Source organism: Patiria miniata, unplaced genomic scaffold, assembly GCF_015706575.1.
Source record: "Patiria miniata isolate m_02_andy unplaced genomic scaffold, ASM1570657v1 HiC_scaffold_17, whole genome shotgun sequence".
In the NCBI taxonomy this organism is placed as follows: domain Eukaryota; kingdom Metazoa; phylum Echinodermata; class Asteroidea; order Valvatida; family Asterinidae; genus Patiria; species Patiria miniata.
Window position 1 is genome coordinate 13,107,099 of NW_024037055.1, and position 115,708 is coordinate 13,222,806.

At 40.1% G+C, this 115,708-nt stretch overlaps 5 protein-coding genes across 11 annotated transcripts; 4 read left to right on the forward strand and 1 right to left on the reverse strand.

Moving 5' to 3' along the window:
* Positions 1 to 3,640: 3,640 nt before the first annotated feature.
* Positions 3,641 to 18,373, forward strand: LOC119723889. The gene is made up of 4 exons (XM_038194785.1): positions 3,641 to 3,717; positions 16,521 to 16,665; positions 17,218 to 17,337; positions 18,201 to 18,373. The coding sequence occupies exons 2-4, from the start codon at positions 16,533 to 16,535 to the stop codon at positions 18,323 to 18,325; spliced, it is 378 nt and encodes a 125-aa protein (XP_038050713.1). The 5' UTR covers positions 3,641 to 3,717; positions 16,521 to 16,532; the 3' UTR covers positions 18,326 to 18,373.
* Positions 18,374 to 24,663: 6,290 nt separating this feature from the next.
* LOC119723890 (NLR family CARD domain-containing protein 4-like) lies at positions 24,664 to 29,802 on the forward strand. 2 transcript variants are annotated; one of them, XM_038194786.1, is made up of 4 exons: positions 24,665 to 24,824; positions 25,377 to 25,496; positions 26,360 to 26,470; positions 27,369 to 29,802. In XM_038194786.1, exons 1-4 carry the CDS (start codon positions 24,692 to 24,694, stop codon positions 29,423 to 29,425), a joined length of 2,421 nt encoding a protein of 806 aa, XP_038050714.1. In that variant the 5' UTR covers positions 24,665 to 24,691; the 3' UTR covers positions 29,426 to 29,802. The 2 variants fall into 2 exon arrangements, with proteins under 2 accessions (XP_038050715.1, XP_038050714.1); XM_038194787.1 differs by lacking the exon at positions 25,377 to 25,496 and having other exon boundaries at positions 24,664 to 24,824.
* A 6,497-nt stretch (positions 29,803 to 36,299) lies between these two features.
* Positions 36,300 to 71,839, forward strand: LOC119723891 (NLR family CARD domain-containing protein 4-like). Of its 6 annotated transcripts, XM_038194791.1 has the most exons (6): positions 36,300 to 36,392; positions 46,656 to 46,731; positions 55,433 to 55,947; positions 59,365 to 59,373; positions 62,739 to 62,840; positions 63,757 to 71,839. In XM_038194791.1, the coding sequence occupies exons 3-6, from the start codon at positions 55,467 to 55,469 to the stop codon at positions 66,669 to 66,671; spliced, it is 3,507 nt and encodes a 1,168-aa protein (XP_038050719.1). In that variant the 5' UTR covers positions 36,300 to 36,392; positions 46,656 to 46,731; positions 55,433 to 55,466; the 3' UTR covers positions 66,672 to 71,839. The 6 variants fall into 6 exon arrangements, with proteins under 6 accessions (XP_038050719.1, XP_038050716.1, XP_038050717.1 ...); XM_038194788.1 differs by lacking the exons at positions 59,365 to 59,373; positions 62,739 to 62,840 and adding an exon at positions 60,486 to 60,605; XM_038194789.1 differs by lacking the exons at positions 36,300 to 36,392; positions 59,365 to 59,373; positions 62,739 to 62,840 and adding exons at positions 45,418 to 45,464; positions 60,486 to 60,605.
* A 1,690-nt stretch (positions 71,840 to 73,529) lies between these two features.
* On the forward strand, positions 73,530 to 81,969 carry LOC119723893 (uncharacterized protein YwbO-like). Its single transcript, XM_038194796.1, has 5 exons — positions 73,530 to 73,749; positions 78,411 to 78,507; positions 79,461 to 79,623; positions 80,735 to 80,897; positions 81,671 to 81,969. The coding sequence occupies exons 1-5, from the start codon at positions 73,644 to 73,646 to the stop codon at positions 81,802 to 81,804; spliced, it is 663 nt and encodes a 220-aa protein (XP_038050724.1). The 5' UTR covers positions 73,530 to 73,643; the 3' UTR covers positions 81,805 to 81,969.
* Positions 81,970 to 85,899: 3,930 nt separating this feature from the next.
* LOC119723892 (organic cation transporter protein-like) lies at positions 85,900 to 107,161 on the reverse strand. The gene is made up of 10 exons (XM_038194795.1): positions 106,793 to 107,161; positions 102,004 to 102,408; positions 97,671 to 97,901; positions 95,441 to 95,640; positions 94,414 to 94,764; positions 93,820 to 93,954; positions 87,899 to 87,984; positions 87,518 to 87,638; positions 86,941 to 87,013; positions 85,900 to 86,267 (listed from the first exon to the last, which is right to left on the reverse strand). Exons 2-10 carry the CDS (start codon positions 102,364 to 102,366, stop codon positions 86,037 to 86,039), a joined length of 1,791 nt encoding a protein of 596 aa, XP_038050723.1. The 5' UTR covers positions 102,367 to 102,408; positions 106,793 to 107,161; the 3' UTR covers positions 85,900 to 86,036.
* Positions 107,162 to 115,708: the final 8,547 nt, after the last annotated feature.

A 115,708-nucleotide genomic window follows, 5' to 3' on the forward strand; every position in this document is an offset into this window, starting at 1 on the left:
TTGAGTTAAGAGCTTGGTGAAATCCTGGTACCAAAAACGAATAATATACTTGGGTATTTTCTTAAAAGAAGGTTTCACAACATGGGGAAGATGTCAGTTTGTGAAGGGATGTTTCCTTTTACATGTCTCTGAGTGTTTCCTATACTTTCTGTTTCCCTGAGGGACGGGCGGGACCGGAGTTCCAACCGTCTACCGCCCTCTAACTTAACATGTTGTGTTATAAAATCACCAGCTGTGATGAGGGAATCTTTCATTGAAGTTATCATTTGAGTGTTTCTTACACTTTGTGTTTCACATGGGAAAGTGAGTTCCAGTCATCTACCACCCATTGACTGACACACACTTCCTATCAGCTTTGAGGGATTATTTCTGTGAACATGCATTGGCGTGTTTATGATGATTTGTGTTTCCCCTGGGGGAGTGAGTCCCAGTCATCTACCGCCCTGTGACTGAACACATTCTGCCTATCAGCTGTGAGGGGATCTTTCCTTGAACATGCCTCTGTCTATCTCTGCTGGTTTGTGTTTCTCCTAAGGGAGTGAGTTCACCCTCTGACAACACATAGTGCCTATCAGCTCTCGCTGTTTCTTCTGCTGTGTTTCTTTCCTGTACTACCTCTCATACATTTGAAGATCTTGCACTGACTCCAAGCCAATTCAATCACCCTTATCAACTGAAAGTCAACATTCCTTTGTCCCCTTAATGTCTCCCCGCCCCATACAGAAAGTCCCTTGGCCTTGTCAGCTTTGAACCCTTAGCTGCATCAACTGACTTGAACTGTCTGCTCAGATTAATCATTACAGTCAAATTTGGACCTTCCCACATTGATGGGGAAATATCCAGCACAAAGTGCTGGTTAGTGGTGACATTTTTTGAGTCTCATTGTCAAATTCTGTAAAAACAAGTAAAGATCTGCCCAAGAAAATGATTTCTGTATTGGTTAGTTTAACTGCACTTTGCACATTGTACCAAGGGGCTTACGAACAATGTTGAAATTTGTTCAAATGCTAGTTACCCAGGATATTTTTCAGAGAGGGAGATATTTGCAAGAACTGTCTGTAGTCTGTGAATAATGAGGATCCTTATCTCTGTATTCCAGTAACTTGACTGTGACAGATGTAACAGTTGTAATTACATGTAGTGTGGTCATTACTCTATGGTATGATGATTGGGAATAACATGTACATGTAGAAATACAACCAGCCATTCTCATTAACTGTAATAATTGTACATTACATGATAAATTGTTTGTAAATATGCAGAGGTAATTTATATTTTTATATTTTTGTTATTTTTGTATCACTTGTTAAATGAATATTGTTGCAAATTGCCTACTGACCTGATTGACCTGCAATGTACAATCATTTCTGTAAACATTTCTGAAATACCTGTGTTTGTAAGTATTAATATTCGTTGTCTGTTTCGCCAGTGCACTTTTCTTATGAGTTTTACTGTGCTGAACATTATTTAATAATTTGTAATGTATGCAGGGCCCCATGGAAGTTTTTTTACAACTGTTCCAGGCACACCCTGGGTATAAAGAAAAGGAATAAATAAATAAAAGAAATCAAGTGAGATGGCTTGACTTTTCAATCCTAGTAGGGTCTGTCTCAGATGCAAACAAAACTATTATTTGATATTGCTCATCTGAAGATTGGGCAAAGTGAGCCAGATTGTTCTATTTTTATAACTTCTATTTTGTATTAATATATAGTCTGATGTACTTTTTTATAACAGCCAACTTGCCTTGCTTTTGTACCAAGTCATAAGAATCATGCAACTTGCCATCATTGGATCCAGTACAACTCAGATTTGTTATCTTTTTAATATCAGGAATCACATATTGCATGATGTACATTGTATAGTGTTTACAATGGGTCAGATGTTTGTTATATCCAGATGAATGTTGCCTTTATTATGCACTGAATGCCCGCATCATTAGCGTAATGCTGACATAGCAGGCTGACATAGTCTAGTGTGGGTTTTTCTCTTTGTCTTGTGTCACTAACAATTGAGCAAAGGGTTTGAGTTAATGATACACAAGGTTTTCAAGCAAATCAATAGAATTCTTTTCCCAGCCATTTTTGGCTGTCAATGTAAATCTCTGACTTTAGAAAAGGCTACACCAAGTAAGGACACAACATACATGTACATGTATGTGAAATTGTCTCATGTATTATTGTAAATTTTCTGTCATTGCGCATGAGACAGCCATCACGGATTTGATCCAATCTTTCAAAATGAGGATTGCATTGCTGCTTTGTTTTAGTTGTCACACTTTGAATATTCATAAAGGTTTGGAAATGATAACTCAAAGGATCCTGATGTTTGGCAGTATTGTTTTATTTCTAAAGGTTGTTTGTTACTTCCTTGCTGCAATACTCCAGAAAGATTTTTAGTGGTAATTTTCCTTCATCTCAAAAGACAGTACTGAAACCTCCTCCTTAACTTACTTTGTATTTATAGATAAGTTTCCAGTGAAAGTAAAGCTTCATGATTATTCCTGGTATGAAGTTATAAAAAAATTAAAATACATTTTTGTTCTTGCATCATGTATTTTGGTTTTTGAACTAAGCTTACATCTTTTAAGTTGCATCTAAAATTGATGGGATTGTTGTTGTATGCCGATGTAGTTAAATAAAGACGCCTTTGTAACTGATTGCTTGTTTGTTAACAGCTGTGTGGGTTTTTTGGGGTTTTTTGTGTCAAGTTCTAAACAGCGCTGGGTGAAACTGTGGGAGAGACAAGTTAAAAGGGGAATTATTTGGTTGAAGAAAAAGATACATTAAAAGTTGCTTGTTGCTGCATATTGCTCAATGTACAGTTTTACTTAATGACCCTCCCCCCCCCCTCTTTATTCAATGAGAATTGGGAGGTATAAACATCATTAATATGAACCCATATTCCTTTCATTTTGCAGGCAAAAAGTTGTAAAGTGATGTTAAGTGGATTTTTTTACGCTTGGTTTGATCAGTTAATATAATGTGAGGGAGACAAATCACATAACACCACAATACAGAGGACCCCAAAGCCCAACCTCGTCCCCAGTGCTTGCTTTATTTCCAACCGCGTTTCCAATAGTAAACCCTGGATAGGAAACTTTCTTTCTGTATCCTGATTGGATACCTCAATTGGCTAGTAATGGATTTTTATCGTGTACTTGGTGCTATTATTCACAACGTGCAGTACGTGTTTTCGTGATCATTCGTCCACGCCTTCTCGAAAATACTAAATTCCTTTCCAATTTGCTCATATTAATATGAAATATGATACTGCATGTTGTCTCGATAAGATCGTAACAGTTTGATTTCAAAAATCGTGTTTTCATAACTCATGCCGTGCTCGCGCTGCTACGAATTGACTCTGTTTTTACCCCAGACACCGCATACAAAAACAAACGCTAACGTGTAACGCATATCCAGGCACCAGAATGTTCCTTATTTGCATACGTGTGCACAAATCTTGCACATGTAAATGATCCAATACCAGGGAGAGAGAGCAGGTAGTGGTGGGCGCGTACTGCTCGACACCCTGGGGACGAGGTTGCCCAAAGCCCTCCTGTTTTGACCCCGCCCAGTCCGAAAGTCCGAAACCAACTTTTTTGAATACCGCCCTCTATTGCACCGAGGTCAATGACCAACACCAGGAAATAAATCTGACGGCTCATCATCAAGCGATCGACAAGATTGGGTCAAGATTCTGAGCTCGCTAAAGAAGGTTGGTAAATTTGTTCTTTTACCACATTTTACTATATTAGTTATATATTTAAAGTGGTAATTATGGTTGGGTATCGCATCGTGACAATTTTGATTCTTTTTAAAGATACAATCATTGATTTTTTAGAGGTTTTTCTTGCCAAAAAAAAGGGACCAACTTCCCAACCTTCAACTTCCCAAGACTAGCCCCATAAATGTGGCCAATTTACTGGACTACCTCCGTAAATAAAGGCCACACCTCCACCATGGGTAAAATTTCCGTACTGGATCACTAGCTTGAGTAACTCTAGCCCCATAAATGTGGCCTATTTACTGGACTGCCTCCGTAAACCATGGAGGAAGGAATTAATTCCTTCCTCCATCATGTCCATGCGTAAACATAGGCCACACATCCACATGTACAAAAATCGTGTCGACTTTGCCAAATTTTGATTTTCACATTTAGGCTTAGTTTGTAGGATTGTTTTGCTTTAGAAGCATACTCACCCTCTTTATAGGCTAGTCAGAAAGTGCTGCCGTTTTCAGATGTCTAATTTTTGTGAAATTTCATGTTGAAATTTTGATACGCAAACGTGTAAAAATGAATCTGGAAATTTCACGAAAAATATACATCTGAAAAAGGCAGCACTTTCTGATTAGCCTATAAAGAGGGTGAGTATGCTTCTAAAGCAAAAAAACCCTACAAACTAAGCCTAAATGTGAAAATCAAAATTTGGCAAAGTCAACACGATTTTTGTACATGTATGTGGATGTGTGGCCTATGTTTAAGGAGGCAGTCCAGTAAATTATAGGCCACATTTATGGGGCTTACGGAGGCAGTCCAGTAAATAGGCCACATTTATGGGGCTAGAGTAACTCCAACTGACATGCTCCATATTCAATGAAAATGGAGCATGTCAGCTGGCGTTACTCAAGCTACTGGATCACCACTTTTTTTCAATTAATTTTCAAGCGCCAAAAGTTGCATCCTTTATGGTTATTCCCTCTACTTTCCCTCCTCCACTCTCACCCTCTCCTTTCCTTTATTTCTATTTATTGTTTTGTGCAACTATAACTTAGTATAACGCGTAAGCTGTAACGTATTATTGTTTCGACTTTTGAACCCACCCCGGCACTAGCCAAATGCTAGTCGAAACAGCGGCGGACTAGTCAAACTAGCCTGATTGGCGAGTCAAAAATGACGGGCTACGGCAAAGATGAAAAGACAGGAAGAAATACATCATCAGTTACATTAAGAAAGCAAATCTGTGTATTTGAGTGGTCGGGCACAACCCGACCACTCTTTGGATCTGTTACAACTGACATGTACAATTAATCTTCTTTCTTTCTTTCTTTCTTTCTTTTTTTCCGGACAATACGTTTCCGGGGGTTTTCTCCTAAACGGTATATGGTATGAACTTTCAATATATATCGACCCTCATCTGACGTGGTGCATATTACTCTGACGTCATGATTACGTCATCAGGTGTCAAATTACAAGTGATTTTATCTAAAAAAGTGACCAATTACTTTCACTTATAACTCTTGAACTAAACATTCAATGATGTTTGTATTCTGTAATCAGATAGACCATTAATCGCTAAACATTTTTTGTTGTGTACGTAAACTCGCTTGACCTTTACTTCCGGGTCTACCGGAAGGTCAAAGTTAGGTGAATTCAAAATGAAGACGTGTACCATATGAAGACGTGTACCATATTACGAAGATGTTGCAAATTTTGTTACGTCATCACGACGTCATCAGGTATCAAATTACAAGCGATTTAAGGGCAAATTTTGACAAAATAGTTTGCGTTGTATCTTTTGAACTAAATAGAGTATCATGTTCATTTTTCCGAGAGGTTGTAGACTATGCCGTGAAAAACATTTCGTGTTCCCGGACGCAAAACTTTGACCTTTACTTCCGGTGTTAAAAATTATCCTCTCCGAACTCTATCAGTATTCACTAACCGTTTTTGACTGATGACGTCATCAAACAAGAAATAACTTTTTGGTGCACATAGATTGTTTACTGAAATTTATCACACCGTTAAAGATATCTTTTTGAAATATTGATTGTACTTGAAGGGATTTAATTTTGTGATCCTTTTTTGTATATTCCTAACTTAACTGGGCAGTGTATAATGAAAAGGCTCTCCGCCCGACCACTCTGCGTTTGTAACTAAACAAACGCGAAACTCTAGTTAGGTGTTCGGCTTTAGCCCAAAACCTATTGTTTTTGCTAGGGTTTTTAGGTTTTTTTTTCTTCTATACACATTCCTTCTCCAGAACTGTGTGTCAAAATGAAAACATATATGAACTTCAATTGTCAATACATGAATGCACAACCTATACTGCAGATGTGCTTTTTTGCAAATTTTTTTACGTAATCATGACGTCATCACGGGTCACGTGACGTCACTTCAAAGTTTAATAAATTTAATCTTTCCATATAAAATCAACCGTGAGAGACCGGAGCCTGAATTTTGCGGGAATCGACGTGGTAATACATGATCTTCATTTTATCTTGTGCGCATAAAATCATGTGACCCTTCCTTCCGGTCGAAACCGGAAGTGCCTAATAATTTTAAAGTGGAAAGAGATATGAACTTGCTTTTAACGATTAAAGTGTCTGCCTGGATTGACCTTTCAAAAAAAATAATAGGTGACGCCATGAAGTGTTGGAGCGCCCTCTAGCGGCAGGTTAAAAAAACATTAGAAACGCATTTTCACTTGATGTCTGTGGCGAAGTTTGCGGTAATCGCTTCAAAATTAATTTACATGATGACCATAATGCAGACAACACCTGTGCGCGAAAAAAAATTGATTACGTCATCAGACCGGAAGTTACAATAAAAAGACCTTTAAACCTTAAAAATTGCTAGAAAATATACCGTGATAGATATAATCAAGATTTGGCTGTATATAGCACAGTTAAAATAGCTCTTGAACTTTCTGGTAATGATGTCATAATGACGTCATCAAGTATCGTATTACAAGCAATCAAAGATTTCTAGATTTAATCGTTGAAAATCAATATAAAATCAACTACTACAGATTTGAGTTTGTTTGTTATGGCAATCGATACAATATTGCAGGGACTTCATTTTTGGTATTAAGTGCAAAATCACGTGACCCTTCCTTCCGGTCGAAACCGGAAGTGTCTTATTATTTGAAATTGGCAGAAGATGCGAACTTGCTTTCAACGATGTGAGTGGCTGCCTAGGCAGTACTGTACAAAAATTGTACAGGTGACATCATAAAATGTTAGAGCGCCCTCTGGCGGCATGTTGAAAAAGTCAAACATGGATTTAAACATGCATATTTTGAGTTGATGTGTGTGGCAAAGCTTTCGGTAATCCATGGCCCAACACCGTGTGGTTGTTCCTACAACCTCTAGTGTATTTTTGTGTTTGTTGACTATTTTCCTATGCAAAAATTTGCAAATCCTTCTCCGGAACAGTTTGTCAAAATGAAAACATATATGAACTTTAATTGTCAATACATGAATGCACAACCCACTGAAGATGTGCTTTTTTGCAATTATGTCATTATGACGTCAGAACGGGTCACGTGACGTCACTTCAAAAAATAATCAATTTAATCGTTGAAATTCAATATAAAATCAACCGTCAGACCGCAACTTGAATTTTGCGGGAATCCACATGATTAGACATGACTTTCAATTTATCTTGTGCGTGCAAAATCACCTGACCCCTCCTTCCGGTCCAAACCGGAAGTGCCTAATAATTTTAAAAGGGAAAAAGATATGAACTTGCTTTTAACGATGTTAGTGTGTGGATGGTTGACATTTAAAAAAACGTGATCGGTGATGCCATGAACAGTTCGAGCGCCCTCTAGCGGCAGGTTAAAAAAATGTCCAAAACGAATTTTTAAGTGGATGTCTATGGCGAAATTTGTGGTAATCGCCCTAAAATGAATATACATGATGACCTTAATGCAGACAAGACCTGTATGCGCAAAACAAATTGACTACGTCATCAGACCGGAATTTAAAGGAAAAATACCTTTTTTCCTTTGAACCTTCCTGGAAAATCAACCCTGAGGAATTTAATCTCTTTTTGTTGGTTAAATGGCAGATTAGAAATAGGTCTAAAACTTCCTCATGTTTCGTGCCAATAAGTGACAATTTAGATGTCATGCAGCCCCCTTGAAATGTGAAGTTGACCACACCTACGTCTTGAAACGTTTGTTCCGGACAGAAAAATTTATGAATGAACGTTTGTTTACATTCATTGCAAGTGCCGATGGAGGGCGCTCTTTCAGTAACCAAGTAACGAACACGTAAGTGAAAAGCGACATGACGCGTGACGGCTGTTATTGATCGGAATCACTTCATTTTGGGAGAACTGTAGTAGTTTGAGGCCACAAACTGAACTGATAATTGACTCTACTATCAGCTGAGTAAGATCACTTTGATTGGTTGTGTTTGGAAAAATGGAAACATATAAGAACTTCATTTGTCAATACATGAATGCACAACCCACTGAAGATGTTCTTTTTTGCAATAACGTCAACATGACGTCATCATGGGTCACATGACGTCACTTCAAAAAATAATAAATTTAATCTTTGAAATTCAATATAAAATCAACCCTGAGAGACCGGAACTTGAATTTTGCGGGAATCGACATGAATCTTGTGCGCGTAAAATCGCGTGACCCTTCGGTCGAAACCGGAAGTGCCTAATAATTTGAAAGTGGAAAAAGATATGAACTTGCTTTCAACAATATTGGGGTCTGACTGGATTGACCTTTCCAAAAAAGTAATGGGTGACGCCATGAAGAGTTGGAACGCCCTCTAGCGGCAGGTTAAAAAACATCAAAAACGCATTTTCACTTGATGTCTGTGGCGAAGTTTGCGGTATTCACTTCAAAATTAATGTTCATGATGACTTTAATGCAGACAACACCTGTACGCGAAAAAAAAGATTAGGCCATCAGACTGGAAGTTACAATAAAAAGACCTTTAAACCTATTTGCTAGTTTCACACACCATTTTGGACCTCTGTTGGTAGCCCCTGGGGAGCCCTTATGTAAACCAAACTCCACTCCCTGCTCCACAGTCCCAGCGAGATAATGACTTGTGGTTAAATGAACTACCACCTGTTAGCCACACTGCTTTCTGGAACTATACTTTCTGCTGAATTGCGGTTTTATGCTAGCATAACAGTAACAGATCATTCTCAGCCATTTATTCATGGATTTTCACATTTCAACATATAAACCAAGTAAACATTTCAGGTACGTCATTAATATAATACTTTTGTTGGCCGACAGATTAAATTTAGCAACCAAATATTATGCTTGAAATCTCTTAGGCAGAGTGACCTTCGCTCCTTTTAGGAACCAATTATAGGATAAGTGCTTAAAAATATATTAATCCCTTAGGGCAGGCTCTCCAAAATGGTGTGTTCCAACCCGAATTGCCTATATGGTTGGTCGGGTTGGTCTTAGGACGAGTGTTCTTGTCATGCCGGCCACACACATCAACTCAAAATATACTTCCGATCTGATGACGTAATCAATTTTTTTTCGCGCATATTTCTTGTCTGCTTTAAGGTCATCATGTACATTATTTTTGAAGCGAATACCGCAAACTTTGCCACAGATATCAAGTGAAAATGCGTTTTTGACGGTTTTTTTTAACCTGCCGCTAGAGGGCGCTCTGACATTTGATGACGTCACCTGTAATATATTTCTGAAGTACAGCCTAGGCAGACACTCACATCTTTGAAAGCAAGTTCGCATTTTCTGCCAATTTTAAAAACTAAGGTACTTCCGGTTTTAACCGGAAGGAAGGGTCACATGATAGAAACTGATGGTGGTCAAAAGGTGAAAAGTAAAAGTTAAACAGAAGGACAATATTAATCTTAGGGTTTAACACTTTTGGAATAAATTTAGAATTATGAGCTTTTAAGAAAAAAAATTGAAGTGATAGCTGATAAGGACTGCATTAAAGCAAGCCCGACTAAATCTAGAATCCATCAGCCGTAGGTAGATACATCTTCGCGTTGTACTGAATAAGGATAAGATTTGTTGGGTGTATAGCCAGTATGAATTAACATGCAATACTGGCCTGAGTTTGACAGGCTAGGAAAGCAACATGTGATGGTGTGCCAACGTGTGTTCACGGTGGCCATTAAGTTAGCGCGCATGCACATGGAAGGTAAACCTAGTTACACATAGCAAAAAAAGTGATCTAAGGTTTCGCACCCTAATTTATGTAAATCTTTTTCTGCTGGATAAGTTACATTAAAAGTGAGGAAAGTATCGTTGAGTGTTCAGAGCACATTTAATGAGCACATTCAGGCTAAATTATTGCTTATTGTTTAATTTCTAAGCGATTCGGCTTAAAAATGTTGTATAATAATCTTACAACACTCTTATTTCGATGAATTGTTCGAGTTTCGTGAAACAAAAGTCGGTGTATATTTACTCAATTTTCTGAGTGAGAATCTGTTTTTGTTTTCAAATTATGGTTCCTTGATTTATTACAAGCATACAAAATTAAGCAAAATTAAGAGTGAACCATATACAGTGATCTCAGGTTACAAATAGCAAGTCCTATGAACCATTGGAAAAGCTAGTAGTTTGGTAACCTGTTGAACTTTCAGCTAGTGAACTTTCTTGTATCGATGGTACCACATGGTACCGAGACTGAAACGCGGATGTGCGTGCAATAAAATGTTGAGCAAAAACAAATCAACATTCCACGGATGTCACAAAGGCAAAGCGAACTGACCCCGGATGAAGAGTGAAGTATAATACAGTGATCTCAGGTTACAAATAGCAAGTCCCTTGAACCATTGGAAAAGCTAGTAGTTTGGTAACCTGTTGAACTTTCAGCTATGTCACTTTCTTGTATCGGTGGTACCACATGGTACCGAAACTGAAACACGGATGTGTGTGCAATAAATCATGTTGAACAAAAAACAAATCAACATGCCATGGATGTCACAGAGGCAAAGTGAACAGATCCCTGATCCAGGAACGTTTACTTTCACTCTCGACCCAGTGCTATATAATTTATTTAGATTTCCCATATTAAACTATTCAGTTCTAAACTGGGGTAGTTCCTCAGTAAATGTTGACAAAATTTTGTTGCTACAAAAGAGAGTATACGTTCGCATCATTTCTAATGCTGGCCACCGTGTGCATACTGCCAACATATTTGCAAATCTAAAACTGTTAAAAATTAAAGCATATATTAAGTACATGAATCATGCATTACTGGTTTAGCTCATGCTTTACGTTGTCATCAAACGTACATTCACACAATACTCAAAGTGCTTCCAGAAAAAAATATCCATGTTTGTTACAGTCGAACGTCATTGTTCAAAACAGTCTTATTAAAGGTAGAGTCCATCATTTGCAGCCATCCGAAAAGTAACTGGCGTAATTATTGTTGAAAAACTAACTTGGTTGAAAGATAGTAAGGAGACTAAACTCCCTGTGAAATTATTCTTTCTGGGAAGCTGTCATTTTGAAGTAATCAACGAAAGAAGGCATTTCCAACGGTGATTCTTAAGAAGCACCGTAGGAAAATTTAAATTAGTAGTTCGTTTTGTTATTCAGCGCAGCGCGCCCAAGTATTCGAACGACGCACACGCGCGCGCAGTTGTTATAATTCATCGGATCAGTGCGCGACGTCGCGTATAGTTGCAATTCAAAACAATTCAAAAACATGATTCAGCAACTTTTGATTTGAAATTGAGATCTTAGAATGCTGTTTTTCTCAGAATGTACAACTGAAGCTTAGCTGAAACTTCATCAGGTTAGTTGCTCAGTATCCTTCTTTAGATTTTGAACTCTTTTGTTGCTTCAAACGAACAAAATGCACAAATTACAAATGATGGACTCTACCTTTAAACGTGGTGTAAATTTCTGGAACAATCTGTGTGAATCTATAAAAAAAAAATCACCATCACAGGCTATATTTTGTCAAAAAAACCTACAAAAATAAAAATAAAACAAAATTAATCCTGATGCATATTAATATTAACTGTAATGTTTAATTTATTTCGTATTTATTACATTTCTTTTCCCAGGGTATTACTGGGTATAGAAAGTAACGTTATGTCTTAGTACCTGCATTCACACTCATATGCTGGTGTAGTCCTTTGTCCTGTCTGTCCCATTGTCTGTCCCTAGGTTAGGGTACAAAAGCCTTTTTGCTTCACCAAACCTAAATGTTGTCCTTTGTGTAATATTTTGATATTAAATGTGTACTATTTGATATTAAACATAACCTGTAATATTGTATTTCAACTTATTGTAAATCTTTGAAAATCAATATAAAATTGCTACAGATTTGATTTTGTTTTTATGGCAATGGATACAATATTGCAGGGTCTTCATTTTTGGTATTAAGTGCAAAATCATGTGACCTTTCCTTCCGGTCGAAACCGGAAGTGTGAGTGTTTGCCTAGGCAGAACTGTACAAAAATGTTACAGGTGACGTCATCAAATGTTAGAGGGCCCTCTGGCGGCATGATGAATAAGTCAAACATGGATTTAAACATGCATTGATGTGTGTGGCAAAGTTATCCATGGCCCAACACCGTGTGGTTGTTCCTACAACCTCTAGTTGTGACTGATTTTATTAACTGTTTAGCGTTAAAATAGCCGCAACTAGAACTGTTTTCGTCCAAGTGTCTTTCCTTTAAGAAATTAAGCTTAAGACCTTATAAGCCCACTTGTTTGTCATGTTGATTATGAAATTGAATTATTTTTAATCCACAGACAATGATTTTGTACTACTTGGTACTTGTACTTGGTACTTGGTTGGTTTCCTCCTGAAACATCCTCTAGGGATCTTGACTAGGAGGTCACGGGGAGGTGTCAGCACCTAGGTCGCGGTCATGATGTGGTTGTAGTAGTTGTCCCTAAAGGTCTTGTGCTTCAAAGAGTCGGTGATGTGTTGGGGCAGGTCATTCCATAATTTAATTGTCCTTGGAAAAAATGAGTTCTTGAATACAGTTGAGGATGTTTGCACTATGTTAAATTGGTTTTTGTTCCCCCTCCTGGATCTCTGTGTTTTTGGTTGATAGTCTGAAGCATCAATGTCAATGGTGTGAGTGATGATCTTGTAGAGTTGAGTCATCTGGTGGGTTTCCCTTCTATCAGTTAACTTCTCCCATCCAAGAGACGATAACATGTGGGAGACACTGCTCTGTCTGGTGTAATCTCCATGAACGAAGCGTGCAGCTCTACGCTGAATTTTCTCAATCGCAGACTGATGACTGATTTTATAAGGGTTCCATGCTGCTACACCATATTCTAAGAGTGGCCGGACGAGTGTGAAATATAACCTTTCCTTAACGCTTTTAGAGCTCATGTAGAAATTTCGTTTGATGAAGTTGAGGACTCTCGTTGCCTTGGTAACAGCATGCTGTGTCTGATTTTCCCATCCCAAGTCGTGTTGGATTTTTATGCCTGGTACGTGGATTCCTTAGTTGCTTCAAGACCCACTCCATCTCATAGGCAGGTTCACCAGGGTTGCGTTTCCGAGAGACTCGCATCGATTTACATTTGCTCGCATTAAATCACATACCCCACATAGTAGCCCATCCAGTGAGGTAGTCTAGGTCAGCCTGCAACAATTTCTCATCTTCATTGGAGTTGATCTGATGATATATGAGGCAGTCTTCGGAAAATAGCCTGATAATGCCCCTCACAGTAGCCTTGACCAAGGCGTTGGGCTTATCGATTCGCCGATAAAAAAAAAATCGCCGATAAGAAAATCCCTAATCAACTTGGCAAGGCATAATTAAGTGCACATATCAATGCCCGTGCGCTGCTAGTGAGAAAGTAACTTGTACCATACAGCAAGGCTATGCTTGTACATGTACGTACGCACGTACACACACGTACTCGTACAACAGCCATGCACACACAGCACATGCATGAGCTAGTCTGCGTAACCCAGTGCCTTGATGGTTTTAAGTTGACCCAGCAAAACCTATTACGGTAATGAGGTACCACCCCCCGCGTATACTGAATTCTCATTGGTCAGCTAACAAACACGTCGCATCCGCGAAGAAACGCTGCAATGGCGGCCCGTTGCTGTGGGTGAAAGTCGTTCAGTCCCAGTCTGTCCGAAGCAGTACTGAAGGCTCAAACGAATTCTGCAGGTAATGCTGTCATTAGACGATCGTTGCCCACTCAAATGGATTCATTACACGAGCCGAAAAACTCGAATCAATGTCAAATTGTTGAAAAAATTGACGAACATTTCTGTCTCGCTAAAAAAGACGCCATGATGACTAATGCATTATGCATGCCGCGCGAAGTCACATGATTCTTGTGAAGCTTACGATTGGTCAGCTTCAAAATGAATTAATCATACTATTGGGAAGGTTGTTTCATGTGATTGGTCCAAGACGAATCTACATAATCATCACGGCATACCCGCATATCCTGAAGCCCGCCCATTTTCGTCCAAAACTGGATGAAAAAGTAAAGAAAGACATTAAACCCGGAAAGTTGCAGACCCAACAAGGCGGTCGTTCGACAGGCCACGCGGCGCGTATATCCCCCACACGTACGTACGTACACCCACACGCAGAACATAGTAGGCCTACATTTACTGCCTTATTACACCATGCGTACAGTCCGTACTCACGTGTGTGTGCATGCTGGTTGTGTTAGTACCGAACCGTTCGTACGGACAAGGGTCGGTGGTACACGCACGTAGCCGCGTTGATTGTGGGTGCAGGGCCCGATTATCTCCCTTCGACAAAAAGCCGAGAGACCGCATTGAACAAGGCTACCCTCACAGCTAATTGAATGTCGTTGATGAAAAGGAGGAACAAGTGTGGTCCCAACACAGTCCCCTGTGGCACACCGCTGAGAACTTTATGCCAGCTGGACAATTCACCGATGACAACAACCCTCTGTATCCGGTTGTTTAGGTATGCAGAGATCCAGTTTTTAATCTTTCCACTGATGCCATAATGATCAATCTTCTGAAGGAGTTTCTGGTGTGGTACTGTGTCGAACGCCTTTGAAAAGTCCAACACTGCTACATGTATATCAGTGGTGATACCATTGTTGTGATTACGGGCAAGGTCATTGAAAGTCAAGATGAGTTGACTCTCACATGAACGTCCTCTACGGAAGGCATGCTGATTTTCAGATAGAATTTGATGCTGGTCGAGGTGTTTCATCAATTGACTGTCAACAATATGCTCCAGAAATTTGCAACACACTGAAGTTAGGGATACTGGTCTATAATTAGCTGGATCAGATGTAGCGCCCTTCTTGAACAAAGGGGTTATGTTGGCCTTTTTCCAATCTGCCGGCAGCTCACCTGTGTCTAAAGATTGTTGGAAGATGTGCGCAAGGATGGGGGCGATTTCATCCGCAGCCAGTTTGAGGGCTCTATTTGATATTTGGTCTGGCCCAGCTGCCTTGGAAACGTCCATTGATTTAATCAGTTTCAGAACACCTCCCTCAGTCACTTTTATGTCAGGCATGTCAGGGTAACTACTGTCGGGCAAGCATGGTAACTGCAAGGCTTCCTCTCTAGTAAAGATGCTACTGAATTGATTAGCTAGAGCCTCGGCTTTCTCCTTGTCACCAGTTATGTCAACGTCATTAACCTTGAGGACCTGAACACCAGAATTATTTCTACGTTGTGATTTGATATATTGCCAAAATTTCTTGGGGTCATCAGTAGACGTCATAGCTTCCACATGTGCACAATGAGCTTTACGGAGTGAGGGAATTTATGGAGACGTTTTGTTTTGTTTTTTCAAAATAATTTATCCCTGGATTCCATTTCAATCAGACTCGGTGATCAAATTTAATTTAAATTTAAAAAAAGCAGCTGCAATAATTCAACTCTGTCGTGAAGTAAAAAAGAAGAACACAAAACAAGACACAAGGCAGACACAAAACAAGGCCATGCATCCCGACCGATCCCATACGTACATTTACGTGCCTGCTGGTGCACATGTATGTATTGCATAATTCATGTTTTCCAGTGATGCGCCATGACCTCTGTGGCAAAATGGTGATAAGTGTACCTTCCTCACAGTATGGTACTGACGCTACCCACATACATTTTGAATGTGGTGCTGCAAGCCATTGTCCATTGTTTTTACAAGTCAGCTCCCTGTTTATTTCAAGGTCTTCAAACTAAGTCAGTTATCGTACAGCCAATCGTGCTCTGCCATACTCAACAAAAAGAAAGAGAATGTCCAACACCACTTTTACAGTATTCCTCTCGATTAATTTTTTTTCTCGATGTCTGTTATGAAACACCGTAGTGGCAAATCTTGTTATGAATCTGGTGTTGAATGAGGGGCTCACTTGATAATGGAATGCTGTGCCCAATGTGGTGATAGCTTGATGCTGGTCTCTATCTAGACCCGTGAACGAGGCGTCAATAACAACGCTACGTTTATGAGTCTAGGCTCTTGCTTTATTGATATATGAGAGTCCAAAATTTTCGGTCTAGCAGTTCTACCTATTTTGTATTCACGTTTATAACAGTACTGCTCCAACAACATGAACTCAGAAACCAGCTCTCCCCTTATACTAGTTGTCAAGATTTTCAACAAAATTATGACAAAAACAATGACATCAGTATCCATTTTTTTCCAAGTTGATGCCGTGAGAATCAATGCAGTTTTAATGTACAATGGTTGAATTTGACATCGTAAAAATGTCAAACAAACATTGAAGTATTTAACCGTTGACTTTCAATAATTTACACCATAAAACCGGAATACTCTTAACAGCTTAAAGCTTTAGTACCTTCCTAATGATTTCTCATGGTTCAATAATTTTCCCATCAGATTTCATCCAAAATGGCTGAACAAGAACAGTTGATGCCAACACAAGATGCTGAGAGACAGGGGCAGGTTGCTGATGGAGACTGTGCAGAGACTCAGGAGCAAGCACTGGCCTTGAGGAGACCAGACAACCAGGACCAGACAACAGGTGAGCAATAAACCCTGGCTGTAAGCAAACCGTATGCACGTTGATTCCTGGAGACATTTCACTGTTGACTTGTTCACGCTTTACAGTTTGTACGGAATTAAAATGCAAAGGAATTGTTTAAGTTAAGAAATGTGTATTGAAGTGCAAGGGGCTATTCACTTTCTTTACTTCTTGACTTCATTGAATTTTTTTTTGCAGGAATTTATTGTAATTGTTTTTTTTAAATGGTTATGATGAGTGCAGTGGTAAGAATAATTCCATCTGTCACCTCATGAAACTATTCTTTATGTTGCACAAATGTGAAACATTCATTATTTGTTTATACAACGCCTGAATAAATCCTTGTCATCTGATTTGTTAGAGCCATCAGAGCCATGTTACAGTGCCACCAATAGTGTGACCATGGAATGGAACTTCTATTTTTGCAGTGTAGCCAGGCCGTGGGTTGGGGTGAATAATCCAATAAGTCATGTGATCAGTGGCCCACCAATCAGATGAGGGGGATTTCTTCAGGCATTGTGTAATGAGAGACATTTTATTCCCGTTTTCCAGACATGATCCCAGTTGCAGCAGTCAATCAATTGCAACAGTCAGTGCAGCAGATATCTGGCTCTGGACACGTACCCATCTTCAACCCAAAAGATTGCACCATCAATATCTACCAATCAAAAGGTAGAAAACAAATAATTAATGATACACAATCTCTTTGTTTGCATCCACTCCTATTTGCTTATTTCTATTTAATACATGATTCAAATAGGTTTCTGATGAAATAGTAAACATTGTTGATATTGTTGATGAGCATAATAAAGCAGGACAAATGTCAAGGTCACTGTTTGTCTGTATACAATGATGTAGTTGCTCCCTCCAAGTATTGTAAACTTAATGCAATTTTGTACAGTTTCATCAAAGCAGAGACCTTTTGCTGCTTTACCAACCACTGGCCTCAACTAGAGATGCGTTACTGTAAACTTGTGTAGTAAACTTGCAATTAAGCATTAAACCTCCTAGTGTTCTTCACTTTGGCCAATGGAGTTAGCACCCCCAATTCAAATTCATTCTGTAATCTTCTGTGTGTTTGGATAACACTTCAAATTACAGAGCGGAACCCCCCCCCCCCCCCACACACACACACACATATTAAAGCGGGGAAATTGTTTGCCCCCCCCCCCACCCGCTTTTTCTTCCCCAAATAAAAATTGTAGCCTACTATAATGATTCTATTGCTCAGAATACATGTAGCTGATTCAAATACTCCAAGCTCAAAAATGATGTTTAAAAGATGATCTTTTTCTCAAATTGGTTTCAGTGGTCAGAAATTGCCTCAGATCACACCATAGAAATTGCTCTTCTATAACTGCATGTCTTCTCAACTGAATCCCCCATTTACATTTAACTCCCCACATTTTCAACCCCAACACTACGCCCTACCCGATCTATGATCGGGTAAATCAGCTTGTTCCCTAATAATGTGCTTGTCTCCTTTTGAGTTCGACAATAAACAATTGCCCTTCTCATTTTCGAATTGATTGAAGATGATGCACATGCATCACACCACTCTGGTCATCCATCAGTTGACATATCAGAGAATCCACCAAGTACATCACAGCAACCGACAACATCACATGTGGCCTCAGGTGCACAAGGTAATTATCAATGAATGTACCAACTCCAAACCAGATGTCAATGTATTCATTCTTTACAGACTAGACTCACACTTGTAATGTGTACGATAGGAATACAATGAATGCTTTGTTTTTTGTTAATGTACAGAATTATTAAAAGCACATCGTCTTTTTGCCTCCAAAGAGTTTGAGAAAGTAAGACTTTTTTCGTGAAAATAAAGTATCATCTGACATTAATAGACCAATCCATTAAGTCCCGTCCCATTGTGTTCTGACCAATCACAGCTGCGACTTACATCTGACATGTGCGCACAAAAGTCTGACATGTGTGCACGCGCGTATGATGCGCACGGCTGTAACATGCAGTGTGGCATTGGAGAGGAGGTCATGTTAATTGCCTACGTGCACAGTGGGCGGGGCTTACTGGATCCAACATGTGTGCAGACGCGTATGACGTGCACAGCTGTAACATGCAGTGTGGCATTGGAGAGGAGCACATGTTAATTGCCTACGTGCACAGTAGGCGGGGCTTACTGGATCCAACATGCGTGCAGACGCGTATGACGCTCACAGCTGTACTAGGCAGTGTGGCATTGGAGAGGAGCACATGTTAATTGCCTACGTGCACAGTGGGTGGGGCTTACTGGATCGGTCTATTGCAGAGCTTTTGTAACACTTGTTGTCTGAGTGATTAAGATTCATGCATCATTGGGCAGGAGGTTATTTTAATCCTGTCACGTTTTTTCCTCCCACACTCACAAAGCAACAAGCTTTTAGTGCTTTAATTTTTGCATACAATGAACCAATATTTCAGCTCAAAATGGTACTTTTTACAGACAAGGAGCTAATTTATTGCTTGGATGCCACAATGCATTGTGGCAGAAAAAAATATCCATGTTTGTTACAGTTGAACGTCATTGTTCAAAACAGTCTTATTAAAGGTAGAGTCCATCATTTGCAGCCATCCGAAAAGTAACTGGCGTAATTATTGTTGAAAAACTAACTTGGTTGAAAGATAGTAAGGAGACTAAACTCCCTGTGAAATTATTCTTGCTGGGAAGCTGTCATTTTGAAGTAATCAACGAAAGAAGGCATTTCCAACGGTGATTCTTAAGAAGCACCGTAGGAAAATTTAAATTAGTAGTTCGTTTTGTTATTCAGCGCAGCGCGCCCAAGTATTCGAACGACGCACACGCGCGCGCAGTTGTTATAATTCATCGGATCAGTGCGCGACGTCGCGTATAGTTGCAATTCAAAACAATTCAAAAACATGATTCAGCAACTTTTGATTTGAAATTGAGATCTTAGAATGCTGTTTTTCTCAGAATGTACAACTGAAGCTTAGCTGAAACTTCATCAGGTTAGTTGCTCAGTATCCTTCTTTAGATTTTGAACTCTTTTGTTGCTTCAAACGAACAAAATGCACAAATTACAAATGATGGACTCTACCTTTAAACGTGGTGTAAATTTCTGGAACAATCTGTGTGAATCTATAAAAAAAAAATCACCATCACAGGCTATATTTTGTCAAAAAAACCTACAAAAATAAAAATAAAACAAAATTAATCCTGATGCATATTAATATTAACTGTAATGTTTAATTTATTTCGTATTTATTACATTTCTTTTCCCAGGGTATTACTGGGTATAGAAAGTAACGTTATGTCTTAGTACCTGCATTCACACTCATATGCTGGTGTAGTCCTTTGTCCTGTCTGTCCCATTGTCTGTCCCTAGGTTAGGGTACAAAAGCCTTTTTGCTTCACCAAACCTAAATGTTGTCCTTTGTGTAATATTTTGATATTAAATGTGTACTATTTGATATTAAACATAACCTGTAATATTGTATTTCAACTTATTGTAAATCTTTGAAAATCAATATAAAATTGCTACAGATTTGATTTTGTTTTTATGGCAATGGATACAATATTGCAGGGTCTTCATTTTTGGTATTAAGTGCAAAATCATGTGACCTTTCCTTCCGGTCGAAACCGGAAGTGTGAGTGTTTGCCTAGGCAGAACTGTACAAAAATGTTACAGGTGACGTCATCAAATGTTAGAGGGCCCTCTGGCGGCATGATGAATAAGTCAAACATGGATTTAAACATGCATTGATGTGTGTGGCAAAGTTATCCATGGCCCAACACCGTGTGGTTGTTCCTACAACCTCTAGTTGTGACTGATTTTATTAACTGTTTAGCGTTAAAATAGCCGCAACTAGAACTGTTTTCGTCCAAGTGTCTTTCCTTTAAGAAATTAAGCTTAAGACCTTATAAGCCCACTTGTTTGTCATGTTGATTATGAAATTGAATTATTTTTAATCCACAGACAATGATTTTGTACTACTTGGTACTTGTACTTGGTACTTGGTTGGTTTCCTCCTGAAACATCCTCTAGGGATCTTGACTAGGAGGTCACGGGGAGGTGTCAGCACCTAGGTCGCGGTCATGATGTGGTTGTAGTAGTTGTCCCTAAAGGTCTTGTGCTTCAAAGAGTCGGTGATGTGTTGGGGCAGGTCATTCCATAATTTAATTGTCCTTGGAAAAAATGAGTTCTTGAATACAGTTGAGGATGTTTGCACTATGTTAAATTGGTTTTTGTTCCCCCTCCTGGATCTCTGTGTTTTTGGTTGATAGTCTGAAGCATCAATGTCAATGGTGTGAGTGATGATCTTGTAGAGTTGAGTCATCTGGTGGGTTTCCCTTCTATCAGTTAACTTCTCCCATCCAAGAGACGATAACATGTGGGAGACACTGCTCTGTCTGGTGTAATCTCCATGAACGAAGCGTGCAGCTCTACGCTGAATTTTCTCAATCGCAGACTGATGACTGATTTTATAAGGGTTCCATGCTGCTACACCATATTCTAAGAGTGGCCGGACGAGTGTGAAATATAACCTTTCCTTAACGCTTTTAGAGCTCATGTAGAAATTTCGTTTGATGAAGTTGAGGACTCTCGTTGCCTTGGTAACAGCATGCTGTGTCTGATTTTCCCATCCCAAGTCGTGTTGGATTTTTATGCCTGGTACGTGGATTCCTTAGTTGCTTCAAGACCCACTCCATCTCATAGGCAGGTTCACCAGGGTTGCGTTTCCGAGAGACTCGCATCGATTTACATTTGCTCGCATTAAATCACATACCCCACATAGTAGCCCATCCAGTGAGGTAGTCTAGGTCAGCCTGCAACAATTTCTCATCTTCATTGGAGTTGATCTGATGATATATGAGGCAGTCTTCGGAAAATAGCCTGATAATGCCCCTCACAGTAGCCTTGACCAAGGCGTTGGGCTTATCGATTCGCCGATAAAAAAAAAATCGCCGATAAGAAAATCCCTAATCAACTTGGCAAGGCATAATTAAGTGCACATATCAATGCCCGTGCGCTGCTAGTGAGAAAGTAACTTGTACCATACAGCAAGGCTATGCTTGTACATGTACGTACGCACGTACACACACGTACTCGTACAACAGCCATGCACACACAGCACATGCATGAGCTAGTCTGCGTAACCCAGTGCCTTGATGGTTTTAAGTTGACCCAGCAAAACCTATTACGGTAATGAGGTACCACCCCCCGCGTATACTGAATTCTCATTGGTCAGCTAACAAACACGTCGCATCCGCGAAGAAACGCTGCAATGGCGGCCCGTTGCTGTGGGTGAAAGTCGTTCAGTCCCAGTCTGTCCGAAGCAGTACTGAAGGCTCAAACGAATTCTGCAGGTAATGCTGTCATTAGACGATCGTTGCCCACTCAAATGGATTCATTACACGAGCCGAAAAACTCGAATCAATGTCAAATTGTTGAAAAAATTGACGAACATTTCTGTCTCGCTAAAAAAGACGCCATGATGACTAATGCATTATGCATGCCGCGCGAAGTCACATGATTCTTGTGAAGCTTACGATTGGTCAGCTTCAAAATGAATTAATCATACTATTGGGAAGGTTGTTTCATGTGATTGGTCCAAGACGAATCTACATAATCATCACGGCATACCCGCATATCCTGAAGCCCGCCCATTTTCGTCCAAAACTGGATGAAAAAGTAAAGAAAGACATTAAACCCGGAAAGTTGCAGACCCAACAAGGCGGTCGTTCGACAGGCCACGCGGCGCGTATATCCCCCACACGTACGTACGTACACCCACACGCAGAACATAGTAGGCCTACATTTACTGCCTTATTACACCATGCGTACAGTCCGTACTCACGTGTGTGTGCATGCTGGTTGTGTTAGTACCGAACCGTTCGTACGGACAAGGGTCGGTGGTACACGCACGTAGCCGCGTTGATTGTGGGTGCAGGGCCCGATTATCTCCCTTCGACAAAAAGCCGAGAGACCGCATTGAACAAGGCTACCCTCACAGCTAATTGAATGTCGTTGATGAAAAGGAGGAACAAGTGTGGTCCCAACACAGTCCCCTGTGGCACACCGCTGAGAACTTTATGCCAGCTGGACAATTCACCGATGACAACAACCCTCTGTATCCGGTTGTTTAGGTATGCAGAGATCCAGTTTTTAATCTTTCCACTGATGCCATAATGATCAATCTTCTGAAGGAGTTTCTGGTGTGGTACTGTGTCGAACGCCTTTGAAAAGTCCAACACTGCTACATGTATATCAGTGGTGATACCATTGTTGTGATTACGGGCAAGGTCATTGAAAGTCAAGATGAGTTGACTCTCACATGAACGTCCTCTACGGAAGGCATGCTGATTTTCAGATAGAATTTGATGCTGGTCGAGGTGTTTCATCAATTGACTGTCAACAATATGCTCCAGAAATTTGCAACACACTGAAGTTAGGGATACTGGTCTATAATTAGCTGGATCAGATGTAGCGCCCTTCTTGAACAAAGGGGTTATGTTGGCCTTTTTCCAATCTGCCGGCAGCTCACCTGTGTCTAAAGATTGTTGGAAGATGTGCGCAAGGATGGGGGCGATTTCATCCGCAGCCAGTTTGAGGGCTCTATTTGATATTTGGTCTGGCCCAGCTGCCTTGGAAACGTCCATTGATTTAATCAGTTTCAGAACACCTCCCTCAGTCACTTTTATGTCAGGCATGTCAGGGTAACTACTGTCGGGCAAGCATGGTAACTGCAAGGCTTCCTCTCTAGTAAAGATGCTACTGAATTGATTAGCTAGAGCCTCGGCTTTCTCCTTGTCACCAGTTATGTCAACGTCATTAACCTTGAGGACCTGAACACCAGAATTATTTCTACGTTGTGATTTGATATATTGCCAAAATTTCTTGGGGTCATCAGTAGACGTCATAGCTTCCACATGTGCACAATGAGCTTTACGGAGTGAGGGAATTTATGGAGACGTTTTGTTTTGTTTTTTCAAAATAATTTATCCCTGGATTCCATTTCAATCAGACTCGGTGATCAAATTTAATTTAAATTTAAAAAAAGCAGCTGCAATAATTCAACTCTGTCGTGAAGTAAAAAAGAAGAACACAAAACAAGACACAAGGCAGACACAAAACAAGGCCATGCATCCCGACCGATCCCATACGTACATTTACGTGCCTGCTGGTGCACATGTATGTATTGCATAATTCATGTTTTCCAGTGATGCGCCATGACCTCTGTGGCAAAATGGTGATAAGTGTACCTTCCTCACAGTATGGTACTGACGCTACCCACATACATTTTGAATGTGGTGCTGCAAGCCATTGTCCATTGTTTTTACAAGTCAGCTCCCTGTTTATTTCAAGGTCTTCAAACTAAGTCAGTTATCGTACAGCCAATCGTGCTCTGCCATACTCAACAAAAAGAAAGAGAATGTCCAACACCACTTTTACAGTATTCCTCTCGATTAATTTTTTTTCTCGATGTCTGTTATGAAACACCGTAGTGGCAAATCTTGTTATGAATCTGGTGTTGAATGAGGGGCTCACTTGATAATGGAATGCTGTGCCCAATGTGGTGATAGCTTGATGCTGGTCTCTATCTAGACCCGTGAACGAGGCGTCAATAACAACGCTACGTTTATGAGTCTAGGCTCTTGCTTTATTGATATATGAGAGTCCAAAATTTTCGGTCTAGCAGTTCTACCTATTTTGTATTCACGTTTATAACAGTACTGCTCCAACAACATGAACTCAGAAACCAGCTCTCCCCTTATACTAGTTGTCAAGATTTTCAACAAAATTATGACAAAAACAATGACATCAGTATCCATTTTTTTCCAAGTTGATGCCGTGAGAATCAATGCAGTTTTAATGTACAATGGTTGAATTTGACATCGTAAAAATGTCAAACAAACATTGAAGTATTTAACCGTTGACTTTCAATAATTTACACCATAAAACCGGAATACTCTTAACAGCTTAAAGCTTTAGTACCTTCCTAATGATTTCTCATGGTTCAATAATTTTCCCATCAGATTTCATCCAAAATGGCTGAACAAGAACAGTTGATGCCAACACAAGATGCTGAGAGACAGGGGCAGGTTGCTGATGGAGACTGTGCAGAGACTCAGGAGCAAGCACTGGCCTTGAGGAGACCAGACAACCAGGACCAGACAACAGGTGAGCAATAAACCCTGGCTGTAAGCAAACCGTATGCACGTTGATTCCTGGAGACATTTCACTGTTGACTTGTTCACGCTTTACAGTTTGTACGGAATTAAAATGCAAAGGAATTGTTTAAGTTAAGAAATGTGTATTGAAGTGCAAGGGGCTATTCACTTTCTTTACTTCTTGACTTCATTGAATTTTTTTTTGCAGGAATTTATTGTAATTGTTTTTTTTAAATGGTTATGATGAGTGCAGTGGTAAGAATAATTCCATCTGTCACCTCATGAAACTATTCTTTATGTTGCACGAATGTGAAACATTCATTATTTGTTTATACAACGCCTGAATAAATCCTTGTCATCTGATTTGTTAGAGCCATCAGAGCCATGTTACAGTGCCACCAATAGTGTGACCATGGAATGGAACTTCTATTTTTGCAGTGTAGCCAGGCCGTGGGTTGGGGTGAATAATCCAATAAGTCATGTGATCAGTGGCCCACCAATCAGATGAGGGGGATTTCTTCAGGCATTGTGTAATGAGAGACATTTTATTCCCGTTTTCCAGACATGATCCCAGTTGCAGCAGTCAATCAATTGCAACAGTCAGTGCAGCAGATATCTGGCTCTGGACACGTACCCATCTTCAACCCAAAAGATTGCACCATCAATATCTACCAATCAAAAGGTAGAAAACAAATAATTAATGATACACAATCTCTTTGTTTGCATCCACTCCTATTTGCTTATTTCTATTTAATACATGATTCAAATAGGTTTCTGATGAAATAGTAAACATTGTTGGTATTGTTGATGAGCATAATAAAGCAGGACAAATGTCAAGGTCACTGTTTGTCTGTATACAATGATGTAGTTGCTCCCTCCAAGTATTGTAAACTTAATGCAATTTTGTACAGTTTCATCAAAGCAGAGACCTTTTGCTGCTTTACCAACCACTGGCCTCAACTAGAGATGCGTTACTGTAAACTTGTGTAGTAAACTTGCAATTAAGCATTAAACCTCCTAGTGTTCTTCACTTTGGCCAATGGAGTTAGCACCCCCAATTCAAATTCATTCTGTAATCTTCTGTGTGTTTGGATAACACTTCAAATTACAGAGCGGAACCCCCCCCCCCCCACACACACACACATATTAAAGCGGGGAAATTGTTTGCCCCCCCCCCCCCCCACCCGCTTTTTCTTCCCCAAATAAAAATTGTAGCCTACTATAATGATTCTATTGCTCAGAATACATGTAGCTGATTCAAATACTCCAAGCTCAAAAATGATGTTTAAAAGATGATCTTTTTCTCAAATTGGTTTCAGTGGTCAGAAATTGCCTCAGATCACACCATAGAAATTGCTCTTCTATAACTGCATGTCTTCTCAACTGAATCCCCCATTTACATTTAACTCCCCACATTTTCAACCCCAACACTACGCCCTACCCGATCTATGATCGGGTAAATCAGCTTGTTCCCTAATAATGTGCTTGTCTCCTTTTGAGTTCGACAATAAACAATTGCCCTTCTCATTTTCGAATTGATTGAAGATGATGCACATGCATCACACCACTCTGGTCATCCATCAGTTGACATATCAGAGAATCCACCAAGTACATCACAGCAACCGACAACATCACATGTGGCCTCAGGTGCACAAGGTAATTATCAATGAATGTACCAACTCCAAACCAGATGTCAATGTATTCATTCTTTACAGACTAGACTCACACTTGTAATGTGTACGATAGGAATACAATGAATGCTTTGTTTTTTGTTAATGTACAGAATTATTAAAAGCACATCGTCTTTTTGCCTCCAAAGAGTTTGAGAAAGTAAGACTTTTTTCGTGAAAATAAAGTATCATCTGACATTAATAGACCAATCCATTAAGTCCCGTCCCATTGTGTTCTGACCAATCACAGCTGCGACTTACATCTGACATGTGCGCACAAAAGTCTGACATGTGTGCACGCGCGTATGATGCGCACGGCTGTAACATGCAGTGTGGCATTGGAGAGGAGGTCATGTTAATTGCCTACGTGCACAGTGGGCGGGGCTTACTGGATCCAACATGTGTGCAGACGCGTATGACGTGCACAGCTGTAACATGCAGTGTGGCATTGGAGAGGAGCACATGTTAATTGCCTACATGCACAGTAGGCGGGGCTTACTGGATCCAACATGCGTGCAGACGCGTATGACGCTCACAGCTGTACTAGGCAGTGTGGCATTGGAGAGGAGCACATGTTAATTGCCTACGTGCACAGTGGGTGGGGCTTACTGGATCGGTCTATTGCAGAGCTTTTGTAACACTTGTTGTCTGAGTGATTAAGATTCATGCATCATTGGGCAGGAGGTTATTTCAATCCTGTCACGTTTTTTCCTCCCACACTCACAAAGCAACAAGCTTTTAGTGCTTTAATTTTTGCATACAATGAACCAATATTTCAGCTCAAAATGGTACTTTTTACAGACAAGGAGCTAATTTATTGCTTGGATGCCACAATGCATTGTATGATTAAGTCATTCAACTCTATGGTCATTTCAATATTGTAGGACGCAGCACACCCAAAAAGATGAAGCTTGACAGTCCAGCCCAAGATGCTGCTGATTGCTGTGAAGATGCCCTGAAGTCACACTACAGGGGGAAAGGTAGCTTTGTTAAAGTGCTTCCATGGGTGGGTGATGACAGGAAACACATTACAGAAATCTACACAAAGTTACAGTTAATACTTGGTAAGTACAAAGTCATGCTTACATCATATGACGATATATTACAACGTAAGACAAAGGAGGGAGACCTGATCCTAATAGCTGTTTTAACTGGGTTGGCTGTTAGAGGAAAGACCACACTGTTTGACAAAATTGCATATGATTGGGCAGTTGGTTCTAGTCAGGTACTACGGAAGTATAAACTTGTCTTCCTGTTGAAAATGCACGCACTGGAGCAGAGTTCAGATCTTGTTGATGCAGTTTTTGACCAACTCTTGGCTAAAGATGTATGTATTGAAAGAGGTGCCCTGGACATGTTTATCAAGAACAGTCCTGGAAAAGTCCTTGTTTTACTAGATGGCTTTGATGAGCTCATGACTACCTCCTTGTGTGAATCCTCATTTGGTTCCATCCTGGAGATCCTTAGTGGAAAGATGTTGAGGGGTTGTACTGTACTTGTAAGCACCCGCCCCTCACACTTACACAGACTTGTATCAGAGGAACTGGTTCAGGAACCATTCACACATGTCGAGGTAATGGGTTTCAGTAGGAAAGATGTCATCGAGTATGTTAATAAATTTCATATTGGTGAACCTGACAAGGCCAAGGGGCTTCTTAACAAGATTAAATCGTCAGGCCTTTTGTCTGACCTAGCTGCAAGTCCAATGCTTCTTCTTTTGATGTGTGTACTATGGCAAGAAGAGTGTACACTCCCAGAAACAATGTCACGTCTGTATCATGATGGATTTTCATATATCTTTAAAAGAAAAGGATTGGACTCACAAGGTAAAGTAGCAAAAGTTGTGATTGAAATTGGCAAGGTTGCGTTGCATGGTCTTCTTTCTCCAGATCAGTCACTCTCTTTCAAAGAAAGTGACTTTGAGCCGAGTGTGCTTGAGCTGGCTCTGAAGGCAGGTATTCTGACCAGACAGAGAGTCCGCAAGAGACTGCAGAGTCACAACAGTGTTCAGTTTTTTCACAAGACATTTCAGGAGTTCTCTGCTGCTGCTTATTTGCAAAACTTGTTAGAAGCAGACCCAGAGGAATTTCACAAGATTTTGAATGAAATCATGTCAAAGGGTGCAAGGAGGTTTGAGTATCTTCTGCGCTTTTGTTGTGGTGACAATGAGGCATGTACATATGAGATTATGAAGGTATTTCAGGTGAGGTATCAGGAGGACTTGTCATTCGAATCAGAGATGGGTCTGTTGGCACTTCATTGTTTCTTTGAAGGTCAATCCAAACGTTTGCCTCCAGAGGAATTCATACATTCATTCATAACAGATGAAATTCACATTCGTGGGCTTAACAGGGATTGTCTGAACTCGGTCATATACTTCGTAAAATGTGTTGCTGAACAGACAAAAGACAGTGGAAATGCTTACCTTTCGAAGGTTCATAAATTGCATGTACACTATTGTACATGGACATGGTTTATTGAGGAGTTAGCTGTTACCATGTGTGCAATGACAAATCTTCATCTTGTAGATTTCAATAGCAATGCAGATATTTCTGCAGATAAGTTGCTCAGGCATCTACCAAACTTAATACATAAATTATATCTTGCTGGTAATAACCTGGGTGGTACAGCAGCATTATGGTGCATGCATTTGAAACAGTTGAAGTCCCTCACAAAGCTGGACTTGAGTTACTGCTCATTGAATGGACAGGACATGAAACATGTTGCTGAGTCACTCAGGGATCTACCCAGCTTGGGTGAATTGCGTCTTAATGGTAATGACCTGGGTGGTACAGCAGCATTGTGGTGCATGGAGGTAAAGCAGCTGCAGCACCTTCAGACGCTGTACCTCATGGGCTGTCACCTGACAGAGGAAGACAAAAACCATATTGATGAGTCACTGAGTAACCTGAAGAAGAATGGATTAAGCATTTGGACATAAATTTCACCAATAAAAATCGTGATTTAAATCGCGATTTAAATCATACAATTTTGTTTAAAAACATCACTGATTTAAATCAAATGATTTGTTTTTTAATTCACTGATTTAAATCATTTTGTAACAATCTTATTTTTTGCAAAGTAAATGACTGAGGGTCATTTTAATCATTTAAATCAACTGATTCCACTTACATGTAATTACAAAGAGTAAGATATTGTTATCACATTCAAACACCCCTACTTCATCAGCATCGAATCAACTTACATATTGGTTTTGCATAATACCCAAAATCATTGGTTTTGATTAAAGTCAAGATCTGAGTTTAAAAGTTTTTAAAAGTTTTTCTTCAAAGTTTGAATTTTAAAGGGAAGATACAACATTTGCAAACATCAAAAAATGAAATGATCAAATTATCACGAAATATCTTACTGGATTGTGAGGGAATGACAGTCTAAAGTATCCTGTAAAATCGTTTCTCCTGGTGTGCTGACATTTTCAAGAAAATTTGTATTTTTCCAACGCTGGTCTGCCGAGCAGTGTTGTAGAAAAGTGGCTTTTTTAAAACTCCGCTAACAGTTGTTCTGCATTTTTTTTTACAATGGATTACACACCTGTGAAGGGGTACAAGCCTGCCAGACTGATTCGCTGACCTTACAATTCCCCAAAGTCTATACATTGCTACGTTTCATCTTAAAGTAAGGTCAGGGAACCAGACTACAAGAACATGATTTGTTTGCTTGGTTTTTCCAGCATCTACAAGCCCAAAACGTGAACAAAATCAGATTAACAATATTTACTATAACATACTAATCCTCCAAATCCATTTATTTCTGAAAATTGTAGCAAAAGCAAATGTTATACATTGCCTTGAAAGACAGCACAGTCACTTTTGCTTTTAATCATTCCTAATTGATCTGTTTACAGTAATATTGTGAATCAACTGTGCGGGTGTACATGTAGGCTTACCTGAACCATCTAAAGGTGTATTAAAGTCACAATTGATAGCATTTATTCCTAACATTTCTCCATAAAACTTTTAGATTAAGTTTTAGCCTGGGGGTTTGGTCAGTATCAAATGAGTGGAATAATGCTCATTGTGATTTTTGGTAAGGTATGCACCCCCGTAGTTGGAAAATATGTGAAAGCATTGCAGCGGTATGTGGCAGCTTTTTGGGTGCTATCACTTTAAAAAAAATTGCGACCAATACATGCTTGTTACCACGTATAATTAGTCCAGTAACAAGCATATTGGCGGCAATTTTGAAAAAAAAAATTATTGGTGATAACACCAAAAAAAACTGCCACCGTTCACACTGCAAAGCTATCACACATTTTCCAACTCTAGATTTGCATACCTTGCCAAAGATCGCTATGAACACTGCTCCTTTTGATCATTTGATACCGGTGGCCCAATTTTTGGACCGAAGCTGATAGCCTATTACATGTATATAATACCTTTTAAAGGTGCAAGGCCTGATTTCTGTTCTCCACCTTGTATAAAGGACCTTCGATCAAACACTATATTAGTTACACAACGATCAGTGCTGCCAGTTTTGAATAATAAAAAAACCTTTTTATGAAATAAACATGCCAATGAAGAACTGTTCTCACCCAGTGTGAGTAAAAAAAATCGGAACCCAAAACCTCAAAAATATATTTCATATTCAAAAACATATGTAGCACCAACAATAAGGATGACAGGAAAGCCAATTTCATAAGCTACTTTTAGAAAAAATTCTGAAATTGCACAATCCGTTCAAAGAATATCACCATTTAAACACAATGACTCTAAAACCTCTTTCTTTTCTGATTTAAAGAATCGTCGTCACAATGGCCTTCAAATATCACCAGTGATTAAAAACTTCAGTTGAAAAGTTAAAAATATTCTTTTTATTGGATTTTGTAAATCATTTGCCTAACCAGGGTTCTTAATGAAGATATTGTGTATTACAGTTGTTGACAGTTGTTGAAACAAGTATTGCGAGTCATTTTCTTTGTTGTTCCAAGCAGTAAGAATACACGAATTGCTTTTGTTTTTGCCGAAACAGGTTTGACGGTCATTGCGTTAAAATAGTGACATTCTTTGAAAGGATTGAGCAATTTCATTATTTTTTCATCTAAAAGTAGCTTATGAAATTGGCTTTCCATTCATTATCATTTTTGGTGCTTCATATTTTTTTAAATATGAAATATAATTTTAAGAGTTTGGGTTCCACTTTTTTTGACTCACCCTGTATATTTTTTTGTATATCTTGTACAATACCATGAATCATGTTTTTCATATATATCCACAAACAACATATCTCAGCTGTATCAATCAAGCCATGCACCTTTAACGTGTCTTCAGTATTAATGTACCATTGACCAAGTGAGGTAGACTACATGTAGATGAAATCAAGTGATTTTTTTTAAACCACTGATTCAACAGAATTGTTTCAAAAGCATTTATCAATTGATTGAGTTTTGTGGATGATGGGTATTATAGGAACCTGTAAACTCCTTAGTTATGGGTGTAAGGGTGCATGGGAAGATTTAGTCACATTTTTAGAGAAATCAATATTTTGAAAGTTAAACAAATACAAAAAATCTGGTTCAAATAAAATAAAATTGTCGTAATTTTTTTTTTTAATAAAAAATATCGCACACCCTGCGTTGGATTAGTCACAATGAAACAATGGAAATGTTAACGTATGAATAATAACTTTTGCCAGATTGAATGAATCTGTCATCAAAAAGTAAGACTTTTTTGTCTAAAGAAAGAGTCTACTCAAAAATAATTCATTGGTAAAATTTTTTTCTTCTTTCGGCAGGATGGAGGGTATAGACCTGAACAAATCTTGAAGCAAAGTTGTAACGGGAGTGATTTGAGTTAACAGAGAGATTTCCTCAGTGACATATTGTGGCTCCTTCATTATAGAACCATTTAGAAATTCTCAAAGATCTTCCTATTAAAGCTGCACATTGACAGTTAAAGACGTGAAGCATAGACACTGTAGGCGTGCCACTGATGGGTATGTAGGACTTCTGCCTAAATTGGTCAGATTGCTGAATCCTTTCTTCATTATACACAAGACATGGTGACTCAGCAACATCATGCAAGTCCAGTACACTTCTATCAGTCAACTGTGTTATCTGTGTTGTCACCCATTACAAAGCTGGAATGGTTAATATCTGGTTGTAAGATTCTGTTAAGCAATCTGCGATTGTTGTCTTGTGAAGCTGTCTGGATTATTTGCGAAGGCTTGTTTTCTTTCACGTCTGAGTGGTTCCTACACTTTCTGTTTCTCTTCTTGGGGGGAGGGGGACTGGAGTTCCAACCATCTACCACCCTCTGACTTAACACATTTTGTTGTAAAGTCACCAGCTGTGAGGGGATCTTTCATTGACATTTTCATTTGAGTTTTATACTTTGTGTTTTCCTTGGGAAAGTGAGTCCCATTTGGCATGTTTATGATGGTTTGTGTTTCCCTGGGGGAGTGAGTCCCAGTCATTTACCACCCTCTGACTGACCACATTCTGCCTATCAGCTGTGAGGGGATCTTTCCTTGAACATGCCTCTGTCTATCTCTGCTGGTTTGTGTTTCTCCTAAGGGAGTGAGTCCCAGTCATCTACCACCCTCTGTCTGAACACATTCTGCCTATCAGCTCCACATGTGTCTCTCTGTTTCTGCTTCTATGTTTCTTTCCTGTGCTACCTCTTATACATTTGAAGATCTTGTACTTACTCCAAGCCAATTCAATCACCCTTATCAACTGAAAGTCAACATTCCTTTGTCCCCTTAATGTCTCCCTGGTCCATACAGTAAGTCCCCCCCCCCCCCCGGCCCATACAGAAAGTCCCTTGGCCTTGTGTTTTCCTTGCGAAAGCGAGTCCCGTTGTCATGTTTATGATGATTTGTGTTTCCCAGGAGGAGTGAGTTCCAGTCATCTACCACCCTCTGTCTGAACACATTCTGCCTATCAGCTCCTCATGTGTCTCTCTGTTTCTGCTGCTGTGTTTCTTTCCTTTACTACCTCTCATACATTTGAAGATCTTGTACTGACTCCAAGCCAATTCAATCACCCTTATCAACTGGAAGTCAACATTCCTTTGTCCCCTTAATGTCTCCACGGCCCATACAGAAAGTCCCTTGGCCTTGTCAGATTTGAACCCTTGGCTGCATCAACTGACTTGAACTGTCTGCTCAGATTAATCATTAACAGTCAAATTTGGACCTTCCCACATTGATGGGGAAATATCCAGCACAAAGTGCTGGTTAGCGGTGACATTTTGTGAGTCTCATTTTCAAATTCTGCGAAAACACTTAAGATCTGCTCAAGCAAATGATTTCTGAATTGGATAGTTTAACTGCACCTTGCACAGTGTACCAAGGGGCACTACTGACAATGTTGAAATTTGTTCAAATGCTAGTTACCCAGGATATTTTTCAGAGAGGGAGATATTTGCAAAAACTATCTGTAGTCTGTGAATAATAGGATCCTTATCTCTGTATTCCAGTAACTTGACTGTGACAGATGTAACAGTTGTAATTACATGTAGTGTGGTCATTACTCTACGGTATGATGATTGGGGATAACATGTACATGTAGAAATACAACCAGCCATTCTCATTAACTATAATAATTGTACATTACATGATACATTGTTTGTAAATATGTAGCTGCAATTGCCATTTTTTAAACATTTTGTATCAGTTATTAAATGAACATATGATTGCTGCAAATTGCTTACTGACTGGATTGATATACAACTCACTAAATTTCTGTAATACTTGAATAATTGTATTCGTAAGTATTAATGTTCGCCGTCTGTTTCTCCAAATGCACTTTTCCTTATGAGTTTGACTTTCCTTAACATTATTTAATAATTTGAAATGTATGCAGGGCCCCAATGAAAACTAGTTTTTAACTGTTTGGGCATATATAATACCCTGGGTAAAGAAATTATGCAATGCATAAATAAAAGAAATAAAGTTAGATGGCCTGACTTTTCAATCCTAGCAGGGTCTTTCTCAAATGCAAACAAAAATTATGTGCATCCCCTTGTCCCATCCCCTAGCCCCTTTGATCTTCACCTACGGTAGTCTGCACACTCATTTAGTCCTTCCATCACAGCCCCCTACCCCATCATCCTTGTGTTCTCCCATCCTTGCATGCTTGTGCCTCCCCTACTTGTTTGTTTCTGAACCGCGCTCATTTTTGGCTGTTTGAAAGATCCTGCCAGAATCTGAAATGTTGGGCTTTTATTATTGTTTTCAAACAAAACAAAGTTACAACTGTAGTGGTTATAGCTTGATTACACGTTTGAAATTGCTTTGGTTTTGTAAATCAAATCACAAACATTATCACAAACAATTGTTATAATTGTAAATACTGCAAATATTTATTTTGTTTGTCTGAAGACTGGGCAAAGTGAGCCAGATATTTCTTTTTTCATAACTTCTATTTTTATAACTTCTATTTTGTATCAATGATTTTGTACATTTTATAGCAGCCAGCTTGCCTTGCTTTTGTACCAAGTCATAAGAATCATGCAACTTGCCATCATTGGATCCAGTACAACTCAGATTTGTTATCTTTTTAATATCCAGAATCACATATTGCATGATATACATTGTATAGTGTTTACTGCGGGTCAGATGTTTGTTATTGCCAGATGAATGTTGCCTTTATTATGCACTAAATGCCCGCATCATTAGCGTAATGCTGACATAGCAGGCTGACATAGTCTAGTGTGGTTTTTTTCCTCTGTCTTGTGTCACACACAATTATTAGCAACTGATTTGAGTTAATGATGCACAAGGTTTTTAAGCAAATCAATAGAATTCTTTTTTTCAGTCATTTGTTGCTGTCAATGTAAATCTCTGATTGAGAAAAGGCTACACCAAGTTAGGACACAACAATTATATGAAATTTGTCTCATGGGAGTTTTCTGTGATTGAAACAGCCAACATGGATTTGATCCAATCTTTCAAAATGAGGATTGCATTGCTGTTTTGTTTTAGTTGTCGCCTTTGAATATTCATAAAGGTTTGAAAATGATACCTCAAATGATTCTGATGTTTGACAGTATTAAAGTGTTTTTTTTTTTTTACTAAAGATTGTTTGTTACTTCCTTTCTACAATACTCAAGAAATATTTTCTGTGGTCATTTTGCCTCATCTCAAAAGACAGTACTGAAATTTGTTCCTTCACAATTACTTTGTATTTATAGATAAGTTTCGAGTGAAGGTCAAGTTTCATGTTTCATGGTCTTTCCTGGTATGAACTTGATGTCTGTCAAAATACAGGTTGTTGTGTGCATCATGCGTTTTGATATTTGAACTAAGTTTACATCTGATAAGTCCCATTTAAAAGTATGGGATTGTTGTATGCAAATGTAGTTAAATAAAGACACTTTTGCAACTGATTGCTTGTTTGTTAACAGCTGTGTGTTTTTGTGTGTGTGTCAAGTTCTAAATATGGCTGGGGTGAAATTTACAATGGGAGCGACAAGTTAGAAGGGGAATTATTAGGTTGAAGAAAAAGGTAAATTAAAAGTTGCTTATTTGTTGCTGTATACTTCTGAATGTGCAGGATTATTTTAACGACCTAACCCCCCCCCCCCCCTTCCACATCATCGATGTATATCAATTCTCTTAGGAACAGGAGCCAAAATTAATGAGAGGTATACAAATTATTAATATGAAGACATTTTCCTTTCATTTTGCAAGCAAATATTTGTAAAGGGATGTGAAACGTTGGACTTCTGACGCTTGTTTTGATCTGCTAACATTATAATGTGAAGGAGACAAACCACACCACAATACAGAGGACCCCAAAGCCCTCCTGTTTTGACCCCGCCTAGTTCAAAACTAACTTTTTATGAATACCGCCCTCTATTGCACTGAGGTCAATGACCAACACCAGGAAATAAATCTGACGGCTCATCAAGTGATCAACAAGATTCTCGGCCGGCCCGCTAAAGGTTGGAAAGTTTGTTCTTTTACCACATTTTACCATTAATTATATATTTAAAGTGATGATTATGGTTGGATATAGCATCGTGACAATTTTGATTCTTTTTAAAGTTACAACTATTGATTTTTTCAGAGTTTTTTTTGCCAAAAAAAGACCAACCCCAACTTCCCAATTCAAGACAAGAGTTCGCTCGTATATCGTCAGACCTCCTAAAGCTACGCGTGCCTATTATTTCTGCGCACTCGCATATCAGCAATATTTTGCAAGGCATGCATCTCCCCCCCAAATGACAACTTTCACTGGGATCTTATCTTTTGATGCACAAACTTTAACCAGCAGCGGAAAAAATCAAAAAACCGAAAAACATTGGCTTTTTGCAGCTAATTACTAGGCCTAAGAACAAATGCATGCTTCCGGGCCTGCAGAAGTCGAATATGACCAAAAGGTGACCTTTCTTGGTCTCACAATATCGTCAGTATAGTTAAGATTTCATAGATCAGAATTTTCAGTTTCTACAATGGTGTAAAATGTACGGTGCAAGTAAAAAGACACATTTCTTATATGTTTTGGGCATTTTTTTGATCATAAGTTTTAAAATCCGACATCTTAAAAACTGTCTCTGTTGATTGGGATGGTCAGAATAAAAATATCATTGGAATCTACATTCAATAGGTCAATATGTATAAAATGTATTTATTTAAATATGTAAATATAAGCCTTTGTATAAATCTCAAAACAGGATGTTGAAAATAATCTTGAAATTATGAAAAACGTATTGGCATTAAAAAAAAGGAAGAAAAAAAGAAGGGAAATATGTTGGAAAAGCTTAGGAATTATATTTTCCTAAAGCCAACAAGTCTAAGTTATTAAAAAGAAGATAGTGGATATTTTGCCGGAGGTAATGATGGCAAACTAACGGATTACTAAAGGTTTGCCGGCGGCAATCCATATCAACAGAGGGCGCTGTACTCTTTAAAATAGGGCTGAATTATAAGATGTATTAAATTCCCACCAAAAGTTGTGTAGCACGTTTGGTGTAATGGTTAAGCAAAGGCTCTAGTAAGCGGGATGACTCGCGTTCGATTCCGACCATACCACATTTTAAAGTTTTTTTTCTCATCCCCAAATAAATAAGAATATTCTTCTTTTATTATTTTAACATGTCTCAAACATTTTTTGCAGAGTATTACATTTTCTTTTTCAGATTTGTGGCTCTGGAGGATTTTTTTTAAAAGGGAAATAAAGTCTTGTGAAATCTTGTGAATACGAGGTAACAACGATAATTTTGGCATGGAACCAGACTAAAACTTGTCACCGGAAAATGTTTAAGTACAAAAAAACAGTAACTGCGCATGTTCAGTGCATATCCGGCAAACTAACGTTTACTAAAGGTTTGCCGTCTCCGGCAAAATATACACCGCCTAAAAAGAAATGTTTATTTTGAGTTACATGGCCCGGACAGCACATATTTTTCATGAAGTGTCCCCTGTGCAGAATTAGGCAGGATTCTTTTCTACAATGCCAAAACTGCACGCTTTGGAATTCCTCGTTTGTTGCCACAAATAAAGAGATTTTTGCTTTGTTAATCGGTAGGCCTATGGTGGATGATCGTTAGCCAACAATTTCAGTTTTGTTGAGGAACAGAGTGGTTGCTTTGCTATTTTTAAGCTACTTGGTTGCAAAGCCTAATATCCCTGCAAACAGCTGGCGCTGGGAAGGGTTGATGAGCTCAACGTTTACGGGTCTAGGCTCTATCATGCTTTATTGATATATGAGAGTCCCAAATTTTCGGTCTAGCAGTTCTACAGCTGTTTAAGACAGCAGTTGGCGGCCAATTCGCACAAATGCTATCCGAAAACTTTCTCATAGAAATGCACACATTCCATAGCCTACCGGATATAAAAGAGTAATGAATCAGCAATTTATCAGCATAATATGCCTAATGGCCTTAACTTGAGGCAGTTTTACTGCTAGGGGTATCCGATTGATTTTGTCTAGCTTTCTGTACTGCTATTGTGATAAAAGAAGTCCATGAATGTCAACCAGTGCGTCAGTGGTGGATTCCATTATGTCCAGCCAGGTACAGTTTTGTATTAGACGCACAGTTGATGGCTTTTGATGGAATTGGTCCAGTTCCTAGTAAAAGATGCTAGGGAGTTAGGGTTAAGCTGACTTGTAAAAAGAATGGACTTGGTCTTTGTGTGAAGGCTAAACGATAACTGCAGTAATGCTTCACCAAGTGGGACGCGGTAATATTACTAATATTGTTAGCCAGGATAATGCTTCTCGTTTTCGAACTGATTGCGATGCCACCCAGGACTTGTGTAAAACTAAAGCATACTATCGGTTAAAGATCATGTGTAAATCTCATCAAATTTCTCATCGGTAGAGTTTTTCTACAACAGGTCAAGGAAGTCCAGCACCACAATAAAAATGTACGTTGATCGGAAACAGTTGTATGATGCCTCAGCACCCACGTGAAACACACAAGAGCTTTCTTGCAAATACAAGCTGGATGAGGGTATGCCACACTGGGGAGAATTCCTTTCATTTTAAAATCAATTGGATGCCACCCTTCAATTTTATAGAACTAAAGAAAGTTCATGTGTTTAAATCTCATCGAGTTTTCATGTGTAGTTTGTCCATAACACGTCAAGGAAGTCCAGCACCACATTCAAGAAGTATGCAGGGGTGTGAAATCTCAGCTATAAAGCTCATTTCAGCAGTTTTTGTTGTGGATTTCAGCTTTTTTCCCCTCACTTGCTGTGTACAAAAGTATAGGAGATTTTTACACCTTTTTTCAGCTGTTTTCAGCTATTTTTATCAGTGGTCACTCACACCCCTGAGTATTTCAATCGGAAACAGTCTTATGCCGATATACTACTGGGATTGTGGGTAATGACCACCTCTTTTCTCTCACCCTTGATAGATCTGGGTATTTTTAATAGCCTGCTGGTATTGAGCTTTTTTCCATACGCATTCATTTTATTTATACGAGTTTTAAATTTAAAGGTATCTGTAAGCCAAGTAACCAACCAATAGCGTTCCTCCCACAATAAACACCAGTTTTTTTTTCTATGTGTTGGTCGCTAGGCTCATAAAAATCTTCGAGTTTGGGTTCGCGGGGTAACTCGACGTTTTCTCCGGTCATTTCGTTGTAGTCATGGTAGTAACGCAACGCTTTGTCAACGTCGTAAAATGTTTGTTTAGAAACATTTTGCTTTCTGATACGTTCGTTGAGAAAATCGAGTCGTTTCGTTTGTTCTCGTTGCCACTGATCTCTGGCGGCCGAGAGTTGTTCTTCCGCTAAATCGTGTCTCTTACGCTCTTCGCTGCCATCATCCTTCAGACTTGAAAATAAAAAGTTTGAACCCAAAAAAGCTAAGGCGTTCATGATCGCACCTCCAACCATCATAAAAGCAGCTGACGCCATCTATTTAATGTATAAAGCCTTTTAAATTATTATTATAATAAATGATGGATAAACTTCAAAAACTGTATAATAGCCCGAGTGGTTATTGGGGACGTGAAAGCGCCGTCAACCATTTACACGAAAAAACCAAAATCAATAAAAAGGTAATCAGAGATCGGCTTAAAAAACAAGCAATTTCGCAAATTTATCTACCGGGTCCTGTGTATGTACCCAGGCCTACGAGTACATTGCGAGAGTTTGAAACACCAAACGACTTTCACCAAATAGATGTGCTATACCTACCCTGGGATAAAGTAAAATGCAAGAATTATGAATATGCTTTGACGGTTGTCGACGTTGCGAGTCCATACCACGAAGCAGAACCTTTGGTTTCTAAAACGGCGGATTCCACCAGAGATGCTATCATCAAGATTTACGCGAGATCTCATTTGAGTTACCCCAAAACGTTGAGAGTAGACACTGGTACTGAATTTAAAGGCGCATTTAAAAAATGGATGGCCTCAAAAAACGTCGCGATTATCGTAGGTGAACCAGGAAACCACCGATCGCAGGGTATCGTAGAAAGATTTAATCGAACGCTAGCCGAGAGACTGTTTGGACATCAGTACGCTCAAGAAATGTTAAATCCCGAGAGTAGAAACACGCAATGGGTCGAGCGATTACCAGGCGTGATCAAGGCTATAAGCGATGAAATGACAAGATGAATAGCTAAAGCGCCATCAGAGGCGGTTAAACTAGAACAGGTCCGACAATCGCCGGCTAACCCCTTTAAAACAAAAGAGCAGAATTAACCGCAAGGCGCTATGGTTAGATATTTATATTACCCGAGTGAGCAAGAGGGGGGTACTTCGAAAAGAGCCACGGATCCCATTTGGAGCATAGACATCTTCAACGTGGAAAAAAGAACAAGTCAATTTAAAATGATAAACGGTAAAAAAGTCACAACTCCTACTCTTTATTACCTTTAAAACGGCTCAAAAAGGAGTTTTGTGAGACAAGAGCTTCAAGTCGTCCCCGAGGACACGCAATTACCGCTGTAGTGACCAAAAGCCAGCGTGTTTATACCGTCCGGTAAAATGTACCTCTTTGTGTCCAACGGACTCAACGATAGTTTGTTTTGAGATACGGTGTAAAGGATGTGATTTTCCGATCTAATGTGAGTCATGGTTTCGTAATGAGATTTCTTGTTTAAGATGCAGTTGTAATAGTGTTGGTGTTTTAATTTTTTAGAGGTGACCGATTTTGTGACACCCTTGGCTTTTTTCAGGTTGATGTCAGCGGTTAAAATGGAGTACATTTTAGGTCTTATACAAACGACTTCTTTGATTATTTTACCTCCAAACTCGTCTTTAAATTTATCGATCACTTTCTTATTGGTTGGGTCGTACAAAGGATGATCCGTCAGATAATTCGAAAGGTCGTATTGTTGCCCATTTTGCTGCATCATATCTTTGTATACGTCGTCCGTGTGCACTACGAGTACCAAACTGTCTGTATCTGTGTACATCAACCTGATTTTCTCTTTGTACTTGTCTTTCAAATGGTTGTAATAAAAATCGTACATCAGCGTCTTAGATAGATCTAAGATACTCACTCCGCAATAGATCGGTTTGTTTAACACGGTTTTAGTCTTGTACTTTTCGACAAATGACAATTTGCATTCTGAAAATGACGTCGTTTTGTAGCTCGCTTTCTGTATAATTTTTTTGTATTTATCTCGATCGTCATCGTTACTGTCTCTGAGAAGGTAACCGTCAATCCGGTTTCTGACGCTTTCCATCGTCTTTAATACCAAACACGCTGTTATTCATGAGCTTAAAAAAGTCTTACTCAAAATCAGAAGTCGCCTTTGTTCGGAGTTGCGTGTTTTTGTTGATGTAAGATGCCATCCAAGGGGCTTGTTTAAATTGCAGCACTCGATGGACCTTTTTAAGTTTCAAGCCGAGTTTGAGATACAACTGCAACGTGACGTATTGCAAAACATATTTTTGTTTAGGATTAAGGGTAGACGTTAATTTTTGCACGTTGCTACTAGGTTCGGTATCCAATAACTCGTTTTGATAATCAGACATCCATTCTTTTGGTATGACGATATTTTCTGGCGCTAGGGGATAATCGTTGTGCAGGTCGTGGAGATTGTCCGGGTAATCGAGGTCTACTTCAAAGCAGTAACCGGTGTTTGATGTTTTCCTGAGAGATAATGTCTTGGACTCAGTAAACGTTTTTGTAGACGCCCATTTAAAGTCTTTGTACGGCAGGTATTGACTCATGGCCCAGCCGTACAGATTGTTTGCATCGAGGTAGGTGATGTAACTCGACGGCTCGTTTGGATTATGGTCGGGTAGGTATTTGTTGTTGGCTTTGTGGTATCTCATACCACCCACGCTCGAGATACCACCTCTTTTTGCCTTTTCAAAAAATAAATTTTTGTCTATGTCTTGCAATAATTCGAGTTTAACTTCCGAGTGTTTTAACAAGGCATACCACGACAATCCTGGTGCTGTGTAGTAATTAGCCGGATCTAACGCGTAGTTTGTAATGCACGTTTGCCTAAAGTTTTCAAATACGCATGCCAGTAATAACGTATCGGTAGTGACGTACAAATCGTGATATTCCCCCATGTTTTTAACTTTAAACTCATTCCACGTCAGTTTAGCTCTGTCGTAGTCCTCTCGCCATATATTTTTGTCTTTTAGGCTGCTGTAAAATTGTTTGATGGGGGGTAGGCTGGTCTCTTGAAATCTGTCAAACGAGTCCATGTATTCATATGGAAAAACTCCTTTTTGTAACAACAAGTCGATGTTTTGACGATTAAAATGTTCTCTGAGTAGTTTAAACGACTCTCTTGGACAAGCTTTAGATAATCTATCCAACGAAGACGCCATAAAATTAAACGAGTCTATAAATCGCATATTTCCGATCGAAAACGAAATATACTTTTCCGAATTTCTAGCGATAACTTGTATTTCCTTTTCGTCATCGTACTCTGAAATACTCTGCATGATCAAGTGAGCGTCGTAATTTTGCAGATTGTGAAAGACGACCGGTATGGGGGTAAAACCTGGTTTAACTTGTAATTTTAGATTGCAGAAGGCATGCGCGGCACCTCTATATCTACCCGTGACGTGGCAGTGATCTCTCACCTTTCTAAATTTGTTGATTTTCTTTTTGCATTCGAGACATTTAGACTCGATAAATCTCGATAAAGACTCGATTTTCGTACTGATGTTCTTTTATTTGTTTTGCTGTTTTTGGTTTTTTGGGTTTCTGGCACTGACAGTTGCTCGAGTAATTGAGATAAATTGGTTTTTCGCAAATCCAACATGTGTTTGTCTTTTCATGATGTTTTTTATTCGCTCGTTAAATTTCATGGGTTGGGGTTTTTTAAATATGAAATTTATGTCGCTTTGTATTTTTAACATTTTATTTACAAACTTTGATGCAGCATCTTTACCTCTATAAGTCTCTTGATACGCATTGGTGCCGTCGCATCTAACTACTACCAACGAGTAACCGCTAGCTTTGTGAATGTTTGTCTTTTGCGTGTTGTTCTTTTTATCGTCCGAGTTTTTTTCTAATATCAATTCAAAGTTGGCGTAAACTACAAACGGTGCTTTTTGTTTAAACCTGTATTTTTTAAATTCTAATATTGGCACATCGTTTTCGTCAACTATGCACTCGTTATTTACATATTTTCGCTTAGCGGTAGGAAATACAATCTTTGACGGATGTGTATCTATGCCATTACCATCGGTCATGTGTCTATCTAATTTTACTTGCGTTCTATAATGACACAGGCACCTTCGACAAAAAATATTTCTTACTTTTATGTTTTGTAACGTTGTAAATCAATCTCGAAAAATTATTTATCCAGCAATAGTGATGCTTGTCGCCCTCAGAAAACAAAAACAGATCAATAGGTCGTGACTCTGCTTTGTAGTTTTTAGACACATATAACGGATATATTTCCCCCTCATAACCGTATACGTTTATCGTTAAATTATTTTGTCTTTCTATCTTTGGTATCTGGTCGATCGGTGTTTGAAAGTCTACGCCTTTAAATTTGAGTCCGTCGTCTTTGGTGTATACAACAGGTTCTTCTTTATGAATTTTATATTTAGGATCGTTTTTTATGTTATTTTTTACTTTATCCGTATACAACCCAAGAGCAGCTCTCAAACACCATCTCAAACACTCGTCGTCTTTGTTTTTAATGTTAATCATCGCCGTTTTCTGTTTGATACATTTTGGTAGGTCAATATAAGAACTACCCCTCACGGGGTTAAACCTGTTGATGTTGATATACAACGCCATTATCTTTTTTAAAACCCAACCCGATCCTTGATTCGTATACCTTTCATCCTTTCTAAATATCTGGTCGATGTCTTCTTTTAAAACCTGTTTTATTTGACTTTGATTTAAAACGACTCTCTGATCGGTAAAATGTGTAGCTTCGATCGTTTCGATCGTACCATCCAGTTTTTTTTTTTTCGTATTTTATTTTGATTGTGAGCTCTACTTTTAAACCTCTTATCTCTCTCAATTCTGACTTGATTTTACTTACAATTTGATCTTTGTGCGTATCAAAAAACTTGACTAAATCGTCGTTAAAAAGTCTAGGAATCAGTTCCCAGTTTCTAAAGTTGTTTCTAAATCTCCTCGTGGCTCTAAACTCAGCCTCTTGAAAATCCTCGGGTTGCCTAGAGTTTTGAATCGCCGAGAGTAAATCTTTTTTCAAACATCGACCTTTATAACCCGACGGGTTATTTTCCAGATCGTAATCATCTACAATCTGTTTGAGCTCATGAAGCGTCTTTTTCCTCAAGTTTTTAAATTGAGCTTCATAGTTTTTTATCCCGTTGATGTAGACTTTACGCGTAAGAGCAACATTTTGATTTTCTGGTATATTATATCGCTGGACGTAATCGCGCAGCGTCGCTTTATTCCATCTAGAGAATCCCTTAACGATTGGCCTAATCGTATCCATCATTTATATATATCAATATAATTTTTTTTTTAAATTTTTTTAAGAGGTCAGACTTTTAGATTTATATTAAAGCAATCAGACTCACCGGCTGGTGAGAGAGAGATATTGACATTTTGGCGCTCCATACCTTTTTGCTCATTTTATACTATCCATACCATCAGCGCTCCATACCTGACACGGTCATAGCCTTCACCTGCCACATCACACAAAAGACTTGCGACCCCGTTCTAGTTCATGACTGTGTTCTGTTAAAAAAATATGCAAGGTAACCGACCTTGACTGCCTATTGTACTCGGGTTGTATAGCTTATAGAAAAGTTATACATGTCACTACTAAATTTAGCTTTGGAAATTTCCAGAAATTCTTTCGCAATTCAGTATTTCCGTGTCATTTCAACATGATATGTCGATAGGTACGGATGTCAACGCTCAACCTGCAGTCACCAGCCAAAAGGTAAATTGTTTTTAACATTAAAGTCTGGCAATAATGTAGGTTTTCATATTGATTTTGTTTTCTATAAAAACCTATACTACACAATCACTAAAAGTCTAGCCATCCATTAGTGTATGTGATGTTTCTGATCAAACATTGAGTGTAAATGCTTATTTTTTTCTAAATGTTTCACATGATGACCACCCATCGCAACCTGTGAAAAAGAGGTTAGGCGGCTTTATAACTTTGCGTCGGGTTTATCGCCCGAGCAAGATTTTTTCAAAGTACCGCTAATACCATTTTTTAAGTGTAAAAACCTTGATATATTTCTTAAAAAGTTACTTAAAAGTGTACCATTTTGATGTATCTCTATGATATAAAAATTGGCCAAAACGCTTACTCACTAAATATAATTATGATGTCATAAGGGTATCGGTAGTTCTCCTCTTAATATAACGATGATGTCATAGGGGTACTAAGAGTTCTCCTCGTCTTAATATAACGATGATGTCATAAGCACACTGCAATGTGCTTTTCTATATGTTTTGTACAATTTGTAGATTTTAAAAATATTTTCTCTGTTTATAGATTATATGTTGTTAAAGTAACATGTTTTTAATAAATTTCAAACTTTGATTTGTAAACCTAAGAAAACGTTATTTGTTTATTTATTTATAAGTGACTGTAGACTCGCGCACCAGTCGCTGTGAGTCTGTGTTGAGATCTCCAAGAGGGTGACTGTAAATGGTAGCAGACCAGTAAATAAACTTCCATAGACCCCAATGGTAAATGCTCCCACTTCAAAAATTCGGGAAAAATACTCACTACTCTCCAAGGTGTTCGAGACACACATCAAATTAAAGCTTATTTCATCATCTTTCATTTTCTTTTCAATTTTTGGGGGGTCAACTGATGACTTTTAGGAGAAATTTCCATCTGAAGATGATCACCCCTGAAAATAGTCCTAAGGCCCATCGCCATTTTTTACACAGAACTGCAAGCTCCCAGTCCTGTGCACGGCTTCCACCCATATTTTTTACAAACCCTCAAGTTCATGGCCCACAGCATGCTCAAATACCGAAGATTTTGAGGGCATGCAAATCGTGATTTGGCAATTTCAGACCGATTTACTGGTCTGCACCCAAATATGAAGAGCCTGGCCTGATTTCGAGACTGAGATGTTGGGAGGGGGATATATTTGGGGTAGGGAGATTTTGGGGGAGGGGGAATCATTGGGAGGGGGCGGGGGCTAAGTGGGGAGGGGGTTGGGAGGGGGAGGGGAATCATTGGGGAGGGGTAAAGTCTGGTACCTGCCCCCCACTCCTATGGCAGAGTCTGGTACCCTCCACTTATACCTACTCGTTACAAAGTAGATTGTGTATCATTAATCATTTGTTGTCTTTTCTTTTGATTGGTAGATATTGATTGTGCAGTCTTTTGGGTTGTTGATGGGTACGTGTCCAGAGCCAGATGCATGTATCTGTTGCATTAAAGGTAGGGTAGATCATTTGTCCTTTTGCATTTTATTTTGAACAACAAAAGTACTCAAATTCTAAAGACGGGTGTTTAACAACTACATGTATCCTGATGAAGCTCTGTGAATACTACATATTCCAAGAAAAGAAAATTCTAGGATCTCAGTTTCAATTCAAAAGTGGCCACGTCATGTTTTGAATTGCGCCCAAAATCAGCATCCAGGACACATTCTCATTCAGCCGATAGCAGCTACGCAGTGTCACGTACTGAGCTGACGAATAAATAGCAACCGCCCACCCGTGTGCCTCGTGTCAACTCTTGTGTGTGCACCTATTCAGGGATTTGCCAAATTACGAACCAACTACTAACTGAAATTTCCAAAATTGCGTCACTTGACGCATCATTTTTTTTTTATTGTTTTCTTCACAATGACAGCATGCCAGAAAGAATAATTTCACTAGTTTGCTATCTTTAAACCAAGTAAGGTTTTCATCAATAATTTTGTCAGTTTACCTTTTGGATAGCTGCAATATTAAAGGTGTTTCACAGTAATATGTGCCATCTTGTTTGCGGGGCAAAAAGAACATAGTTTGCTAGAATGAACGCATAATGACTTGGAAGCACCAAACTTTTCCATTGACGATACGTACAAAGCAATGCGTGTAAAATTGCCCCGCGGGCAAGATGGCGCATATTACCGTGAAACACCAGATTGAGCTACATGTACATGTACCAGTACCTTTAAAGCTGACTGTCACCATTGATTGACAGAGCTCTGCAAAAGGTATCATGCCTGAAAAATGGGAATAAAATGTCTGTCATTACACAACGTCAAATCCCCTTTGACCATCTGATTGGCGGTCATTGATCACATGACTTCATCCCAACCCAAGACCTGGCCACACCACAAAAACAGAAGTTTCATCCAGTGGTAAATAGAAGTTCCACTGCATGGTCACACTATTGTACTCTATAGACTGGCAATGACTAGTGCACGTCTGTACAATCCGAGGGACTGTGAGTGATCCAAAGGCCGAGGGATATAGGACCCTCTTCTGGTCACTCACGGGCCCGAGGGGGCATTGACATGCACTAGTGAGTGACCAAATTATGCCACATGAGTTTTATAACACACCTCTGTCCAAAATATAAAATAAGAGTTTTTAATTTGAACTGTATTATTGCAATTAACTCACTCGGAGTTAAACCAACTGCTTCTTTTCAGAACCACACAACTCACAAAGATATCATTCCCATGGTGTTACTGCAAACCTCCCATTCATTGATCATGTCCACAATGCGCACCATGCAAACCTACGGTCTCATTTGACTCCTAAGCAATTCAACAATAAGCAATTAAACGCAATACGTGGAAGTTGAAACAGAGGGTAATGTAACCAGTCAAAACATTTGAATATGGTGCCCTATCGGGCACTATACTCTGGAAATCACGCATACGTGATGTCTTGATGCGCGTCTAGTTCCGCTGACGCAAATTTCATGCACTAGTCTATATTAGTGAACCACACATGGCTGTGTTTCAGCCATCCATGATAAAGAACCAGCAAGAGATGTGTTATAATGATTAGGCAAAAAAAAAAAAATAATAGTTCTGCTTTCGATTACATGCCTTTCAAAAATAGGGTCAGTCGGTCGAAAAAAAAAAATTTGCCAATTTTTTTTATGCAGATTGAATGGGGTATGCAATTATGTGCAAAGTTTAAGCCTGAACTATTTCCATTGCACTTCGAAAGCTATAGGCCTACACGAAATGACAAAAAGTGAATAAAACCTACCTTTAATTATTGTTAATATATTTAAGTTCGATAATTCCAAAAAATAATGGAAAATTCAGGTCGTTCGCACCATATGCACAACGCTAGTCAAGACGCGGGGAGCTGGCCAAAACTCTGAGGTGTGTGATGTGTGGCGAGCGGCGCACCATGGGCCGACAGACCTGTTTTTACGGTCAAAAATTTCGGGAAACACGCGGCATGTATCACTCCAAAATACATGTACGATTAGTGCGATCTCAAAATGAACTCTTGAACACAGAAAATACATACACAGACAACCTAGATCAATTCTGTAAATTAACTTGCAAAAATGTTCTTTCTCCATCGGTGTTTTCTTGGCATTTTTACGATGTCGAATCCGACCAGTTGACAGTGGCCCAGAGTTGTAACGAGTCACTGATTTTTGTGACTCGAGTCGAGTCGAGTCATTTTAAAGAAGTGACTCGAGTCGAGTCGAGTCATTAGGTCAACAAGGTCGAGTCGAGTCGAGTCGAGTCACAGTGTGTGGTCGAGTCGAGTCGAGTCGAGTCAAGTATTTAGCTCGAGTCAATTCGAGTCACAAATATTTGAACACTATATAATAAATTACAATAAAAAACAACAAACACAAGAGAGAAAGAATACAAGGCACCAGTCTATTACAAAAATCCAAAGACATAAAGTATGCTGTATGGTACCCAACCAACAGTTTCCATTGCTAGCTCACGTCACAGATAAGAAGATGTGAAACTTCGGTCTTACAACTGTTTTGGCTTCGGGTCTAGATTTTGCTGATCGTTGACAACGTCAAAACCTAATTACATTATACAAAACTGTTTCTGATTATTTAAAGGTGGTCCCATCCGTATCCATTTTTTTTTTGTGTGAAATCGGGACATAAATTTAGCCAGCGTTCCACCAAGAGCTTTATAAGAAATCGCCCGAAACCAATGATGAAACCACGGATTGAGAAATGCGTTTTAAGTCTGGTTCCGGGTTTAGCATTACATGCTATAGAACCACAAGGTGGGAGTCCGCGACACGGTGTATGTTTGTTGTATCATTATGGAGGAAGGAAAACAGACGGCCGCTGTATATGAACGTACATAATTCGCGAACATAACGTGACCTGAACAAAAACTGGCAATGCGAACGGCACGGCGTAAGTCATTGCAAATATTTTTCGCAAGTAAGTTTTGCTTTTATTTTTGGGACTCGAGTCTTATTAGCCTTCCTCGAGTCAAGTCGAGTCATTCTGATGAGGGACTCGAGTCGAGTCGAGTCATTTGCTCGCAGTGACTCGAGTCGAGTCGAGTCATTTACCTGTCAGGACTCGAGTCGAGTCGAGTCACCAAAAAATGTGACTCGAGTCGGACTCGAGTCGAGTCATTGACTCGAGTCATTACAACTCTGCAGTGGCCTGCACTGCAAGCGCGCTGTTGGTCGCATAGCTATGGACTGGTTACCGCATTTTCATCATGTCTTCTAAATTGGCCCTGCGCGGCGCGGCGGGAACCAGTCGTCGCCACATGATTATACATAGTCACCGTGACATCGAATTGCAAAGAAGTTATATCGCGAAGCGAATTTGTAAAAATAACGGAGGTTTCTTTTGAAAAAAAAAGCAAATGTAAGCAGCGGCGGTGGAACGGGTTTGAAACTGGGGGGCATCACCAAAAAGGTGCACTTGGAAACCCGTGCTGAAATGTCGACACGTTTTTTTTCACCGGGCACTTGTCCTCCGTAAAATCAAATAGTGGGGGGGGGGGGGGGTATCATTTTTCAACATGGGGACACTCTTCAAAACCAATGATTATGTGCTAAATATACATTATGTGCCCATTTTCAAGCCGTATTGTATGGGTTTTCGGACTTGGTTTTCATATTCCTCATTTATATCAAAAATATCTATACCATTATTGGGATATGGTTACTTCTAAGAAATAGTAAGATACTTTAAGGGCATTTTTGTTGTATCTTGAGGGGGCACTTTACTGTTCGAGGGGGCACATTTATGGCCGCAAAAGGGGCACTTGGGAAAATCTGGGGGGGCAAATGCCCCCCCCCAGGCCCCCCCCCCCCCGGTTCCGCCGCCCCTGAATGTAAGTAAGGAAACAAAAATAGATACAAGCATTTTTTGATGCAAAAGGGTTGTTGAGAGGTATTTTGTGAAGACAGAAAAGACAACAAGATTATATTTTTATTTATTCAATCTTTTTTCTTTTTTTTTGGAATTGCCGATAAAATGTTTACGGTCGCAGCCTAAAACTAGGGTCGGTCAGGTAACGGGAAGCAGAACTGTTCTCTTTTTTGGCCTTATTACTATACCTCATAAATATTCATCAGGTAACTGCAGCATTTCATTGGTCAATTCCAGCAACTCAACCATGTGAAAGTTTTTACTATTTCCCCTCGTGTTTGTGCGTGCGTATAACGAGGGAGGTACTTGTACTATCACATACCTGGGTCGCAGCCTTATATTTGTTCCAGAACTGTGTTATCTCTTTACCAACGATGCATACGCTTTACATGCGTACCGTGGAGATCACAGTACAAGTAAGGAAAGTTGTGCCAGTCTGTTACATGTACATATGACATACATCAATATGGTGACCGGTGGGGCTGACTTATTATGACGACTTATGTGGCAGCCGCCACTTAGTTTCTGGCGGCCGCCACATATAAGTAGCAGTGACTGTACAAAAAAATATTTTCACATGCACCAAAAAAATATATTCACACTCATTGAGTGGCACTATCCGTCTTCCGTATGTGCCCGTCCCTCAGTTGCAGATGCTTTTCGCCGTGACGCTTTTTGAACCGCCATGACGTGCTTAAGTTGTTTGCGTATCTTCTACTTGCGTGCTGCATTTAGAGTACACTTTAAAATTCAATCCATCTATTTTGATTGTGTTCTACAAACACGCACATAAAATCAAAATGTCTGCACCCAGAGCGGCTTCAAAGCGTCTCCACGCGCAAGAATGAGGAGTTACATGTAGCGCTCTTGTAATTTAATAAAGCTCTATGCACTAGGCTTATACTCTGGAAATTACGCACGCGCGATGTCTCCAAGCGCGTCTAGCATGTCTAGTTCACGCTGACGCAAGTTTCATACACTAGCCTCTAGATCTTAGTGAATCACACGTGACCGCCTTTCAGCCAACCAGGATAAAGAACAAGCAGGAGGTGTTGTAAATGTATATATAGCCATGTTCATGGGTCCAGTTATGGCTGTGTTGTAGTTTATCATGTTTATTGTGTGCTTGTGCCGATCAGCCAATCAGATTATTCCTCAATTATTCGACACGTTCGAAGAATAATCTGATTGGCTGATCGGCACAAGCACACAATACAGCCGTGCATGACAGTACAGCGGCACTGGACAGTTTTTCTGAAGAAGCCACCGAAATCATCAACATTTTTCAGTTTAGTAATTTCTATTCTGTTTCAAGTCAATCATTGGCTTCATGAATGACTGACATGACTGAGTGCAAACTATGACGTATGTTTAATGGAATCTGGGTTGGGATAATACAAAATAAGGGGAAAAAATAACCATTTTGTGGAGGCCATCTTTTTAGGGTCTCTTACAATCTCACATAAATTTACGACGTAGTTTTGTCTCCAGCTTTACATGTGAATTCCTGATGAGCATGTCAGCTGGAGTTACTTAAGCTAGGCCGGCCCCAAGAAAGAGCTACTGACAGGATTGAGGTCGTGTTGTTACAGGCCCCTCAGCTTTAGCTTAGCCCCATAAATGTGGCCAATTTACTGGACTACCTCCGTCAATATACATGTAGGCCACACCCGCATAATATACCCAAACATTTAGGACTTTGTAATAATTGGATTTTCACATTCAGACTTTGTTTGTAGTTTATTTCATTCTCTTTAGCAATATGCAATGGAAAAGAAGTATCTGCTTGCTCAGACGTCTACTTTTCGTGTAATTTCCAGGCTCATTTGCACACGTTTGTGTATCTTTAGTCAAGGCACACGTGGCAACCCAGACCTGCCACGTCCACTCACGGGGTCTTTTTTTGTGCTAGCATTGGACCTTACGTGTACATTGCGCGTGATCTTTTCGATGTTGGAATTTAGATACAAACGTGTGCAAACAAGCTTGGAAATTACATGCAAAGTAGACGTCTGAGAAAGCAGATACTTCTTTTGCATTGCTAGTAAGGGTGAGTGTGCTTCTAACGCGTAAATAAACTACAAACAAAGTCTACTCTTAGCTCAGTCTTTCATAGTTTCTACTAAATTAGAGTCAAGGGTGTTTTTTATCATTCAAAAATCGGACTTCAGAAAGAATTTCCATACCTGGACATCACTTGACTTTAGAAAAAATTCTAATTGTTTTCTTAATAGGAAATGCTTCAATATTTTCCTAGCCCAGGTGGACTCCCTTATTACCACAGTCGTAATAATCACATTCATCCCAATCCACACTCCACAGACTGGCCACTTCCACAAAAACAGAAGTTTAATTCAGTGGTAAATTTAGTTCCACTGCACGGTCACACTATTTATAACACTGGTCAGTTTATTGTACAGGCATTGCGAAGTCTTGAAAAAATGTTTGTACTTGATGTGACGTGCAGGAAATAATGCATGAGGGCATAGGGCATGCAGTCTTCAAAATACGCGTCATGTAGGCCCTTCAGGCTGGAGCACGGCCTGTGAGACTCTTCAGTGTTTGTCTTCAGTTACACCCTCTGAGTTTCCAAACTGTTAAGGTTTTTTCTGGCTTATTTCAGGTTTCTCATAAGATGGCTTAACCGAACCGACCTGACCCAAAAATCGTAAAGGCAAACCAAAACCAAGCCAAGCTGACCTGACTGAAATTATAGGAAAAACGACCGACCAAATCCGAACCGAAGTCGATTTCGGGACGGGTCGGTTTCTGTTTTATGTCAGGTTTGCACAACATAAAGGCATTCCTAAGTTTACTTTGGTACATGTAGCACAATTGAGCCATGTGCATTGGTCAAGGACAATAAATTATGGTAACAGCAATTGTTCAGGTCCCACCAACACTAACCAATCACAGTTGTTCTACTTGGCCTTATACATGTACATGTACACGTAACTGGTACCCCAAAACTGTTTCTTGTTTTTATTTCTAAAGTACATGTACATTTATTTTTGGAAAGAGTGTCCCTTCAGTAGTCTGGTTACTTGACTTGAGAAAATGTGTAGAAACAGAGACGCTAGGTACTAGATGTTTCTTTTGACACAGTTAATTGATGCAGCTGCAGTACTAAAGGGATGTTGGACTGGTTCCGTGTGCCAGTCTATTTTCTTGTATTGCATACATGTGTGTTTCTACTATCTTAAGGTTTGGGATTATCATACACTGTATTGAGAGTCCCAAATCCATGAAATCTTCAGACTAGGATGGGTGGGCCAATGCAGCTGAAGTTTGGACAATCTGTACATATGTTGGGATGGTCCCAACTTAAGCTGCACTGTGTTAAACTATCCTTAGATTTGGGATTATCATACACAGTATTAAGAGTCCCAAATTTTCAGACTACGATGATGGGTACAGATTAAGTTTTAGCTGCAATTCCTTTTTTTTAATCTGTTCTTTTTTCCAATCTGTTCTTTTTTCCAATCTGTTCTTTTTTCCGGCTTAAAAAAAACCACTGGAAAAAGAAAAACTGTGGAAATGCGTTGATTTTTACCTCGTTAGCGCTCTCGAGTTGTGTACAGGCCTTGGGCACGCATGGCACAACGTTGTTCTTTGAAGGCAGGTAGTCTTAAAAACAAGTCTTTTGTTGTTGCCGAGCCTGCATGCGATACAGGTGGCCAACGTACTTGCCCTCAGTATACAACGGCGCACGCGTCAAAATCAAGTCTATCATTTCAGTTATCGATGGTTTCCAATTGCAGTGATATATGTGAATACAAAAAATGCCGGGTACCAACCATGTTTTCGTCACGCGTATTGTGTAGTGCAAAGGTCATGTATACTGACAGTGTTGTGGAATGGTGCATGTTTCGTCTAGAAAACGTTGGAAATTCAGGTAGGCCGAATAAAAAATAGGAATATGGAAAAATTCAAAGTGATTGAACGAACCGACAGCTTAAAGTTAAAGGCCACAGAAGCAAAAATAAAAAATAAATGGAACTGGGTTTAGCTACCAGAGAAAGATGACAACAGAGACTTTGTGTCGGAGTGGCTTTTTCAAACAAAAAGAATTCTGTTTTTTTTTCAAGCAGCTGTTCCAGGTTTTTTCAATCAGACCCTGTTCCCTGTTTTTTCAAGCAGACCCTGTAGCATCTCTGGTTGGGACTATCCCAACATATAGTGGGACCAATAGTCAAATTGGGGTGTAACATATGCGAATTAAGCCTATCAAAAAACAAACATTTTTTTAAGCTTATCAGAATCAAGAGAATTTTCATGAATCCCTTTTGAGACATGTGTTTCATACCCATGAACATGAATATAATGCCAATACTGGCCAATCAAGTTGTCAAGCTCCATGCTTCTACTGTGACCAATTTTGTTGTTCCTCTGAGCCCGATGACTGGAACCTGGAAATAAATTTTGAGATTATTTCTTCTTTTATTTTCAAAGTTTGAAAACTTTTCAAGTTTATGTACAAATTGTTTCTCATAATCCATGCTTTAATTTGTTAATAGATGAATTATAAAATGATCAATTTTAAAATACTTTAAAGCATGACTGGCTCACTGCCCCAATTGGTTTACGCATGAACTGTATTGGTTGGTTGTTTTCTGTACCCATGGTGCAATGTGAATGTCAATCAGGTTTATTGAGTGTCCCAAATGCTCAGACTATAGGCTTGCCCTGCCATTTGCCTTGTCAGTGGTCATGGGTGCGTTCACAAATCTGTTAAAATATTCCAAAGTTAATCCACCAAAGAATGAAACGTGACACAGTTTTTTCCTTAATCATTGACAAACAGGACTTCCAATTGTGGGCCGGTGATCCAAAGAACCATGGATGCACAATCTGAAGCAGCCTGCCAACGGCCTGATGACCCTACCACCATGCAACGATCTGCAGCAGCCAGCAAAGAAACTGATGTCCCTACCACGATGCAACAATCTGAAGCAGCCTGTCAACGGACTGATGTCCCCACCACAATGCAACAATATGAAGCAACGTACCAACGGACTAATGTCCCCACCACGATGCAACAATCTGCAGCAGCCTACCAATGGACTGATGACATCCCTTCCATGATGCCACAATCTGCAGCAGCCTACCAATGGACTGATGACATCCTTCCCATGATGCAACAATCTGCAGCAGCCTACCAATGGACTGATGACATCCTTCCCATGATGCAACAATCTGCAGCAGCCTACCAACGGACTGATGACATCCTTCCCATGATGCAACAATCTGCAGCAGCCTACCAACGGATTTATACCCCTACCACTATGCAACAGGAGGCTCAGGTACCTGCTGCATTAGGTAAGTACGCATCACAGGGTGAGTAAAAAAAAGAAACCCAAATGGTGTCTTTCCAGATCTAGGATATGAAAACCTAATTATTAAGTTTTTATTTAGTGAAAGGACCATTCAAATTGCCCTTGTACTTTTCCCTGGTATAGGAATTTTGAAGACAAACACCATTTTTTAAGCTTTTCCACAGATCACAAAGGTTGGTGATATTTAAGCAAAATGAAAACTATTCCCATATCAATTAAACACATCAGAACACTCTCATAACCATGGTAACTGGCACTAATCATAACATTTATTTAGTGTTGAAACATACATGTATGAGTTATTGACAAGAAATATCGTACAAATACTGTTCAAATCACTTTTGCGAATCAGTATTTGTGGCGTTTGGCTGTACATGTACATGTTTATCAGAAGTTGGCTGGCAAATTTTGCATTTTGAAAATTTCAAAACTTTCGGCAAAAATAAACCTGGCGTGAAGTGGTTAAAATAAGAGGCTTTATACTGTCAATAGTTTATTGTTTTGCACTGCCTTGTTTTTGGCTACCCCAGAGACTTATGGGATTAATGATTCTGATATCATTTTCAGGATGCGACATGGTTTCATTTTTAATACTGAAATATCACATGCCAAATGTGATTTGTGGACAAGGTTAAAAAACCTTGTTGTCTTCAAAATTCCATAAATGGAAAAATGCATGAGCGATTTGAATGTGTCTTTCACCAAGGCCAAAAAAAAAAGTCTCCGGTTTCTGGTATGCGCGCGTCGCGTAGCCATGCGCGTCGGCAAAATGAAAATTTTTTTTTTTCAATGAAAGATGATGTCTCAAACCGCCAAACTCACTGGTTTGACTGGAATTCTGCTGGTGCACAATTTTAACGTGTTTTTAAATGGGGTTATGATCGAGAATAAGCTTTATGTGGCCTCTCTGGACTCCCATATATTTGCACTAAGTTTAGCCGGGCACCATTTGCAGTCATCAGCCAACATTTGAAGCAAAAAGTCGGGTAAAAAAAAAGAAAAGCCGTTTCGCCGCACCACTTTTTGGACAAGCCCCATACCAGAAACCGGAGACTTTTTTTTTTGCCTAAAAGGAAGCTTAGTAATTTAGCTTTCATAGCCTAGATCTGGAAAGTGCTACATGCACAACTTCTTCAAAAAATAGGGGGCGCCATTTGGGTTTCTTTTTTTTTACTCACCCTGTAGTTGCTTGCAGTTGGTTTTTAACCTTTAGTGGAGAAGCATTTACCACCCTCCCCCTCCACACCTCACCCGAAGATTTGAGATTGATATGCATGTACCGGTAGATGTAGGTATTTCTTGTACTTCTTTGTCTATTATCGGTCAGATCATGGAGCTCCTTTTTATAGCTCCATGGTCAGATTGAATAAAAAAATGTTTTTCTTCTATGAAAGGCACGGAGCCCCTAAAGGGACATTCAATATTATTTTTTTTTATCTTGTGCAAACGAAATAATATCTCATGCGCACGACATAATTATATATAAGGAGCTAGCTGGCTGCACGTGGCGTGCACAAAATCAGACGACTTTGTTTGTAACGAAAGCAGCGTGTTTATTTGGGAGGGGGCGTAATCATAAATGCAGCCATTACGTTACATGTCAAGTCAGATAGATGGGGATTTTTGATTAATTTTGTAAGACTGCCTTTTTGAGAGAGAGAAGTGTTTATATAGCTAAAAATTCATTAGATAGAAGTTGCGCCCGGGTTTTTTTTATGTCGGTGAAGTGCCAAACCTACTTATGTTTTATAGCTAAGAAAACAACAAGGAATTAAAAACTGTTACATGTATGTGCAGGTAAACTTGGGGAATAATCAATCAGTGTTTTCCAACTTTGAAAATTAAAGGTTGGCGCTGGGGTCGGCGGGGACTCCTGCGAGCACGAAGCCCTTACGGCATGGGGTCCGGGGCCCGCTTAAGGGCCCCGAGAAAATTTTGGATTCTAGATGCTCTGTGGTGCAATCTGAGGCGATTTCAGGCCAGTTCCCCCGATTTTTTTAGCATTCGAAAATTACCTTTTCAAACTAAAGCAGACTTCTCTCAGATCAAATGACACCTTTTTGTAAGTTTGAAGAAAAAAAAAGGATACAAATTACTGTATTGACATGCAAGGGGCTATTCACTTTCTTTACTTCTTGACTTCATTTTTTTTTTTTTTTACAAATAATGGTTATGATGAGTACAGTGGTAAGAATAATTCCATCTGTCACCTCATGAAACTATTCTTTATGTTGCACGAATGTGAAACATTCATTATTTGTTTATACAACGCCTGAATAAATCCTTGTCATCTGATTTGTTAGAGCCATCAGAGCCGTGTAACACCGCTACCAATAGTGTGACCGTGGAACTGAACTTCTATTTTTGCGGTGTAGCCAGGCCGTGTGGGTTGGGATGATTAATCCAATAAATCATGTGATTAATAACCCACCAATCAGATGAAGGGGATTTATTCAGGTGTTGTATTATAAGAGACATTTTATTCCCATTTTCCGGACATGATCCCAGTTGCAGCAGTCGATCAATTGCAGTAGTCAGTGCAGCAGATATCAAGAGGTAGAAGACAACAAATAGTTAATGATACACAATCTCTTTTCATGCATCCACTCCTATTTGCTTATTTCTGGATCAGTGTAATTTATTGCATGTTTGATTGAAATAGGTTTCTGATGAAGCTTTCAAGATAATAAGTCAAAGTGGGAGCAGGACCTAAATATTGTTGAATCATGAGCATAAACAAGACAAATAGTTTGTCTGGTGTTTGTGTTGTGAAGCATAGGCTGCATCCGAATCAGCTGTCTAGAGCTTGGTCTAGGTCTGCGCCCATTGATGTACAGTGATGTAGTTGCTGCCATCGAATATTAGCCAGTTGGCAACTTACTGCAAATTTGTACAGTTCATCAAAGCAGAGACCTTGTGTTGCTTTACCAACCATTTGCCTCATCTAGGGATGTGTTACTGCAACGAAATGAAATTGTTATTTCAATAAATACATGTACAAATTGTAAGCATTAACCCTCCTAGTCAGTTCTGCACTTTGGCTGGTACAGTTATCACCCCTACTTCAAATTTGTTTGCTTTGTGTCGGTTTGGATAACACTTCAAATTACAGCGCAATTGTTGTGTGTGGTGAAGCTTATTTTAGGCAAGAATGTAGATTCTGTCACGCTTCATGGATGTTGACACAGAGCTGTGTTTTTGTGAAGTGACTATTATATTTGTGTGCATGTATATGACACACTTACTTTTCCACTTCACATCCCTTCACTTGAAACTGACTTTCAGGGTTTTAAAGGGTCGACTTCCCAAGAGGAGGATCAATTCCCTAATAAATGATAATGTGCTTGTCTACCTTTTTCGACAATAAACAATGGTCTTTATCATATTTGATTGATTGAAGATGATGCACATGCATCACACCACTCTCCATCAGTTGACATATCAGAGAATCCACCAAGTACATCACAGCAACCACCAACACGGCATGTGGCCTCAGGTGCACAAGGTAATTATCAATGAATGTACCAACTCCAAACCAGATGTAAATGTAGTCATTCCTTACAGACTAGACTCACACTTGTACAGGGTGAGTAAAAAAGCGGAACCCAAACCCCTCAAAATATATTTCATTAAAAAAAATATGTAGCACCAAACATAATAATGATTGGAAAGCCAATTTCATAAGTTACTTTTAGATAAAAAAAATTACTGGAATTGCTCACTCTGTTCAAAGAATATCACCATTTAAACGTAATGACTTTTAACCTGTTTTGTCCAAAAAAGCAGTTTATTGTGTATGCTGACTGTTTGGAACAACAAAGAAAATAACACAGAATACTTGTTTCAACAACTGTCAACAACTACAGTACACAATATCTTTATTAACAACCCTGGTTAGTCAAACAATCTGATAATTTATAAAATCCACTCTTTTTTTTTGTAAAGACGGGCCTTCAAAAGGACTTTGTTGAATATTTTTAACTTTTAAACTGAGGTTTTATCGCTGGTGATGTTTGAAGACAATTTTGACGACGATTCTTGAAATCACATTTTTGGAAGAAAGAGGTTTTTGGGTCATTGTGTTTAAATGGTGATATTTTTTTTAATAGATTGAGCAATTTCAGTATTTTTTTCATCTAAAAGTAGTTTATGAAATTGGCTTTCCAGTCATTATTATTTTTGGTGCTACAAATATTTTTAAATATGAAATATAATTTTGGGGGTTTGGGTTCCGCTTTTTTTGACTCACCCTGTAGTTGCTTGTAGTCAATTTATAACCTTGCTGGGGAGTGGAGATACATTTAATTACCACCCTCCCCCTCCCCACCTCACCTGAAGATTTTTTGATACAGCCTGGTGTGGTATGTCATGTACTTCTTTGTCTATGAACGGTCAGATTGCAAAAAAACCACATTTGTCTTCCAAGAACAGACGACAAGTAGAGATGGAATCAAGCACATGCATACATCATTTTGTCTGTCGTTTTCTTAACGATGGTGTTATTCCTGCTTCTGATTGTAGATTCCCCACAACGAACTGGAACCATCGGAAACAGCGGCACAATCAGTGGCAGCAACAACCCTGTTATTGTTGGTTCAAATGTTGGTTCAATCAATTACACCTTCCTGTTGGAGGGACCTGGTAAATAATAATCTTGTTCGTTAAGATGGAAGAAATTTGATATGAAATGTCAATATCTATATATATATTTTTTTTCGTTTTATGGGAGAGAGAGAGAGAGAGAGAGGGAGAGACATAAACATGGGCGCAAAAGACTGTCAGTTCCAAATCATTGTTGACATAATGGAGGGTGCTTTATGTAGCGGTTAAGTCTTGTACTTTTTTTTAATGATTAAGTTTTTAAATAATAACAGGCATTTATATAGCGCTTTAAAACGGGGTATCGCTTTACAATTATTATTACCTTCTGAACTCCCTGGGGAGCATACACGGCCGGTAGGCAGCCATTTCGGTGCTCTTGGCTGTAATCAACCTCACACAGTAATCATCTCTGCCCTCACAGGTACCCATCTACTCCTGGGTGGAGTGAAACAATGAGTGACAAAGCGCCTTGCTCAAGGTCACATGCACCATGACCCTATGCTGGCCAGACAGACTACAAATTCAATGCTCCAGACCACTAGGCTTATATATTTGTGCCACATTTGAAAAAGGCTTGACCTAAGTCCCACATTATTTTTGCATTTATCAGGCTGTCAAGTATTTCTATTTTTCCTATTTTTTCCTATTTTTTTTACCTTTCTCCGACTTTTCCCTACTTTTTCTTAAAAATTCCTACTTTTCCCCACTTTTTTTATGTCCCACAACTCCGAAAAATGAAATCTCACTGAACATAATGGTGTTACACACTGTCATATGTAAATCACACAATGAAGGGCTTGGGCGCAGGAATACTGCAACTGTACTTACAAGAGCTTAGTTGAGGATGGAGCGCATGTGTTGTGAGTACAGAACATGCCAAATGAGGCTTATGATGCTGTGGACGTGGGCGAGTATCAACGAAAACTACTCCTGAAAGCCCACAAAAGTCCTACTTTGTCCTGATTTTGTCCTCCAAAGTCCTGTTTCTGCCCTGTTTCGGTTTCCTTAATTTTGATGCTACTTTTCTTCTAATGTTTTCCTGGGTCTGCTTGAAAGCTTGATTTATGCATGAGTGAATGGAATAATGGGTTGTTTTTGGGGGGAAATGAATAATCACGGTTGGTAACATGAGCTGTTGGGCAAAGCAAATTTTGTTGTGGGTTCGTACATTGCGATTGACTTCAGCTTATTACTTCAATCGTTGCTTATTTCTGGATAGGGCTGGAAAAATGACTTCTAATTCTGGTTACCAACTGACACATTGTTATGACCTGACCCCCCCAAAAATAGTTTTTTTCAAAACTATTTTTTGGCCCCCAAAAAAATATGCACATGGTGTAATACTCCATTTAATCATCACAAAACAATTTCCAATCAAAAATAATAATTCCAACTAACCTGCCTAACGAGAGGGGGGGGGGGGGGGGAGGGGGGAGGGGGATGGACCCTGTTTTTGACATGCATATATAATATTTTGCCGCAGTCTAATTTAATGTATTTGCTTGAAAGAGGTTTCTTAAACTTCCAATTCCTTTGTCGATTGTGGCAACAGAATCCAAACAGTGTTGATTCATGAGCATTTACATGTAAGCAAGAAAAATACCAAGGTCACTGTTTGTCTATGTTGCCGGTCCCACCAAATATTAGACAATAGGCCCTATAAGTTGGTATAAACTTCATGTAGATTTGACCTTGTGCTGCTTTTAACTGTTGACTTCAACTAGAGATGCGTTACTTTATAAATAGTGCCCTCCCACTTAAACAGTGACCCTCCTAGTCTTCTGCACATTGGCTGATAGAGTGCGCACACCACTTCAAAGTCGTTTGTGGTAATCTTATCTATGGGTTTGGATAACACTTCAAATCCAAGCACAATTCTTTCATGAGGTTAATCTTAATTAGGGCAAAAATGTAGATTCAGTCTCTGTTCACTGTTCTCCACACAGTGCTTTTTTGTGTGCAGTGAATGTGTGACACAGTTACTTTGACATTTCACATCCCTTCACTTGAAACTGAACTGCAGGGTTCGTGTAAAGGGTTTGTTTATGATTATTGTCTTCCCACTAGGAGGGATGATTCCCAGATAAAGGATTATGAGCTTCTATCTCCTTTTCCGGCAATAAACAATTATCCTTCTCATATTTGATTTGATTGAAGGTGGTGCCGGTGCACATGCATCACACCACTCTGGTCATCCATCAGTTGACATATCAGAGAATCCACCAAGTACATCACAGCAACCACCAACACGGCATGTGGCCTCAAGTGCACAAGGTAATTATCAATGAATGTACCAACACCAAACCAGATGTATACATGTACATGTAGTAAATGTATACATTCTTTACATACTAGTCTCACACTTGTATGATGGAAATAAAATGTTTTGTTCTTGTTAATTTGCTGTATGCTAAAGCACAGCATCTTTTTGCTTCCCATGCATGCCATGAGTTTGAGAAAATAAGACGTTTTTCATGAAAATAAATGTATCATCTGTCATTAATAGACCAATCCATTTAGCCCCGCCCCATTATGTTCTGACCAATCACAGCCGTGACTTATGTCTGACATCATATAAGTGCACAAAAGCCTAACATACTTGCACGGGCATGTGCGTGCAGCTGTAACATGCAGTGTGGCATTGGCGAGGAGCACATGTTAATTGCCTACGTGCACAGTGGGCGGGGCTTACTGGATCCAACATGCGTGCAGATGCGTATATATATGACGCTCACAGCTGTAACATGCAGTGTGGCATTGGAGAGGAGCACATGTTAATTGCCTACGTGCACAGTGGGCGGGGCTTACTGGATCCAACATGCGTGCAGACGCGTATGATGCGCGTGGCTGTAACATGCAGTGTGGCATTGGAGAGGAGCACATGTAATTGCCGACGTGCACAGTGGGTGGGGTTTACTGGATTGGTCTATTGCAGAGCTTTTGCAACACTTGTTGTGTGAGTGACTAAGATTCATGCATCAGTGAACGGGAAGTTATTTCAATCCTGTCAAGATTTATCCTCCCAAGCTTTAACCAACAAGCTTTTAGAGCTTTAACTTTTGCATACAATGAGCCAATATTTCAGCTCAAAATGGTACTTTCTACAGACAAGGAGCCAATTTATTTCTTGGATGCCACAATGCATTGTATGATTAAGTCAGTCAACTCTATGCTCATTTCAATATTGTAGGATGCAGCGCCCCCAAAAAGATGAAGCTTGACAGTTCAGCCCAAGATGCCGCTGATTTCTGTGAAGGTGAACTGAAGTCATACTACAGGAGGAAAGGTAGCTTTGTTAAGTTGATTCCATGGGTGGGTGATGACAGGAAACACATAAAGAAAATCTACACAAAATTACAGTTAATACTTGGTAAGGACAGAGTCAAGCTGGCATCATATGACGATATATTACAACGTGAGACAGAAGAGGGAGATCTGATCCTAATAGCTGTTTTAACTGGGTTAGCTGGTAGAGGAAAGACCACACTTTTTAACAAAATTGCATATGATTGGGCAGTTGGTTCTAGTCGGGTACTACGGAAGTACAAACTTGTCTTCCTGTTGAAAATGCACGCACTGGAGCAGAGTTCAGATCTTGTCGATGCAGTTTTTGACCAACTCTTGGCTAAAGATGTAAGTATTGAAAGAGGTGCCCTGGACATGTTTATCAAGAACAGTCCTGGAAAAGTCCTTGTTTTACTAGATGGCTTTGATGAGCTCATGACCACCACCTTGTGTGATTCTTCATTTGGTTCCATCCTGGAGATCCTTAATGGAAAGAAGTTGAGGGGTTGTACTGTACTTGTAAGCACCCGCCCCTCACATGTTGACAGACTTGTATCAGAGAAACTGGTTCAGGACCCATTCACACATGTCGAGGTCATGGGTTTCAGTTGGAAAAATGTCATCGAGTATGTTAATAATTTTTTTGTTGGTGAACCTGACAAGGCCAAGGGGCTTCTTGAAAAGATTAGATCGTCAGGCCTTTTGATTGACTTAGCTGCGAGCCCAATGCTTCTTCTTGTGATGTGTGTACTATGGCAAGAAAAGTGTACACTCCCAGAAACAATGTCACTTCTGTATCATGATGGATTTTCATATATCTTCCGAAGAAAAGGATTGGACTCACAAGATGAAGCAGCAAAAGTTGTGATTGAAATTGGCAAGGTTGCGTTGCATGGTCTTCTTTCTCCAGATCAGTCACTCTCTTTCAAAGAAAGTGACTTTGAGCCGAGTGTGCTTGAGCTGGCTCTGAAAGCAGGTATTCTGACCAGCCAGAGAGTCCGCAAGAGACTGCAGAGTCACAACAGTGTTCAGTTTTTTCACAAGACATTCCAGGAGTTCTCTGCTGCTGCTTACTTGCAAAGCTTGTTAGAAGCAGACCCAGAAGAATTTCAGAAGATTTTGAATGAAATTATGTCAAAGGGTGCAAAGAGGTTTGAGTATCTTCTGCGCTTTTGTTGTGGTGACAATAAGGCATGTACATATGAGATTATGAAGGTATTTCAGGTGAGGTGTGGGGAGGAGTTGTCCTTCAAGTCATCCTCACAGATGGGTCAGTTGGCTCTGCATTGTTTCTTTGAAGGCCAATCGAAGCATTTGCCTCCAGAGGAATTCATACATTCATTCATAACTGATGAAATCTCCATTAGAGACCTTGACAGGGATAATCTGAACTCAGTCATACACTTTCTGAAATGTGTTGCTGAACAGACAAAAAACAGTGGCAACACATACCTTGCTAAGGTAAAGAAATTATTTGTAAACGTTGATAGATGGATATGGTTTATTGGCATGATTGAGGAGTTAGCTGTTACCATGTGTGCAATGACAAACCTTAATGCTGTACATTTCTTGTTTTGCCTACCATTGACTGGTAGCAACATGGCAGATATTGCTAAGTCGCTCAAGGACCTAACCAACTTGCATGAATTTTATATTCATTGTAGTGATAACCTGGGTGGTACAGCAGCATTATGGTGCATGCATTTGAAGCAGTTGAAATCTCTCAAGAAGCTGCACTTGAGTGCCTGCAGTTTGAATGGCCAGGACATAACACTTATTGCTGAGTCACTTATTGATTTACCTAACTTCAGTGAATTGACCCTTTTTAGTAATAACCTGGGTGGAACAGTAGCATCATGGTGCATGCATCTAAAGCAGATGAGGACCCTCACTAATCTGGACTTGAGCAACTGCTCATTGAATAGACAGGACATCAAACATGTTGGGGAGTCAGTCAGGGATCTACCCAACTTGGTTGAATTGAATGTTTCATATCATGGCCTGAGTGGTAGAGCAGCATTACGGTACATGCAATTAAAGCAGCTGAAGACCCTTACAAAGCTGGGCTTGTATAAATGCTCATTGAATGGACAGGACATCAAACATATTGCTGAGTCACTTCCCAACTTGGTCGAATTGGATCTTTCTGATAATGAGCTGTGTGGTACAGCAACATTGTGGTGCGCACAATTAAAGCAGCTGAAGACCCTTACAAAGTTGGGCTTGCGTAGATGCTCACTGAATGGACAGGACATGAAAGATATTGCTGACTCACTCAGGGAACTTCCCAACTTGGGAGAATTGGATCTTTCTGTTAATCACCTGGGTGGTACAGCAGCATTGTGGTGCATGCATTTGAAGCAGTTCAAGTCCCTCAGGAAGCTGGTCTTGAATGGCTGCTCATTGAATGGACAAGACATGAAACATGTTGCTGAGTCACTTGGGGATCTACCCAACTTGGTTGATTTGGATCTTTCTTGGAATACCCTGAGTGGTACAGCAGCATTATGGCACAAACATCTAAACCAGTTGAAGTCCCTTACAGAGCTAGACTTGGGTGGCTGCTCATTGAATGGACAGGACATCAAACATGTTGCTGAGTCACTCGTGGATCTACCCAGCTTGGGTCACTTGAGTCTTTATCAAAATGACCTGCGTGGCACAGCAGCATTGTGGTGCATGGAGGTAAAGCAGCTGCTGCACCTTCAGAGGCTGAACCTCAGAATCTGTAGCCTGACAGAGGATGACAAGAACCATATTGATGAGTCACTCAGTGACCTAAGGAAGAATGGATTAGACCTTGACATGGAGATTCAATAATTGCTGTGGGAAGGAATGCATGTAATTTTAACTGCCTATTCATTGCACCATCAAAACCATGTGAATGTCAGTAAGATACATAACCTATATGAGTAACAATATCTTCCACCTACTTTGGTTTTGAATAATATAAACTATGCCAAAGCTTTTTCATGAGCTTTTTTTTGGTTAGGCAGTTAGAGGGAAGATCTAAAACCTAGCTAGAAGCAAAATTGTAACAGGAGTGATTTGAGTTAAGCCAGAGATTTCCTCAGTGGCATACTTTTGGCTCCTTCATTGCAATTGGAACCGTTCTTTCTATTAAGCTGCACATATCACTGCACAGTGACAGTTAAAGATATGAAGCATAGATGACATTGTAGTAGGTGTCGCACTGATAGGCAGGACTTCTGCCTAAATTGGTCGGACTGCAGAATCTTTACTTTCATTAACACAAGACATTGGTGACTCAGCAACATCATGCAAGTCAAGTACACATCTATCAGTCAACTGTTTAATGTTGTCACCCATTTCAAAGCTAGAAAGGTGAATTTCTGATTGTAACATTCTGTTTTTAATCTGACATTGTCTTCATGAGGTGATTTTGCATTTTAAAAACCAGGGTCTTTTCAAACCAGGATTTTGTTGCTTTTATTTTACACATCCCACTGTAACATACAATTGTTGCCTGTTGTGATGGGGTCCATGGTGTTTTGTACACCCGAGAGTCGCCTCGGATTCCATTTGCACCCGAAGGTGTACAAAACCCATGGAACGCAGGCAACAATTGTTTTGTCATACCACGGTAATAGATTCCAGCCGTCTGAAATTGTGGGTTTCCTTCAGTTGCCGTGCATTAATCATGGAAGTATTGAAAAGATCGGCGATTACTGCACTGTGAATATTCACACAGAATATTGTGTTCATTGCAGGAACACACATTAATTTACCTTTTCCAGAATAGACCAATCCATCAATCCCTGCCCCGTTATGTACCAATCACAGCTGCGACCATAGTCTATGTGCGTCTATCGGACATAATGCGCGCGCATTCATCTGACATGTGTACGCCCATGTGCGCGCTGTCTGATGCCTCTTACTCGGGCTATTTCTATCACGTGCACGGTTCTCGACCAATTAAAAATCACAATCTATTACCGTAGTATAACAATATCTGGTTAATCCCTTCAGGCAATATGCAACACTACAGGTGGTCAGTCCAATGCTTGGGCACAAGTATACACCATGCATGCACACAACACAGGGACACAATAATGTAGGAATCTGTTGTTCATGCACCATTTTCTTTGATTAAAAGAATAATAGATGGTTTCATTACTAGACATAACAAATTTTACACTGGATGTTACATTTATTGAAATTCTGTGTGCATTTAGGTCAATCAAGAAGGGTTGATGTCAATCAGTCAAGTGATGATAATTGTTTCCTGCTGGTGGTGGCTAGTCAACTGTAATAATCTCCCCCAAGGCGATTTCAAGTTGAGTTAAGAGAGCAGTGAAATCCTGGAACCAAAACCAAATATATACTTGGGTATTCTCTTAAAAGAAGGTATCACAGCATGGGGAAGATGTCAGTATGTGAAGGGATGTTTCCTAGCTTTCACATTTCTCTGAGTGTTTCCTATACTTTCTGTTTCCCTGAGGGACGGGTGGGACCGGAGTTCCAACCGTCTACCGCCCTCTAACTTAACAGGTTGTGTTATAAAATCACCAGCTGTGATGAGGGAATCTTTCATTGAAGTTATCATTTGAGTGTTTCTTACACTTTGTGTTTCACATGGGAAAGTGAGTTCCAGTCATCTACCACCCATTGACTGACACACACTTCCTATCAGTTTGAGGGATTATTTCTGTGAACATGCATTGGCTTGTTTATGATGATTTGTGTTTCCCCTGGGGGAGTGAGTCCCAGTCATCTACCGCCCTCTGACTGAACACATTCTGCCTATCAGCTGTGATATGAGTGGGTCTTTCCTTGAACATGCCTCTGTCTATCTCTGCTGGTTTGTGTTTCTCCTAAGGGAGTGACTTCACCCTCTGACAACACATAGTGCCTATCAGCTCTCACTGTTTCTTCTGCTGTGTTTCTTTCCTGTACTACCTCTCATACATTTGAAGATCTAATGCACTGACTCCAAGCCAATTCAATCACCCTCATCAACTGAAAGTCAACATTCCTTTGTCCCCTTAATGTCTCCCCGGCCCATACAGAAAGTCCCTTGGCCTTGTCAGGTTTGAAACCTTAGCTGCATCAACTGACTTGAACTGTCTGCTCAGATTAATCATTACAGTCAAATTTGGACCTTCCCACATTGATGGGGAAATATCCAGCACAAAGTGCTGGTTAGCGGTGACATTTTGTGAGTCTCATTGTCAAGTTCTGTGAAAACACTTGTAAAGATCTGCCCAAGCAAATGATTTCTGTATTGGATAGTAACTGCACCTTGCACATTGTACCAAGGGGCACTGCGAACAATGTTGGTAATTTGTTCAAATGCTAGTTACCCAGGATATTTTTCAGAGAGGGAGATATTTGCAAGGACTATCTGTAGTCTGTGAATAATGAGGATCCTTATCTCTGTATTCCAGTAACTTGACTGTGACAGATGTAACAGTTGTCATTACATGTAGTGTGGTCATTACTCTATGGTATGATGATTGGGGATAACATGTACATGCAGAAATACAACCAGCCATTCTCATTAACTGTAATAATTGTACATTACATGATAAATTGTTTGTAAATATGCAGAGGTAATTTATATTTTTATATTTTTGCTATTTTTGTATCACTTGTTAAATGAATATTGCTGCAAATTGCCTACTGACCTGATTGACCTGCAGTGTACAATCATTTCTGTAAACATTTCTGAAATACCTGTGTTTGTAAGTATTAATTTTCGTCGTCTGTTTCGCCAATGCACTTTTCTTATGAGTGTTACTGTGCTGAACATTATTTAATAATTTGTAATGTATGCAGGGCCCCAATGGAAGTTTTTTTCCACACCCTGGGTATAAAGAAATGGAACAAAGAAATAAAAGAAATCAAGTGAGATGGCTTGACTTTTCAATCCTAGTAGGGTCTGTCTCAAATGCAAACAAAACTATGTAAATATTGGATATTGCTCATCTGAAGATTGGGCAAAGTGAGCCAGATTGTTCTATTTTCATAACTTCTTTTCTGTATTAATATATAGCCTGATGTACCTTTTATAACAGCCAACTTGCCTTGCTTTTGTACCAAGTCGTAAGAATCATGCAACTTGCCATCATTGGATCCAGTACAACTCAGATTTGTTATCTTTTTAATATCAAGAATCACATATTGCATGATGTACATTGTATAGTGTTTACAATGGGTCAGATGTTTGTTATTGCCAGATGAATGTTGCCTTTATTATGCACTGAATGCCCGCATCATTAGCGTAATGCTGACATATAGCAATGTGGGTTTTTATCTTTGTCTTCTGTCACACACAATAAAGCAAGGCATTTGAGTTAATATGATACACAAGGTATTTAATCAAATCAATAGAATTCTTAGTTGTTGCTGTCAATGTAAATCTCTGATTAAAAAAAGGTCACACAAAGTTTAATATTACACAATATAAATTTGAATTTTTCTCATGTACGTTTTATGTGATTGAGACAGCCAACACAGATTTGATCCAATCTATCAAAATGGGATCCTTTGCTGTTATGTTTTGGTAATAATATTCATAAAGGTGTGAAAATGATACCTCAAAGGGTTCTTTTTTTTTATATGTTTGACAGTATAACATTGTTTTACTACTAAAGATTGTTTGTTACTTCCTTGCCTCAATACTCAAGAAAGATTTTCTGGAGTCATGATTTTTCACAAAAGACAGTACAGTGTACTGAAACTTCCTTATTAGCTGTTTCTTAGCTGTATCGATCGATATGTTTCCCGTAAAAGTCAAGCTGCATGCTGGGTAATTCCATGAGAATGTGGATATGGCTGAAAAATGGAAAATTTAAGAAATCTTCAAATGACAAGTACCATAATCTCAAATGTGGTGTAAAATTAAAAGAGACAAACATGAACCTTTGTTTGAATGATTTTCCAGTAAAATAGAATATGGTTAAGTGTATTTGTTTCCACAAATTGGTATTCTGCCGAAAAATAACGATTTAAGGTCGTCCTTTTTGCACCGGGTTACATGGAAATGCAAGAATTGTTGTGACTTTATGTTTTTAAGGAAGAGAGCAAGGTTCATAATTATTCTGTGCCATAAGAGTTTTGTGGTTCGATTATTAGTTACTTGAATGTTTAAACTTAATTGTACCAAAGATGAGCAGACAAACTGTAACGTGAGTACCATAACGCGAGTTTCCAAAATATATCTCTCGGCCTCAGGAAATTTACTATTGCTTTTTTAATAATTATTACGGTAGAATATGACTTATATGTACCCTAATGATGTAAGCGCACTTTCCCTATCATTGCACATTGTGTATAAAACTTTAAAATGCTTGGTATTTAATTTATGTCCTGTACTTTCCCCATCATTGCACATCATGTGTGAAACTTTAAAATGCTTGGTATTTAATTTTTGTCCATGTTCTTTTTTTCGTAACTTGAGTTTATTATACCAATCCAAAACTTATTGCCAAACCAATAGAAGTTCAGTTTGCTGGCCTTTTTTGACGCAGTTAAGTCACTTAATTACAAGGGATCTTCTGTGAGAAAAATTCACTCTTAATGCTTCGACTCGATAGAAAAACCGAACACAGATAAGACCCGCTCCAAATGTAACATCACTTACCATGGAATTGCCCTGCTTGTTTCCAGCTTGTTTATTCTCTGTGAAAGAACTTTGAGGAGCTCATCTAAAAGAGAATCTATGATTTTACATCCATCAGCTATGGTCAAGGAGATTACGCATTTGTTTTAAAATTTAACGCCATTTTGTTACCTTTTGGAATCACATCCTCACGATATCTCCTGGCTGCCCAAAGTCAGTTTCGACAGGTTTTTTTATGTAGTTAAACCAAACTTCATAAATTAAAAAAGGGAAAAGTGAAATTTAGGGTCATTAGCTGTCATACTGTTTTTATTTGTTAAAGTTTCATAATTGTGGAAACTGTTCCCTTTTTCTGGAATGGACATATCACGTTTTGCAAATAAAATCTTCACATCATGATCAATTTGTTCTCTCAGTGAATGCTTAATTTTGATGTCAATAGTAGTCATTTGACAATGGAAAGCCAAGTACTTCTTTGCAAAAAAAGGAAACATTTATGAAATGTTATTAGCAAAAGAGGGGCGGGGGAATGCCCAATGTTGTAAGTACTGATAATAATACACTTTATAGGCCGGAAAAAATTATCATCGCGACTTTTACTCTATCAGGGCCGGAGGCATAATTTAGCTCTGTCAGAACAGTGTGACCGATCAACATGAAATTTGGTGACTTTCCAAGGTTTTATATGAGGTCCCAGGCACCAAAACGGAATCCGGTGAATGTCCATGGTAACCATGGCAACCAATTTAAAAACATTATTAATCATAACATTTGGCCATTTTACGGTATAAAAACCATGGAAATATGCATTTTTGTGGGTGAAAACCATGTTTTCTCAGCCCGAGCCTGTCAAGTATCAACTTCACACTAAATTTACGATCACGTGACCAACTATAAAAGTGCTGGGAATCCAATATGGCTGCCAAGTACACAAAAAGCCATTTGTAATTTTCACATTTTTTTCCAGAAATGTTTCCCTTTTGGGTACTTTTTGACAGTCTTTGCATGATTTATAACTGCCCATTTTGGTCGGAAAAATTCGCACCAAAAGAGGGTATATATAGCGCCCCTGTCACTGAATTTTGGGTGTCAACAAATATTTAATTGGATGAATGCTGACAGAGCCAAAGAATGTTTTTACCAAATTTGAAAACTTTTGAAATACAAACGTAGAAATTATGCTAACAATAATGTCTTGACTAATCTAGGCCGTAAATTAAATGTTTAAGCAAAGTGCCCTCTTGTGTCACCGCAGTGCAACTAAATCAAATCATATTATTGATTACCAACAAACCAACTTTCCTGCCATGATTGGCACACAGTGTTTCCCCTCCCCTTCCCTCCCGGCCTCCCCGCCCCTCCTTCCCGGTCCCGCAAGACCCAATTATAGTCTGGTCCTGAGAGGGTTTATTACATCAAGTTTTTTTGTATGTCATTGAAAAGAAGAAATGAGAATTCCATAATAGATGCAGGACTCGTTACAGTTTGATGCAATTATACAGAGAGAATTGGGAGAAGTTTAATGAAATCATCTCCAAGCTTGTTTTACGAGACCGTCTTTTTATTTCTAAATATTTTGACTTTTTTCAGTATTTATGAAAGTTTCCATTAAAACTATTGAATCTTGAAGAAATTTGCGACTGAAAGTTAGCTTTTATTAAAAGTAACTACGAACTTGTCCTCAGACTTTGCTAGTTTGTGTACAGACTAAAAAACCCTAAATATTAAGATTGGCCTGCTGCCTAAAATTGCTTCAAGTATACGGGGTTATTTTTATCTTTCTATCTTTGTCTGCATAACAATTATTTAAAAAAAAACAACCAAAAAGTAGAAACCAGGAAACATAATATTTTTCTTTAATTTCTATTATTTGACGGAAACCAAAGGATTGTAAAGCGATATAGAAATGTAGGATTTCTGACGTGGTCCGTCTAGCAAGGGAAAGCAATATTATGTATGGGGACAATAGTGAAGTTTCTTCAAATTACGACCAGGAACTTCGGCCTCTTGATCCTCCACTCCCTTCTTGATCTTGCCCCGCCCATTGCGCGCGGCAGCTTTGTGAACACCGCCCTCCATTGACGGAGGTAAATGCATGATATGCATTTATCACAGAGCTCTATGATTCATCAACACAGAAGTTGTGAACATTCTAATAGTTTTAACATTTATTGATTGTAGTAGGCTAGTAACTATAATACTACAGAATGAGTAGAAAAGCCCTCGTTCACGTGGATGTCGTGAGTGATGTGATATGCCCGTGGTGCTGGGTTGGCAAGAGACGCTTGGAAGAAGCAATGCGACAACAAAAAGGTTCGTGTGAGCTCTTCGTTATAAATTTTCGTTTTGGCACTAGCACAGTTTGCTCAGCACACTTACGCACTTTTTGCAAATCATGCAAGAAATAAACAAACAACCCAAAAGGATCATGTCACAGCGTCAACCATGGGAGTACTTGTGGTCGTAATTGTAGGAAAGAATTGGAATTTGTGTAGTTACCTTTTTTCTGTAAGTTTAAGATAGTGGATATTTGGGTAATCCTTACTTTTAGGACACCTCTATTTTTTCGAATTCTGTTCAAAACTGACGTTTGCAGATGACTGTCCAGTACCAAAGTGACTTTTGCAGGCTAAAGCAATCTTTTTTCTTCATATAAACCCATGTTTGTTGTAATTTTGATAGCCCGACTGCGTCTGGCCGTACAGTACTATCGCAAGCTCTGTAGTACGGCCAGACGCCCGATGCTTCCACAGAGACTGAATTTTGTCGGCCGCCGATGTAGCGATTTTGCTACATCTTTCGATCGCGATTATCTTTTCATCCAGGACACAAATTTCCAAAGTTAAGGTTCGTAGTCGTAGAACAACTCATACCTTTTCGAAAAAACGTTGTTTGGTCTCAATATTTTCATCCATCTGGCCACAAGACGAATTTCAGTCATCAGATTCCACAAATATCGTCCCCCATGCGATCCCCCATGCGATTTCAAAATGGCGGCCGCGCTGTAATGTATGCAATATGCAGGCGCGCACGCGCAAACTCATGAATATGCATAAACAGTCTGTGACGTATGACCTCGTGTTTTTGGAAGTACGGCCCCGCCGCACGCACGTCCAAAAAACACGAGGTCATACGTCACAGACTGTTTATGCATATTCATGATTTGCGCGGGCGCGCCTGCATATTGCATACATTACAGCGCGGCCGCCATTTTGAAATCGCATGGGGGATCGCATGGGGGACGATATTTGTGGAATCTGATGACTGAAATTCGTCTTGTGGCCAGATGGATGAAAATATTGAGACCAAACAACGTTTTTTCGAAAAGGTATGAGTTGCTCTACGACTACGAACCTTAACTTTGGAAATTTGTGTCCTGGATGAAAAGATAATCGCGATCGAAAGATGTAGCAAAATCGCTACATCGGCGGCCAACAAAATTCAGTCTCTGTGGAAGCATCGGGCGTCTGGCCGTACTACAGAGCTTGCGATAGTACTGTACGGCCAGACGCAGTCGGGCTATAATTTTGAAAGCACTTTCAAAGAAAATGTGACTTTTATTCAACTGTTTTGGTGAGTCTTTCCCTTCCTATATAGGAACGGGGTCCTAAAAGTAAGGATTACTGATATTTTGCCGGAGGTAATGACGGCAAATTAACGTTTACTAAAGGTTTGTCGGCGGCAATCCATATCAACAGAGGGCGCTGTACCCTTTAAGATAGGGCTGAATTATAAGATGTATTAAATTCCCACTAAATGTTGTGCAGCACGTTTGGTGTAGTGGTTAAGCAAAAGCTCTAGTGAGCGGGATGACTCGGGTTCGAATCCGATTTTAAAGTTTTTTTCCCCATCCCCAAATAAATAAGGATATTCTTCTTTTATTATTTTAATATGTCTCAAACATTTTATTGCAGAGTATTACATTTTCTTTTTCAGATTTGTGGCTCTGGAGGATTTTTTTTTAAAGCGAAATAAAGTCCGAAATTATAAAATGGTCTGAATCCCATCTTGTGAATACGAGGTTACAACGATAATATTGGCATGGAGCCAGACTAAAATTTGTCACCGGAAAATTTTTAAACTTGTACAAAAAAACGCATGTTCAGTGCATATCCGGCAAACTAACGTTTACTAAAGGTTTGCCGTCTCCGGCAAAATATCCAGTGCCTAAGTTTAAAGTGTTTTAATCATTCCAAAATAACTTTTGCAGCCTTAAGATAAATCTTCTCTGACTATCCCATAAATGTGGCCAATGTACTGGAATACCTCCGTAAATAAAGGCCACACTTCCACCATGACCATGTTCAAAAACATGTCAAACTTTGTTAAATTTTGATTTTCACATTTAGGCTTTAGTTTGTAATTTATATTTGCTTTAGAAGCATACTCACCCTCTTTATAGGCTAATCAGAAAGTGCTGCCTTTTTCAGATGTCTATTTTTCGTGAAACTTCAGATTCGATTGCACACGTTTGCGTATCATGAAATTTCATAAAAATTTGACATCTGAAAAATGTGATTGCGACTTTTTTTTATCTGAGTGATGTTCTTGTCCTAATCATTGCATTTCGCAGTCCAGCGAAGCCTGCACTGAATTAGTCCGAAAATTTGGGACTCTCAATACTGTGTATGAGAGTCCCAAAACTTAAGGTATCCATATCGTGCAAATGTTTGTGCTGCATAATAAAACCAGTGTGAATCAAATTTGCCAGCTTCTTACTCACTACAGTTTCTTCAATAATCCCCGAAACTTTTGCCTTGCAAAGTTGCTGTTGTGAGCATTGCATCACCAAAAATTCAGCTTTTAATTCTAATTTTGCAGGGAGTTATCGAAATCCATACGTGAGACATCACATTGATGTGTACTGCAATGCATTGTGCAAAAAGACTCCTCAGCTATAACATTTTCATCGTGTAGATAAACAGCGCCCTCTTGTTGATTAGTCTGGTTCCCAGACCAAAAGATTCTGACTATTCCTGATGAATCTTAGGTCCAGTAGCCTCCGGTAATACATTGTATTACAATTTAGGTCACGTGACTAAAACGGGAGGAATTCCTCCTTTTTCCAAAAATTTCTGAAGTTTGCGGAAGTCGTTTCGTCGACAATCGGATAGCGCACGAGTATTTCCGAGTATATAATATAGGTTTAATTAACTGCTAATTGATTATTAATTTTATTTTGAATGAGTTGATTATTAATATTCATTGCTTTCATTTAGAAAACTTCAAATTCAACGACGATTTTGTGCATCAAATACTCGGATCGTATGGCCGAACTTTTTGCTGCGTCATGTACAATTTTGAATTTGACGACCGTTACCGAGATTTTCCAAAACTCGGTCTTCATTTGGCTCCGCCTGCTAACAGTGCTATTCGGCTGCCTAATTTTGAAGATTCCAGATCAACATTAGGCAATGCTATCTTACAGAAACATCAAACTGCATTACTGTATGATATTACAAAACAAGTGATTTATTTTAAAATTTTGATCAGAACATTAAAAGCTACAGCGATAAAGCGAAATCGGAAACGAAGCCGAGCTTTGAAAAAGGGCCATCAATGTCGTCATGTTTTTTTTTAGCCACGGAGGCTGCCTGACCTAAGATTCATCAGGAATAGTCAGAATCTTTTGGTCTGGGAACCAGACTATCTTGTTGATCTGAGGGAATGCAAAATGTTTCATTTTTTAACAGAGGGCGCTATGTTCATTTGGCCATCGATTAAAAAACAAGTAAGCTGCAAGGCTCTACCTACACCTACCCAGAATACATTGGGAATCACACACCCATTTCCAGAGCATGGCCATGGAGGTTGACGTGGATGGTTTTTGAACTGCCAAAAACTTGCCTTAAAATTAGATTTAATTGGTCTCCAATTTCGCAGGTGACATGCTTGCAACTATATCATTTTGATGTATGTGTTTTGTGGGCATTAGTTAGCCTACTGGTGAGTAAAAAAATGTTGGTAGTAATTTTGCACGTTTTTATGCACTCACGGTCCCAGTCTGGCACTGCATTAGCTTGAGTAACTCCAGCTGACATGGCTGACATGCTCATATTCATTCACATAGAGCGCTGGAGACAGAACTACGGCGTGAGAGTGTGGTCATAAGAGACCCTTCCAGAATGGCCTCCCTAAAATTGTCCTTTTCACCTCAATTAATATTGTCCACCCCATATTCCATTTACTTACATGTACCTCATACCATTTAACAGTCATTTACGAAGCTACATGTACAATGTACTGATCAACTTGAAACAGACCAACAAAAAAAATGCGAAAAATCTTGACGATTTCAGTCGAAAACGTCCAGTTCCAACGGCTGTCATCCATTTTGTTTGGTTAATTATGCAAATGCCATGCATCACATGATGACATTGAAAAAAAATCTGCGCACGCGATGTATGTGGGCAGTGACTAGCTGACTAGTCGCAACTATTTATTGATAGTCGCCGCGACTTGCCCAGGCCTAGTGGGTACCACACTGCTTTCAGGCGCCGCTAGTTGGTTCAATTTTCGTCTGGTGCATTGTCACGGAAAGCAAGACAACGACTGCTTTCCACAACAAAATGTAAAGAATGTTGCAACCTGACGCCCCTTTTGTCATCATGTGGCGGGGGGATCCGTGTGTGTGTACACGTATCGTCAGACCTAAAGCTACGCACTCCTATTTCTACGCACTAGCCTTTAAGTTACATTTTGAAATGCGTGTGTCCTAAATATGATGTACTTTCACTGGGATCGTATCCTTTGATGTACACATTTTCACCAGCAGCCGAAAAAAATGTGGAAAGTGAAGGCTCACCGTTAAATCAGGCAAAATATGAAGACAAAAAAAATGGGAAAGATTCCCATATCCGGCCATCAGTCTGGGCAAATCTATTGTACAAGAAACAGCCGTCGCATTGCAACTTACGCGCCACGACAAGTTTTGGCAGTGCAAAAATGTAACTGTTTCTGTTTGAACACTGCAGATAAATATGAGTTTGTGGTGCGCTGGGAGCCGTTTCTGCTCAGGCCAGAGATGCCCGAGGAAGGCATGCCTAGGCCCCCAGGGTTTCCCAGTCCAAGGTGAGAGACATGGACTTGATTGAATATTTTCAAATATTAATTGCAATGATTAACTCTAACCCCTTTTTGAGCACTTTTACTAGAAAGTATTCTGAATCTACCAAAGTCCATCCAAAGTCCATTTTTCGGGTGTATGTAGCCTAAGGTGTGATGAAATAAAAACGACTATTGTTTCTGTCATGAAATGAGTACAAAAGGTACTTTTGAGAGCTGTTTTTCAGGTCCAGTTTCGACCCGAACGTGCAAAAGTCGTCGTTGCGGGCAGCAAACAAAACACAGTAAATCGTGATGTAATAAACAGGACTCCCGATGCACAGTAGCATACACGAGTCCTGTTTATTACGTCACGATTTACTGTGTTTTGTTTGCAGCCCGCAACGACGACTTTTACACAGTTGCACGTTCGGGTCGAAACTGGACCTGAAAAACAGCTCTCAAAAGTACCTTTTGTACTCATTTCATGACAGAAACAATAGTCGTTTTTATTTCATCACACATTAGGCTACATATACTCGAAAAATGACGGAAATGTCTTCGAGCATTCCACAACCTCTTTAACTGTCCTGAATCCATCAAAATCCCCAACATTTTCAATACGGAGGTATTCTAAATCCGCCGAAATATTCCAAAAACAGGGGTGTGGATTTTGATGGATTCAGGTACGTTAGGGTTAATTACAATTCCATTCACAATCCTAAATTGGCTGCCATTAGAAATTTGAAGTGAACCAGCCTTGCACCTGTTGAGACTTGACAAAGAGTTTTTTCAAAAAATTACAACAAACACTTATGTTTTGATACATTTTTGGAGGTATTATCCCAGGGTAGTTGTCAGGGCTTTTGCTGTGGGTGGGGAGAGGGTGTTTGCAAGCATATTTGAAAAAAAAAAAATCACTGTGTGAGCTTCAGACAAAATGCATTTATTGATATTTCATCCCTCCCAAATGTGCACAGTGCATTTCAGAACCTGAGAGAGGCAGGCCAGGCTGTGGGCATTGACTTCACACAGAAGAGCCAGAGGATTCCCTGGACGGTGCTGGCTCACACACTGCTGGAGTTTGCTAAGGAGACGGAGGGAGGCAGGATGCAGAACGATCTCCAGGAGGCTATCTTCAAGGTGAGGAGATAAATCTTGCCATTGTTACTTCCTTTCTCATCTTTATTTTAACACTTTATTGTAACCACTCCATTCTTTTTCCATCCCCTTTCACAATAGATCAGTCCATTCACCCTCCCACGCAAACATACATTATGTGTCAAGTTGTCCTTGCAGTGGTATGGGAGTTTGACTGGATGGGGATTGTTAGGGTTAATTAATGATCAGTCTTGCACAAGGCATCTCACCGAAATAAATGCAACCTGATCATAATTCCCGATAATGATACTGGCAAAGCACAATGTTCTTCTTATCGAATTCGCATTTGGGAGATGTTCTATTGTGTTTTCACCTTGGCCCATGTCACTGTATACTTAGTGTTGTCCAAGGACTTGTGAGGAAAAGTTCACTCAGTTGGGACTCAAACCCACTCCTGCTTACAAGTGCAGATGTCTTTACCTCTCGACCACTGAGCTTGCCGGAATTGGTTGGCCAGTTAGAGTCTGATGTAGCAGCGGGTACCGCAATCAAACTGTTTAAAAGGATGGAATTTGTGTCTGGGGGATGTAAATTTGATATTGGTTTTATGGCCTTCGCTGACATATTTTCATAAACAGTTTGTACTAAGAGATGTCGGAGGACTTTTCTGTACTAATATGGCGTGGGCGTCACCAGGATTTTTTTCTGAGGGGGTCAAGGTTCACACCAAAAAGCAGCGAAGGGAGCAATCACCAGCCGTGGAAATATCGAAAGGGGAAGGGTTGCTGGACATCAATCGACGCTTTGTTCAAGACCACGATACCTTTAGGCCTATCACAGTGGCCGCATTTTAGGCCCCTTTCAGCCAGGGACATTTGCCTACCCCGCCCCATTGACACCCCTGCGGACTCCAATGTTGTTAAATGTTCAATAAATTAAGAGCAATATGACTTCACACCTTGTCGTCTTCTTTTTGTCGTCTTCTTTTTTTGTCTCCTTTTAAAATTTTTGTAATACTTTTTTTTTTGGGGGGGGGGGGACGCGCCCCTTCCCCCCCCCCTTGCGCCGCCCATGTAATACACTATTATTCATAAACTCTACTTTGTACTGTTCTAAAATTTGTACACTCTGCTATTTTGTCTTACATATCCAGGGTTTCTTCACTGACGGTTTGCTACCTGACCAAGAGAATCTTCTCAAGTTTGCAGATGCCGTTGGACTGGATGCGGAGAAGGCTCGGACATTTATTCAGGACAAGACGCACCAGAAGAAAGCATACGACAGAGCGAGGCATTGGGCTAGGCAAGGAGTTACGGGTGAGAACTAGTTGTGGAATGGAACCCATCTTGCAGGGATATATTGATAATTCAAACATTTCTTGGCTATTTTTCTGATAAAAAGGCACACCGGCTCATTTGCATATATCCAAAATGAAACCTACCAGATTATTATCAAGAAGTTCGCTTGGATTAAAGTTTGTACTGTTAATAAACACTCTGTGAAATTATTCTGTCTGGTTTGCTGTCATTTTAAGAAACCAAGAAATGTAGGTGATTTCAAACAATAGTAATTTTACTGATTTTTTTTGGAAATACACAGAGTGCTTTGTGTACAAAAGTTGTGTTTGGTTTTTCACTGTTTTCTCCAAATGTGTAATATCCACTGAGCTGAAAGTTCAACAGGTTAGGTTTTGAACATTCTTTGTGGGATTTTGAGTGGTTTTATTTTTGAAAACAAACTGCTAGGTGTGATTTCAGTCAAAAAGCCATCGCCTTTTGCGGACGTTTAAGAAACAATTTGTGCAGTGTGTAATTTTATGTGACATTCACAAGGGTATAGTATATCAACTGAAACGACAGGAAGCACGTATACGTACTCCGTCGTATCCGATGTAAACAACCGGGCTGTTTTTGTTTTGAACGGTACTAGACATTAGACTTAGGTTGGTTTCCTTTCAACCAGATGTTGAAAATAGGATAAGTAAACAATCCAAAACATGACAATTTTGTGGATTTCAGGACGCAGTGCCCCTTTAACAGTGTGTCCACAAAAACATGCAGTTTATCCCACTCTCCTGTTTGCATTGCAGGTGTTCCTACATTTTACATGAACGGACAGCCAACATTTTCAGGTGCGCAGGACGTGAACGTCTTCGCCAAGATGTTCGAGCGAGCTGCAACCAAGTTTGCTAACCAGAAACTGGAGATACCAGCCAATATGTAATATGTAAAAACAAATCTGTTCATTACTGAGTTTGTTGATGTACAAATTTAGGGGGGGGGGGGCTAAAGGAGATATCAGGCCAGTGCTACGGGTGTAGCATATAAATGTTGTCTTAGGAGGCAACAAGGGCAGATCCAGGGGGGGGGGCCATGGGGGCCATGGCCCCCCCCCAAAACGAAACAATTATTTTTTTTTTTTTATGTGACATCGCAATAAAGGCAGGCAATGAGTACACCACCATCTTTTCCTCAAAAAACATTGGTTAAAGTGGTCAGAAATTGCCTCAGATCGCACCACAGAGCATCTAGAATCCCAAATTTTTAATTTTAAGTGGGCCCCGAACCCCACGCCGTAATTTTTTTGACCCACCTTTTGGGGGGACCAAAAATTTATTTGGCCCCCCCCCCAAAAAAAAATTGTGCTCTGGATCTGCCCTTGGGAGGCAATCCCATGGGGGGAAAAGGGACATGACCCTACCCCACCCTCAAAATGTTATGAATTGGGGAAGCAGCTGGCGCTGTCCAAGTCAAGATCCAGACTAGCACTGTCCGAATCTGGGTCAAGTAATATACTAATTTCAAATTCACTGAAGACTGTAGTGGTTAACATCCAGCAATGTTCAGATCTTTACAGTGCACAGGACTTGGAATGCACATGAATGGGCAAGGTGATCATCGAGTCTGGATCCTGAGCATTCCAACACTGTCGCACGTGAGATTCTTTTATGGAATTCGAAATTTTTGAGAGAGACAATTTAGAAATGCCAACAACACTACAAGATTTTTTTCAAGCAGTTTATGAGATACTTGGTTTGTAACAGAAAGCTATTCTAAATATTATTAATACTCATCTCAGTGATATACATGTATCATCATAATTGTTTTGCTATCTCTATTAAATATTCAATAATTCGATTTATCTAAAATCTGATTATATTTTATACTAATAAATGAATAGAATTAAAGGAGGCTTTTAATTTTATTTTTTTTAGAAATTTAAGGTAACTACTTTATTGTTTAAACTTTAAGAAAATTTTAAAATAAGTGTCTGAAATATTTATTATAAGGCAACCAAACAGATTTTTGTACATGTACAAACTAGTTTAACTATTAATAAATTACAGTTCTCTTAAACAGAAAATACCTTGATTTTTTTCAATAAACCCTCAAAAACTATAAGATCTGCAGTTCGACGAGTGTATTGAATGTAAAGATGCGTCACTGTATTATGTCCATGTATATCTACACAAACCAGGGGTTTGATGGATCCAGGCTTGTGTGAAACCTAAAATCATTCCAACTAATTCAACCATCTTCTGATTGGTGCATATCTAATGCCTTGTTCTCCACAGCACAAACCCAAGATGGGCTTTACGCCTTGTGGGAAATGTTCCTTCCCCACTTTAGTTATTTAAAAGGTAAAATGAGAAGAAGTGAAAAACGCTCAGTGAGATTCGAACTCTGATCCCTGATTAGAAGTCCGGACTACTTCCAACCAGTCCACGAATCAGTCGTTGATTTAAACACCATTATTCCTTGTCATATAGCATCTCAAAAGCCTCGGACATCATGAATATGCATAACGCAGAGTTCCCTCTTTTGATATTGACCTATCGCTGTTTGCGAGTTAGCCACGCCCCTTAGACAACCCTATCCGGCTCGTCAGTAAAAACGTCATACATGCGCACGCACCACTGATTACTTGCGCCCATTGGCTGCAAATTAAACCTCGAACTGCGTTAACTTCCGGTTCCAAACGGTGCAGACGGTGCTGGAGGTGACGTCACACTAACGAACCGGATGGAGTTTTTGTACACTAAGTTTTGTTTGTCTCAGATTTTGCGCATTCCGCGTCCATTTGTATATCATGTAATTGGACAATATTTCACAAGCAGCGCTGACGGGATTAATTCTACCGAGATAAATCAATTATTGTCCTATCTCGTTTGTGTAAAAATTCGCCGGTGCAGCTAGGGTTCTCACCATTTGGGGGTGGGGGGGGGGGGGGGCAGGGGCCAGATGTTACAGTAGGGGGCCCAATGTTAACCCGTTAACCATGTTAACAATGGTCACTTATAGGACTTACACATTTCCAGTGGGGGGGGGGGGGGGGGAGACGGGGGAATATTTTATGGGGATGTACCCTCCGCCAGGCCCCCACGCCCTAGGCTACGCCACACGGTCCTACATGTCAACTTTCGTGCATACCAAATTGAAAGAACGGTTTCTAATCCCCTCCCCTTTTGGAATAATGAATGAATCAAACTGAATCGAATAAGTTTTTTTTTTATAGCCCACTTATGTTGTTTTCAACACAACCTTTATAATCAACATGATGAGAAGTGCAAGGAAAATCGAAGGAAATATTGAACAAGTTAGCCGTAAATAAGTTAAGTATATAAAATGCTAGACTACGGAAAAACCGTGGTATTCAGACACTACTTCTTACTCCTCAAAAAAGGCACTAGGCTATATTTACAAGGTGAGCCAAGAAGAAAGTGACGGAGCTAGAAACAAATATAGGTTTTCACGGCCAATTTCCTGAAATGTTCATTCACTTCTGAAAAATGGTCTTTCATTTTCGTCTGAATTTGAATGCACGTCTTTAATCTCATTTCAATTCAACCGAAAGTACAATCATTTTCATTGTCTGTGCATTTACAGACGGCCAATTACGGTACCTGTTTACCTGTGCATTCAGAGCTTTTGCTTTCAAATACTGAGGAAAAAATCATGTAAACAGCACCTTGGGTTGCTGAGAAAATGCCAGGAATATGTAAACGAAGTGATTTTTCATCTCTTCTAAAAGAGTTCAAACAGTGAAACATTTTACTGCAACTTTGTAAGCCCACTGTGCATTGTCTTTCATTTGTGCAATTTTGACATTTGCCTATTTATGATGTTGAAAATGTTTAAAACAGGACCAAACAAAGATAAGATACATGTTCAGGTGTAAAATAAATGGTATTTCCATCAAATTCATGTGTACTCTTGTCAAATCATGTGCCCCGTTTTTTGCAAGGATTAGGACACAATGCGCTACATTCGTTTCATGCAAAAAAGTAGTGTAAACAATGCCATTGGAATCAACCAAAAAGAAGTCGTCTATATACATAATTGACATTTTCTCAGAAACCGAATGTGCTGTTTTCATGATTTGCTCAGTATTTGAAAGAAAAAAAGCTTTAATCTGACATCCAAAACTTAGCAATTCACAGATGCCGTTATTGAAAACAGGCAAATGTTTCAGGGTTGCATTGTTTTGGGGTCACCCTGTACACTAGCTCATAGAGCTATATACGAATGAGGATGAGCCTATACTTGGTCAAGTCCATCCTTGATTCAGTCATCAAGTGAAAAAGTCATCAACTGTTTTGCTATAGGACCATAGGGCTACCTGTCCTCTGATTGATTGTTCCAGTGACTGATGACTGAGCTGTACAGGGTGTCCTGAAAATAATGGTGCATGTAAACCCTGCCATTTTCGCCAATTTACAACCGGAATTTACTGCAAATGTTTACACGATCTTCAAGGTTACAGATTTTGCTTGAGAATGCTGTTTGTTTAATTAAGATTGCTTTTGTAAATCCAGAGATATGTTTGAATAACCACAAAGCCATAAAAAAACCATTCTGTGCCACTTTTAGGAAGCGAGTGTTTCAAAGATCAGACAATGCCAGTATGGCTCTTTTGATAAGATTATCCCTACAGGTGTAAGACAAACATTCCATTCACACGACAATATAGGGGTTTGTTCTTATGTTGAAACAATTTCATAGTACAGACAGGTTCACTTCTTTAAAACTTCAATGAAAGAGATTAATTAAATATAAATAAATATTGCACACCTCTGCTTAAAAATGTTAAAATCACTAACAGTAAAGTGATTTGGTTTTGGAGTAGGACTAAAGTGATTTTAACTGCTTCACAGAAAGTGGCACAAAATGGGTTTCTTGGCTTTGCCGTTATTCAAACGTATCTTTGGATTTACAAAAGCAATCTCAATGAAACAAACGGTATTTTCAAGCTTAATTTATTACCTTGAAGATAGTGTAAACATCCGTAACATCCGTGTAAACATTTGGTTGTAAATTAGCAAAAATGGAGGGGTTTACATGCGCCATTTTTTTCAGGATGCCCTGTATATAACATGAATTAGATTCAAAGCCAGTCTTGGACTAAGACTTCACATATGAAAGCTCCGGGTAGCAGAATTGTATATAGCCCTTGCTTCACACTGAGGAGGCAGGCTGGTAGCCATTGCCATCCATCCTCCGTTTGCCAGCGAGCCACAGACACGACGGTAGACGAGGCGGGGCAGCCGAGCGGGCAAGCAACTCACCCTCCGCTATGGTCTCCGGTAGAGGCTTCTTGGCAGTCTCTGGTAAGATGAGAACCAGGGCCGCAGCGAGCACGGACACGATGCCAAACACGTTCAGAGGGATGTACGGGCTCACGTCCGCCTAGAAGGTTATAAGGCATTGGGATCATTTGCATTTATTCCAAACGTAACGCAGTGAATTATCAAAAAGCGTATTTGGGTTAAAGATCGTACTGGTACTAAACACCCCGTGAAATCATTCCGTCTGGTTGGCTGTCATTTAGAAGAAATCAAGAAATATAGGTGATTTCCAACGATTAGTCATCGTTGAAAATATAGCTCTAGGAAAGCCTTGTTGCATTTTTGTCATTAATTTTGCAATACATTCACCCTACCCCTCTTCAAATTTCCATCAACAACTTGGGACAATTTCAGAAGTTTGGTAAAACATGAAAAGTACTTGATTAGAAAAAAAGAACAGCTTATCATCCACAATTTGGTTTTTATTTATAACTTTTTTGACGTGACACGGTTCTCAGCTGATGTAAAATGAAGCACTTTTATCTATGAGCAATATATTTTCTACGTATACTGCAACAAGTTTGACCTTAATCAGAAACAAAAGCGTGTCTTGAAAGATGATTGAATGTCCTGACTCCCTGAGGCTCTGATGAAGACAGCGATAAAAGTAGACTTCTATCAAGCGCGGAGGGATATAGGGCTATGGACAGTGAAGCGACACGGTCATTACATCTATACCAAAATAGAAAACCACTCGCACACAAAAACGAGTGCGTCGGGCTTTTTATACGTACCAGGTACACCACAAATGGAGCTAAAATGCCTCCAATCCTGGCCGAAAACGAGGAGAAACCAACTCCAAGATTTCTGGACAACAAATTCACATGGAAAAAAAACCCGGTCAATTGGCACAGTCTGTATTTGGCTTAACATGCTTTCAGGTTTACTTGAAAATCAGCCAAAAACTAATCCCCTAAAAATAATATGGAGAATTAAGCTACGCATAACATTCCATTAATTTATCTGCCACGTCCACAATTGGTTGGTGCATGCTCTGCGGGCCGGGGGGGGGGGGGGGGGGGCAAACGGAGGAATGGACAAGGGAGGCACATGCACCCACCCCCACCACCGAAAAAGGCCACTGATGCTCTGTTGAACAAAACTTTAACGGACTTTTCCTGCTATAAGCGAAATATCGACCAAAACTGTATATTCGCGCCGCCATTTTTATTAAAAAACTCGGCCCTTTTCTTGCATAGACTGGAAAGCTCATAATATTTGAACAAACTCGTATCCAATCTAATACTGAAAAAAATTATTCCAAATTGAAATCTAAGGGTTTTTGGGATGCAAACACATACATATACGCACCGTATCGATGTTGGGAAGATTTCCGACCCGTAGACAAAGTCCGTGCTGAAACTGATAGTGGCGCAGAACTTGCCGACTAGAGCAAAGGCTAGAATGGCGGGGGTAAAGTTCCCACTTCCCCCTAAAAATAATAGATAAATAAAATTCAAAGCCAGGTTTTCCTGTGTCATTGATGTAAATTACATTTTCAGGGATTCACATTTACACCTCGTGAAAACAAGACACGCATAGGCGTTAGAGGGGGGGGGGGTGATTAAACTAAACGGCCCAGTTTTTAATACAAAAACGTATAACAAAATTAATATTAAATCAATATAATTAGTTTGGAAGATGATACACATTAATGAAGACGTTAATATTTGACTCAACATGACTGTATACCTGGTGTATTAGGAATGCATGCACAGATGATACTGCTCACCCCCGCAATAAAATGGGCCAGGCTCAAAGATGGGCGACGACCCCACCTACATAGACCATAAAAACAATAGAACCAAACATTAATAATCTTTGATAAAATGATTTAGGCATGGACTTGCTTTGACATCGTTCAGTTTCGTCCCCTCGATATTGAACTCAAACTGTGTTGTATAATCCAAGCGCTATGAAGATTCCAAAGTGGACATCGCTTTGCTAATACAGAAATAGAACAAAAGCAAATTTTCTACTTTTCTGCTTTTCTGCTACCGGAAAGGAGTCACAATGGAGACACTCGCCAGGCTACAATTCCGTGTTTTGTTGCAGTTTGAACAGTATCTACACCCAAGCCACTGAGGAGTGTTCTACTTAATTGCAGGGTTTCACATGGTACTTTGAAAGAAACTAAGCGAGAAGATAATGATCGAAGTAGAGTCAGATTACTTCCAGTAAAAAGATAATTGCAATATAATTACGTCACCAAATTATGTGCTTGCCGGGCCTGGTTCAAAAGTCCCGGTATATATACATCTTGTCCAGAATCATTTGCTGTTCATCCATGCAAGGGCGGATCCAGGGGTGACCAACGGGGGCCACCCCCCCCCCCCAAAAAAAAAACCCTACAATTTATTTTAAGTGAGGTCACAATAAAGGCATATTTTCTTCAAAACATTGGGTTAAAGTGCATGGTCAGAAATTGCCTCAGATCGCACCACAGAGCATCTAGAATCCAACATTTTGTCGGGGTCCTTCAGTGGGCCCCGAACCACACATCGTAATTTTGTAGACCCACTTTTTGAGGGATCAAAACAATATTTCGCCCCCCCCCCCAAAAAAAAGCCCACTGTTTTCTGGATCCGCCCTTGCATGCATGTTCGTTGTCTATAAATAACACCACTCAAAATCAACAAAAGAATGTTCAATACTATTTGAAGTTTCAGCTCAGTGGATATTACATTTTTTGAGAAAAACGATGAAAAATTATTCACAACCTTTTGATCACGAAATACAATTCCGTCAATTGCACTCTTTATTCCAAATATCAGTCCATTGACTTATCGTAGAAAATACATTTCTCGATTTCTTCTAAATGACAGCAAGTCAGACGGAATCATTTATTTCGCGGGGTGTTGAGTACCAGTACGATCTTCAAACCAAGTAAGCTTTCTGATAATAATTCGGTTGGCTACTTTTGGGGTAAATGCAAATGATTCAATATGCCAGTAGCCCCCACCTCCCCTATTGTATCGGCGCCAAGTTTATGATTATTTTGACAGCAAAGCAGTCAGTTTGCTCTTTTAATTCGGAACGATTCGTTTTTCTCACGCACGTAAGTCTTTCCAACTTACGTCAACCTCTGAACCGTCAATTGGAATGATTTTTTTTAGGGTGCGGGTGAAAGGTGGCTATTTTTCAACAAATAAAGCTTCTAGGTCAGCGCCTGAAATGTCTACTTATTGCGGCCTCTTTCTATCAGAAAAAATATAACTATTAGACTCTGCACCTTGTCACTTTTCATGACGAGTATAATCATGGTGATGGACGTACAATATCATGATCAAGGTTATTACCTTTTTAAAGGAGAGCCGAAAAAAAGGTATTGCCCTTAAAAGTGAATGAACCTTTAGTACCAATAAACAGGTTATCAACTGTGTTTATCTTTCCTGCGGAACTTACTTTTCTGTCACTGTCTTGAAAGACGCCAGGCGCTACCCTGCCCGTTAATACCGTTAAATTAACTTAAATTAGGGCATGAAACTAATAATTGTCGGTTTCGTGGTTTTTTTTTTTTTGGGGGGGGGGGGGTGATCACGGTGGTTGGCAGTATAATAGATTTAGTTGATCCAATTATAGGCCTTATGCACTCTTAAACGTAGTACGATATGAATAGAAATGATGCAAACGAAATCAGTTACAACTGGCCAAGATTAGGCCTACTGCTTCGAAAATCTACGGTTGTCAGTCGGAAGATCAAACAAGCGGCGTGTGTTTCCATATAGCGACTAGTGTTCCAATCGTACCCAGTATTTGATGGTGGATAAGGGGAAAGTGGGGAGGAGGGGCATGGCAACCACGCAACCACCCCCCGGTCACCTTTTTGTAGTCATTGAGGAGTGAGGACAAGTGATTCCTTTTCCCTCTGTATACGGATTGGTGAATGAAGAAAAGAGAGATGACCCCCCTTCCCCCTTTACGATTAAGCAAATGACCGTTTGGTACGTTTTCATCTCCCCTTCCAAAACTGGATCTGTATACAGCCCTATACAGAAAAAAACACAGTAAGTATTTTGTCTCACTTTCACTTTTAAGAGTGAGTTTGAAGTCTTATTGCTTGAGTGTTACAGAATGTCAGATAAGGTCCCGCCATGGTCGGCACCAAGTCGTTAACCTCTTTGAATAAGTAGGCTACCGTTATTTGTTAGGTGCGCTCTAATCCCAATTTCCCCTCTTTCACACACCTGTCTCAACTTTATAAGACCGCTGTCAGTTCCGATTAAATAACCTTGGGAATTCTCTTTTCTTCGGAGATTGTTTTCCCTCCTTAAGGGGAGGATTGACATTGAATAATAAAAAAAAATCTTAATCCCTTAACCGAAATCCAAATCTTCAATGGTATTGTGGCAGCGACAACGCTACAAAGGCAGGTCTTAAGTACCTCTCACAGGCTGCTCGTGGGTAGACTATTTCTTGACAATGGGTCCTAAATGAAACTCCTTTTTGACGATATCAAAAGGTAAGACTAATGACTATGCCCCCCGTCAATCATTTGTGTGTGGGGAAACCTCTAAATCATTTAATTCTCTTTTTCTGCTTCGGTATCTCGTTACCACAGCAATATGATGTTAAGTATGACTTCAGGCATGGCCCAATAATTGGTGAATATACGTGAACCGTTATTTTCGGCGTCCTAGAAACACAATGTATCATATTCTTGAGTTGTGGTTCTACATGAGGAAAATTTGAATACCTGGACATCACTTGACACCCTGCAGTGCACGAACCCTATGAGACTGGTCTGGGAAATTCCAAGTGTTTCCCAGTAAATGCTTCAAAATGTTCCCTGTTATTGCTTTCTGATGGCCGATGGGTCACTGCAGGGAAAAATTGGTAATGTCCATGTTGCGAAGCGCAACCGTTCATTGTGCAAGCGTCTATTTTTTTGGAGACGACAAAGCTAAACGCACAACAGTATATACAACTTATTTTCAAAAACTACAAGTGAAAACTATACAGGTCCTCGCTAGAAATTGAAGACCGATGTTTTACGAGCAAAATAAGGACTGAATTTTCTTGTAGGTTTGGATGGTGGGATGATGAACAAAGTATGGAATATTTGCAGTAACACCATGTGAATATAGGTTTTCCCGGCCAATTTTCTGAAATGTTCATTCACATCTGAAAATCGGTCGTTCATTTTCGTCTGAATATGAATGCACGTATGTAATCCTACATCAATTCAACGAAATTTCAATTGTTTTCATTGTCCGTGCATTCGGTTGTGAGAAACAGACGGCCAATTACGTTAAAGCTATAGTCCATCATTTGCAGCCATCCGAAAAGTAAGTGGCGTAATTTTTGTTGAAAAACAAACTTGGTTGAAATATAGTAAGGGAACTAAACTCCCTGTGAAATTATTCCTTCTGGGAAGCTGTCATTTTGAAGTAATCAACGAAAGAAGGCATTTCCAACGGTGATTCTTAAGAAGCACCATAGGAAAAATTTAAATTAGTAGTTCGTTTTGTTATTCAGCGCAGCGCGCACAAGTATTGGAACGACGCACACGCGCGCGCGGTTGTTATAATTCGTCGGATCAGTGCGCTACGTCGCGTATAGCTGCAATTTAAAACAATTCAAAACATGATTCAGTAACTTTTGATTTGAAATTGAGATCTTAGAATGCTGTTTTTCTCGGAATGTACAGCTGCAGCTTAGCTGAAACTTCATCAGGTTAGATGTTCAGTATCCTTCATTAGATTTTGAACCCTTTTGTTGCTTCAAACGAACAAAATGCACAAATTACAAATGATGGACTATAGCTTTAATACCCGCGCATTCATGCATGCCTTTTTCGCGCAGAGTTCTGGAATACAATTTCGTGAATGTGCAATCAAAAGTACGTTTTTCTCATTCAAAATAGCAGATTACATCACAGAACATTAAACTAAAAGTGAAATAGAATGGTCAATGTTTGAAATCGCCCTCTAAAAGAGAAAACGAAGTCTTATAAATGCATATGAATGAATCTAAACGAAAGGTGCTGCTCAGTCATTTAATTGATTGAACTGAAATGGAATCGAATGATCTGGTAGCGAAATGAAACGCGTGTTCAGAGCGACTCTCAAATTCAGACGAAAACGAATGACCAATTTTAGAGGTGAATGAACATTTTAGAAAATTGGCCGGGAAAATAGGTTCCCGCAAACCTTCCATACTTTGAACGTTCTTAATTTGAAGACTAGTGTCAGGCTTCCACTATAAGTATAAAGTCGGCGCCCATTTAAGTTATTTTAGCATGTAGAGAGGTTAACGAACGTCTTGACTCTAACTGTCCCAATTCCTCCAAATCCTCTTTGCATAATGGGTGCTTTCGAAGAATTGAGGGCCTTAGAAAATCGAAGCACTGGAGGATTGAGGCTCTGGCTGTTACTTGCTTTATGCATGTGTACTTGGGCAGGCATCCAGCATATTTGTTTCTTGTACAGCCTCTTTACTATTTAGCCTCAGCATTGCCAATCCACAACACAGGATAACAATGGAGTATTTCAATAAGTAACACACTAATGAACTCACAAGAGCATTGAAAACCAATTATGTGATAACATGCCAGCAAACCCAGTGGAGAATTTCAAAGGATTTAGGCAGAGACCTCCAGCGCCAACAAGTGGATGTTTTTAAAGGATTCAGGTGCTTGAGTATTTTCAGAGTGCTTAGAGTGGATTCAGGCTGCTTCTGGGCACTTGAAGAGAGCGTAGGGAACACAACAGCCATACCGAGTTGAAGTAAGATTCACCACAAGTCCACAAGTCAATCACAAGTCAAAGCGCTAATCACAATCACAATATTTACAACGAATTTCAGTGGATACTAAAACCAAAGTCTGCAGCCGACTCGGACCCCGTTGTGCCCTTGTAAAAGTTGCTGTCAGAACAGTCTTTAAGTGCGACAATGCTCTACCGTGCTTTTAGGATAATTTTTTTTTCTTTTTGAGCTCAGCCTATTACTGTTGGCAATACCATCAGAAACGAGCCTTTTTGCCTTGTTAAAACTCTACTGTTGGCTTCTTCGTGTACGTATGGCACAATAATCAAAGGTAGTAAAATTTCAGTGAGGAATAAAGCTGATAGTTTTAGTCAATGGTTAAATAGTCAACTCCATAACAGGCGAAGCAACGACTGATAAACAATGAAAAAGGAATTCATGCTTTTGTTAATTATATTGATTAGCTTGTGACTTGATTGAGACCGAATGACTTATGATTGACTTATGGGATACGTATTTTTGTACACGTTTCTCGTGAGTTATAGTTGAACATAATTATCTCAAGTACGATAGGGTCATAGTAAGCGAATTTGGAAGATTAGTTTTGAGAGAACCTAACTTGCAGGCTTACCGCATATAGACCGTTTGCATTACAGCCATGTTTGAGGTGTGTGCTTTTGTTTCCCAGGGGTACGCACGAGTAGATCTCTTGTGCATTCATTGTTAACTGAATTAACAAAACAAAACACACCTCCAAGATGGCTGTTGAACGCAATCCATGTATTTTTGTCAACTTTCGATCCGAGCGATGAAATAAGTCGTGGCATTAATATTGTTTCTCCTCTAACTGTCGTTTGCCTGGGGGGAAAATGTATAACAGGTGTTAATTATGCTTGGTATCTTACCATTCGATCAAAGGGTAGACCACGAGATAACCCGGGACCTCCACCAGTCCAAGCAGGAAGAAGTTCAGGTACTTATCCCCGGCTAGGTTGGAGCTGTTGAGGGAGAGACCGTAGTACACCATGCTACTCACCAACCTAACCAACCGAAGAAAATAAAACATGAATTGGCCTCAAGATATACATACTTCATTAGGTCAGCTCTATAATAGACAAACAACAGAGTACGTTTACAACCTGTGATATACTTATATTTGGTCACGCACCCTGGGCCTTTTCAACGGTTGCCACAAATAATGTCCATACGTGAACGTACACAATGACGGCAGGGACCATCGATTCAAAAACGCCAGTGACGGTAAAAATTGACGTTTCTTCCTCGCCCAACTTACACTTTTAAAGTTCTGCCGGTCACCTATTTATCTTAAGGCAAGTTCGATCGAGGACTGCTTGTGGTATTAGTGATTCATGCGTGACGTAGCCTATGTTGCTCATGCAATTGTGAACGTCAATAGTCAAACGATGATTAAACGCCATCAGGAAAATTCTTTTAGGAAATCAAGTTCCTGAAGGTGTTTTCGTGCATGCTAATCTTACCAACTGTAGAACATGATGAACGCATTGCGGAACAGTCGCGTTGACTGGAGCAACTCGGCGAACCGAAACGTGTCTTTAGACGCTGGTGGGCGCCCTACGGCGTCCATTCTGACTTCTGTTCCATGCCCGTTGTCGTTTAATGCAGTGCCGTCGTTCCCAGTGTTGTCGTTGACATCTGACGGTGCATACTTCACCGTGGTCTGTCCAGCTACAGGCGAGACCACGTCGTCATCCTTCAGGAACTGGTCGGGCGCTTCGATGTTGTTCAGCCGCGCGATGCGGTGGAGGACTTTCTCGGCGGCTTGCATGCGCCCCTTGGACATCAACCAGCGGACGGATTCGAACGAAGCCCTATGCATGAGATTTGAATCAAAATGAGGAAAATGTGAATGGTGTTGATAGACCTCCATTATTACAAGCACCGAAATCCAATTCTGAACCTCTTACATGTACTACATCTGCGTACTCATTATTTATTTTACGTTATCTGTGGAGACGGTAACAAAGATGCATAGGCCTAGACTTGGTGCATAGGCCTAGACTTGGTGCAAAGTTGGTATTCAGCCGTACCGATTTAGTTTGACTGAAGTTCGGGGACAAAATACGAATATCTAACGACTTGTCATAAAGTCTAGCATAGGCCTAGAGTTTGCAGATGTCTTATTTTTCCAACATAACAGCGGTGCTTTGCTAACAAAATTTGATGCAAAGAGCCCCGTGGACTAGGATGCAACGTGTGTGGGTACTGGTTCGCACGCGCACCTTGCCTATTTCTGAAGGTGCACAAAGCATGGCACAAAGCAACAGCGTCTTCGCGTGAGCGTCAGGATGGCAGGCGTCGTCAGCAGTGCGTTTGAGTCTCTCCCTTTCTTACCGTACTTGTATACTTATAGGGAAAGCAACGACGATGGTACCATGCGACGAAGAAGTCTTGCCGGCACGTCCGGCGCGTAAAAGACGCGAATAGTGTGTCTGTAATAGGCCACCACACTTATCCGGGCAAAGTCAGAGTACGGCGCAAGCTTACCACATCATGAACGGGACGGCGACCAGGAATGGCACTGAGATAGCAATCTGCATGTGCCTCCAATCCCTCAGGTAGTAAGCGAAGGGCGTAACCAGGGCCACGCCCACGCCCCAAGCCACGCCCGTCAGACACCCAGCTAGGGTTCTCTTCTCCGGTGAGAACATCTCCATGATCAGTACGAAGCCGGTCACGTTGATGCCCTGAAAGAGAAAAACGAAACGAATTTTGACTCTAATTCCTGCTTCAAACTTCGAATCCTCCATTATTTCTTGAATTTGTTCGATCCTGGAAACTCTTTCAACACGCACGCCATTGATAACAAACTAAGACCAAAACCCTCTTTGTCCAACTGAGTTTGCCAGATGTATTGGTTGATAGAGAAGTGTGAAACGGGAGGCAGACATTATGTTGATCGTTGATCGATTAATGTGGAATATTATGTTTCATTATTTAATAACTCCTTTAAAAGATTTTGTGGTTTTTGTTATCATTAAAACAAAATTTACCATCATGTATTCAAAACATTTATATCTTGCTTTGGCATCGGCCAAACTTGGCTAAACTTGTCCTTTCCCCACTGCTATCTATATAGGAAGGCATTTTGACTTGGGATAGCTAACTTCAGATGAGAAAAACCTACGGAATTATTAATCATCTGTGGACAAGTTTTACTTTACCATTTTTTGCAACAACATCTCTAACATAACCCCGTGAACGCACACGTTTACGTAACATGTAGTGTGGACATTCCTTTGTGTTAAAATTAAAAAACAGATCACCATTGATCACCATTTCCTTTTTTGATCACCATTTCCTTGAGTGTTCCTCTTTATTTTGCGACTGATAACCCTTACCCCCAAATGCCTCTAAAACTCGGTTTTTTTCAGAGGGGGAAACCCTATATAGCTGTGTGGATCTAGACAAGTCCACACAACATCTTCACTACCCGCATTGTGTGGACATCGTGTTCAGAGGTCCACACATTTACTGCACTGCATGTACACTTGCCGTTCATCGGAGGGCTTAACTCCACTTATTCAGCAAACCAGGGGATCCGGACCTTTATTTTCAAATCAGTGGTACCGTTTTGACTGTTCAGATGCAATTACGGCATAGAGCCTTTACATATACTTGGTAAGAGACTGGGGATTGAGAGGAAACGTTTTATGACATGCGGATACTTCAAAATAAAAATTAGAATAATATTACTGGAGCATCGGAAACGACGTTGTGCCGTCCTTAATCTTTATGTAACGTATGGTAGTTTGAAAATACACGTTATGGCTTTTGCTCCATCTGTGCAGGAGCATCAAAAAACGTTAATACATTTTGGCAGCGCTACAATGAAATTTCTGACATCGAATCAATCTTCGAAACAAGAGGAAAATCGGATGGAGAAGGAAAAGGCGGGATTTGCATCTGACTTATTTCAGTAATTTTTTCTTTATTGGTTATAGTTATAATTACCGGCCGTAAAAATGCGTTCGCCATGCTTTTTTCAAAGTTCATCCTAAACAAAAATAGATTTCTTTTTGTTCAATTGCTATTTTTCTAGCAGTATAAGAGTTTTTGACTTGTGAATGGGATTTTGAAATAAAAACGATACTCCGAATTCCAAAGTTCCTCAATTTATTCTGAAATTGCCTTAGAATGCAGGAGAAAGCATCGTAGATTTCTAAATTCTGACCACTTTGACCAATTGTTTTTTGAAGGAAAAGTTCGTGGTGTACGCAGGGCTGTAAAAAAGAAATTCGGTCTCTGGTCAGACCAAAGTTCCGGAATTGACGCGGAAACGCGCCTTTTTTTTTTTTTTTTTTCTTTTTTTCTTCAAGCTTGGATTGTACAGACAAGGTGGGGTACTATTTTGCTTTTTTGGTGTCCTCATGGACATTGGTGTCCTCCATAATTTGCCTTGGTGCTCTCGATCATTTGCCTTGGTGCAATTTCCCATTCCTTGGTGCCCTTTGGTAAAAAAAAAATTAGGAGGTGCGGCAATAGAGGACGCTGTTGTAGCTACCGCGGAACATTTTGGAAAAAAAAGAAGATTGACGCGCATGATTAAAATCGACGCGCGCGCTGACCAGAGACCGACTTATTTTTTTTTGGCCTAACCGTTGTTTTTGAAGTGTGAGATCTTTGTTTTAGAAGGCCTACTAACTAAAAAGTAACTTTGTTTTGTGCTTGGGAATCATCCAGGGTGACTTTTTTTAAAGTCCAGGACACGGCCTACCTGCTCCAAAGCTCCCACGAAGAACCAGAGAGCGACGAACGCGGTGAAGCTCGGCGCGAAGGCCGTGCAAATCCCGAAGACGCCCTCAAGGAACGAGGCGCCGATCAGCACCGTCTTCCGGCCGAATACATCAGACAGGGCTCCGCTCAGTAAGGACCCGACGAGGACACCGCCGAAGAAGATGGACTGGGCCGTGTTGGCAAGCACGGCCCGGTCGCATACTAGATCGAACTGTGACGGGAAGAGAGGATTTCGTACATTTTTCGTCAATGATGAGAAGAAGGTACAGGGTGAGCAAAAAACCCGAAACCCAAATATTGGGACTGCTGTTTTATTGAAGTTCTCCATGTAGCACTGTCAAAATCTAGGATATAAAAGCCCAATTCATAAGCTTTCTTTTACAAGAATCATTCAAATTACTTACGTACTTTTCAAGTTACGAAATTTTACACACAACCACCGTTTTAAATAAAGTTATGTCCACGGATCACACAAAAGGTGTGCGTTCTTTCAGCAAATCGAAAACAATTACACATATTCTTATGTGATTTGTTTTCATTTTGCTGAAATAGAACACGTTTTGTGATCTGTTGACAGAACTTTAAAACGAAGGTTGTATTAAAAAGTCCGTAACTTGAAAAGTACATCGGTGATTCGAATGATTCTAGTACTAAAAGAAAGCTCATGACTTAAGCTTTTACATCCTAGATTTCGAAAGTGCTACATGCAGAACTTCAATCACTAAAACAATGGTCCCGACATTGTTTTTTTTTACTCGCCCTGTAAAATTATAATTGAAACTGACTGAATTTACAATAAACCCTTTGAACATGGCGCCCTCTCTGATGACACGATTTGTCATTTAAATTCGGTAACAGTACAATGAAGTACATAGTGTGTACTCGGACACAGAGGGAAAAACAATGAAGACCCTCAATGAAGACCCTCTATACAATGTATTTATTCATTCTTGAGGAAGCCATTTTCGAACGCGTTCCCTGTATCTGTTGTATTGTGAACTGTTAAATGGGATGTATTGATAAGACGCAAACATTTACCTTGACCGCAAATTCATATTTGTTTGCAGGGTTTTTTGTAATACGAGTATGCATTAGTTCAACTCCTATTGAAACCAAACTTTCACTGTTTTTATAGTCTTAGCAAAACACCCATTCAATTGTGTCAGATTATCAATCAGTACATCTTCGATATGGATTGTGGGGCGGGAACCAGTCTACCCTTGAGCGGGCCCCGAACCACACGCCGTAATTTTTGGGACCCACTTTTTTGGGGGCTAACAAAAATTTTGTTCTGGATCCGCCCTTAAGTGTTTATGGTTATAAAATTTCTAACAATTTTAGGTTGTGCCGATGACCTTAACTTCTCTACGAATTCTAGATTTGAGATTCCCCCCCACAAAAAACTTTGTTTTAATAAATAGATAAATAACTAGAAGAAATTAGTAAGATAGATCCACGATCTCTATTTATGAGGCCTGAAGAGATCAGTGACTGCATCCCATGTCAAAGTTACCAATGATTTACTGAGCCGCTATACTGGGGAAATTTAGTCAATTGGTGGCTAACAATTACGGTAGTAAAAGAAAATCCAAATTCTTATTTAAAAATATAATAATTCCCTGTGGTTTGCGCGGCAACACTCCGCCGGCAAGGTAAAATCCCAGAGATTTCAGAAATATCGACATGAAAAAGCCGTCTGTTGTGAATCAGTCGTGTTTCCCGACGTTTCCTGCGTGTTGTGAAAGAACGTCTTGACGGGCAACAGACGCTGACACCGTAAAACATGGCACCGTCCAAAGACAGTTTACGCGTTGACGAGTTGCGAAAAATCAGTCAAGAAAAGGCGAGTAAAAACACTTTTCCACTCCCTAGATTAAATTAGATTTTCAGTATGTTAATCAGTGATTTTTTCTTCGTGTGAGAGTGTTAAAATAAATTCTATTGCAATTTGTTCTAGGTCAAGGCCTGTTTCGTCGTAAATTGACCGGACTACCCATAGACCTACTGACTTATTTATACGTGTTCATGCATTTTGCGTGTTTGGCCACATTTGGTTTGAACCTACGAAATACGCCTGGGGATGTTTGTGCCAAATATTTTGTCACAATAAGCGTTCTTAAAAAATACTGTGGCATTTAGGCCCAGAGAACTGGTTCCCATGGGCACGGCTTCAATGTAACAATATTCCACAGTCACGGGTGGGCGAAGACTAGTGGGCCGGGAACAAGCGAAAAAGAAAGTCCTGAAAAGAGTGTGGTTTTCTGAAATTAGTTTGAATTAGATTTGCCTGTGCCTTCGTACACGGACAAAGTTGCCAGACAATATAAGCATGTTTGCAGCATTAACCTCTCCTTCAAAAATACGTTTCATTTCAAAAGAAAGAAAAAAGAAGAAAATAAATGATGCTCCATGCATAATATTGCCGAGCCGGCCGAGATATCTTTCCTGTATAAGGTCAACAACCGCGATCAAGTATTTGAATGTTTTTTTTGCGTTGTCGAAAGAAAAGCTGTTGTGTGTGGTGCTGCAAAAAAATTCAAACATGTATACGTAGGGGATCATTATGAGCGCAGAAATCCACATTGAAAATTCCTTTCATTGTCATAAGCCGAACACTGTGTGCAACTGTTAAAAAAAAATCTCAAGAGCGTATGCACCGTCGAGGCTTTGTCGAACGCCGTCAACGCTGAGACACATTTTCAAAGATGGGATCAAGGCAGTTGTTGTTATGTCAGTTTACACAGCGCCAAACATTAATCATTGATCACTTCAACTAAATCCTGAGTAGGAAAAAATGTTATTCAATCCTCCCAGTGGGAAGTTCAGTTTGCCATTGTCCAACAATTCTTTTGTCCAAAGACTGGTTTGTTTGGTTTTTTTTTAAACCGTTTCTCCTGCGAAAAAAAAAAACTATATATATTACTGCGCCCCATGGAGTAAAAATGGACGGCTTGGAAAAACACGTTGCCACTCACGCATTATACAAACGCAGCTTGAGTAACAACACTGCTCTGTGTGCAGAAAAGCCAAATTTTTTTCCAGAGTTGTAACGAGTCACTGTTTTGTTTGTGTCTCGAGTCTATTTATTTTAAAGAAGCGACTCGAGTCGAGTCGAGTCATTAGGTAAAGAAGGTCGAGTCGTGTCCAGTCGAATCGAATATTTAGCTGAGTCCAGTCTAGTCACGAATATTTGAACACTATTATGACAAATAAAGACAAGACAGAACGTCATTTGCATCACTAACCGTTATAAACAAGAATTGTTAACTCGATCTTATATAGGCTTTTGGCTCTGGGTCTAGAATTCTTTTCGCTGATCGCTGACAACATCAAAACCAATTGCATTATACAAAACTGTTCCTGATTACTTAAATGTGGGCATGTATATCTATTTAATTTCAAAGGAGGGTGTGAATTTAGCCGGCGTTCGAATCCAAGAGCTTTATGAAAAATCGCCCAAAGCAAACGAGGCAACAACGAATTGGGAAATGTGTTTTAAATCCGGTTCATGTATAGAAGTTTGTGCGCTCCAGAACCATGAGGTGGGTATCTGTGACACGTTGTATGTTTGTACACGACAAGTGGCCGCTGTACCGTACTGTATTTGCAAAGTAACGTGAACATCCATTTTGCAATTTTGTCGCAAAGTTTTGCTTTTATTTTTGGGACTCGAGTCTTATTAGACTTAGCTCGAGTCAAGTCAAGTCTTCTGATGAGGGACTGGAGTCGAGTCATTTGCTCGCAGCGTGACTCTGAGTCGAGTCAAATTCCATTAGGGACTCGAGTCGAGTCGAGTCACCAAAAGTTGTGACTCGAGACGGACTCGAGTCAAGTCATGGACTCGAGTCATTCAAAACTCCGGTTTTTCCCTCGACTCCCATTTAGGCCTATTCATTGTACTTTTTTCGCTAGGCTTAAATTGCGACATTTCATAACACACTTTTTGAAAGACTTTGCAAGTCAGTACACGCCTAACATATTATTATATACAACGAGCCAATATCTTTGATCTCCATTTAAAAAGCGGATTGAAGTCCCCAAATGCCATTACCACTCCCATATTATAACCATTGTTAAACAATGGATTATGAACAAATATACTTTTATTTAATAGCAATATTTCCATTTGTGACTGCATTTATATTTTGGTGAAAGTCACATTTATCTGCCGATTACCAAAAAACCACAAATCGTGCAACTTTCTGTTGTCATTCAACAATGTATATGACTTCGAACTATTGTAGTTTTATTCGAATATTCAGTTTGTTTGTTATGTTTCAGTATAGGCCTAATAACGATCGTTTTATACTCACATCAGAGACGGCAGTCTCTTCGCCGTATTCAAAGTGGTAGTCCCACTCAGTGCAGGCAGTCTGATCCCCAGTATTCGAGTCGTTAACAAAGCACTCTGCGACGTCACTCAACACGACCGAGGAGTTGTCTCCTCGGTACAGGCGCTCGGAGACGTTGGCAGAGTACCAACCGTCGGATGCATTATCATGGCCGGCAGATGGAGGGATCTTGCACTGGTATCCGACCGGCTTGTCGGTGATGAAGACCATGGCCATCATCTGCCAGGCTGGGAAGGCACACCCAGCCACACAAAAGAGAACAAACACTGCTGTCTGGTAGCGGCCAAAGTTGCCAAGATAGCGTAGGGCTTCGTCTAACTGCATGTTTGGAGTGAGGTTTGCGTGTCCTATACCGATCTACCAAATCTGTCAAAAGGGGGAAACTTTTTTGGTTGTACAATCAAAAATTGTCTTTTAAACAGTATAAGTAGTAGCTGCACGGTCGCAAGCTTCGTATGCAACAATACAACAACATGTAATGTAAACAATTAAGGCTTTTCTCTCAGATCATGTTGACACTATCTGGACATATTGCTGTTAATTTAATGCACTTTTAACGACGGGGGCGTCCTCAGGGGTGTCAATGGAGGTGGGGTGGACAAATGCTGCCCCGTTCACCCTAGAAAAATGTTAAATTGAGAAAATGCTAGAAAAAGTTCAAGGATATTTGGAAAAAATGTGCTTTGCCCACCTCTAGAATAAAAACCAGGAGACGTCCATCCCAACGCTAATAACGAATTGATTTATCAACTGTTGGCAAACTGCCGCTTCCCCTATCCCTTCACTTCTTTTTATGCAGATTTTGGGTTTTCAGTCCCTACTGCAGTTTCACAACTGTTTTCAAATGGAAACTGACTAGATGCATTATAATATTTTTTTTTTACAGTTTAACAAAGAAATTGACAAGAGTGGGGTTTAATCCAGCGATTTGAATGGTAATTCGGAGGCCGCAGGTTCATTCTCCGCTCCAGTCAATTTTTTTGAAAGTTCTGGTAATGAAACCAAGTACTCAAAAGTGCCCTGGGCACTGTAGCTAGAGAGGAGACAATGAGAAGAAATAACAGTTTTAGAAGTGGGAGGAAAAGCCCAGAAGAATATTCTGGGGAAAACCCACGGAATCAGGTAAGGACTGAAAACCCAAAATCTGCATGTGGTCCGGGCAGGAATCGAACCCGGGCCAGATATGGGCAAAAGACGAGGAAAAGTAACCACTGCGCCAAACTGACTCCTCTAACAGGTATACTGTCAGTGGCGTAGCCACCGGGGGGGGGGGGGCGCGTGGGGGGCGGCCGCCCCCCCATTAAACCTTGTCGCCCCCCCAGTCGCCCCGCCCCACTGAGATTTTGAGTTTCTAAAAAAATTATCATTGATCTACATGATGCCATGGGCCCTATTATGTACTACAATGTATCTTTTGCTTAGAAAATATTGGTTAAAGTGGTCAAAAATTGCCTCAGATAGCACCACAGAGCATTTAGAATCCAATTTTTTTCGGGGCTCTGCCTTAAGCGGGCCCCGAACCCCACGCCTATAGCTCAGAATTCTGGTAGCTGATTCAATGACTCCAACCTCGAATACAATGTTCACAAAATTTTCTTATGCCTTTAGCTGAGAAAAAAACCTCGAAAATTATGTTTAAATTATTATCTTTTGTGCTAAGATAATTATTGGTTAAAGTGGTAAGAAATTGCCTCAGATCACACCACAGAGCATCGAAAATCCATTTTTAGGGGGGGGCCCTTAAGCGGGCCCCGAACCCCACGCCAATAGCTCAGAATACCGATAGCTGATTCAATGTCTCCAACCTCGAAAACGATGTTCAAATAGTTATCTTTTGCCAAGAAAATATTAGTTAAAGCATGGAGGAAAGTCGTAAGAAATTGCTTCAAATCACACCACAGAACATCTAGAATCCAATTTTAACCCCACGCCGTCAGGGCTTCGCGCTTCGCGCTTCGCGCTTCGCGCTTCAGTTATGATCAAGGTATGTCCCCCCCACACTTTTGCGAAGCGATTGACGCCCCTGCTTGACGCCCCCCATGAAATGTTCCAGCCCCAAATTAGGACGGTTTGGACGGGCAAATTGCGTGGCCTCCGGTAACCCGCAACGTGGCGCGATATAGAGTGCAGTGCACGTATAACAGCGCGCCATATTTACACCTCATCGTTGACCAATCGTCACCTTAAAAAAATGGTCGAGGCCCCATCTCGAAATACAGACACTCGGAGATTCATGGAATTGCTTGAAATTGCGCACCCCACTGGCATAATGTAAAAGCGCACTTAACAAATCTTGCACGGAAGGGCTAATGGGTATTCACCTTTAAACAACTCAAATGTGCACGTGTTTACATTACAAACTTATGTCAACAAAAATGTGAACATGGAACGGTTTTTTGTAATTTGTTTTTCAATTTACAATTAGATACAGCGAACGCTACTTGATATGTGTCACAAAATAATCTACTTTGGTCTTGTCAAGTTCACGTACAATGGGACATCTTGAACTGGAAGGGCAAATGACAACTTCATTCAGAAAACGCGCGTTTAATGTACCGACCGTTTTAAAACTAGTTTAACAACCAGATTATTGCCGATTGGTTTACGTTATTCTTGGCAAATATACCTGGGATGTTTTTTAGGGTGTACTGCATGACGATTAGTTTCACAACGTGAAAAGGGTGGCTTGTTAATGAAATTCACGATGCCCGGAAAAGAAATTCGCGGTTACTCTGATGGCAAGTCAGGGCCACCGTTAAAACCAGAAATAGAATTTTTGTCGTTGCTCAGCGATAAAAAAAAATCCTGAGGGTATAACCACTGCAAAATTTGGCGGTTAATTTCATTTGTTAATTCCTAAGAAGGCATTCGGCAACAATAATTTTTTACAGCTTCTTGAGACAAATACGTCCATTTTTTCTTCCGGTTTCCTCTAAAACTTTAGTCACTCAATGATGTTTATGTATGTAATATCTCAGTTATTAACGTCCAAGGGCCCAAACAATGTAATTTCTTTTTTAATGCAATCCTTGAAAATGAACCTTTGTGTCCCATTTAATCCTCTTTTTAATTGTCGTTTTGGCGTTTTCAAGGGTACTTTGGTGCCATATTCATGAACAAAAGTATGATGTCACTTCAGGCAGAACCTCAATGTTGCAGTTATTTCAGCATCAAAATTTGCAAGAAATGTTGCTGTTTATCTGTCGTACATTTTCTCTCTTTTTTTGGTGATTCGCTGTTGTGTCAGTATACATGGCAGAAAACCAATGAGCGAACGTTTCTCACAAGTATTTTCAGTAAGCACATTTTTGGGTTCAGAAAACCCCTGAACTGCACAGTATCTTCCTGAAATGACATCAATGCAGCAACACCACCCTCAGATGCATGGAAAATTGTTAAATGTTAAAGATTTTTTTTCAGCAAAATTAACTAAAAAGAGATGTCATCATGTCAAATATTTTTCCTATATTGAAGAAGATTAGAAATTTGCACAAAATATGTTCCTCAGAAAAAAATCACTTCATGACCCCTTTAGAATTTTTAGAGACGATTAAAGTTTGGTCACACAGCAGGAGATCTACAGAAGTAGCAAGTATAGAAGAGGTTTATTTAGTGCAAAACTCGTAACAGCAGAACACACATGGTGTATAAGAGTGGGCACTAAGTGAAAATTGTCTGACGATGTTTGCATACATCATGAGCACAAAAGCCATGGAACGAATCCTTTCAGAAGACACAGCTGTAAGTTGCAGCATTAGATGTTGGCATAAGTGTAAGTTGTTCATTCATTGTTTACATATTAGCTGTACCATTATTGGTCTTTTACAACGGGTGTGTTAACAAAGCTGCATAAGTTGAAATATCGATCGAACGTTCCTTGTGATGTGCAACGAAGGCTTAAACCAGGTGGAACAGTAACAACATTAACTATACACAAAGGAACATGTACTGTAATTATATCCATTGCACAAATTGCAAAGTTCACAAAGAATTGTTTTAAATCGATTAAGCGCACACACGACATATAACTTATAAGTTGTTCATACAAGTTAAAATCAGTCTTACAGAAATTCTGCTGAAGGTTCTGAGAAAACGCGATTTACGTTTGCATGCTTGTAAATCGTTGATTAAAGTTTTTTTCGTTTAATACAAGATCCATATTTTGAAAATCTAGTTTTAGCAGACTGGGATGCGTCAATAAAATGAGACCATTAAAAAAAATCCCAATGGATTAAATGCAGATATATTTGTTATTTAAAAACAAAAATGCCTGTATAAATGCTCATAGTCCACTCTGTTGTCAATCGGCACTTTTGAAGGGTTTATCAACGGAATTTTACTAAACACCAATCTGCCGTACACAAACGGAAAACAGGTGAACTTGAGAACGAACAGATTCGAATAATCTTAAAATCTTAAAACAATCGATTCTTCTGTAATACTGAGAGAAAAAAAATTGGAGTTTGTCGCAAAATGTTCATTAGTATTTTTTCAGGTCCACAAAGCTTGAAACGATACTTTCGTTGAACAGTTTCCCGCATATTGTGCATCCCGTTAAATTTTGTTTTGCTTACGACAATGGAAATTAGAAACGAGAGTTTCAAGTTGAGCACCTAAAAACTACAACTTTCCAAGTATTTTTATTATCAAATCAACATTTTCGTTGATTTACATAACGTGACGGTTGATGTATTAGAAACATTTATTTAGACATTTGCAATACGCAGGAGAAATATGAAGTATTTCTAACCTGAATGGGAAAGTTGAACTGTCAATGCTACGAAGTTCAAGTCAATAAAGTTCCCAGCTTGTTGCAGTTGAGTTTCTTGTGCAGTGATCGGTTAGCGTGTCGCGGGGATGTGGTTACGCCGGCTGCAGACGGCTCACACCCGGCAGACGAGACTTTGCAGAAACACAACCGGCTCCGGAAAACCAATGCGAGAGACTGGCGCTCACCGTCCCTGGCGGAGCAAGTTTTGCCCGGGAGAATGAACAGATCACGGTACTCAACAAACTATTGTCCGGGCGGTTGAGTCCACGCACACGGGAGCCAGACTGATCGCGATATGTTATTGTTAATTCACAAGGGTGATGGCGTTTATTGTGTACCTGACGGTGTCAATGACACACGCGCACACCGAGTCTATTTTTCAACTCGGGAGGTGATTGGCTATTATTACAAGAACGGCCAGGGACACGTACAAAAGTAAGTGACGGTTACTTTGTATTACAAAATGGTCGAAGGTTATCAAATCTTTATTGGTATGCGCTTGTCTATAATAATTAGCTGCAGTGTGGCATGGTTGGACCAGCCCCTCTCATGTCGGAATATTGAACAGTCACTGGTATTGTGTGAACTGATTGTGTCTCCCGGAAATTTCACAAGCCCAAGTCTATTATCAAGCTCCACAATACATGAAAGACTAGAGAGTAATTCCACCGAATAGCAGGAGTCGATGCCATGCATGAGGAATATAATAGGCAGAATTAAATGAATAACAAATGAATGAAAACTAAATGAGTAAGTTTAGAAGTTTAAACGAAGGCCGACCCGCTCACTTCAAGTCTTTGAGCTGTCCTCAACAGATTCGACCTAACCGCATAGAAATTGTTACAAGACTTATTGAAGTGTGACATTGTTGCAACACAAAACCACTGCCACTGCGGATTGCTACAGTTACAACATAACATTGTTGTCAGAAGAACAAAGTGCAAGACTTTGTCAACATTCGTGCAACACTGACAACACAATCAACTCAAAGGTCGAAATATCATTCCACATTTGACATTATGAAAACGGCAACCTGAATATGTTTCATTAACCTTCCATTTTTTCCCACGTGTCAGTTATACAAACTCTTCCAAATCTTTCAACAAAACCTCCGCGGGGACTTTTCTTCAAAGGATGAGTTTTCTCACAAACCCAGACACGCGAATGCAATACGGGCTCTGCAGTCGATTAAGCACTTATAACAGGTTCAAAAGAGCGAGGGATTCGCCATTGATCGGTACAAATTTTACACGATTGTGGTGGAGTTTTCGCACTGTATCACGCTGTTCACAAATCAAATTAGTACTGAGCTGAGGACTGAATGGAGTAACGTGTTTTCTCTGTTATTGATATTTTGACCGGACAAAAAAAGCCGGCTGCAGGGAGTAAGCGGCGAATTCGGCCGGATCAAAGACCTGCGTTTGGAAGCTGCCCGGCAGGGGAAAGTCTACAAAGCCATCAACTGTTCTTGCTTTCTTTTTGAGTGCCAGGCAGGAAACGCCCTCGCGTTTTACAAGCATATTAGCTATAGCCTGGTTCACAGGCCAAAACATTCTGATTCTTCTGACGAATTTTGAAACGTCCATGATAGCAGTATAGAAGTGTTCTTTAAAAAATAAAACAATATTGTCCTATCCATAGAACGCGTATTTCATGCATGTGATTTGCATGGCGGGCGTGGATAGATTCAGTTCGAAGTTATTTGTTGTTAAATTCCGTAATCGTTTTATTGAGCAATCAGCATAACTTTGATATGGATTTTCCGCTGCTGTTTCCAAACGAAAGTCTTTGATCCAGCCGGGTTAAATCTACCGTTACTTCCCTACAGCGGCCTCTTTGTCCCACCAAAATATCAATAACAGCGCGAACATGTCGCCCTATTCAGCCCTCCGCTCATTACTAATCTGAACAGCGTGGGGCAGTGTGAAAACTCCACCACAATCGTGTAAATTCTGTTTGGATCAGTAACGATCTTGCCAAACTGTCTACTCGCACTGTTCACGCATATCTAGTTATCTATCCATGCGGGAAATGGTTCCTTTAACAAAAGTCCTGAGGAGACTTTGTACGCACCTTACCCTTTTTGGCAGGAATTCTCACAACCTGCTGTAATAATTAAGTACGTACGCAGGCATTCAAAGATGGAGGCAGCGCACAATTCCCTTTTTTTCTTGTCACTAGTATGATGCCTACTTCTTTCCGAAATTATGACTAATAATATTTTCTTTGGGAGATAATCTTTCCACAGGCGATAAGCTTTTTATGGGTATGACCCGATCCTGTTCGGTACCATGGCTTCACTTTAGACCTCCTGAAATTAAAATTACGATCTGTAAGTTTGTTTTCGATTCATTGTCAATGTTACAAAAGGCCCTTTAACTACGCAATGACAGTCTGCTTCAAGTTAACTACCTCACTCAGAATACAAAGATATAGACGAAGTCACAGTCGTCGCTAGACCAACTTGAAGGGGGGGGGGGGGTTGACAAGTTTGCCGACTGACCACGCTATCACTAGTACGCCCCCGCAAAGTCAAAAGGTTGGGGGTGAGGTGGGGTGGAGGGAGTGGGGAATGGGTGTGGGGCTGGACACCATCAAACCAATGGAGGCGCTGTTCAGCTAAGGCAGACTGGATTGCACACTATCGGGCAGTAGGTAGCGCTATTCGTAACGGAATATGCATGGTTTGCAGGCCCCCAAATTGCCTATACCCTGGCAAAATCATGATAGACATGCCCTCAAATTCTCTGCTATAATATTAGAGCATTCTGTGGGCTATGAACTTGAGCATTTGTTAAAAAAAGAAGGGCGGAAGCCGTGAACACGACTGCGAGCTTGTATTTCTGTGATTTTTGAATGAAACTTGGTCGTAAAGTTGCTCTATTTTGCATTTTGCAACGGAGCAGGGGCAATATTTTCAAAATAGCCAAGGGCTTCAGGACTACATTAAGGGGTGATCATCTTTGGATGGACATTTTTCCCTAAAGGTATCGGATTACCCCAACAAAATTCAGTGAAATTGAAAGATAATGAAATAAGCTTTAATTTGATTTTCGTCTCAAACATCATGGACAGTCTAGTTGTGAGAATTCTACTATTTAAGATATAATTTTGCTTCGGGGTGATGTAAATCAATTTTATAGGTTTTGCCCTTCACCGACGTATACTCAGTCTGTTACCTCCCGAGTGAAAGTTGGGAAAAATCACTCGGGTAAGACTCAAACTCACAACCTACTGCTTTCTAGTGCAGATGTCTTACCACTCGACCACCGAGCTTACGGGATCAGATGCCTGGTTGGAAGCTGATGTACATAGCAGCGGGTACCGCATTTAAACCGACGTATAAACACTGTACACTGTTTAAAATGTCCGTAAATTTACGGACTCCGTAAAGTGAAATATTCCGTATTTTCGCCGTAATTTTACGGACTTCCCATAAATGCAAATATTAATTATGCTAATTAGCGTGATTACAATCAACCACATCGGCCCAAACACCTACACATAATATAGTACATTCAAGTACATATTGTTATTTCACCCACAACCGTGTACACATGTCCAAACTCATGTTAAGGGTCTGTTTATTTTACGGAATGAAAAAACTTTTCCGGAAATTTTGCTGCCAGCAAAAAAATAGCGTTCCGTATTCACCGACGTATAAACACTGTGTACTTAATGTGTTACCTCCCGAGTGAAAATTTGAAAAAAAATGCACATCAGATTCGAACCAGCCAAGCTCGGTGGTCGAGTGGTAGGCGTCTGCACTAGAAAGCAGGAGGTCGTGGGTTCGAGTCCCACCCCAGTGATTTTTCCAACTTTAACTCGGGAGATACCGTATCACACTCCGTGAGTATTTTCCTGATTTTGGGAAGTGGGGATATTTATCACTGGAGCATGTGGCAACCATTATCATGCGGACAAGATACAGCCTTGTGCAGTTCAGCGATAAATAATGATTTTTTTTCATACAGAAGCACACGAAAGGACTGACCGGTGGAGTTTCATGGAGTTTTTCAGCACAGAAAGTTGCCGAACACAAACATGTTACTATATTAAGTGAAAACATGTTACCTGCCAAAAAAGTACATTGCTCGACTGGTTCTAGTTTGATATTTGCACAGCCAATAATTTGAAAACCAGTATAGTTTCGGGTATTCAGCCCCATTAGGCCTACATTGGACGCATCAGCAGCAGAGTTGTAATGATCGACTCGAGTCAATGACTCGACACGAGTGCGACTCGAGTCACAATTTGTGGTGACTCGACTCGACATCGATAATTAGGAAAAAAATAACAGAAATGCCGCGTGCAACCAACATGATATCAACTGGAGTAGCCAATAGCGCCACACAACTCTGCACGGAGTATCTAGCATTATCTAGCAAGAGGGCGATGGGGAGATTTTACGAGATTTCCGGGAACTGACATCGTGTAAGTCAAACGTACTTATAATGAGTTGTACTGTTTTGTTTTTTCCCTTGCGCGGGGGGAAGCCAGTCAACCAACGGCCTCGGAAGTCCCACTTTTCATCTCACTAATGGTACCCTATCTATCCAACGGCTGTGGTCACCTTCTCTTTATGTATATAATTTTGTGAAGGAAACTCAGATGGCGCAAGGTATCCGGAGTAGGCCCTAGCTCTCGGTCATCTCGCCACGTGTCACACGCAAGTGGAAGTGTTGACCCCATGCAGGCCACCGATGATCGAGTAAGCATCCGTCCTGCCATTTTTGGGAAAAATCATGTGGAAAAAATTGAAATACAGACACGGATTTGGGCCACTGACTGGAAACTTGGATCGTAATTGCCGTTTATGCTTGTCGCGTCAGTGGTATACTACCGGCGTCAGCGCGCTGCGGGGATGTGGTTACGCCGTCTTCAGACGGGTCCAGCCCGGCGGACAAGATCGTCACAGAGACACAACCGGCTCTGGAAAAATCAACAAGATCAAAATTACTAACAAGCCAAGGCCTCGCGAATGGAACTATCACAATGATACCTCGCCAGTTCACACAGTTTGTTTTTGGCGGGCTATTTTTCTGAAACAATAAATACAGAGCCGGACTGAGCGTGATATGTTATTGTTTGGGTCTGCGGTGCCACGACGATTATTATGAACCAGTCCTGGTACCTTTCGGCCAATTCAACTACCGACTCAGGCTTCTACGCAGGCCTATATGCGACGCTTTAAGCGCGCTGGTAATATATATTACAAGCTGATTTACCCGATCATAGATCGGGTAGGGCGTATAGTGTTGGGGATGAAAATGTGGGGAGTTAAATGTAAATGGGGGATATAGTTGGGAGACATGCAGTTATAGTAAAGCAATTTCTGTGGTGTGATCTGAGGCAATTTCTGACCACTGAAACCAATTTGAGCAGAAGATCATCTTTTAAAGTTTTGAGTTTGGAGTAATTGAATCAGCTACACGTATTCTGAGCAATAGAATCAGTCGCATTTGTGAGGCAGTCGCATTTGGAAAACGTAGTGAAAAGGTTACTGTAGTACACAGGCGAAGGCTGATTGTACAGTTTTGACAATAAATCATAATGCAATAAAACGTGAAGGTGTCATTTGAAATGAAAATGTTGAGTGTTACCATAAAATTACAAACGGTCTGAATCATGGAGGAAGGTCATAATTAAGTTTCAGTATTGTTCTCTTCAACAAACGTAAACTTGAACTTCTTACAATTTGCGAGACCGTCTGCGAGGAAAAAGTCGAGTCAATTTTTGTTCAAGTTGGTTCAACCATCTATATAAGAGCAAGTTTTACTCGGCCTCCGAGAAATGTTTGCTCCTGAAAGGAGGCGAGACCGCGGCTTCACGTCCGTGGAAAAATGTGGAGGGTGTGTTCCACCGGGTCGGACACTATTTTGTCGATTTTTTTGTGACAGCGTTTAAGATCGCGGTATTTGAAGCAATGCATCGATCCAGTGTTTCCCCTGGCTAATGAACTGAGCGAGGTGGTAACAATTCAAGCTGATGATTGAAACGAAATGTACGCAGTCTGCAAACTGAAAAGAATGCAGCGATCACAAAAATGCGCGATGATTCCCAAAACACATCAACATTGTGAGTTCTTGATACATGGAGGTAAAGAAAAACGCTCATATGTTACACAAAATGAAAATTTTTCAATTGATATTTCCTTTTTTGCCAATCTTCACAGCGAGGTGGTGATATTGGCAAAAATTGAGCGAGGTGGTCACTGAAAGTAGCGAGGTGGGCCACCTCACGTTTGAATGGGCAGGGGAAACACTGCATCGATCCTTCGTTGATCCAAAACAGGCCCCCATTACAACGCGACACTGAATTATACGTGGCGGGCAGCGAACTCACAACGGTTAGCCTTGGTGGATGCATGGAGCTGTAAACACATGATGGAAGCAACGTTTCCAGGGTGTGGAGCAGGCTGCAGTACGCGTTGCCAGTGACGGTTTTACGCATAGCCGGGAAGTACCACGCAGTGTAGACTTTCGATTGGTCAGACCGCGCTAGGCATACTAATGTGTAGTCCTTCTGAGTATTCGTTGCACTCGGCGCAGGGGCGGCAAGCGAAGCATATGAAAGAATAGGGACACTTGGTGGCCACGCACCATGGACAAAAAATATTTTACCAAGGTCACCACATACTAACGTTTGGTGAACGCTTTTGCAGAAGGGCCGAGTAGAACACGTAAACGAAACCCCTACGTTGACCTCGCTGACCTCGCACAGTCTAGACACGCAGAAAAGCCAGCACGGGGGCGGCCAGGCAGTCAACGTGAAAGCGCACACGACGGCAAATTCCTGCGCAAAATCCAGTCACGAAAAATCGACGAAACGGATCGCCAGTCCGTACGGGAAAATTAGGACGACCCGAAGCGTCCGACCCGGCGGAAGACACCCTCCGCATTTTTCCACGGACGTGGAGCGATTTTGGGGCCGCGGGAGCCCGCGGTCTCGGATCCTTTCAGGAGCAAACATCGTCTCGGGGGCGAGTAAACTTCTCTCTTATATATATAGATAATAATTATGGTAAAACGTGAATAGACGCGCTATTAGTGAAGCCCGTATAAAATGCCAACAGCGTTAGTGAGCCTATTTTTTCCTTTTAATAAAAAAAATTCAGCGCTATAAAACTGACCTTTTGCAACTCCGTAAAAATATTACAAATTAAAGGAAAAACGTCCTTGAACAGATTTGGAATGACGTATCAAGTATCTGTCCAACTAACCACGATATCACACAAGCCACTTGTATACTTCTGATGGACCTAAATACTGCCCATGCTGTTAACTGATGCTCGTGCACAGTATTTGACCGGTACGTAGCTGGTACTGTGGTATCAGTACGGCAGCCCAGAGCATTTTGGTCAAACGAACAAGGTACCAATATCAAAACCGGGACATACCGTTATTTCGTTTTACCATTTTGGATTTCCTCAAAAACAAAAACAGTAAACGAGTCATTGATCGTTTTGTCGTTTTACAGTTTTGTAAAACGGTCAAATGGTATTTAGTCACAAAAAACAATGACCTTTTTGTTGTTTTTGTACATTGTAAAAAGCGATAAACGGTTAGTTGCTTTATTTTTAGAGTGTTGTTTTACAAAAACATGGCGGTGTCAAAACGGTCAATAGTCTTGTCGACCATTTATTTTTATTTAGGTTTAAGTTGGCAATTATTTATAGCAATGCACCTTGGAATGTTAATGTGTCCTTGGGATCGAGTCACTGCCTGGAAATTGCCCTCCTTACATTTATGTCGTTCTCACGACAGAATTTGAGAATATTGGCTATTGAAGAGCCGCGCTGGACTCCAATTTCCTTCAACATATCTGCAACTTCTTCATACCTCTTACGTGAAATTTCCTCCGCGAAATTTTCCAGCGCCATTTTTGCTAGCAACTTTTCAAGCCCCACCAACTTAATTGCACTAGTAGATGGGGGGGGGCGGGGGGGGGGGGGGTCAGGGTCACGCCAGGAATCACACCACGCACGAATTATGCCGAGGTAACACTTCTTCGTGCACGGCATGGTCCCCCTCCACTCCCTTGCCCACCGCCACTATACGGTCTGCTAACTATGACACTGAAGTGAAAAAAAACCCAGTCTGTATACAATACTGACCGTTTTGCTGTTTTTCAAAGTTATTTGTGTAAAGCTGTAAAACAAAAATTTGATCGTTATGCTGTAATGAAATTCCGGGTCAGAATTGACCCGGGAAAGGGTCATTTGGGGCCTGACCCTTTTCCGGGTCAAAATGACACTTTTCTTGGTCAAAATTTCACTGTGTTTTCTGGGTTTTTTGACCCAGAAAAAGGTCAGGCCCCACATGACCCTTTTCCGAGTCAAATCTGCCACTGGACTTTTTTTTTAAGAGTGTATCAACATAATGTCCGCCGACAGAGTCGCAGAGGAGTCCCCGGCGACAAGGCATAGCGCATGCAGTATTGATTAATGCGTCTATGGCATCTGAAGCCCAGTTCATACTCCAGGCGAATGCGAATGCGAAGTGAATTTGACGTCATGAAACAATCGCTGGGAAATTCGCCCGAGTTGAAATATGTTCAACTTATACGGATTCGCAGCGCGAATACTTGCCATCACGTCACAAATTCGCGTTCACTTTCGCTTTCGCGCAGAGTATGAACCGGGCTTAAGACGTTGGGGATCACGATTGCGTCGTTGCATGGATGGCCGTGAGGTTTCGTTAGGCCCACTTACTGACCGACCGACCGACTGACCGATCGACCGATTGACCGATTGACTGACCGACCGACCGACCAACCAACTGATCAACGGATGACCGACCGACCTACTGACAACCGTCTGACCAACCGACCGACCGAGAGATCTACAATCCCGCCAACTAATTGGCTGTGCGTTTATAGTGACCGGAACTTTTA

What these genes read in the sequence shown, in the direction of transcription:
- LOC119723889 (XM_038194785.1), top strand. Translation starts at nt 16,533, where the DNA reads ATGGCTGAACAAGAACAGTTGATGCCAACACAAGATGCTGAGAGACAG. An exon ending in CAACCAGGACCAGACAACAG is followed by an intron (nt 16,666 to 17,217) that starts GTGAGCAATAAA and finishes CCCGTTTTCCAG; the next exon opens with ACATGATCCCAGTTGCAGCA. An exon ending in CAATATCTACCAATCAAAAG is followed by an intron (nt 17,338 to 18,200) that starts GTAGAAAACAAA and finishes AATTGATTGAAG; the next exon opens with ATGATGCACATGCATCACAC.
- LOC119723890 (XM_038194786.1), top strand. Translation starts at nt 24,692, where the DNA reads ATGGCTGAACAAGAACAGTTGATGCCAACACAAGATGCTGAGAGACAG. An exon ending in CAATATCTACCAATCAAAAG is followed by an intron (nt 25,497 to 26,359) that starts GTAGAAAACAAA and finishes AATTGATTGAAG; the next exon opens with ATGATGCACATGCATCACAC. An exon ending in TGTGGCCTCAGGTGCACAAG is followed by an intron (nt 26,471 to 27,368) that starts GTAATTATCAAT and finishes TCAATATTGTAG; the next exon opens with GACGCAGCACACCCAAAAAG.
- LOC119723891 (XM_038194788.1), top strand. Translation starts at nt 55,467, where the DNA reads ATGGATGCACAATCTGAAGCAGCCTGCCAACGGCCTGATGACCCTACC. An exon ending in TCAGGTACCTGCTGCATTAG is followed by an intron (nt 55,948 to 60,485) that starts GTAAGTACGCAT and finishes TTCTGATTGTAG; the next exon opens with ATTCCCCACAACGAACTGGA. An exon ending in CTTCCTGTTGGAGGGACCTG is followed by an intron (nt 60,606 to 63,756) that starts GTAAATAATAAT and finishes TCAATATTGTAG; the next exon opens with GATGCAGCGCCCCCAAAAAG.
- LOC119723893 (XM_038194796.1), top strand. Translation starts at nt 73,644, where the DNA reads ATGAGTAGAAAAGCCCTCGTTCACGTGGATGTCGTGAGTGATGTGATA. An exon ending in AGCAATGCGACAACAAAAAG is followed by an intron (nt 73,750 to 78,410) that starts GTTCGTGTGAGC and finishes TGAACACTGCAG; the next exon opens with ATAAATATGAGTTTGTGGTG. An exon ending in CCAGGGTTTCCCAGTCCAAG is followed by an intron (nt 78,508 to 79,460) that starts GTGAGAGACATG and finishes AAATGTGCACAG; the next exon opens with TGCATTTCAGAACCTGAGAG.
- LOC119723892 (XM_038194795.1), bottom strand. Translation starts at nt 102,366, where the DNA reads ATGCAGTTAGACGAAGCCCTACGCTATCTTGGCAACTTTGGCCGCTAC. An exon ending in GCCGTCCCGTTCATGATGTG is followed by an intron (nt 94,765 to 95,440) that starts GTAAGCTTGCGC and finishes TCTCATGCATAG; the next exon opens with GGCTTCGTTCGAATCCGTCC. An exon ending in TTCATCATGTTCTACAGTTG is followed by an intron (nt 93,955 to 94,413) that starts GTAAGATTAGCA and finishes TCGGTTGGTTAG; the next exon opens with GTTGGTGAGTAGCATGGTGT.